Source organism: Ursus maritimus, unplaced genomic scaffold, assembly GCF_017311325.1.
Source record: "Ursus maritimus isolate PB19 unplaced genomic scaffold, ASM1731132v1 scaffold_2, whole genome shotgun sequence".
NCBI classification, from domain to species: domain Eukaryota; kingdom Metazoa; phylum Chordata; class Mammalia; order Carnivora; family Ursidae; genus Ursus; species Ursus maritimus.
This window is the reverse complement of record NW_024424452.1, coordinates 6,877,262-6,984,367: the sequence shown is the minus strand read 5'-3', so window position 1 is coordinate 6,984,367 and position 107,106 is coordinate 6,877,262. Positions and strand designations below refer to the sequence as shown.

The 107,106-nt window shown below is 44.9% G+C and overlaps 3 protein-coding genes and 1 long non-coding RNA gene across 11 annotated transcripts; 2 read left to right on the top strand and 2 right to left on the bottom strand.

Annotated features, from left to right (window-relative positions):
- Positions 1 to 23,731: 23,731 nt before the first annotated feature.
- Positions 23,732 to 38,472, bottom strand: AZGP1 (alpha-2-glycoprotein 1, zinc-binding). 5 transcript variants are annotated; one of them, XM_008698393.2, is made up of 5 exons: positions 35,922 to 38,472; positions 34,889 to 35,022; positions 27,517 to 27,777; positions 25,317 to 25,592; positions 23,732 to 24,693 (listed from the first exon to the last, which is right to left on the bottom strand). In XM_008698393.2, the coding sequence occupies exons 1-5, from the start codon at positions 36,116 to 36,118 to the stop codon at positions 24,371 to 24,373; spliced, it is 1,191 nt and encodes a 396-aa protein (XP_008696615.1). In that variant the 5' UTR covers positions 36,119 to 38,472; the 3' UTR covers positions 23,732 to 24,370. The 5 variants fall into 5 exon arrangements, with proteins under 5 accessions (XP_008696615.1, XP_008696616.1, XP_008696618.1 ...); XM_008698394.2 differs by lacking the exon at positions 34,889 to 35,022 and having other exon boundaries at positions 27,517 to 27,665; XM_008698396.2 differs by lacking the exon at positions 34,889 to 35,022 and having other exon boundaries at positions 37,736 to 38,472.
- A 234-nt stretch (positions 38,473 to 38,706) lies between these two features.
- Positions 38,707 to 67,986, bottom strand: LOC121103739. Its single transcript, XR_005835951.1, has 2 exons — positions 67,846 to 67,986; positions 38,707 to 39,144 (listed from the first exon to the last, which is right to left on the bottom strand). It is a non-coding gene; the product is annotated as an uncharacterized LOC121103739 (long non-coding RNA).
- GJC3 (gap junction protein gamma 3) lies at positions 59,828 to 63,463 on the top strand. The gene has a single exon (XM_040634826.1). It carries the CDS (start codon positions 62,567 to 62,569, stop codon positions 63,383 to 63,385), a length of 819 nt encoding a protein of 272 aa, XP_040490760.1. The 5' UTR covers positions 59,828 to 62,566; the 3' UTR covers positions 63,386 to 63,463.
- An 86-nt stretch (positions 67,987 to 68,072) lies between the features above and the next one.
- LOC103670105 (olfactory receptor 2AE1) lies at positions 68,073 to 102,726 on the top strand. 4 transcript variants are annotated; one of them, XR_005835950.1, is made up of 7 exons: positions 68,094 to 68,634; positions 73,789 to 73,884; positions 74,508 to 74,738; positions 78,907 to 78,929; positions 79,166 to 79,263; positions 82,741 to 84,814; positions 85,017 to 85,218. XR_005835950.1 is itself a non-coding variant. In XM_040634815.1 (7 exons), the coding sequence occupies exons 1-7, from the start codon at positions 68,242 to 68,244 to the stop codon at positions 84,673 to 84,675; spliced, it is 906 nt and encodes a 301-aa protein (XP_040490749.1). In that variant the 5' UTR covers positions 68,094 to 68,241; the 3' UTR covers positions 84,676 to 85,218. The 4 variants fall into 4 exon arrangements, 3 of the variants coding, with proteins under 3 accessions (XP_040490748.1, XP_040490749.1, XP_008696720.2); XM_040634815.1 differs by having other exon boundaries at positions 82,741 to 82,794; positions 84,665 to 85,218; XM_040634814.1 differs by lacking the exons at positions 82,741 to 84,814; positions 85,017 to 85,218 and adding an exon at positions 101,337 to 102,726 and having other exon boundaries at positions 68,073 to 68,634.
- The last annotated feature ends 4,380 nt before the right edge of the window (positions 102,727 to 107,106 follow it).

Here is a 107,106-nt window from a genome sequence, read left to right as displayed (position 1 = left end):
TGAATGACCCTTGGGCTTAGGCTCCCCGTGAAGGCCCATCCAGCAGCTCTTTCTGCCTGTATGTCAGTGACAGGGTAGCTTCTGTCTATGGCACACAGAGGTGGCAGGGATACAGGAGGGCTCGCTACAACTCCAGTGGCTCTGGAAGGCAGCCAACCGGGGCAGGGTGGCCTTCCTCACCCTTTAAGCACCAAAGCAAAGAAGACAGTGATACCACTGGGCTGTGTTCCCGGCTCTAGGCCTTCATTTGCCCAAGTTGTATGCAAATTTTGCATGACCCTCTTTGAAATTCTGGGACTCAACCTGAGGACATAATACTAAGGCTTCTCTGATCATTGGAATGTCAATCACTGGCAAACTGAGAGTCATTTATGACACTGCCCCCGGGGGCGCCCGGGTGGCTCAGTCGGTTAAGCGTCTGCCTTCAGCTCAGGTCATGGTCCCAGGGTCCTGGGATGGAGCCCTGCACCCGGCTCCCTGCTCAGTGGGGAGCCTCCTTCTCCTGCTCCCTCTGCCCCCCCCCACTCATGTATCTCTCTCTTTGCTCTCTCTCAAATAAATAAATCTTAAAAAAAAAAACAAGAACAAAAACAAACAGGGCCTCCCCCAGATTGTCTTTGGTTTAGGGCAAGTGGCAGAGGAGAGAGAACCATGGCATAGGGATGCATCTCAGAGTTGGGCCAGAACCCGGAGAGCAGCTGAACTAACCCCAGAGCTCCCCTAAACTCCGGAGCAGTCTGTAAAGGAAGAGGAGCCTCACCGTTCCACGGAGCTTGCAGTGTAAAGAAGCACACTGTGGATGTACAGACACGTCCGGGCAGCACGGGGTGGCTGGCCATGGACTGAACTGCCGTTCGTGGCCATGTGATCCTTAAAGCTTCCGGTTCCGGGAGTCACAGTCTGATTTTACCAATCGACAGGCACTGAATGTCAAGAAAGAATAAGGAAGGACACAGGAGAGGGCTAATTAGAATTTTTGGAGGAAGGGAAGTGAGGACTTTGCATTAGGAAGAATACTTGAGAGCTTGTAAATAGCATTTTATTGGGAAAGTAATGAAAGACAGGTAGGTTGAAGGAATGATGGCCGGCCGACTTATGCGCATTGAACACCGACCAGGTTCAGTAGTTTAGGCAGGAGATGAAGGGAGATGGTGGAGAAGGAGCTAACTTTGGATTGGGACTCCGTGTGAATGTATGTCTGTGTGTACGTATGCAAGCGTGCTTTGCAAGCTGCAAAACTCAGGAAAACACATTAGTTGTTCTAGAAAGGTGGCCGCTGATGGGTAGTTTGACAAGCAGAGAGGAGGGTCAGGATGTGACAGTGGCGGGAAAGAAGAGACCAGGAGGCGAGGCTGGTGGCCGGGTCAGGTGCAGGAGCTGGGCTAAGGGTGGCAGAGGCAGAGCTGAGGAGTATGAGTCAGTCACACAGGTCACAGCAATTTGAGCTGGACTCAAGGCACAGAGATGAAGAGAGAAAGGGAGGAGGCTGGCATGCCGCGCACTTGGGTGGTTTGGTGTCTGGGGTTATCGAAGGGAGGATAAAGTGCTAGGAAGTAGTAGCGAGGATGGTAGGTGGAGCTCAGGTAGTGGCTTCAGGGAGACACACACGGTTTGAATGCAGGGAGCCACAGCCCAAGAGGAGACAGGGGAAGGAACGTGGAGGCAAGTTCCAGAGAATTCTGTCACTTGCTTCCTCGCCGCCATGATTTTGCTGGGGGAGCGGTACAGTGTGTATCACTCGGTTTCATGTGGTTGGTCCCCAGGCTCTCCATTCATCTGGCGCCCAGGGAATGCCCCATCGGGGTACCCCGGGACAGACCCACGGTCCTTGCATTGTGCCCCGGAGGCTCATCGCGATGGTTCCTGCCATGTCCCCGAGATGCAATGCTCTCTCCCGGGAGCCACGTGGTGAAAGGCAGCCACGTGTGGGAACAAGATCTCTGCACATCTCGATCTACAGCCAAATGGGGAGGCAGGGGGACTCCATGAAAAAAGAGCATGCAAACTGTAGTCACTTGGCGTCTGCCTCTTGCTGGGTGTGGGGTTTTGTGCAAGCAACCTGACCTCTCGAAATGTCCACTCCTTATCTGTAAAATAGGGATGATTTTGGCCACAGCTACCCACTGTGCTGTCTTGAGGATCATGGGGAATGGTGGCTATGACAACGCTTTATAAATTATTTTTTCAACTCCTTTTTTTAAAAAAAGTAATCTCTACACCCAATGTGGGGCTCAAACTCTCGACCCCAAGATTGAGCTGCATGCTCTAACGACGGAGCCAAGGCAGGCACCCCCGGCAATGCTTTTTAAACCACAAAGTACCTTACAGGTGGCAAACATCACCATTCTTTAAGTGCAGAAAACTGCCTTTCTCGCCATCTTGCAAAACACAAAGGGGGGAAAGATCCTGGACAATTTATCTGGTGTGGGTCTGGATTAAAGGAAAAAAAACAAAACAAAATAAAAAACCAGTACTGTTTCTACAATTTTTTCCCAAATTGTCTGCATTCCCTCTCAAAAAAGAGACACGTGTCTCAGAAAGCCTGTTGTCAGAGGGCTTCCCCCCCCACCCCTGTCCCGGGGCCCTGGATCAGAGACAGTGCCTGACCTGCTAATGCTCCCCCACTCCGCCAGAGAACAGCCAGATGGCCACTGCCACCTCCCTCCCTGTGCAAACATCTCTCACCCAGCCGAGTAAACAGGCCTCCCCGGGGAAAGAGGCGCCTCCATGCTGCTTCTGTGTGGTGTAGCCCAGAAACAAGGAGGCTGAGCCAGGGGCTCTGCACTTGGGTTATGTTTTCAATCCGGGCCCCCAAGCAACAGGGTCATCTGTCTTGGCTCCTTCTCTGTGTAAACAGGGCTGGCAGCCCATGTGGTTTGAGGACAGCCAGGCCCTGCTCTCCCTCCTCCCTGCAAACACATTACAAAGAATCTTTGTAACTGTCTCGCAGAGTGGCCCAGCCCAGAGGAAGGCAGCCCGCATCCGGGAGGGGTGAGGGGAGAGGAGGGTCTGGGGGTGGCAAGGGGAGGTGTCCAGCAACACCCCTGTACTGTATGATGTGGAGGCCTCAGCTTTGCTGTGTCTAACCACCAGGGGAGAGGATCTGTCCCCAGAAGCAGAAACTGGGGGAGGGGGGCTGAGAGAAAGGGAGGGAACTGGCCCGATATCCTGCAGTCCCAACACCTTCCCTCCCATAGCATTTCAGGTGTGGTTAAAAAAAAAGGACTGAGCCCTGGACGCCTGGGGGGCTCAGTCCGTTAAGTGTCTGCCTTTGGCTCAGGTCATGATCCCAGGGTCTTTCATGAGGCTCCCTGCTCAGCGGGAAGCCAGCTTCTCCATCTCTCTGCAGCTCTCCCTGATTGCGCTCTCTTGCTCTGTCAAATAAATAAAATCTTAAAAAAAAAAGGACTAAGCCTCCTCTCCAAGCTGCACAGGATAGAAGAAAGAATATTAGTTGGAGGGTTGAGAAAACAAATAATATTCCTGCCTCCACCCCCCAGTGAGCTGTGTGCCCTTTGGATGGTGCCTTAACGTCTCTGAGTTTCCTTGTTTGGATAAATTAGAATTATACTCTCTGCTATTCCTTAAGCCCCCTTGATGTGACAGGGACTTTAGGTATGTTAATTTATTAATCCACACCACTACCCAATGAGGTCGGAATGGTTATCCCCACTTTAGAGATAAAGAAAGTGAGACTTGGCAAGCAGAACGGACTTGCACCGAAATACACACCGAGTAGCAGAAGGAGCTCTTCTCTCTGCCAAATCCCCATCCTGCCCCTGCAACTAAGAAAGGTGGGACTTCTTCCCTTGATGTGAAAGTCGAGACTAGACAGGTACTGGCCTACTTAGAACGGTCTTTATTGCTGGAAACAGAGGCTCTGACTCAGATAAGCCCGTGGCCTGGGAGTCAGGGCTCTGGCTCCGAGCCCCCACCTTTCCCAGAGATCTCCTCCTCCGGCCCTCATTTATCACCTTGGTTAAAATCCAGGGAAAGAGAACAATCAACAACTTGTTCCACCCCCGGGGGAGAACTTGGCAGCAAGTCTTGGAGTCCCTGTTACCACTGCTTCCATTCCAAGGCAATTCATAAACGTCTATATTTCCATGGCCCATCTTGGAGGCTGCGTGGGGGAGGGAGAAAACCTGTAACCCTTATACGTACAGACAAAAATGAGCGCTAGGAGGCTTTGCTAAGGGAAGAGGAAGCCGGGTTCAGAGGATTTTTTATTTTTTAAGACTTATTCATTTATTTGAGAGAGATAGAGCACGAGTGGGAGGGAGAGACAATCTCAAGCCAACTCCGTGCCGAGAGTGGAGTCTGACAGGGGTCTCGATCTCACGACCCCAAGATCATGACCTGAGCCAAAGCCAAGAGTCAGACGCTCAACCGACTGAGCCCCCGCAGGCGCCCCAAGGTTCAGAGGATTTTGACGATAATCTCTCAACGATGATATTCCAGGAGGAGGTTCCATAAATTCCTGCCGCTGGGCCAAGTGCAGCCCGCCCCGTGTTTTTGTAGTCAGAGATCGAAGAATTTTATGTTTTTAAATCGTTGAAAAAAGGGGCACCTGGGGGGCTCAGTCGGTTAAGCGTTTGCCGCAGGCACAGGTCATGATCCCGGCGCCCTGGGTTCGAGCCCCGCGGCATCAGGCTCTCTGCTCAGTGGCAAGTCAGCTTCTCCCTCTGCCTTTGCCCCTCCACCCTGCTCGTGCTCTCTTTCTCTCTCTCTCTCTCTCAGATGAACACATAAAACATCTTCAAAAAAAATCGTTGAAAAAAAATAAAAAGAATGGTGACATGTGAAAATTATATGAAATTCCAATTTCAGTGTCCATAAATACAGAGATTTTGGAATGCAGCCGTGCTCCTTCGTTTATACAGCGCCTGTGGTTGCTTCTGCACTACGGTGGCAGAGTTGAGCGGTTGTGACATCAACCATGTGGCCCGAAAAGCCTAAAATATTTACCATCTGGCCCTTTCCAAAAGAAAGTTTGCGGTCTCCTGTTCTAGGAAAAAGCCCGTGTTGAGGGGGAGGGTGTCGCCGTCCTGGAGGTGGGTATTTATAGAATCCCTTGTTTTCCGTAGAGCACCCACACCTTAACTGGGCCCGGTGTCCTCGGGGCCAGTTGGGTCTCGTTGGCAGCCTGAGGGGCGTGGCCTCTCAGACCCACAGTCCCTCGGTCCTGCTGTCCCAGGTCCCACCCTTCAAAGGTCAAGCCCTTTTCTCCCCCACATCCAGAGTGCTGGCAGCCAGGCTTGGGCTCCTCAGGAGGGAGACTGGAGGGTTTTCCCCTGGAAAGACTGACCAAGAGACAAGATTAAGACACTGGCAGTTGGGGGGCGCCTGGGTGGCTCAGCCGTTAAGCGTCTGCCTTCGGCTCAGGTCATGATCCCAGGGTCCTGGAATCGAGCCCCACATCGGGCTCCCCGCTTGGCGGGAAGCCTGCTTCTCCCTCTCCCACTCCTCTTGCTTGTGTTCCCTCTCTCGCTGTCTCTCTCTGTCAAATAAAAGAATAAAATCTTAAAAAAAAAAAAAAAAAAAAGACACTGACAGTTGGGAGTCTAGTTCCCACCGGATCCCCTAAGGGAAGCTCCTAGTGGACAAAGCCTGCCCACATGCAGAGCCTTGCTGGGAACTTCCCAGAGTCCCACGCTGACATGTGTGAATGGACAGCCAAGACGGTTGAGGAAAGCCCTTATTTTAAGGATGGGTGTGGTGAGGGCCAGGTTTGGGGCTGATCAAGGAAGACAGGACACCCTGTGACAGTGCCGTCCGACGTGTTTTCCTGGGTGGAGCGCGCACAGGATTGCATGAAAGGGGCCTTGCACAGACAGCTGGAGCATACGGTGGGGGGCGGGGAGTAGGGCAAAAGAACACTCAGAAGAGAGGGGACTAGGTGGAGAGGACTTGCCTGTCTAGGTGATGTCACTCAACAGCACAGTGGGGAGCTTCTGGGTCAGGGAACCCTAAGAGCAGCATTGGCTTGGGGGCTTTTATAGTCCTGGGGTTGGTCTTATCTCGAGCTAACTGATGTTGGGTGCAGTTTTGCAAAGCAGGCAGGCTCTGCATGGCTGAAAACACGTTTGGGTGGCTATATTTAAAGCAATAGGATGTGTAAGAATTTGAGTTTAGCACCGGTGGCCTTTGAGCCTGCTGTGAAGTCAACAACACAGGGGCCATCTTTAGCCTGTTTCAACAGGCCACAGCAAGAGCAAGACCGGGAAACCATGGCAATGTGGGAGCAGAAGGAAGCATCTAACCAAACCTCTGCTGTTAATGTCCACGGAGATACGAGAAGAAATTGTAGGATGCTTTATAAAAGGAACATTCAGAAAAAAGAAGGCGTATCTTGGAAATAATATTGCAAATATCAAATAGAGCAAAAATGAAAAATTCATTGGGAGAGAAGGTTAAGGAAATAGGCCAGCAAACAACGAAAAGACCAAGAGGTTGGAAATATGAGTGAAAAACATCAAAATTGGAGAAGTCAACCCAGGAGCTCCCACAGCTAAAGTTCAGAAATTTTGGAAAGAGAATGGAGGAAGTGAAGTAGAGGGAAATCCTCAATAAAGGAATTAAGGAAAATGTCACAGAAATCCAGAACACGTACGGTCCACTGCATGCTCAGCAAAAATGAATTTGGGAAGGGAGTCTGGGTGGCTCAGTCGGTTAAGCTTCTGCCTTTGGCTTGGGTGGTGATCCCAGGGTCCTGGGATCAAGCCCCATGTCTGGCTCCCTGCTTGGCGGGGAGCCTGCTTCTCCCTTTCCCTCTGCCTGTCACTCCCCCTGCTTGTGCTCTCTCTCTCTCTCTCTCTGTTAAATAAATAAATAAAATCTTAAAAAAAAAAAAAAAAGATCCTGGAGTCCCCAGATTGAACCCCCTATCAGGCTCTCTGCTCAGCGGGGAATCTGCTTCTCCCTCTCCCTCTGCTCCTCCCCTCCTCATGCGTGCGTGTGCTCTCTCTCTCTCCAACTAAATAAATAAAATATTTTAAATAAGTGAATTTGGGAAAGAAAGAAATAACACCTACTCATCGATGTGAAATTTACTACTCAAAGGTTTCCAGAAACAAAAGAAGAGGTCTCATATAGAGGACTAAGAATCAGAATGCTTCTGGATTTCTTAATGGCAACACCAGAAGCTGGAAGACAAAATTCCAAGGAAAGATAATGTCCAAACTAGAATTTTATACCCAAACTGGAAAAAGGGTGATGAGGAGAGCGAAAGGACATTTTCAGATATGCAAGGTCTCAAAATATTTACTTGGCCAGCACTCTGTCTCAGGAAGCTTATGGAAAGATATGCATCACCCAAAGAAGTTGTACTCAGGAGAGATACGGGATGCAGCAGCAGGAGACCCAGCATGGGGTGGGGCTGGGGCTGAGCTTGGGTCTAGGGCTCCCTGAGTGCTGCTGACGGGAGACAGGTGTCATGAGGCGACGGGTGTGCGGGAGCTGGGACAGCAGCCTGGCCATTTTGGAGCAGGAAGAAAGAGCTCTAGGATTTTTCTTTTTCCCCTTCTTCCTCTCCTCCTCCTCCTCCTTCTTCTTTAAATATTTTATTTTTAAAAAATATTTATTTATTTATTAGAGGCAGGGAGAGGGACAGGGGGAGAGGGAGAGAGAGAATCTCAAGCAGACTCCAAGCCCATGTGAAGCCCAACACAGGGCTCGATCTCACGACTCTGAGATCATGACCTAGCCCAAATTAAGAGTTGGACACTCAACCGACTGAGCCACCCGGGAGCCCTGAAAAGATTTTATTTTTTAGTAACCTCTACACCCAACCTGGGGCTTGAACTCTCAACCCTGAGATCAAAGGTCACATGGTCTGCCAACCGAGCCAGCTGGGCGCCCCAAAAAAGTGCCAGGAGTTTTCTAGAGAGTAAACTACACGGCCTGCTGTGCTCAGGTTAAGACATTAAATTGTTCTCAAAACCTAAAAATGCCATTGTTCCCCTATGGAAAAGGACTTTTTTGCATTTCTTAAACCCCCCCCCCATTTTTTTGTTTTGTTGTTGTTGTTTGACAATTTTTTTTTTTTTAACAGGAGAAAATCAAATTTAATCGGAGTACCTTTGGGGAATCCACACAGACAGGAAATTCTGAAGACAATGAGCCAACACAAACTTATATATAAGCTAAAGAAAAAGATAAGGGTGTGAGGACACAAAGGGGAGAAAAGTCACCATCAGGAAGGTGAAAGGAGATGTTTGGAAAAACTAGATTGGGGACTCTGTTAATACCCCTCTGGCAGGCTCTCCTTCCAATGTAAATTTAGGCAGTCGTGGGGGAGGCAGAGCACCTTTCCTGCAGTCTGCTGGGTTTTTATTCCTTTTAATTCAAAATGATCTTTTCCTTCTTTTTTCTTTTCTTTTCTTCTCTTTTCTCTTCTTTCTCTTTTTTCTTTTCTTTTCTTTTTTAAGCTGACTCCATACCCAGTGTGAAGCCCAATGCGGGGCTTGAACTCAGGACACTGAGATCAGGTCCTGGATTGAGATCATGAGTCTGATGCTTAACCGACTGAGCCACCCAGGTGCCCCGTCACTCGAAATAATCTTTATGCCAAAGTGGCACATTTTGGATGTCTCATCCTGCAGCCCTTCAGTCCCCTTGTCTGGTACTTCCCTGGAAGTTCCACATGTTACAAGTTGAGTGTTAAATAGTTGGTCTCTTTGAGCCAGTCTTAGTCCTGATGACAGGTCAGTTTAGTTAAACTCGTTTTAAGAGGTGGTGATTATTCAGCGATTTTCAAAAAGCAATCAAGTCCTTCAGGTTTTCCACATCATTTGTCATTTGTGCATCTACTTGGTAAGAGCAAGAAGACAGAACTTCCTGGAAGGAATATTCTATCATCTGGTTGTCTCTGAATGGGAGATCATACTACCCTTTGCCTGAAACACCTTAATTTTCTTCTTTTACATTATGTAGCAAGCTCTTCTTTTTCTTTTTTTTAAAGATTTTATTTATTTGACAAAGAGACAGCGAGAGAGGGAACACAAGCAGGGGGAGTGGGAGAGGGAGAAGCAGGCTTCCTACTGAGCAGGGAGCCCGATACGGGGGCTCGATCCCAGGACCCTGGGATCATGACCTGAGCCGAAGCCAGACGCTAAAGATTGAGCCCCCCAGGAGCCTGTTCTAAAATGCATGCACAGGTCTGGGAGACTGATGAGCGTGCGTCTCAGCCAGCCATGCTGACGCCTGGTGAGTCCTGTCACCCCCTCCGCTGGTGGTTCAGAACTTGAAAGACAGCTCTTGTCTTCCTTCTGGGCGGAGAAGAAAATAAGAGCCTCTATCTGGAGAAGGAGTTTAGTGAAAAGAGCCCGAGCCTTGAACCTAAGCTGACTTGACTCACTGGCAGAGCAACGGTCTACATCTCTGTTTCCTTATTAAGGTTCTGGGCATGATAATGCCAACCCCACAGGACCTTGCAGGATGGGTCTGGGTTTTAAAAGTGATCGCATCATGGATACAAAGTGTCTAGCAGCATTCCTGGTTCGCAGCAGGTGCCTGACACTTTGTGGCGGCTACGCTGGTTCCTGCTATACAGTTTCCACAGGGCTTTCCTCTGTCCTATCTCCCAGATCTTTCAAGTATTATGTCCTATTTAAAAACAGACAAACCAAGGCTCATCAACAGCCTAGTAGCATGGGATCGCTCCTCTGGGGCAGAGTGTGACCGGGCAATGTTCTAACACAGACAGAGCCCTTGGGAAGGGAACTTCCTTGAAAGAGCAATCATCCACCAGGGGTTTTACCTCCAGTCCCTTTACGGCTGCAGAATCGTGTGGTTGAGAACAGACTGGGTTATAGACCTGCTCCCAGAAAGAGGGCGTTTTAATGTTCCAGGTGGGACCAGAGGGATAAAGTGATGACAGGGGACAGAGTGCATTCACAAAATAATGTTTTTATAACCATTGCCTGAAAGGCAATTGGAAAACAAGTGCGTATGAGTCACTTTACTCTTGTAAATACATTTACTACATAAATGGGGTCAGAAATACCGGGGCAGTTTGCAAGAAGGTTTGAGAAATAAGCACTAAGTCCCAAGCAAAGGATAGAGTTTGTTTGTTTTATTTTTAAAGAGGCTCAGGGTTCTCTTTGAACATCACAAGGTAAATATTTGTGTCAAACCATGTTTTCAAAATGGCATATGGAAAGGGTTGTGCCACGGATTGAATTTTAAACAAATTCAGACTTCTTGAGTCCCTTAGAAATAACTTTTAAAAACCTGAGAGACTATTGTAATAACTGACAGAAAAGCAGGATTCATGTTTAATTGAGCAAATTATCTGCACATATGAGGCTTTCGTTTACTTTTCCTCTGACGAGAAATGTACAGAGAAACTAAGAAAGTTACGTCGGTAGGATCATTTCATGTAGGGCAAAGAACCCACAAGGTCCCTGAGGACATCATTGTGTAAAGGATGTGTGTAATGTTGACCGAGGCAGGAAAAATGAGTTAAATCATGTCCCCACAGGAAAGCGTCATAAATTTTAGCAAGATTTCCATGCAGAGTGATTAAAAGTGTTATTTCTCAAAACATTAGCAAGAAGCCAATACATGTGGTTTGGATGCAGAAAAAATTATGTACAACAGTAAAGTATTACAAGAGTAAAATACATATAAATGGTTATTTCTAATAAACAACAGAAATATATTCCAATAGTCTGTTTATAGATTGGCTCTTGGGAGTCCGGAGTTAATTTTCCCAACTAAACAGTGCCGCAGACATCAATTATGCCCTCACAAGCGCTTAGCTAAAACATAATGTAGCCCAAACACGGTAGACCTGCAGTGAAAAATAGCAGAAAACATTACCGTGGTTCCAGAGTCTAAGTACAAAAGGAAAACAATGCAACTGGGTTAGAAACGCTATTCCTTTTGGGGGCTAGTATTGAAGGATTCCAGCGAGAGATTACTTCTGTGGAGGCTCTGAGCGGTACTTGGGCTTTTAAATGTTTGAGGTGCTGGTAGCCCCCATGTCATTTCACATGGGTATTTGGGGTCTTCTCTCTCTCTCTCTTTTTTTTTTTAAGATTTTATTTATTTATTTGACAGAGAGAGACAACCAGCGAGAGAGGGAACACAGCAGGGGGAGTGGGAGAGGAAGAAGCAGGCTCCCAGCAGAAGAGCCAGATGTGGGGCTCGATCCCATAACGCTGGGATCACGCCCTGAGCCGAAGGCAGACGCTTAACGACTGCGCCACCCAGGCGCCCAGGGGGTCTTCTCTCTTAAGACGCTTGTATCTCTGGATAATTGTTGGTCAAATCAGCCATGATTAGCGTTGTATTGAAATTCACAAACGGAGTAAAGAGCGTGAGATGGAAAAGGACAGTACCTTCCCTAAGGTAAACGTCGGTGATAGAAAATGTCCGTATTGCAGGGACACAGAGAGGGAGCTTGTGTGCGTGTGTGCGAGGCTGCCTGACATGGCATAATGGAATAGTGAGCAGTGACGGGCAGGAAAGGGTGGTGCTGAGGACACGGTTTCCCTGAGGGGGTGAGAAAGAGGTGCCAGATTAGACGTGTCCTGCTTTGCTCCTGCTTCTTGGTCAGAGCCTTCAGGGGTAGTGGATGAGGAGGCGGGGTGGGGCTGGGGCAGGGGAGGGTGGGAGAGGAGGAGGCAGGGGCATCTGGCTACTGTCCTCACCACATTTGTCAGGTAGGCGCTTGTAACTTGAGGACTCCCTGGACTGTGTATACTTCAATCTCATCCACCCACGCCACTTCTCCCCACACGGTTTCCCAGTTTCTGATCACTGTGCATCTCTGCTCTAGATGCAAAGATTATTATCCATCGTGCCCTCTCCTGAGAAATTAAGGGGAAAAAACCTAGCTGGAGAGGTTATGAAAGGACCAGAAGAAAGCGATGACCAGATAGTCTGCTTAGCTAGAATACGTTCCTGGGGGGTGTGACTAGCACACAGATGCTTGGTAAATGAGGAGAATGATATTAGTAAAACGTCAAGTCCTGTTGTTTTGTGTACAAGTTTTCTCAGCATGTTAACGTCTTGTGTTGCTAAGCAACAGCACCCCCCCCCAAAGCAAAGCACAGCAGGGAAGCTGAATTCGGCAAGCTGTGGGGAATAGCACAGTACACATCGTTCTTCCCTCCTGTAGCTCAGGCAGCTACAAGCTTTATTTTGGAAAGGGTTATTGCACACAGTTGGCCCCAATCTCCGTGTATGTGCCCGTGTCTCCCTAACTCCAAGGCCTCAACCTCTCCTCTCAGCCTGTTCATCAAGTTATCTGCTCCTTTTATATTACACAACTTTCTTCTTTTTAATTTTAAGTAGGCTCCACACCCAACATGGGGCTTGAACTCACGACCCTGAGATCAAGAGTCACACTCCACCGACTGAGCCAGCCGGATGCCTCTGTGCCAACATTTTAAATTAGGATTGTTACTGTTTTTCTTGAAGTTCTGGTTACAAAAATATATGTTTTTTTTTTTTTAAAGATTTACTTATTTATTTTAGAGAGAGAACATGAGCGGGAGGGACAGTGGGAAAGGGAGAATCTCAAGCAGATGCCGCGCTGAGCCAGAGTCCAACATGGGGCTCAATCTCAGGACCCTCAGATCAGGACCTGAGCCGAAACCAAGAGTCAGATGCGTAACTGACTGCATAACCTAGACGCCCGCAAAATATATAGTTTTGAGAAGTCTTCCCAATTCTATTATTCTTGGTCTTATTTTGAGTGATTCTGGGGGGGCATGAAGATTTGCAGAATAGCAAGTTCTTAGGAATGCATAGATCACAGTAGAGCAAAAAGGTCTATCTATAAGCGTGAAGAAGGAAAAAAATACATTTGATTTCAAGCCTGAAAAATAAATGAAAAGAAAAAGTACACGCAAAGAAACAAAAATCTTAAAAAGCAGAATAGAAACAAAGACACCATGAAAAGTGCCAGATGTCTGGGCTGATACAAGAAAAAAATGAGAGGCATCACTTCAAATCGAGCGCAGAAAGATATAGGAGGACTATCCTATCCTAGGAGGACCTTGAGTACCTGCCACACATTTGAGGCAGGTGCTTATACATATTACCTCATTCATTGGTCCCTATTAAATACTACTATTATCCTCCTCTAGAAGCAAGGAATCTGAGGGTCAGAAAGATTAAGAAAATTACCCAATATCACACGGCCATTTAAGTGGCATTCAGATACCATTTCACCATACTGCCTCTAGAAAAAAAAAACAAAACAGGTTTTTTTTGTGTTGGCTATTTCCAGCAGAAGGGCTTTAACAATCTCTAGGGCGGGGCCTTTTGGTCACATTTTTCAATCTCCACAACCCAGCACAGAATAAACATTTATCAGAATGGTGTTGAAATATTTACCCCTCTCCTGGCAGCTCCCCCCGACCTTTCCACCTTTGTGCTTTTGCTCCAGCTCTAACTGGAACGTTCCAGTCTGGCTGGCATTGCCACAGCTCCAACTCCCACCCCTCCTTGCACTAGCAGCCGCCTCGCCAGGTTTCCCCGTCCGGATCCCCGTCCGCAGCGGTTCTACCCGCACCCCCGCGCCAGCTCGTGTGCATCTCACACATGTCAGGAGCACACCCGTCCGTTCCCTTGCTAGTGTCCCCAGGCCGGGACAGACAAGAACCTAGTGAGTCCTCACTTCCCCTCCTAGCTCAGCGCTCGGGCTAAGTGTGCTGTGAACAACGAAAACGCAAAGCCGAGGGAACCAGAGCCGGTCTAGCGGTTCAACAACCGCTTCATTTTCAAAAGGACCCGCCATGTCAGCAGCACGGATCAGGGAGGGAGCAGGTTCGGCCTGAATTCTGCAGCCGGGCAGAACGAGGGGTCAAACCGTGGACCCCGCCCCCACCGCACCCCTCGTCTTTGAAGATTCCTCGCCGGCTGGGGGCACAAAGGGAAAGCGAGACCAGAATGCGGGGACAAGTAGAGACGCGGCCCCCACAGCGGGCAGCCGGGCTTCCTCGGGGGCCCCCCAAGTGAGGCCAAGCCCGGCGCTGTGGGTTCGGGGGGCCCCCGCCTCGGCCTAGGGGTTGAGGACCGCCGAAGCACACGTCAGCAGCACCCCGGGGAAAAGCGCAGCGCAGTGGCGCCCCGCCCCCCCCTCCGGCAGCCGTCACCCTCAGACACACAAAGGCCGGAAGTGCGCCCGCAGCGGCCCGTCGAGGCGCCCTCTCTAGGACCCGGGAGGCCTCGCTTCTCGGTGGTTCCCCAAGCTCGCCGGACGCCCGGGACGGTGCTGCCAGGGCGGCATGTACCCCACCCCAGCGGCAGCAAAATGAGTCAAAAGGGAAAAAGTGGAGATCGAATCTAGCAACTCACTTGTGGGAGAGAAGGTCCACTTCAAATGTATCCAGGCCTAAGTTTCCGCAGAGGGGCTGGAGCACGGTGTATTATCGTGCTGGCTCCCCCCAGAGGAGGAGCAAACGAGGCCTGGAGAAACTTCTCTCCTGCTCAGGGTCTCCCGGGGACAGTCGAGTCAGAACCCAGGACTTGTGCCGCCACGGTCTGTGCACTTGCCACTGTCTGGGGCTGCCTCTCAACCGGAATGAACACTATAAAAATGAAAACCTATGTGTTCAAAATGGCAGGAAACATCTAACAGTTTCAAAATCGACCAAATGGAAACACACACACACACACACACACACACACTTTTAAAAAAATTAAAACCGAAACAAAACAAAACACCAAAATCGACCAAATGGAGTGTGCAATAATTCAGGAAGACCATCTCATACCCATTAGGATGCAAAAGAAACCAAATAGCAAGTGGAGAAATTGGAACCCTTGTGCATGGCTGGTGGGGATGTAAAAACTGCGCAGCCACTGCGGAAAACAGTATGGCAGCTCCTCAAAAAATCCAAAACAAAATTACCACGTGATCCAGCAATTCCACTGCTGGGTATATGCCCCAGAGAATTTAAACCAAGGAAATGATGAGATATTGAACACCCATGTTCATAGCAACATTATTTACAGTAGCTGCAAAGTAGAAGCAACCCAGTGTCTACTGATGAATGGATAAACTAAATGTGGTCTATATGTACGATGAAATATTATTCAGCCTTAAAAAGGAAGGAAATTCTGACACAGATCCTATTGTATCAAACCATCACATTGTACACCTTAAACTTACACTATGTTATATGTTAATCACACCTCAGCGGAGGTGGGGGGATCTATCCTCTTAAAAAAAAAGAATCAAACAAATGTGGCGCCTGACTGGCTCAGTCATTAGAGCATGCAACTCTTGATCTCAGGGTCATGAGTTCAAGCCCTATGTTGGGTGTAGAGCCTATTAAAAACAAAATCACATTAGAGGAAAACCCAAGGAGCCACTCAAATCAGGACCCTCCTGAAAATAATAAATGTGGCCAAAGTCCCAGGCATTTATCAGCACTTTCTACACATCTGAGAAATTTTACATTGGTCAGAAATCCTAGCATATGGGGGGATGCTTCCGGTTGTAACGCAAGCCTAAAGAAACATTGGAAAAGCTACCCTGGAGAAAAATACCTTTAAAGAAGGTTCAAGACTTCATTTGGGGGAAGGGCGCCTGGGTGGCTCAGTTGGTTAAGCATCTGACTCTTGGTTTCAGCTCAGGTCACGGTCTCAGGGTCCTGGGTTGGAGCCCCATGTTGGGCTCTGCACTCAGTGTGGAATCTGCTTGGGATTCTCTCTCCCTCTCTGACTGCCCCTCCCACTCACGCTCTCTCTCTCAAATAAATAAATAAATATTTTTTAAAAAAAGACTTCATTTGGCTTTAAACAATTTACAGCAGAGGAAAATGGTCACCCAAATATGTGAGAAAGCCTTCTCTCCTGCCTCAGCTTTCGCCACAGAACTAGAAATGCGACTTTGTGAGAAATCATTGCATTCTGTTTGGTCAGCAGGGGTTTGGATTTGGCAATGTTCTGCCTTAAGTATCTTCTTTGGCTTAAGATTCTAGTCCTGCTTTTTCCAATATGGTAGGTATTAGCCACATGTGGCTTATTGAACACTTGACATGTGTCTAATCCCAACTGAGATGTCCTTTGATGTAAAATACACACTGGATTTCAAAGACTTCATATAAAAAAAAAGGAATGTAGATGTAAGATATATTAATAACATTTAAAATTAAAAACTTAAATATTTTAATTTATTTTAAAGCGTAAAATATATCATTTAATAGCTTAACAATAATTTAAAAATGTATATGTGGAAGTGGTATTTTGAACAGATCATGTTAAATAAAATATAGCATTAAAGTTAATTCCACCTGTTTCTTTCCGCCTGTCAAAATGTGGCTACTGGAAAACTGAACATTTTGTATGTGCTTGCATTATATTTACATCAGAAAGCACTATTTTGGTTCTTTTGGTCTTGATGGGTTAATCAGACTGACAACAACCACAGCCAAACTGCAAGCCTGTTGATGGCTGGCATATTATTTTATTTTTTTATTTTATTTTATTTTATTTTAAAGATATATTTATTTATTTGAGAGAGAGCGAGAGCTCACTTGAGGACATGCAAGCAGGGGGAGGGGCAGAGAGAAGGGGAGAGAATCCCAAGCAAACTCCCTGCTGAATGCGGAGCCTGATGCAGGGCTTGATTCCGGGACCCTGAGATCATGACTTGAGCCGATCATGACCCCGCTCGTGCTCTCTCTCTCAGATAAACAAATAAAATCTTTATAAAATTTAAACAACAACAACAACAAAACGCAGGAGCATAAGTAAGTTGCCAAGAGTGCTCACGTAGGAACTGGAAGATCCAGGAGCGGCTCCAGGGCTGACAAACTCTTGGCTGGTGTGTCCTCTTAGCTGCACGAAGCGACTTCAGACAGATTTGCGGTAACCAAAGCCAAAAAGCCTTGTTTGGAAACCGGAATGGCAGCTTTATTACTTTTTAGGCAAAGCTATTCCCAGGTAGAGAATGACAACTGAGAACTTCCCTTTCTTTCAGTAGGAAGATCTACTCAGAAAAGTAAATTCAACCCAGAAATTTCCTTTAGTTAAAAATGGACAGCAGAGACCAAGGAAATAGCTGATTTAAAGGTTTTCTTCAAATCGGCATATGTTAGAAGTAGATCCCTCTGTCACATCCTTTGCCATATGTTGGGACTGTTGTCTCAAAAGCCTGGCCTATTGATAAAACTATCTGGGTCCAACAGTCAGTTCTGGATGAATCCAAGCCCTGCTGTCCCTTAGCATAATGTCCTCAAGGATCATCTGTGTTGGAACATGTGTCAGAATGTCCTACTTTTTTAAAAAAAGATTTTATTTATTTGAGAGAGAAAGAGAGCACAAGCACGTAAGAGACAGAGGGAGAGGGAGAAGCAGGATCCCGGATGTGGGGCTCGATCCCAAGACCCTGGGATCATGACTTGAGCCCAAGGCAGTTGCTTACCTCACTGAGCCACCAAGGAGCCCCTGGAATTTCCTACTTCTTTAACGTTGACTAATATTCCATTTTGTGGCTAGACCACATTTGGTTTACCTATTCACTCTTGGATGGACACTTGCGTTATTTCCACCTTTCTTGACCTTTAAAGAAGGAAATGACATGATCTCACCTGTGTTGTCAGAGCATCAAGGATGATAGGAAAGGCGGGGACTGGGGAGGACTGTGCCGGAGGGAGGCACAGTCAGACAGGAGCTATCTGGGTGGAGAAAAGGACCAGAGTGAGAGCGTATTTTGGTTTTGGTGACATCTAGGCTGTCTGGGTTGAAAGGGAGGGGACAGAAACCAAAGGTCTTAGTTTGGGTGGTTAGGAGGGTAAAGATGCCCTTAACTGAGATGGAGAAATCAGGAGGAGGGGGAGGGGTGAGGGGAGGAACGGGTACGGGGAGGAGGGAAAAGGGGAGGGGGGAGGGGAGAGGGATAGGGGGAGGGGAAGAAGGGAAATTGTTTTGGTTTCCTCTGGGGATGGGGTGGAGGGGGAAGATCGTATTTGAACTCGGGATTCTGAGAGGTCTTCAGGACATTCAGGTGGAACTGCAGGAGGACAGGTGTGAAAACGAAGTGAGATGATCCCATAATTATAAAAGGGATCAGCAAACATGAAGAGAAACGCCAACCACGGTTCCCGCCAGCCCCACACGTTCTTAAAGCTGCTGGGACGAACCTCTCCAAGTCCGTTAGCACGGTATATGGTGCCCTCTCGTGGCAGTACGGTGCAACTGCAGTCGAGCCTACCACCTAGAGAAGAAATGCCTCTGAATCCTGAAAGCGGCAGTGCTGCCCCTTTGCCTGAGAAGGAAATCTGACACTGACTCGCCCACTGTGTTTTAAGACCCTCATATTAACGGTTGGGTGCTCAAGGGTCCAGGGAAGCCGACTGCTCCCTCAGCAGGTGCTGTGAGCCTAAGAGACAGCATGGATGAGAGAAGGCAAGGCAAGGTTAATGGGGTGTAGTGAAATGAGAACAGTGTGTATATTGAAATTATTTGGGGGCCACCCTCATGCTCCCACATTTCAAATATTAATGTACAGCTATTAATATGTAATTTTCCATCCAGGCAGCTTTAGTTTAACGAAATTGTCTCTCTGGGTGGTCCCTAAGCAACATTACTACCTGGGAAACATTTTGCTTTTTGCTTTGGGTAGAGATTTGAACAGCACGTGGCTTAAGAAAGCCTTTCTCTCAGTAACAATAACCATGGTAGCAATACGTAATATAGCTAATTATTTTTTAAAGATTTATTTATCTGTTTGAGAGAAAGAGAGAGAGAGCACAAGCTAGTGGGGGGGGAGGGGCAGAGGGAGAGAGAATCTCAAGCAGACTCTCTCTCTGCTGAGCATGGAGCCCGACACAGGGCTCGATCTCACGACGTTGAGATCATGACCTGAGCTGAAATCAAGAGTCGGATGCTTAACCGACTGAGCCACCCAGGCGTCCCTGCAGCTAATTATTTTTGTATGTTTATTAAATACCTGCCACTAAAGTCTGTTACCTGTGTTGGCTCACTTAACCCTCATCACATTCTGGAGTATGCACCACTGTTATTTTACAGACAAGAAAACTGAGGCAGAGAGATCACATAGTTATAAATGGCAGAGCTTCTAGTCAAAACCATTCAATTTTAGGGGCGCCTGGGTGGCACAGCGGTTAAGCGTCTGCCTTAGGCTCAGGGCGTGATCCCAGCGCTATAGGATCGAGCTCTACATCAGGCTCCTCCACTATGAGCCTGCTTCTTCCTCTCCCACTCCCCCTGCTTGTGTTCCCTCTCTCGCTGGCTGTCTCTATCTCTGTCGAATAAATAAATAAAATCTTAAAAAAAAAAACAACATTCAATCTTATTCCAGTCTGCTTGCTTAGCCAGTAACCCATACTAACTCACATGCACGCTGTTTTGTACTTTTTTTTTTTTGGAGGGGGGGTTTAGTATTATATTAAGAATTTATGCCCATATCTAAGATAAATTGTTCTCAGGCCACTGTAACCTGGCCTGTGTTTGGTTCTCCAGACCCTTTACACAGCTTGGTAGGGAGGAAGTCTGAATAGGAGATGGGATATGCCTGACGGCTGGAGCCAGGAGGGCAGGGAGAGCCCTTCATCAGGTTCCTAAAGAGAAGTGACAAATACCAGGTTCAAGGCCAAAGGTGGGGAACTCCACTGCAAACAATAACCTGTATAAATCGGGACACCCTGATCGACCCCGAGGAAAACATCCATTCACTCCTGGGTATTTTATTTTTATTTCTTTTAAAGCGATTGTGGTTGGGTTTCCTTTTTTAATATTTCCCAACTACTTGTCGTTGTTGGTATATAGGCAATCTATTGATCTTGTATATTTGCTTGTCACCCACATTTCTGAACTCTGGCTTATTTCAGGGAATTGGCCATCGATTTGGAGTCTTCTAGGTAGGGAGGCAGAGCATCTCCTAGTAAGTGTCAATTCATTTCATGATTGTTAGTATTTGAACTTCTCATTTCCTCGTCTTAAGGAATTAACTTAGAAGTTCTAGAAAAATATTGAATAATTGTGGAAATAGGGATTCTGGTTTTATTCCTGACATTAATGGGAATGTGCTAATGTTTCGTTAAGTGAGGTAACTGCTTTTTTTTTTTAACATTATATCATATTTTTTTTTCAAGTGTAACAGAAACTGTTGGGTGTTTACCTCCAAATAATCTCCCTTCTTCTTGTGTGCTAAAAAATGCCCTCTGATTTTGACAAGAATTGACAGAAAACTCTTAATCTCATGAAAGGGGCCCAGGCTGTGGCAGGTACTCAGAAACTGGCTTTGGGCAGTGAGATGTAAAGGGAAGTCGGAAGGGCTGGGTAGGTGTGTCTTCCTAGGAAGGTTTCCCTCCGTGATCAAAGGCAGGAACTGGGGGGGCGGAGGGGGGAGAGGTTTTGGTCCTCACCTCAGGGCCATGCTTCCGGGCTTTGTGTCGAATTTGCGAGGACGCCTTCCTGACACCTGCTGCAGTTATTTTTTGTGACCAGTAGAGGGCGACCAAGCCCCATAGAGAGGCTGGCCCGGGGCTGAGAAAAAAAATCCCTCTTGCTGTTTGAGCCAACTGCAGTCAATTACGCTATTCCTTGCTGCTGAGGGGGCATTCCTAAATGCCACATTGGTTAAGCCTCCTCCTGTTACTAGTTTATTGTTTTTGCCTGAAGTTGGCGCTGGGATTTGAAGTTCAAAGCCAAACGCCAGCCCTTGAACCAGAGCGGGTGAGAGCGAGGAGTATCGGGTCAGGACTGAAGAAGGGAGCAAATAAACTCTGGGGCAGCCACGTGCAGGAGGAGCAGGTCTAAGGGGGCTTCAGGGAAGCGTTCAGTTGGATCTTTTCCCCTCTCTGCCAGCTCTTAGTTTAGGAATGAGCGATAGCAGTTATTCACCTCCCAGGTAGAAAGCATTTCTGCTTCCCGGAGCTCTGCTGTTGTGGGGAATATAAATCCAGCCACTTAAGCTTGCTTGGTTCTAGGGGTGCGCGTGCATTTCCTGGCACTCAGGCGGGAGGAGACCGCGCCCTGGTGAGCGAGACCAGACTGCACCTTTGCCTTCCGACCACGAGGGGGCGCGTGGGCCACGCTGAAGCTGCGTCCAGAGGGCGAGGGAGGGTGGTCTGGAAGGACCGGCTCAACGCGGGGTGTGCAGGCAGGGTGGGGCCAGGCAAGGGGAGGATGCGAACGCGAGGCGAATTGGGACCTTAGCTTGCAGCTCGGGCTAGTGGGAGAAGACAGAGGTCTGAGCTGTAAGAGCGAGGAAGGACGCAGGAAGGAATAGCACGGATTGGTTTGGAGAAACACTATTCTACTATTCCGGGTGGGTCATCTGGCAAGTGTTTCCTCAGATGAGAAGCAGGAAGCTTCTAGGTGCTCCAGCAGTAGGAATCAGGTGGAGTGAGAGCCATCAAAGGGGCTGGGGCTGGGGCTGGGGGCTGTGTGTTACAGGACAGCCTGTGGAGGAGGGTGCTGCCAGGAATGACTCAGATCCAAGACCTGGGATTCGAATTTGAGTCACCACTGCCCCCCACAGCTCATATCGAACGCATCAGCAAACTCAGGGCTCATGGGGTCCATCTGTAAGTCCTGTAGGCTTGATCTCCGGAATAAATCCTGAACTCCAGCGGCTTACTACCTTCACAGCTGCGAGGATTCCAGCCCGAGTCCTTCCCCGGGACTTGTTTCTGGTCTCCCTGTTTTCACCCTTGTGTCACCATTGTCCCTTCCTCACACAACAGCCAAAGGGATGTTTTAAAAACCTAAAGCAGGGGCGCCTGGGTCCATTGGTTAAGCGTCTGACCTTGGCTCAGGTCATGATCTCCAGGTCCTGGGATCAGAGCCGGCATTGGGTTCCTGACTCAGCAGAGAGACTGCTTCTCCCTCTCCCCTTCTCCTCTTCCATTCCCTCTCCCCTCCCCCTGCTCACGCTCTCTCTCTCTAAATAAATAAATAAGTAAAATCTTAAAAAAAAAACAAAAAACAAACCTAAAGTAAATCCTATCGCCATTTGGTTAAAACCTACCAGATGTTGCTGTTTGCGGCAGAAACTCCTTCCCAGGGGGAACGCGCGATCTGACCACTACCTCCCTTTTCAACATCTTCTGACTCTTCACGTGTTCACGATGCTCCAGCCCACTGGTCATTATTCTGCCTTTCCAACACCACGATTGCTCCTGCCCTGGGGACTTGGCATCTGCTGTGTGCTCTCGGCTCCAAATGCTCTTCCCCCAGAAATTCCCATTGCTGATTCTTTTCCTTTCACTTGGAGAGGAACAAAAACAGAGAATGGCCTGGGATGCTGCTGAGATAGTGTGGACCCTGGCTTCACTCAATGTCTTTCTGGAAATCTTCCCTGATATTTCTGAGAGACAGCATGGACAAGTATGTGTTGGAATTAGTGATCATTGCAGTGGTCACGAGAGGAGCTAAGATGTGCGTTGAACCTCGACAGAGGTTAAAATAAGCAGAACAAATTCCTTGCGGGAAGGGGCGGTACCCACTTGTTCTGCTTGGTCTTCGGTGTTTATTAGAGTGCCAAGCAGAAAATAAATAATATATGATTCTTGAGTGAATGCACCAATAAACGAGCAAAGGAAATAGAAAACTGTAAATGTATGTTTGTTAAGTTCTAGTACAAGCCGGGCTGGAAACGCAGTGTTGCCACACTGGAGAGGACCTTAACAGCAACTACGGTTAAGTCCCGTATCCTGTTGGCATCTCCTGCTTAAATCCAAGCCCTCTGTCCCTGCAGTCTAGCTGCTGAACTGTCTCCAGAGGAATCTCTGAGAGAGACAAGGTAGTACTAAGGGACTGAGGAATTGCCAAGGAGGCAGTTTGTGGCAATGGGGTCCTCCCGGGGTGGGGCGTCTTCAAAGTACACTTGAACTTGGTCCTGCCAGCTGGAGGATCTTTTGCTGGTTCTCTGTTGGGCGGGCAGGAGGTGCTTGTGGAAGGACCCACACCGTGGGTGTGGTGATGCCCACAGTCCAGCCCCCCCCTCAGTCATGTCCCTTGTCAGGCCCTGTGGCCCTCCCCTCAGCCATCTCACGCGTGACCGGTCACAAACAATCTTTCATCTCTTCTCGGCCAGCTGTCTTGGCCTTCACTTCCTCCTCTGACATCTGAATCCCTCCAGGAAGTTTCTCTGGGTGTCTGAGCGGCTCTGTGTCTCTCTCCTCTTCCCCCACAGCTGGCCAGGACTGGGGCCTCCAGAAGTCCCCTCCCCCTGCCCTCACCCCAACCCATGTCTCCTGCCGGTGGGGCGCAATCTCACATTCCAGCCTGCCTTAGCCTGGCCTGCTCCTGTGGACTTTGGGTTTCCTTATTGATCTGAAATTCTTCTCCTGTCACGTGGTTTTATTTGTTCATGGCTCTATTTTTCCCTCTTTTGACTATTTGGATTGTTTTCTTCTGCAGCCTCTACTGTTCAAATTGGACTTTTTTTTTTTTTTTTTTTTTGTGGTTCTAGAGGAGAGGAATGCGGATTTCACATAGACTGAGGAAGCTATTTCTCAGCTTTGATTTCCAAACTGGGTCAAAGTATCAAAAATAACAAGTAGAATGGTCAAATTTAGGCTTTCAAGAAAGATAGCGGTCGGCTCGGAATTCTGAGTGCTGGGGATGATTTCCTTAAGCAGCTCAGCTTGGAGGCTGGGGCTGGGAAGGGAAGGAGTCCGAGTCATACAGATGGGCTTCGTAGAAAGGTCAGATGTGAGAGCTCTGCTGTCTTTCGGGGTTTTTAAACCTGTGGATGGTGGTGGGTCACTGGGTTAAAAAAACACACACACTCAAGTGAATTTGGAAGGAGTCCAAGGTCATCCAATTCCTGTTTCCCTGGGAGCGCTTCCTGGGGGAGGAAACCTCTCAGATGAGCTATGGTCTGGGGCAGCTCCCAGGCCAGAAGGTGTGGAGCTGCTGGAACGGAGGGCGGCGTCTCACAGGAAGGAGGCAGGTCTGGGCAACTGAGGCACAGGAGAGGTATGGGTTTGTATTAAAGATGTTCTACGACCTCACAACAGAGGGGATGTCCCCAGTGAGCTCCTGAACAAGGCCCTAGGGACCAGGTGGTCCACGCCATGCTACAGTGGACCCCCTGGGGCAGGATGTCCCGTGAACGTTGCTTTGAGTTGATACCAGGTGAATTTCAGATGAATTGAAGGCTTAGAAGCACAGGATGAATGGTAACATCTACTCACATTTTTATATCATCTCAGTTTAAAAATACCTTTCTACACTGTGTGCTAGGCAAGGTGATTACTGTTGATTTAATTGACAGATTAGATAATGAGGCTTTGCAAGACAATTCAGCCGGGAGTCAGCTCAGTGGCTGGCAGTGTTCCCTGTCCTTGAATCCACCACCTGACCCCTGGCCTCACTGGTGATGCCACGATGATTTCTAGAGCTCATCTCTCCTGCCCTGCAGGAGGGGTGGCTACTGCTCCCGGGCGCCCTGGGAGCCTTCCGCCCTCGCTCCCTGCCACAGCACAGTGAGGGGCTGGGCCAGGCTGCTGTGAGTCACGCGGCAGGAGTAGGAGTCGGAGGCTCTGCCCTGCGGAGAAACTGACAGCACCACCCAGGACTGGTATGCGCTGTTTCCACTGGGAAGAATGTCTCCCCCGGACTCAGTCTCCTGTGTATCGTCCCCCTGAATCCAGTGCAGCTCAATTTCTCGTGGGTAGAAGCCATCGGCCCGGCATTTGAGTGTCTGAGTTTCTCCTGGGGTCCCGTGGCTGGTGATGGACACGGAGGGGGGATCTGCAGAGGGACAGAGCGTGGATATCAAGGGCCTGCCCTCGATGGCTCCCTGCTCCCTCCAGCTCTCTGGGCATCAGTGATAAGCAGAGCTCCAAGCTCTGTGTCAGCCTCCCCAGGGAACCTTTACGAAGATCAGGGAAGGCTGAAGGTTCCCAGGAACCTCCCCGTTGGATCGTGGAATGACCACGGCCGTCCTCGGGCTCCCCTGTCCCTCCACCGTGTATTGACATCTGATGGCAAGAAATTGTGAATAACCCCCATTCATTTTTCTATTTTTTCCCAAACTTCTGAGTGAGCTTTGGGGCTCCCCCGCCCCCAGCCTCGGCTCCGTGCCTTAGTTCTGCCTGTGGCTCTATTCATCAGACCTGACCCTGCTCTGTCCCACAGGACCCTCGTTCTCACTGTTTCCCAAGCCACAGTCTGGGCTTGTGACAAATCAGGCTGTGACAGGCAGGCATTGTCCACACCTGCCTTTGTCCACTGCCCAGCCGGGAGGCATCGTCAGACAGACACCACCACGGGATTGGCCCCAGATGCTCCCTGGGCTCCCAGCCTGAGATCACCTTGGTCTTTCTCAGCTCAGAGCGGGGGAGCAGGACATAGGAAGCGGGAAGGGGCGTTACCTTGTCGGTCCAGGTAGGTCTTGCCGTATTGTAGGTACCCCCGCAGCATTGCCGGGCACTCCTCTTCCAGATAGGCCTTGGCCCGCAGCACGTAGACTTCTTCTGCCTCCCACTTCTGCTTGGTGTTCAGAGCTGCTGGGTCCTGGGGGACCCAGGCTGGGATTTCTTTGTTGAACTCGATGAAATTCCTTCCATTGTAGGCGTACCTCCAGAATGCTCCGCTGCTTTTGTTACTCTGGAGCTCACAGCCAAACATTCCCTGAAAGGTGTGAGACCCTGCACCCTCCCCGGCCCCCCCCGGGGGAAGTCAGTCAGCCTGGCATTGACTCTGTTTTAATAACTTCCACTCCTATACGGTTTGCAGAAACAACAGAAAGCGAGGACATCTAAGCACATGGTCCCTTTATCTTGGCAAACGGGTTATAAGCCAGACAAGAAGCAGAAGAGGGAAAGTTGCTTTGGTTTGGTGCTTTAGGCCCGTCTGAGCTGCGATGCGTCCTTTCTGGCGGGGGAGGGTCAGGGAGTACCCACCACGCACCCTGTCCCCCCACCTTCCTGCATCATCTCATTTAGTGAATTGCGAACCCACTGGGAGTTCTTAGGAACCTGACAGAACCGCACTGAAGTGCCATCTCCAAGTTGAACAGAAATTATTCGGAGTTTTACACAGATTGCCAAATCTCTCCTTTTTTTCTCCACTCTAAGTGGAGCTGATGTCACCGCCTGAATAAACATGATGTGATCGCGGCTCCCCTCTTTTCTGGGGTCTGAGATCTTCATTACGAATCTCTGAAAATGCCCTCAGCCCAGTGAGCAACAAGTCTTGGAGCCTGGCCCCTGCGGGGAGGGGGACACAGCCGGTGTGGACCCGAAACTGATTGGTCTGTGGGCCCAGGCTCTGATCTCACGCTCCCTGGGCTCACACCATGTCTCTGCACCCCGACCTGGCTTGCACGCGAGCGCGTAGTCTTCTCAGCCTGGGAACGGCAGCGGCCGCAGTGCTGCTCCGGAGGGTTGTCGTGAGCGTTACCAGTGTTTACTTACACCTGTGCCTGGAACATGGCGGGGGCTCGGAAACGTTAATGGTTCTCTCACACCCTCCCCTCCTCTCTTATCCTCTTTCCTCATAATTCCTTGCTTCGACATTGTTACTCCAGCCAATCACATGTCTGTCGGTGTCCTTCCTGGGCACCTGTGCCTCCCCTCCCCTACTTCTGATGTGCAGGCCGGGCATTTTCCTCACCAGGGCTTCCCATTCCTTATCCTTCAGATGTCTGCAGAACTCTGGCCTCCTTTAGGAAACGTTCAGATTCCACGTAGCTTGTGCTCAGAGACCCATCTTTCCACACACACTATGATGATTTAGCATCAGCAGTTCACCAGCCTGTGACTGGCTGACTCGGGGGAGGCGGGCTGGGGGGTGGGGGTGGGGGCGGTGGGGGCCCGGCTCCTCTTCCTGCTCCTACCACAAGCCCGGGTGAGCCCTCCCGAGTCTGCTCCTTAGGGACAGGAGGGTCTTCAGGGTCCCGTGTAACTCTAACAGTGTGTGGCTTTGAGTTCAGTCCCTACTGAGCTCCCGGTATGGGCCACGGTTTGTGTGAGGCGCTTTCTCTCAATCATTCAACGCATCTCATTTGAGCGGGTTATTAGTGGCTGTCCCAGGTGACGGGACGACCGGGGAGCTCAAGACCGACGATGTTCTAGCCTTCCTGGAATTTGCATAGGCAAGTTTTATGGAATCTCTTGGAGGTTCCAATTCCGTGGGTTTGGATCAGATAATTAAGAACACACTCACTGTCCGATAGCTAGTGACTGGCCAGGCCACCCTGTGAACCCAGGTCTGACCGGCCCCAGGGTGAGCTCACTCTCTCCCCGACATCCCTGGGCAGGGGAGTCTGACGCTTTCTACAGCAGGATCAGCCCCAGAGAGGTCGGGGTGTGCAGCTGAGAGGTGACGCATGCCTGGATGAGAGCAGACTCTGACAGCGCCTCCTGTGAGAGCGGAGGCCTGGGAGTGAGGAAGGGGACAGGATGGGGCAGGAGGAGAGCAGATGCGCTGTGGGGTGGGGGGATGCAGAGTGTCTGCGTATTTCTACCCTGCTCTCCATGATTTCCATCCTGCTGACCCCTTTCCACTCACCCCTGCAGGGCTGCCTCTTGGGCTAAGACCCTCCACCCCGGCAGTCCTCGGTCCGCTCACCTTCTTTGTCCTTGTAATAGTCCATGATGTCCTTCAGGGTCACCATGAAGATGTCCTCCCTGGCCTTCTGAAGTTCACTCTCCTTCTCCCAGTCCTCTATTCCTTCCATCTGGCTCCACGGGTAGCTGGGTATGGCCTTCCTGTCTTCACTGTCATAGTGAAAGAAATCCTGGTCATTGAGGTAGGCAGTGGCCTGGAAGCTGGGGAAGCCATCCCTGGGCCTGGACAGCCCGGTGTAGAAGAAGCTCAGAGAGTAAGGCCCTGAAAAAGAGGAGAAGACTTTGAGGTGTGGGGTCCATGCAAGGGAGGCCCAACATGGGGCGGCAGAGGGCCAGGAAGGGGGCTGTGGCCACTGGGCCTTGTCCTCCCCATCCCTGAGCCTCACCCCTCTGGAGGCTCACTGAAGTGCAAAGGGCCCTCCCTCTATTCTGGGAGGTATTCAGATACCATTCTGTGTCTTCACTCCATTGTTTCTTCTCGACACATAAGACGACGATATTTCTCAGCCTCCTCGTCCGTATGTTGGGATCGTGTGATTGAGTTTTGTCAGTGGGGGATGTGAGAGGGTGTGATATCTTTCTTCTGGTCCAAGGCCCTATGAACTGGTTTGTTCTGTCTTTCTTTTATTTATGTGATGACTGTGGAGACCTCAGGATGAAACCAGGAGTCCCAAGATGCAAATAGCCCAGATTCCTGAGTCACCCCAGGGAAGACAGGAAAGTTGCCTTATCTGTATTCACTTTACATGAGCAAGAAATAAACATTTGCTGGGTTAAGCCACTAAAAACTTTGTTACTGGAGCATAACCTAATCTAAGACGTAGAATTCAAATGTGTAGGAAGAATTTACCAGAAAACTCAGGAGATGACCCAGAATGGATTGGCACAGGGTAAGACCAGGATCTGGATCTCAGAATTCCCAGGGTTGTATCTTACATTTTGGCAGAGGCTTGGAGAAGGGGGAGCATTTCCAATAATTAATTCATGATATAACTCACATTGGGGTAAATAATGTTGGAGGTCATATCGCAGATTCCTAGTTCACATACTGAAATTATTCTAGGTAATTAGTTTCTAAATGTGATTAACTTTAGACCTCGTGTAAAGCAGATTACTCTTCATCGTGGGTGGGCCTCATCTAATCAGTTGAAGGCCACACGAAAGAAGCCTAGTCCCCCAAAGAAGGAGGAATTCTGCCTCCACACTGCCTTTGGACTCAAGACGGCAACACTCACTCTTCTCTGGGTCTCCGGCCTGCGGACTTCAATTAGGCCAGCCAGTTCCTTAAGATCCATCTGTTTCTCTGTACATACATGCTATTTGTTTTGCTTCTCTGGAGAACCCTGACTAATACAGACTTTGGTGTAGGATGTGACTAACATTTTCAAATAAAACGTATATTCTCATAGTTTCTAAGTGTAACGAGTTTCAAACATGCACAGTTTAGCTTACATTTCTTCATCCTGAAATTTGTGGCCAAGAAACAGCCTCATTTTCCTATTCTAGTGTTGACTCTGGTGCTTCCCAGATTCCAGCTGGCTTCTTTCCCCCTAACTTGCCTTCAGGGCTAAGGTAGCACTGTGGTCTGACTGTGGGGGGAGGGGACAGATCTCCTTCTACAACTTTCCAGTGAAGCTGCCTTCACATCTGCCCCTTAGGGTTGTTCCCTCTTTCTCCAAGAACCAGACAGATTCATCCAGCCATTGGAAGAAAGGAAGGAAAAGGAAGTTCCACCTGTAAGGCTCCTGCTCTGTCCTGGCTGTGTGATCCTGGCCAGGTCACTTCACCTCTCTGGTCTCAGTTTTGCTCATTTGTAAACTAAGGGTTTTAGCTTCTGATTCTCTATGGCCTCATTTAGCATGAGTCCACAGGCCCCCTCGATGCTTCTCAAAGTTCGTGAGCTGAGTTAGGTGACAGCCTTGGACACTCATTCCCACAGTATACCCGGGAATCCCAGCTGCATTAGAGGCCCTTCTCCAGCCCATCTGTCCCCCAGAGCTCCCCTGGCTTCCTCACTCACCAGTGTGGGTCTCCTGAGGGACTGCAGGACCCAGAAGGAGTAGCAGGGACAGCAGGACAGACGCCATTGTGCCCATTGTGCCTGACCAGAAGGTTCTGGACTGCCCTGGGTTGTGGAGCTTGGAGCAGATTACTTGGAATTAAAGCCAGGTGTAGTTATGGGAATGGTTGGGCTGTGAGCCCAGCCTGGGAAAGGTGACTCCGCAGCCAATGAGTGTACAGGACAGGCTCCTCCTCTGACGGTGACAGAGAAGGATGCACGAGCCGCCCGGGACAGAGGCTGCACTCAGCCCGTTCACAGACGGTGTGCAAACTGAGCGCCAAGACGGCTGATTGCAGGCAGGGACTTTGTGTATCCCCCAGGTGACAGATGCCAGTGGATGAGGGAGGAGGGCAGGGGGGCTATTAAGTGGCAGATGCCTGGGGTGTGTGTTGCCTTTCCGGTCTGTCATGACATCTCACCCTAGGCTCACTGGGGGGATTTGGGTGTTGTCAGACCACCTCTGGAAAAACTGCAAATGGCCGAAGCCCGGGCTTGGGCAGACCCCAGCTGGGGGGGGACCCTCTCTCTTTCACAGCCGGCACACTGGAGTTCTGCATGGAGGACATTCACAATTCTGCCTCCCTCCCTTTTATTTTTTCTCTTTTCTTTCTTTCTTTCTTTCTTTCTTTCTTTCTTTCTTTCTTTCTTTCTTTCTTTTTTTCTTTCTTTCTTTTCTTTTTTCTTTCTTTCTTTCTTCTTCCTTTCTTTCTTTCTTTTCTTTCAAAGATTTTATTTATTTATTTGACAGAGATAGAGACAGCCAGCGAGAGAGGGAACACAAGCAGGGGGAGTGGGAGAGGAAGAAGCAGGCTCCCATCAGAGGAACCTGATGCGGGGCTTGATCCCTGAACACCAGGATTACGCCCTGAGCCGAAGGCAGACGCTTAACCGCTGTGCCACCCAGGCGCCCCTTTTCTTTTCTTTTCTTTTCTTTTCTTTTCTTTTCTTTTCTTTTCTTTTCTTTTCTTTTCTTTTTTCTTTTCTTTTTTTTTCTTTTCTCTCTTTTCATTTCTCTTTCCTTTCCTTTTTTTCCTTTGTTCATTCGTTCGTTCATTCCTTCCTTTTTCTTTCTTTCTTTAAAAAGATTAATTATTTGAGAGAGAGAGAGAAAGAGAGAGAGAGAGCATGCACACACTTACGCAAGTAGGGGCAGGGAGGAGGAAGAGAATCTCAAGCAGACTCCCTGCCGAGCTGGACGTGGGGCTTGATGGCACAACCCTGAGATCACGACCTGAGCTGAAACCAAGAGTTGGACGCTCAACCGACTGAGCCACCCAGGCGCCCCTGCCTCCCCGCACCCCTTTCTATGCTTGGGGAGTCCAGGCCTTTCCATCATAGGGGCAGAAGTTGCCCGATTGCTTTTTTGCAACTTCCTTGCAACAGAACGGGTGTGTACAGCTTGGGTTCAGTTAAGCAGGCGCTGGTGCCCTGGACACTGAGGCAGGTGTCGGTGGAGCAAAGAAGAAGGCAAAGTGTGTGGGCCTTTCTGGGGAGCTCAGCAGCGGCTGTAAGCGCCATGTCCTGGGAGCAGCGGGGCTGCAAGCTGTGGGGTGCTCCGCGCCCAGTGAGGTGGTGTCATTGCCCGTACTGTTGGCAGCCGTGTGTGTTTACAGGACTTGTTCCGTGGTGTGATTTTTCCCCGTGCTTCTCCTGCCGGATTCTGAACCAGGGTTTCCAGTCTCTCCGTTGATTCCAAGGCTACCTGATAAATCTGTTTATTTTCTGCTTCAAGTCAGAATGAGATTCTGTTTCAGCAACTGAAGATCCTGACTGATAGTGAAATTGGGACAGGGAAACGGAGGGAGGGTAACCGGGCTTGATCATGGGGCCGGATTGGGGCTGAATGCAGAGATGATACAGATGTTCTGGAAACTTTCTTGAAGGCTGTGGTTTTACTCTGTGGAGGGTTAGACACCTGACTGAGTTATCTTTTGATAATGAAAATGAAATGCTCGCTGAAGGCAAAAAGGACAGTGTGAAGGGCTTAAGGAAGTCAGGGACCAAAGTCTGGGGAGGTGGGGCCCAGAAGTGCCGGGGAGCCTGAAGAAAGGGAACTCAGCAGCAGGAATCACTGACTGAAAATCAGGCAATTCCTGTGACCGTGTGGAAAGAAACTTTTGTCTTTTGGAATTGCGAGGATGAAACAGATGAAAACCTAATACTGTAATGATTAGAACCTAACAACAGAAAATTAAGTTGTGTAAACTAATTACAAAAACCTAAGAAATCTCATAACCAAGTGTGATCAGGACTTTCCTGCCAAACTCCTACGATGGATGTGAGGAGGAAATTATCGGAGAAGGAACCCGAATCTGGAATGTCAGGGAAAGGGCAGCATGGGATGTTGTGGTTGAACACGACATGGAACAGGGACAGAAATGCCAATTTCTTTATATTTTTAACTTTGTTTTTAGGGGCATCTGGGAGGCTCAGTCGGTTAGTGTCCGACTTTTTTTTTTTTTTAAAGATTTTATTTATTTGACAGAGAGAGACAGGCAGCAAGAGAGGGAACACAAGCAGGGGGAGTGGGAGAGGGAGAAGCAGGCTTCCCACGGAGCAGGGAGCCCGATGTGGGGCTCGATCCCAGAACGCCGGGATCATGACCTGAGCCGAAGGCAGATGCTTAACGACTGAGCCACCCAGGCGCCCCTAAGTGTCCGACTCTTGGTCTCTGTTACCCCATCCTCTCGGTCAGTTGTTCTTGGCCTTTTGTGCCATCTCCTCCCTTGCCAGTTATCCTCAAGATAACTTTTTTTAAATTTTAATAAATAAAGAAAAATATTAAAGAAAATTATTTATTTTCTTTCAAGATAATTTTTTCCTTTCTTAAGTAGGCTCCACACCCAGCATGGAGTCCAACGCAGGGCTTGAACTCAAGACCCTGAGATTAAGACCTCAGCCGAAATCAAGAGTCAGACACTTAATCGACCGAGCCACCCAGGCAAGAAAAATTTTAATGCATAAAACAAAATATGAAGGATACAGAGGAAGCCAGTTACATGGACATGCAGTTCTTCCCATGTGCCCTTTGGGGCTGATGGGCTGTTTGCAGAGTGGTCTCCCAACATAGAGCAATATGCAATTCCAAAGGGACTGAGGAATTGCCAAGGAGACAGTTTGTGGCAATGAGGTCCTCCCGGGGTGGGGCATTCTCAGAGCACACTTGAACTTGGTCCTGCCTGAAGGAGAATTTGTTGCTGGTTCTCTGTTGGGCAGGCAGGATGTGCTCATGGAAGGATCCACATTGGCTCCTCTGGGCCCCTTATCCTCCCTAGTGTGCCCAGTGATGCCCACAGCCCAGTCTTGCCCTCAGTCATGTCCCTTGTCAGGCCCTGTGGCACTCCCCTCAGCCATCTCACGCCCGACCGGTCACAAACAATCTTTCATCTCTTCTCAGCCAGCTGTCTTGGCCTTCACTTCCTCCTCTGACATCTGAATTCCTCCAGGAAGTTTCTCTGGGTGTCTGAGTGGCTCTGTGTCTCTCCCCTTGTCCCACAGCTGGCCAGGACTGGGGTCTCCAGAGGTCCCCTCCCCCTGCCCTCACCCCAACCCATGTCTCCTGCCACGGCGGGGCGGAATCTCACATTCCAGTCTGCCTTAGCCCGGCCTGTTCCTGGACTTTGGGTTTCCTTATTGATCTGAAATTCTTCTCCTGTCATGTGGTTTTTCAAATTTGTTCAGGGGGCCAGAAGTTGCTTTGAAATATCACTGGCTGAATTGTTTCCTTCTGAGTTAGTTGGTTTTACTTCCATGACCAAGTATCAAAGACAGTATTTTCACGTATTGTGCACCCAATTCAGCATGAGAAAAACTGTGAATCAGAGAGAGAAGCAAAGGTCCATGCGGCTTATCCAGGCCAGTTTCTCCCTGGGGTGCTCAACGTAAGGACAGAATCTGAACTTAGCCACCTTCCTTAAAGCTCAGGAGTGAGCCGGCAATGTCCCTTCCTGAAGCCAGAGCTTTTGAGAATTATTTTTAGTCGGTTAAGCAGGATTCTGAGGAACACCATTCCATACTTCTAAGCCCTCTCTCTCTTCCATTGGGTCTTCAACATGCTATGTCCCCTCTTCTCGAGGTTCCTTGGCCTTTCTCTTGCTCATTGCTGGCGAGCAAAACACAGGAAGCACTGAATACTTAGTCCAGGTAGTAGGTGAACCCTCTGAGCATGTCAGGGCACTCCTCCTCCAGGCAGGCCTCAGCCACTGCACTGGGATGTTCTCTGATTCCCACTTCTGCTTGCTGTCCAGGGATACAGGGTCCAAGGGCACTCAGGCTGGGATTTCTTTGTTGAATTTGACGAATCTGTCCATTGTGGTAGGCATAGCTCCAGAACACTACCCTGCTTTTTTTCTTTGTTTTTACTCTAGAGCTCTCAATCTGACATTCCCCAGAAGGTACAAGACCCTGAACACAGGGCCACCCCCCACAGCCTCACTTCCTGCTTTGTTCATGGCATCGTCTCTGTCTCTGTTGTGTTTTTAAAATTTTTTTATTACTGACTTTATCCTATAAAGCTATAAAAGCAGTTGAGGGTTTATTTTTTTGTGTAAAATAAATTTCCGGGGAGCACCTGGATGGTTCAGTCCGTTGAGAATCCAGCTCTTGGTTTCGGCTCAGGTCACGATCTCGGGGTCGTGAGATTGAGCCCCGCGTCGGGCTCTGCGCTCAGCACGGAGTCTGCTTCAGATTCTCTCTCCCTCTCAAATAAATAAATAAATAAATAAATAAATAAATAAATAAATAAATATTAAAAAAAATAAAATAAATTCCCAGGGGCGCCTGGCTGGCTCAGTCGGTGGAGCACGTGACTCTTGATCTCAGGGTTGTGAGTTTGAGTGCCACATTGGGGGTAGAGATTACTTAGAAAAAAATCTTTAAAAGATTGTTTTCCACATTGTTACTTCCAATTACAGGATCTTTCCGCAGTTCCTTCCTTTTTCTGTCAACTATTTCCCAGTGAAAATTCTTTACTTAANCCCTCCTCCCCCTCCTCCTCCTCCTCTTCCTCCTTCTTCTTCTTAGAAAGAGACGGGGAATGAGCAGAAGGAGAGGGAGGGAGAGAATCCTAAGCAGGGTCCATGCCCAGCGTGGAGCCTGATGCCAGGATTGATCTCACAACCCTGAGATCGTGACCTGAGCCGAAATCAAGAGTCAGATACTTAACCGACTGAGCCACCCAGGCGTCCCAAGATAATAAGTATTTTTTTAATGCTTGGTTTATGCAAAGTAATATAGTTTCCAAAATACTTTTTCTTTATTTTTCACACAATGATTTGCTTACATTTTAGCTGGTTATTTTGGAGATGTTTACCTCCATGTCTCTGGATCAAATGCTTTCTTGATCTTTCGGTGTCAGGCATTATATAGATATCCTGGAAGAGATGATCTACTTTCTCCCCTTTGCCAGCCTCCATCACACACTTCTGTCTCCCATCACCCATTCTCCTAATATAAATATTAAATATGAAAACTTAGATCTATTTTCATTGTTTTCATTATTATGACTATGTAATAACTTTACCGCTCTGCTATGCAGTCAACTATAATTATTTTACTTTTCCACAGAAGCTTTTGTTTCCAATGGAGCTAAATTCATTACCATTCTATATTCGTATTCAATGGCAAACTCCTCACCAATCATATTAATCTCGTCTCAACACGTGCAGAGAGTCACCAAAGATCAGCGTGTTAGCACCTGTAGGATGCAATCCTGCCTCCGCAGGAGGAGCAATCATCTTGTGGGTTGCAGAGCTCACACGGACAACTGGCTAACCCAGCACAGAGGTGGGGGGTCAGGGGTGCGGTTGGGCAGGGCAATCTGCCAAGGGCCTTGAGCTCGAGCTTCCTGCATATTCTTACTGGGCATGGCAAGAATGCCAAGCCTTGTGTGATCTTTACCTGGGCCATTTCTCAGGGTAGTGTTTGCAGTGAGCAACCTGAAGAAACCTTTGGAAAAAGATCAGACTCATGACCGCTCACTAGGAAAGCATGCATTCCGCACGTTCAGTGGTCCTTGACTGTACCACAAGCCTACTGCCTACAGAGCATCCACTCGATCCTTTAGAGTTACTGTCTGGGATTTAGGGGTGCGGGGTAACCCTGGCCAACACGATGCTCATACTGCTTGCTGTGTCATGACCAACAGTCCTTTGTCTATGTCCCAGAGCTCTTCTGTTTTCTGCCAGCATCCATGAAACTGTAACAGGTTAATTTGTGGGCTCTAGTAGGGTGAAATTCCAAACTCTGACAAGCACCTGCCTCAGGGGATGGTCCCACACCCCTCCCGTCTACATTTGGATCCCCACTGGCAGAGGGAATTTTGTGCGCCAAGGTGATCAACCTACCTGTGTGCTCCGGTCTTGGTGGAGGGGGGTTGAGCAGGGAAGGCCCTCTTGCATCTGTATGCATTGTGCAATTTTGGGGAAGCCGGTCTACCACCGCAGGGCAAACAGGATGATCCAGCCCTCACTGCTGGCCTCTCGGGGCTGCGGCGGACCCGTACACCTAATGCCTTTACTTCAGTAAGGTCCAAGACACACATTTCCACTTGGATGGGTGTCTCTTGAGTCTTAGAGGTAATATCCCATTTGCCACAAGAGGGAGCTTATCCATGGGCTGGGAGAGAGAAAACAGATCTGCAGAAGCTCCTGCATCAGTTGAACAGAATTTACTTCTTTTGATATCTTGTGAATATTGAGGGAACCAGACACAACAACAATGTTCGTAGGCATTCCAAAATCAAATAAAAATTATTTTTAATCTTTTTAGTATTTGCAATTTTTCTTTCCATTCAAGAGTTCGACCGTCCAGTTGTGTGGTTGTAGAGTAATTATGTCTGCTTCTTTATTCTTTTACTATCTGCCCCCCCAAATTCCAGAGTTCCTCATCACCCCCACCCATTTTCAGTAATGCTCCATTACTCTATCCTCTCTGAACAGCCACTCTCTGGGATCAATATAATCCCTACCTAGGGCTGCCTCTTCCCTCCTTCTGATTATTCAAAACAGTAACCCCTAATATGGTGAAAGTTTTGGTTAACGATCCAGGTTTCACAGACAGCATGTCTGGGTTTGACGCCCAGCTCCACCACCGCCTGCTAAATTTGTGACCTTCAGCAAATTACTTAATTCCTCTGTGCCTCAATTTCCTCATTGCTAAAATGGATATGATAGTAATAGCTTTATCACAGAGGTGTTTTTTAGTGAGACTTAAATAAGATCACAGGTACCTGGTACATAGTCCTTGCTTGGTAAATGCCATCTATTATAATGACCTAGTGTCCCCCTCTTCCTCTCTTTATCCATCACCTCTGTTACTAATGACTCTGAACACAACTTTTCTGTTCCAGGCAATGTCCTTCCCAGTCCTCTGTGCCTTAATCACTCCTACTCAGGAGACGTGGTCCAGGCTCTTTTCCCGATTCATCCTCCTGCAGATTCTCTGCTGCTTTTGGGGCTTTTTGTTCCCTAATCCCACTCTTTGCCCCTAATTTTGTGCCTTGGTATCAACAACTTATGGGGTCTGAGGAACTGGCCCCTTGTCTGGCTTTGCATCTGGCAGTCTGTATGACCCACAGAATTATGTATCTGAGTCTGTTTCCTCTTATGCAAAATGGCCTGGAGGATCCTTAGGGTTCCATGTGGCTGTAACAGTCAATGGAAAGGAATTCATTCAGGGAAAACTCCGAATGGACTATGAACTCTGGACCGTGTTTACTGAGAAAGTTCTAAACGCTGAGCAATGTCCTTGGCGATGGGGGAAAAGAGTGGATCAAGAGACACCCCATCCCTTGTCCACATGCACCTGACATGGGCTAGTTTTTGAAATTGGAATTCTCGCAATAACGTGAGAGGAGTCGTTGATGCCAAGGAGCCCAGATAATGAAGTCACTTGATGAAACCACTGTGAAGTATCTAGTGACTAGCAGAGTCACCACAGGAACCCTGGCCAGAATGACCCCAAAGTCGGCTCATTTTCTACCCACCAACCCTGGGAGGGGGGAGTCTGATACTTTCTAAAGCGGGATCAGCCTCACATGGGCAGGGGTGTGGTCAGATGTACCTGGATAAGAGCTGACTCTGACACCCCTTCCCATGTGAGGGCTGAGGCCTGGAAGTGAGAATGGGAATATGATGGGGAAGGAGGGAAGGAAACGCACCGTGCGGTGGGGGGCGCAGAGTGTCTGCATGTTTCTCCTTGTGTCTCTTGTTGATCATCGGGGTTCTGATATTTCCTTCCTGCTAACTCCCGTTTTCATGCCTACTAGGGATTGCCCCTTGAGCTTGTGAAAACAGAACAGCGCTCAGTTTACTGGCTTTCTCTGCCCTTGGAATAGGCCATGATGTCTTTCAAAGATGTCCTTCCTGGTCTTATGAGCTTGGCTTTCTTCCCGTCCTCCATCCTCACCACTTGGCTCTAGGGCGCCAGGGGCTTTGTGCCTTTATGATCATGGAGAAAGAAGGTCTGATTGTTGGCGGGGGGCAGTGGCCTAAAACTTGGGGAAGACTTCACTAGATCTGGAAAATCTTGTGTAAAGTCACAGAGTAAGGACCTGCCAAAGCGGAGAGGACTTTGAGGCATGGGTCAACTGTGGGTCCCACTATGGGGCAGCAGAAGGTCAAGAAGGATAAACTCGGTGTTTAGGATCCACAGTTGCTCGTGGTCTCTGGTGCCCAGGCTTTCCTTCCTGTCAGCCTCGCAGCATTGCATGCTTGCATGGGCAAGAGCTTGCCCTTATGGTACAGAGTGCAGGAAGGAGAATATTCTGGAAATGCTGGTAATGAGCCAGATGGGGTCAGCGTGGAATAAAAACCAGGATGCTGGGGCGCCTGGGTAGTGCAGTCGTTAGGCGGCTGCCTTCGGCTCAGGGTGTGATCCTGGTGTTCCAGGATCGAGTCCCACACCGGGCTCCTCTGCTGGGAGCCTGCTTCTTCCTCTCCCACTCCCCCTGCTTGTGTTCCCTCTCTCACTGGCTGTCTCTCTCTGTCAAAATAAATAAATAAAATCTTTAAAAAACAAACAAACAAACAAACAAACAAACAAAAAACCCCAGGATGCTGCCTCTGCATTTCCAGTTCTTTGAGTAAACTTGCTGCTAAACTGAATTCTTGCCGTACTGGTGACTATTTGTAAATGTTACAGATTTTTAATCTCAAGAAATTATTAGTTTATATTTTTATTTCCTCCAGATTATCACTGATGGTGGGTGCAGCAACTGGCTCAGCTCTCTTCTCTCCAGGTCGGGCAGTATCCCAGGCGCAGAGCTCTGTATTCAATTTTCTGGGCAGATGTTTTCCTTCTTGTTCTGATGCTTTCCATCTGCTGACCCTTCCTCAACCCTTGTCCCTAGTGATCTCTCACTCTCCTCAAAACCAGAAAGCGACATCCAGCCGTGGAAAAGGAGGGAGGGAGAGAAGAAAGGTTTTCTCCTCCCATCAGAGCGGATACAGAGATGCCAGGCTTCCACACTTCTTTCTACTCCCTGCCCTTGGGTGATCGCTGCACGCCGCTGCTCCAGGTCGTGGCACATGCCATCAACACACGGCTGTGGGAGGAGGCTGGTCTCATCTGGTGGGAAGAGGAGAGACAAAGAGGGCACTGTGTGGTGGAATAAAGGAGTGGGATGAGAGCTCTCTTAACCCTCAAGGGCTTCTTTCCTGGCACCAATCCTCAGAAACTTATTGTGAAAGAGAAGTTTGTCTGGGTGCTTTAGGGTCTTGTCAGAAGCTCAGAAATAACTAGGCAAAACCCCCCTCTTCCCAACCCCTGGCACCAAACTTAGCCTCCTCCCCTGATACCCACACTGACCCGGGCATTGAGGACATTTATAAATGGAGCCATTGAGGAATCTGGAGAAATTCATCCAACTTTGAAAAGTGTCCCTATTCCCTGGGTTCTGTGCACCTCCTCACTTTCCACCCCCACTTCAGACATTTAGACAAGGACTTTGGTCACTCTGGCTGGACCATCTGCATAGCCCTGAATGCGGGGTCATAGCTCTTGGTTTCCAAGGAGATGATCACATGCTGTGAGCAAAGATGTGCTAACGGCACCTAACTCGGTGACTCCTCGAGAAGTGGTTTGGCAGATGGGGAAGAGTCTGAGCCTAGAGCTGCCTTTAGTTCCCATTCCATCTCGACCAGAAGTAAATGAAATAGAGACCAGAACGGTGCCTGGGTGGCTCAGTCGGTTAAGCGTCTACCTTCAGCCGATCGAGTCCCGCATTGGGCTCCCTGCTCAGTGCGGAGTCTGCTTCTCCCTCTGCCCCTCCCACCCACTCATGCTCCCCCTCTCTCAAATAAATAAATAAAATCTTGGGGCGCCTGGGTGGCTCAGTCGTTAGGCGTCTGCCTTCAGCTCAGGGCGTGATCCTGGCGTTCTGGGATCGAGCCCCACATCAGGCTCCTCCTCTGGGAGCCTGCTTCTTCCTCTCCCACTCCCCCTGCTTGTGTTCCCTCTCTCGCTGGCTGTCTCTCTCTCTCTCTCAAATAAATAAATAAAATCTTTAAAAAATAAGTAAATAAATAAAGTCTTTAAAAAAAAGGAATAAGGACCAGAAACACAATAGAAAAGATCAATGAAACTAAGAGCTGTTTTTTTGAAAAGATAAACCAACTTAACAAACCTTTAGCTAGGCTTACCAAGGAAAAAAGAGAGGACTCAAATAAAATTACAAATGAAAGCAGAGATATTACAGCTGATACCACAAAAATACAAAGGAGCATAAGAGACTATTATGAACAACTATACATCAACAAATTGGACAATGTAGGAGAAATGGATAAATTCCTAGAAACTCAATACAACCTACCAAATCTGAATCATGAATAGAAAGTCTGAATAGACCAATGGTAAGTAAGGAGACTGAATCAGTGATGAAAAACCCCTCAATAATAAAGTCTAGGACCAGATGGTTTCATGGGTGAGTTCTACCAGAAATGAAAAAAATTAATGCCAGTCCTTCTCAAACTCTTCCAAAAAATAGAAAAGGGGGAAATACTGCCAAACTCATTTTATAAGGTTACCATGACCTTGATACCAGAACCAGATAAGGATGTTACAAGAAAATAAAACTATAGGGGCGCCTGGGCCGCTCAGTCGTTAAGCGTCTTTCTGCCTTTGGCTCAGGGCCTGATCCCAGCATTCTGGGATCGAGCCCCGCGTTGGGCTCCCTGCTCGGCAGGAAGACTGCTTCTCCCTCTCCCACTCCCCCTGCGTGTGCTCCCTCTCTCTCTGCCTCTCTCTCTGTCAAATAAATAAATAAAAATCTTTAAATAAAAAAGAAAAGAAAACTATAGACAAATATCCCTAACGAACATAGATGCAAAAATTCTCAAGAAAATACTAGCACACCAAATTCAACAGCAAATTTAAAGGATTATACACCAGGACCAAGTGGGACTTATCCCTGGGATGCAAGGTCGGTGCAGTGTATACAAACCAATAAATGTGATACGATCGCATTAAAAGAATGAAAGACAAAAGTCATATGATCATCTTAATAGAGAAAAAGCATTTGACAAAATTCAGTGTCCTTTCATGACAAAAACTCTCAACAAATTGGGTATAGAAGGAACATATCTCAACATAATAAAGGCCATAAATGATACACCCTTGGCTAACATCATACTCAACAGTGACAGGGCTGAATGCTTTCCCTCCAAGACTGGAAACAAGTAAAAGATGCCCATATCACCATTCCTTTCAGCACAGTAGTGGAGATCCTAGTCAGAGAAATGAGGCAAGAAAAAGAAATAAAAGGCATCCAAATGGAAAGGTAGAAGTAAAACTGTTTCCATTTGCTGATGACATGATCCTGTGTATAGAAAAACCTAAAGACTCCACCAAAAACCTGTTAGAACTAATCAATGAGTTCAGTAAAGTGGCAGGATACAAAATCAACATACAAAAAGTGAGTTGTGTGTCTATATACTAATAATGAACTAGATGAAAAAGAAATAAACAACTCCATAAGATACTTATGAATAATTTAAGCAAGGGACTGAAAGATCTATATATAAAAAACTATGACTTTGATACATGAAACTGAAGACATGAATAATTGGAAATATACCCTATGTTCATGGATTGGGAGAGTTAATATTGTTAAAATGTCCACACTACCCAAATCTGTCTATAGATTCAATGCAATCCCTATCAAAATGCTAACAGTATTTTTCATTGAAATAGAAAAAAACAAAGGGCTATGATTTGTAAGGAACCACAAAAGACCCCAAACAGCCAAAGCAATCTTGAGAAAGGACAAAGCTTGAGGCCTCACACTTCCTGATTTCAAGCCACATCATGAAGTTTATAGTAATCAAAAGAGTAGAGAACTGGCATTAAAAACAGACACATTGACCAACGGAACAGAATCAAGAGCCCAGAAATAAACCCATGCCTATATGGCTGATTAATATTTGATAAGAAAGCCAAGCATACTCAATGAAGAAAGGATAGTCTCTTTAATAAATGGTGTTGGAAAAACTGAATATTCACTTGCAAAAGAATGAAACTGGACCTCTATCTTACTACACTGCTCACAAAAATTAACTGAAAATGAATTAAGGACCTAAACATAAGACCTGAAACTATAGCATTCCCAGGAGAAAACACAGGGAAAAACTCCTTGACGTTTATCTTGGCAATGATTTTTTGGATGTGACACCAGAAATACAAACAACAAAAGCAAAATAAATAAATGGGAACATCAAAGTCAAAGGTTTCTGCACAGCAAAAGAAACAATCAGCAAGATGAAAACATAATCTATGGAAGGCGAGAAAATATTTGCAAACTCTAATAATGGGTTAATATCCAAAATATAAAAGCAACTCATATAACTTACTAGCAAAAACACGCCCCAAACAAGCCAATTTAAAAATGTGGGAGGCACCTGGCTGGCTCAGTCAGAAGAGCGTGCGACTCTTGACCTCAGGGTTATGAGTTCAAGCCCCATGTTGGGTGTAGAGATTACTAAAACAAAAATAAATAAACTTTACCATGTACAGAGGACTTGAATAGACTTTTTTTTTTTCCAGAGAAGATATACAAATGGCCAACAAATATACCCAAAGGTGCTCAACATTACTAATCATCAGGGAAATGTTCATGAAAACCACAGTGAGGTACCACCTCGCACCTGTTAGAATGGCTGTTATGAAAAAGACAAGGGGTGATAAATGTTGGTTTGAATGTGCAGAAAGAGAACGCTGGTGCACCGTTGGTGGGAATTTAAATTGGTATGGCCACAATGGAAAAGAGTATGGTGGTTTCTCAAAAAAAATGAAAAACAGAAGTACATTATTATTTAGCAATTCCACGTCTGGGTATATATCCAAAGAAAGCGAAATCAGGATCTCAAAGAGATATCTGCACTTCCATGTTCACTGCAGCGTTATTTACAATAGCCAAGTGTGGAAACAACTTAAATGTCCATCTGTGGATGAACAAATGAAGATGTGATACACACACACACACACACGCACATGCACGCACACACACACTGAAATACTATTCAGCCATAAAAAGGAAGGACATCCTGCTGTTTGCGACATGAATGGACTTTGAGGGCATTATGCTAAGTGAAATGAGCCAGACAAAAACAGACAAATACTGCATGCTCTCACATATATGTGGAATCTACAAACATTGAACTCATAGAAACAGAGAGTACAATGGTGGCTTCCAGGGGCTGAGGGGTGAGGGACATGGGGAGATTTGGTCAAGGGGTACAATCAGGGGCACCTGGGTGGCTCAGTCATTAAGCGTCTGCCTTTGGCTCAGGGCGTGATCCCAGGGTCCTGGGATCGAGCCCCACATTGGGCTCCCTGCTCGCTGGTAGCCTGTCTTCCTCTCCCACTCCCCCTGCTTGTGTTCCCTCTCTCGCTGGCTGTCTCTCTCCGTCAAATAAAAAAAATCTTTAAAAAAGAAAAAGGGGTACTATTAGTTATAAGATGAGTAAGTGACGAGAGTTAACAATATTGCACCGTATACTTGAAAGTTGCTGTGAGGAGAACTTTAATGTTCTTGCCATAACATCAACAACAAAATGGTAATTATTACCTGTGAGATAAAGGGTGTGTTAACTAACCTTACTGTGGTAAACACTCTGTAATATACACGTGTATTAAATCATCACATTGTATACCTTAAGTCGCACACGATTATATGTCAATTATACCCCGATAGTTGGGAAGAAAAGGCTGGCAAGTACAGGGAGAAAACAGACAAGCTACATTGCCGTTGGGAACGTAAAATGTTGCCACCACTTTGGAAAAGAATTTGTCAATTCTTCAAAAAGTTAAACACTGATTTTCTATAAATGAAGACGTATGTCCACACAAAAGCTTATAGACAAATATTCACCGTGGCATTATCCAAAAAGGGGCACAACCAAAATGTCCACTAACTGATGAATGAATACCTAAGAATGGTATATCCACGTGACAGAATATTACTTAGCAATAAAAAGGAGAAGTCCTGATACTACACACTGGTCGAAACTTGGAAACATTACGCTAAGTGAAAAGAGCCAGCTAGTCACAAAAGGCCACATATAATTCCATTTATGTTGTAAAGCCTAGAAGAGGAAAATCTATAGAGATGGAAAGTAGGTTGATGGTTGCCTTGGGGTGGGCATAAGGGAGCAGAGATGGGGAGTTACTATCAGTGGGTACAGGGTTTCTTTTTGGTGTGATGAAATTTTCTAAGATTACACAGCGGTGACACACAACATTTTGAATATACTCCACCCCATGGAACTGCAGACTTAAAGGGTGGATTTTATGGCATGTGAATCATATCTCAATAAAGTGGTTATAAAAACGGTAAATGGACAGCCAACTTTTGGTATGGTGTAATAAACACAATCAAAAGAGATCAAGAAAAGGCGACTTAATGCAAATCCATAAGCTCCCAACAGTTTTCTGAGCCGAGTTCGTTCTGAGCACTGTTAGTTTTAAGTAAGCTAGACTGAGGGCCTACCGACCAAAGACGCAGCTGGATCTCTGTGTGGACGGAGTCTGCAACACCGTGTCAGCTGTACGTCGTCGTGATTCCCTGAGCTCCTCCCCATAGTAACCTACAGCCATTTCCTCAAAGAAGCCACACAACAGGGAAGGGGAATACTGAAATCTGAGGACAGCTGGATACATGATTTGACTTGACACTGACGAGCCTGAGGACGCTCCATCATAATGCATATGGAGGTCTGGCAGTAAGTGGAGCCCTGGTCCAGTTCTCTCTCCCAGTACATCTTACGGTCACCACTTGCTCTGCAGACCCATCTGGTAGTCATTTCCCATGTTCCAGAATGTATAAGCTTAGCATGTGGCTAAATCCAACATAGACTCCTTCATCAATGGAGTAACACTATTACGGTTGACCCTTCAAACCTACGTTGTTTGGGTTTGAACTGCGTGGGTCCACTTACATGAAGATTCTTTCTTTTTCATTGCAATATTTTTTATTTTTTAAAATTTCAAATAAATTAATTAACATAAAATGTATTATTAATTTCAGAGGTAGAGGTCAGTGATTCATCAGTCTTATAGAATACCCAGGGCTCATAACATCACATGCCCTCCTTAATGTCCATCACCCAGGTAATCCATCCCCCCACAGACCTGGAATGTTTTTCCATTTCTTTCCCTCTACGATTAGGAGTCCTTTATGGTTTGTCTCCCTCCCTGATTTCATCTTGTTTTATTTTTTCTCTCTTCCCCTATGATCCTCTGTTTTGGCTCTTAAATTCCACATGAGTGAGAGCATATGATAACTGTCTTTCTCTGATTGACTTATTTCGCTTAGCATAATACCTTCTAGTACAATCCACGTTGTTGCAAATGGCAAGATTTCATTTTTTTGAAAGCTGAGTAGTATTCCATATATACACACATATACACCACATCTTCTTCATCCATTCATCTGTCGATGGACATTTGGGCTCTTTCCATAGTTTGGCTATCGTGGACCCTGCTGCTATAAACATTGGGGTACACGTGCCTCTTTGGTTCAGTATATTTGCACCTTTGGGGTAAATACCCAGTGGTGCAATTGCTGGGTCATAGGGTACCTCTATTTTCAACTTTTTGAGGAACCTCCATACTGTTTTCCAGAGTGGTTGCACCAGCTTGCTTTCCCACCAACAGTGTAAGAGTGTTCCCCTTTCTCTGCATCCTCGCCAACATCTGTTGTTGCCTGACTTGCTAATTTTAGCCATCTGACTGGTGTGAGGTGGTATCTCATTGTGGTTTTGATTTGTATTTCCCTGATGCTGAGGGATGTTGAGCATTTTTTCATGTGTCTGTTGGCCATTCGGATGTCTTCTCTGGAGAAAAGTCTGCTCATGTCTTCTGCCCGTTTCTTGATTAGATTACTTGTTCTTTGGGTGTTGAGTTTGGTAAGTTCTTTATAGATTTTGGATACTAGCCCTTTATCTGGTAAGACATTTGCAAATATCTTCTCCCATTCTGTCAGCTGTCTTTTGGTCTTGTGGACTGTTTCCTGTGCTTTGCAAAAGCTTTTTATCTTGATGAAGTCCCAGTAGTTCTTTTTGGCCTTTGTTTCCCTTGCCTTTGGAGACGTGCTAGCAAGAAGTTGCTCTGGCCGAGGTCAAAGAAGTTTCTCCCTGTGTTCTCCTCTATGATTTTGATGGATTCTTATCTCACATTTAGGTCTTTCATCCATTTTGAGTTTTTCTTTGTGCATGGTGTAAGAAAATGGTCCAGTTTCATTCTTTGCACCATTTGTTGAAGAGACTGTCGTCTTTCCATTGAATATTCTTTCCTGCTTTGTCAAAGATAAGTTGACCATAGAGTTGAGGGTCCATTTCTGGGTTCTCTATTCTGTCCCATTGATCTATGTGTCTGTTTTTGTACCAGTACCACACTGTCTTGATGATTACAGCTTTGTAATAGAGCTTAAAGTCTGGCATTGTGATGCCACCAGCTTTGGTTTTCTTTTCAAACATTCCTTCGGTTATTTGGGGTCTTTTCTGGTTCCATATAAATTTTAGGATTATTTGTTCCAGCACTGTGAAAAAGTTGATGGTAATTTGATAGGGATTCCATTGAATGTGTAGATTGCTCTAGGTAGCATAGACATTTTAACAATATTTGTTTTTCCAATCCATGCGCATGTAACGTTTTTCCATTTCTTTGTGTCTTCCTCAATTTCATGAGTGTTCTACAATTTTCTGAGTACAGATCCTTTGCCTCTTTGGTTGGGTTTATTCCTAGGTATCTTATGGGTTTTGGTGCAATTGTAAATAGGAATGACTCCTTAATATCTGTTTCTTCTGTCCCATTGTTTGCATATAGAAATGCAACCGATTTCTGTGCACTGGTTTTTATATCCTGTCACTTTGCTGAATTCCTGTATGAGTTCTAGCAATTTTGGGGTGGAGTCTTTTGGGTTTTCCAGAGAGTGTCATGTCATCTGTGAAGAGTGAGAGTTTGACTTCTTCTCTGCTGATTTGGATGCCTTTTATTTCTTTTTGTTGTCTGATTGCTGAGGCTAGGACTTCTAGTACTATGTTGAATAACAGTGGTGAGAGGGGGGATCCCTGTCGTGTTCCTGACCTTAGGGGAGAAGCTCTCAGTTTTCGCCATTGAGAATGATATTCACTGTGGGCTTTTCATGTATGGCTTTTACGATATTGAGGTATGTTCCCTCTATCCCTACACTGTGAAGAGTTTTAATCAAGAAAGGAGCAGTACTTTGTCAAATGCTTTTTCTGCATCTACTCAGAAGATCATACGGTTCTTGTCCTTTCTTTCATTAATGTAGTGTATCATGTTGATTGGTTTGTGAATGCTGAACTACCCTTGCTGCCCAGGAAAAAATCCCACTTGGTTGTGGTGAATAATCCTGTTAATGTACTGTTGGGTCCCACTGGCTAGCATCTTGGTGAGGATTTTTGCATCCATATTCATCGGGGATACTGGTCTGTAGTTCTCCTTTCTGGTGGGATGTTTGTCTGGTTTTGGGGTGAAGGCAATGCTGGCCTCATAGAAAGAGTATGGAAATTTCCCTTCTATTTCTATTTTTTGAAACAGTTTCAGAAGCATAGGCCTTAATTCTTCTTTAAATATTTGGTAGAATTTCCCTGGGAAGCCATGCAGTCCTGGACTCTTGTTTTTTTGGGAGCTTTGATTAGCTTCAGTGTCCTTGCTGGTTATGGGTCTGCTCAGGTTTTCTATTTCTTTCTGTTTCAATTTTGGTAATTTATACTTTTCTGGGAATGCATCCATTTCTTCCAGATTGTTTAATTTGTTGGCAAATAGTTGTTCATAATATGGTCTTATAATTGTTTGTATTTCTTTGGTGTTGGTTGTGATCTCTCCTTTTTCATTCATGATTTTATTTATTTGGGTCCTTTCTCTTTTCTTTTTGATAAGTCTGGCCAGGGGTTTATTGAGCTTATTAATTCTTTCAAAGAACCAGTTCCTAGTTTCGTTGATCTGTTCTACTGTTCTTTCAGTTTCTGTTTCCTTGATCTCTGCTCTAATCTTTATTAATTCTCTTCTCCTGCTGGGTTTAGGCTTTATTTGCTGTTCTTTCTCCAGCTCCTTTAGATGTAATGTTAGATTGTGTATTTGAGACCTTTCTTGTTTCTTGAGAAAGGCTTGTATTGCTATATACTTCCCCTTAGGACCACCTTTGCTGCATCCCAAAGGTTTTGAGCAGTTTGTTTTCATTTTCATTTGTTTCCATGAATTTTAAAAATTCTTCTTATTTTCCTGGTTGACCCATTTGTCCTTTAGTAGGATGCTCTTTAGCCTCATATGAAGATTTTTAAAAAATATATTGGAAAAATTTTGGGAGATTTGCAACAATTTGAAAAAAGTCACAGATGAACCATGTAGCCTAGAAATATTGAAAAAATTCAGTAAAATGCATGTCATATGTAGATACAATCTATTTTATAATTTACTACCAAAAAAATCATGAATCTATTTTATTTTTTATTTTATTATTTTTTTAAAGATTTCATTCTTAAGTAATCTCTACATCCAACAGGAGGCTTGAGGTCACAACTCTGAGATCAAGAGTCACACGCTCCATTGAGTGAGCCAGCCGGGTGCCCCCACAAATCTTATTTTGAGAAGTTAAAATTTATCAAAACTTATGCGCACACTTACAGACTGTACGTGTGCTATTTGCAGTCGAGAGAAATGTAAACAAATGTAAAGATGCAGTACTAAGTCCTAACATCATAAATTAACTGTAGCACATGTTTTACTGTAATGATCTCATAACCACTTCCTGTTGCTACTGCGGTGAGCTCAAGCGTGAGTATCTGCTTAAAACATCAGATGCTAATCATCTCCCGGTGAGCAGTTCCTCTCTCCAGTAAACTGCGTATTGCCATAAAAATGATATCTTGCAGTTCTATTAGTGGTTACGTTTTTGCAGAGTCAGAAGTTATACATGGATTTTCAACTGCACAGGAGTCAGTGTCCCTAAACCCTGCGTTGTTCAAGGGTCAAATATCTGTTGAAAAGGCCAAGTGGACCCTCCTCCCCACAAAATCACACTAGGCTAACATAGTAAATGGAAAACAATATTACATTGTAGGAGAAACAGCAGAAATCAGTGGCATCTTCAAATAATTATGAAATGCATGGGGTGGTCTCCGTCATATTCCCACTGAATTCATCACTAATCTGGGCCCTCGAGAATGGATAACAGAACGGATAATGGCAGATGATGGTGGACCGCTGAAGAATTACCAAGTTGGAGCCCCAATTTTTCACCACTGAGTCAGAAGTAGTATATTTAGCAGAGCAAAATAACAGCTTTTGTTATGTGGTAAGTAGCTATTGATCTGATTAGTGTACCTACGGATTCAATGTTAGAAAAATGTGTAAAATCCTTATCATAATGAGCACTGAATAATGTATAGCATTGTCAAATCACTATATTGTACACTTGAAACTAATATTAACATATATATATGTTTTATATATATATATATATAATGTTTAAAATTATTACTATTGATTTGTATTTCAAAAAGTTCAAATTTCTTTTCTTTTCTTTTCTTTTTTTTTTTTTTAGATTTTATTTGACAAAGAGAGAGAGAGTGCACAAGCACGGGGAATGGGAGAGGGAGAAGCAGGCTCCCAGGGAGCCAAGAGCACTGAATAATGTATAGCATTGTCAAATCACTATATTGTACACTTGAAACTAATAATAACATATATATATATTTTATATATATATATATATAATGTTTAAAATTATTACTATTGATTTGTATTTCAAAAAGTTCAAATTTCTTTTCTTTTCTTTTCTTTTTTTTTTTTTTAGATTTTATTTGACAAAGAGAGAGAGAGTGCACAAGCACGGGGAATGGGAGAGGGAGAAGCAGGCTCCCAGGGAGCCTGATATGGGGCTTGATCCCAGGACCCTGGGATCATGACCTGAGCCAAAGGCAGATGTTTAACTGACTGGGCCACCGAGGTGCCCCAGAACACAAATATTTTCAATATGCTTCACATGGTGGAACAAAGCAAAGGGGAAATATCTAGAGAACTGTCCATCGTGATAGAAAATATTTTTTAAAAATTCTTTTTTACTAGGTTATGTTAGTCACCATACAGTACTTCATTAGTTTTTGATGTAGTTTTCCATGATTGTTTGCATATAACACCCAGTCCTCCATGCAATACGTGCCCTCAATAAAAAAAAATTCTAGCTGAAATTCTTTTTTGATAATTGTAAAAGATTACAAAATATCTATGTTAAAAGTTTGATTTTTTTTGGCTATGACCTGACAACATTAATCATGAGTTTGGAAGTATACTGAGACAAAATGTATCCAAAATATTAATTGGACAGTGTCTCTTACACTGCATGATTCATCTGAGGTTGAAGAAAAGTTCTTACTATTTTTCAATTTTGATTCTTTGGTATTATTGGAAAGGTCTTGAATTCTATGGGTAATTGTGTGGTGGCTTACTGATCTTAATCTTTCATTGTTTCGGTGAAATATCTAGTTTTTAGTCATTTCTTCATAATTTTGTCACAAAATTTCCATATTGAAATAATTTATTTTACCATCTCTCCATCTAAAAGTGGTTTAAAAAAAAAGTGGTTTCCTATTGTGTGTGTGTTTGCAAGAATTCAAGCTATTTTATAGCTAGCCAAAGTTTCTAGTGCAGATCATGTTATAAATGGCTTAAAAGCTTTTGTTGAGCATGTAATTCTGATTTTATTTATTTATTTATTTATTTATTTATTTTATTTTATTTTATTTTTTAAAGATTTTATTTATTTATTTGACAGAGATAGAGACAGCCAGCGAGAGAGGGAACACAAGCAGGGGGAGTGGGAGAGGAAGAAACAGGCTCATAGCGGAGGAGCCCGATGTGGGGCTCGATCCCAGAACGCCGGGATCACGCCCTGAGCCGAAGGCAGACGCTTTAACCACTGTGCCACTCAGGCGCCCCTATTTATTTATTTTTTAAGATTTTATTTATTTGACAGAGAGAGGGAACACAAGCAGGGGGAGTGGGAGAGGGAGAAGCAGGCTTCCCACTGAGCAGGAAGCCCGATGTGGGGCTCGATCCCAGGACCCTGGGATCATGACCTGAGCTGAAGGCAGATGCTTAAGGACTGAGCCACCCAGGCGCCCAGTAATTCTGATTTTAGGTGGCTAATTCATTGATACTTTTTTGACTACTGCAAGGAAAATTCTTTCCTTTTCTTTCCTTTTCTTTTTTTAAAGATTTATTTATTTGAGAGAGAGCGTGTGTGTGTGGCCAGGAGAGTGGCAGAGGGAGAGAGAGACTCCCAAGCCGACTGCCCGCTGAGCACAGAGCCCCACATGCGGATGGATCTCAGGATGCCGAGATCATGACCTGAGCTGAAACCAAGAGTCAGATGTTTAACTGACTGTGCCATTCAGGTGCCCCACGAGGAAATTTCTTACCAAATTCACTATTTGCTGAAAGTGTCCCTTAATACAGTCAACTCTATTACCTTAATTTCTTCATTAGAACAAACGAACAGCTTTTAAATTTTGCTTCACCTCAGGGAATTCCGGCTGTCAATCATTGTGAAATTGAGACATACCTCTTTCCAGTCCCTTTTCCCCCTTTTCTGGTCACAATGCTAGCTTTTTTTTTTTTTACTATTGTTTTTTTTTTGCATTTAAATTCCAGCTAACCAACATACAGTGTTATGTTAGTTTCAGATGTACAATATAGTGATTTGACACCTCCATACAACACTCGGTGCCCATCCCGACAGACAGACAAATGCGCTCTTTGATCCCCATCACCTGCTTCCCCCATCCCCCCACCTCCTCCCCTCTGGTAACCATCAGTTCATTCTCTATAATTAATTACAATGTTAGCTAGGTTCTTTATCTCCACTTGTTTCTTTCTTTTTTTTTTTTTAAAGATTTTATTTATTTATTTGACAGAGACAGCCAGCGAGAGAGCAAACACAAGCAGGGGGAGTGGGAGAGGAAGAAGCAGGCTCCTAGTGGAGGAGCCTGATGTGGGGCTCGATCCCAGAGCACCGGGGTCACGCCCTGAGCCTAAGGCAGATGCTTAACGACTGCGCCACCCAGGCGCCCCTATCTCCACTTGTTTCTGCATCAGTAGTGTGCCTTCATTTTAAATTTAAAAATCTATCCCTATTTTTATTGATTGATTGATTGTATTTTTAGGTAATCCCTACACCCAACGTGGGGCTCAAGCTCACAATCCCAAGATTATGCTCCACTGATTGAGCCAGTCAGGCATCTCCTTATTTAATTTTTTAAACTAGTAAAATAATTTAATTATATTATAATTAAAATTAAAAAGTACTTCAATTTAATTACCACTGTAATTTACATAGGTATCACTGTAACTCATGCTATCTGCATAAAATATATAACAAATGCATTGTAATGTTACATTGGTAAGTAGGAAATTAAATCATTGAACTGAATCAATCTATTGGCACTGGCCAGATCAGTAATAGGTTTAGGTGAATTACCAGGAACAATGCAGGTGCTTGAGCTGGATACTTGCATTACAATGTAACAATAATATGTCATACAATGCATGGTTAAAGGCAATGGTGTCCAACTGAAACAACAAAGTTGTCAGGATGCCTGGGTGGCTCAGTCAGATGCCTGATTCTTGATTGTGGCTTGGGTCATGCCTTTTGGGTAGTGAGACTGAGCCCTTTGGCAGGCTCTGCTCCGCCGGAAGTCTGCTTGAGATTTGTCCCTCTGCTTCTCCCCCTGCTCGCTCTCTCTCAAATAAATAAATAAATCTTTAAAAAACCCAAAAGTTGTATTTAACAGAAAAATATTTTATGGGGTTTCAGTTTTTAAATTTAAATAAAAATTAATTATACTTAGATTAATTTAAAAATCAATTTCTTCAATTGTCCCAGCCACATTTCATGGTGCTCAAGAGCCCCATGTGGCTTGTGGTTATGATACTGGATAGTGTAGACCTAGAGCAAAATACAATACTAATCTAGTGATCTTATAGAGGACACTGTCCTCGTAATCAAAGGAAAGCATTATTTTCAAGCATAAATATGGAATATTTAAGAAAACTGAGCAATGTTAGACCATGGAGTAACAAAATTAAAGGGCTGGAACTACAGCAATTATGTACTTTCAGACCATGATGCAATTAACATAAAGAAGATAAGCAGAAAACTCCCATACGTTTAGACATTTAAAAACGTACTTCTAAACATGCTATGCAATCGAGATGAAATAATGATGGAAAATAAAAAAAATATTTTAAGCTGAATGATAAAAATTCTACGCATCAAAACTATCATATCTGGATAGGGAAGAGTATCTTTTTTTTTTTTTTTTTTAAAGATTTCACTTATTTATTTGACAGAGATAGAGACAGCCGGCGAGAGAGGGAACACAAGCAGGGGGAGTGGGAGGGGAAGAAGCAGGCTCATAGCGGAGGAGCCTGATGTGGGGCTCGATCCCATAACGCTGGGATCACGCCCTGAGCCGAAGGCAGACGCTTTAACCGCTGTGCCACCCAGGCGCCCCGGGAAGAGTATCTTAAGGCAAAAAGGACACACTATTGAAGAAAAGAACTGGAAGATTTGACTGTGTGAAGAACATTTGTTATTAAAAGCCTCCATGACAAGAGTGAAAAATCAAATCACTAACTGGGAGAAGATATAACTGACCCAAAAATATCATATACAAAACAGAAAAGCCTCCTACAAAATCCTTAAGAAAAAGAAAAGCAACCCACTAAAAATCTGGGCAAAAGTCAAGAACAGGCATCATACTGGTTTCCGATCACTGCTATAACAAATTGCCACAGACTCAGTGGCTTACAATGATACAAATATATTCTCTTACAGTTCTGGAGGTCAGAAGTCTAATTCAAGGTTTTGGTTGCATTTCTTGTGAAAGCTTCAGGGAGAAGTGTCTTTCCTATCCATTTGCATTCTTTGCCTCGTGGCCCCTTCCATGTATCGCTCCAGACTCTGGCTTCTGTCCTCACATCTTCTACTGTGTACCTTTTGACCTTCTGCCTCCTTCTTATAAGGACCCCTGTGATGTCATCAGGCTCACTCAGACAATCCACGAGTGTCCCCATCACAGGATCCTTAACTTCATCACATCTGCAGAGTTTCCTTTCTGATATAAGGCAACATTCACAGGTTCTGGGGATTACAATGTGGATATCTTGGGGGGCATTATGTGGTCTACTACAGGCATTTCACAGAAAAGACTTATAAAACCCACTAGATAGGAGAAGGCAGTTAAATAATATTTTTAAAGTTCTGAAAGAAAATAACCATCGATCAAGAATTCTCTAACCAACTAAGTAACAATTCAAGACTGATGATAAAAATGAAAGCACTTTAAGACCAAAGAGGATGAGGGGCGCCTGGGTGGCTCAGCCGTTAAGCGTCTGCCTTCGGCTCAGGTCATGATCCCAGGGTTCTGGGATCGAGCCCCACATCAGGCTCCCTGCTCTGCGGGAAGTCTGCTTCTCCCTCTCACACTCCCCCTGCTTGTGTTCCCTCTCTTTCTGTCTCTCTCTGTCAAATAAATAAATAAAATCTTAAAAAAAAAAAAGACCAAAGAGGATGAAAAGAGTTTACCCCCGACAGTTCCCTAGTAGAAAAACTACAGAAGGTTGTGTTTCCAGAGAAGAAAATTTGGCACACCCGTGTTCACAGCAGCACTATTCACAATCAGCAAGAGGTGAAAGCAATCCAGATTCCATCAGTGGATGAATGAATGAACAGAATTTGGTATATACATATATACAGACGATGAATATTAGTTGAATAGACGATGAATATTCCTTAAAAAGGAATAAAGCTCTGATGGATAACTACAATTTGGATGAACCCTGAAGGCATGAAACTAAGCCAGTCACAAAATGACAAATGCTGTATGATTCCACTGACATGACCTATCTAAAGCCGTCGAATTTAATTCCTGGTAACAGAAGGTAAAATAATGTCGCCAGGGGCTGAGGGGAGGGAGAAATGGTTACAAGGTTTCCGTTTTGCAAGACGAGAGAGTTTCAGAGATCTGTCCCACACAACGTGAGTACACTCAACACTACTGAACAGCACGCTTAAAATGATTCAGATGGTTTAAAAAAAGAGGAAAACTGAACCCAGATGGAAAGTATGGGATTCAAGAAGCAACACTGAGCAAAGAAACTGGTCAATATTGTTAAATCTAATTAAGAATTGAGTTAAGTATTCTGTTTGCAATGCACAGAATGAATTAGAGGGGGACAAATCAAGGAGAGGGGACACTAGGATGGTGTTGCAGTAATTCACTCTTGAACTAAAAGGCCTTCTTTTTTTTTTTTTTTAATTTTATTTATTTGACAGAAAGAGACATAGCGAGAGAGGGAACACAAGCAGGGGGAGTGGGGGAGGGAGAAGCAGGCTTCCCGCTGAGCAGGGAGCCCGATGTGCTGCTCCATCCCAGGACCCCGGGATCATGACCTGAGCCGAAGGCAGATGCTTAACGACTGAGCCACCCAGGCGCCCCTAAAAAGCCTTCTTAGTTCAGAACTGGTACCACTGGTCAGTTGAGAAGATGTTGGTCCATGAAGGAGAGGCTGTCAGTGATGACACCCCAGTTTTTGGTAGGGAATGAGGGTGGATGGCGAAGTTAGTCATTGAGCTGTAGAACACGTAAGCAGAGGATTTTAATTTTCGTGAGGGTACGGAATTACAACGGGTTTACAACGAGAAACTCTTTCAAAGGTGCTCATTTGAATAATGCGGAAGCTAGTCATACTGTAGCGTTTAAGGGTTTGTCATCTGCAGCCACACTGCCTGTTCAAATCCCAACTTCTCCCACTCACTAGCTGGTCAACCTTGAATAAGTTACGCCACCTCTCTGTTCTTCACCTCTCTCCTCTGTAAAAGAGGATGATAATAGACTTACATCATGAGGTTGTCATGGTGGATAAGTAAATTAGTAGCCTTCTAGCACTTAGAATATTTGTCATTTACTTATTAAGTACTGAATAAATGTGACTGTAACAGGATTTAAATTGGAAAACTTGGGATTTTGAGATATAATGATTTAGAAAATACAACACGTATGACATTCTGAAGTGATTTGGTAGTCTGAGATGAAATATTTCAAGGGGGAAGAAAAGCCCCAAATAAATAAATTACGGTGATGTCATTCTTGAGTCCTGTGCCCACATCTGAGTTGTATACGAAAGCAGAGTTGCTGGAAATTAGAGAGAGGATATCGTTGGAAAGAGATACGCTGTTCTCCTCAAGGGCAAGGGGGGAGGGTGCCCTCCTGCATCTCAGGCTTCGAGAGGGGACTCAAACATGTTATTGATCCCTGCCCGAAAAATGGAAAAGGCAAGAGATAGGGTATCCGGCAGATGAATGTGGCTGCACTGGCGTTGGCCTGCATGCCCAGAGTTTTTTGGCCCTAAGGGTGCATACATACAGCCTGTGGACCAGATGTGAACATGCCAAGGAGAGAGCCAGTGCCAGCTTATCTTATGTCTTGCTTAATGCAATCCCTTGGAGGAGTGAACAGGCTCCGAGGGTTAAAAAAAAAAAGTCCATTTGGCAAACTGTCAAGAAGATCAAATCACTTAAAATGTGAAGACTATCAAGGTGGACTTAAACTTCTCCAGAACAACGTCAAATGCTGGAAGATGGAGTGATGCCCCGAAGGCCCACGGGGGCAGCATCTGGAACTGAGGGGCCCTCCAGCTTTCCTCCTTGAAGAGTGCAGGGTTGGCTCTCGTCAAGTGTAACTCTCTCACCTGCCACCTGCTGACCCTGCCTCGCCCCTTCCTTCCTCTGGAGGGGCTCCTGGCTCTAGCAGTGGGGACAGGAATGGGTGCAGGCAGGTGTCACAGTTCTCGCAGGGCCTGGTGGAGAGGGACTGGGCTCCCCGAGTTGCTGAGGGACATGGAGCAGATGCCCATCATGCTGAGGGGAAGCCTGTGCTATTTCTCCCAGCCAAGAACACGAACACGAACACACACACACACACACACACACACACACACACATTTTGTGAGTAAACTTGTGCTTTGGGTACTTTGCCCAGGAGAGTGGGGGGCCTCACAGAGATTTAAACCTATAGAAATTCTACCTGTTGTTGCCTGTGAGCACTGCCCCTCCCCCCACATGCTGAGGCCATTGCTCTCCTTTCAGATGATTTCCAAAATCCCTGTTTCAGTGCACTTAGAAGAGGTACCCCTCACCCCCAACAACAGAGGGTTATTCTCCAGAGCCCATTCTTCACTAGCTGGGCTGCCTGCTCCTCCAGCTGCCACTCTCTTACCCTTCACTACGGCTGCCAGGAATGAAGAGGGGAGGGGGAAGACGTGGGTGGTGGCCGGAGGCAGGGCCAGGGGGAGAGCTGGGACCCTGCTGGCTCCAGCCTGAGGACTCTGTCCTGCCTCTTTCCCCTGTTGTTGGTGCTCCTGCTCGGTGCTGCCAGGTGAGTGCTGGGCAGAGAGCAGCTGGGCTGGCGCAGGGCCCTGGGGGTGGTGGGGGTGGGGCTGCCTGGGTGCTAGACTGGGATTCTCTAACTCAGATGTGCACGCCAGGGACCTGGGGGGTATTATTACAATTCAGATTTGATTTGCTAAGCCTGGATGCAGCCTGAGATTCTGGACTCCTGGTGATGCCAGGGCGTCCAGGGATCATATTTTGGGTAAAAGAATCTAGAACGTTTTCCAGGCCAGATAGGGTGACATGGGAGCAGTGAGCCGGGTCCAGTACTGCCCTAGGGGGACACCTCTTCCTCATGCCTTACTTGGCTGAGAGGGCTTCTGACACAATGGAATCCTGAAATTTTTCTCCCAAAGAATAGAGATGCTTAGAAAAATTCTTAGCAAAATCATGATGGAATTTAACAAACTTTTTTTTACATATTTGAAAATCCCCTCACACTCTGGGCTTTCCACCCCCCCCCCCAATCTTGAGCTCACGGGTATTGCTTCATCAACTAAAATCTCAACAGAGTTCAGATCCTGCCAACTCCTTCCCAAAAGATTTATTTTCAAACTATTTCTCCACTCTTAGAAACAGAGTGGTGTCCCTTCAGCTGAGCTTTGAAAACAATGCTAAGCCCTCAGCTCGCCTGGCCTGACTCTAGCTTGGGGGCTCTGGCCCCATGGGCAAAGCCGCAGATGTGTATGTGGGAGGCGGATGTGGGTCTCAAGAGAATGAAACAAGAGGGCTGGGGACGGCTGGAACAGATGGGGGAGACCACAGGGTCCCAAGAAAGCAGGGGATGAGGGTGGAGGAAGGCCTGTGTTTAGGCCGTTTTTTTTTTTTTTTTTTAAAGAAATTGCCTTTGGTCTGAAGACTTTGGGAGATGGAGCACAATTTTGTGTGAACCTTCCAGGAGGTGCTGGAATTTGTGCTGTTTGGTGGTAATAGCCACAGGGCGGAGGATCAGAAGGGTGCTCGGAGTTAGATATGGGAGCACCACACCAAGGGGTTCTCAGGCAAGTCCTTTTGTCCTGCTTTTTCCACTCCCTCCCTCCCAAATCTCTAAAGCTCTGTGGTGAGCTCTGGAGACCCCAGTTCTTAGAGCCTCTCAGGGGACGTTAGGTATCTGGCTATGGCTCTGGGGGTGGGCACAGGAGAGAAACAGAGATAGGGTCTCTGAGAATTACTCAAATTCCTGGGGTGCCTGGGTGGCTTAGTTGGTTGAGCGTCTGCCTTTGGTTCAGGTCATGATCCCAGGGTCCTGGGATCGAGCCCCACGCTGGGTTCCCTGCTCAGCGGAGAGTCTGCTTCTCCTCCCTCTGACCCTCCACCTCCCCTTGCTTGTGTTCTCTCTCTAATAAATAAGATCTTAAAAAAAAAAAAAGAATTACTTAAGTTCCCAACATTGGAATATGCCAAGCCTGCTATATGTTAAATCCCAGGTCTGCTGGGAATGTGCTGGAACTGCGTTTAGAGCGTGCTGGGCCTGCACTTTGAAGTGAGGTGAGGCTGAGAACCAGACTTGAGAATTTACCAAATTAGTCTTTCGTCTGGCAACGCTCCAGGAGAACCAGGGCAGAAGCCCCTGGAGCCCAGAGCTGCCTCCCCTAAGTGCAAGGACTTCCAACGCATCAGGCAGGGAGGGGCTGCAGGCTTCCTCACAGATGGGGCGACAGGGCTTGTGGAGGGAGGATGTGCGAGCAGCCTGCAAATGGGCTGATCATCATGTCCCACCAAATTAAAACCCTCTGAGGTGCTCCAGGACAGATGTCTTGCTTTACAGAGCTGGAGCGGTGACGGGCCAGTGCCACCGTAAGGCGGTGGTTCTCAACCAGGGGTGAATCTGACCCCAGGGGACATTCAGCCGTGTCTGGAGACATCTGGGGGTTGGAGGGGAGAAGTGTGCTCCTGGCATCCAGCAGACCAAGGCCAGGAACGCCACCAAACATCTCACGACGCACCCGAACAAAATGATCAGGCCCCAGATATCACTGGTGCCAAGGCTGAGACCCGGGGCCAGCACGGGAAGCTGACCTTCCTCCTGGTCCTCTGTGGAACTCAGGATCTCTCCAAGCAAAACTTAGTGAAACCTTTATGGAGAAACTGCTCTTTTTCCCAGGCATGTCACCAAGTGTTTTCTCATCCCAATAAACAAGCTAGTGATTTTGCTTTATTGTGGTCTTGATTTTTCAAATTAGGAAACAGATTTCCCTTAATCTATTTACCTTTTCTTATTTTCAATGATTCATTTTCTTCCACTGAATTCTGGAAGAATTACCTGGTGTGCTGGCCAGCACCACAATCTGATTTGCCTTCAAAGTGGATTTTCGTTGTGCTACTGGTGATCGTTCTCCTCCGTTTGTAGTGGGTTTAAACACTTAAATATCCATCGACTCTCATCTTTGAGGAGTCTCGGGAATGACGGGTTAAATCTCTATCTTCGGTCTGCCATCTTTAATCATGAGGCCAATTTTGTCTCTTTTTAAGGACTGAAAATAGAGTTCTTTTAAAAATTTTAACCCAATTTTATGGAGAAGAGTTTCCAGTGGCCTGATAATACTTCTGATTCTTCATAGTCTGTGATGGAGGTAGAAACATAGGGACTGAGAGGCAGGTAGGAGAGGTTCAAATTCTTGACACCTAGTGGGTCCAAATATGGATTCTCACAGTTGGTGGCTGGTGACATGGTTCTCTGGTCAATGAAGCTCTTTTAACAGTCCCTTGGAAGCAACTCAATCCATCCCTTCCTACTGCACAGAAGTGACCATTCTGCCTAAGCTCTGGCATAATGGCCTGTTCTTATCTATACAGGTGACCCTTGAACAACACAGATTTGAACCCTGCTGGTCCACTTACATGTGGATTTTTTTTTTTTTTTAAGTAATCTCTATGCCTAATGTGGGGCTCAAACTCATGACCCTGAGATCAAGAGTGGCATGCTCCATGGATTTAACCAGCAAGGTGCCCCAGCGGAATTTTTTTTTTTTTTTTTAAAGGAGTTGACAGCAACAGCCACGAGGCATTGATTTACAACTGCCCACGCCGTCTTCACGGGATTGAACGGAAGGCTGCTGGGGTAGGAGCTGAGCCCGCTGCCCCGAGTTCCCCGGGGAGGACTGCCGAGCACATCGGTAGCCGCCGGGGACCCTGGGCCGGGCAGGGCTGCAGATCGCGGCGTGTGCTGTTGGGGTGGTCAGGTCAAACACCTGGGTCTTGGGGCTGCGACAGGGCAGCCGGGGGCCTTGGGCTCCTCCCTGCCGGGCACGGACCCCCCCTCAAGGCAGCTTCCTGGAGGCGGGCACATTCGTGAGTGGCTGCAGCTGGCAGTGGCCACAGGCCGGCGGTGCACCTCCAGGCACGTGGGGCGGCTGTCCTGTGCTTCCGGGCTGCGGTGCCACCTGGCAGCTGCCTCCGTCCCTATCCTCCTGCCCATACATGGGTTTCTTTTTCAATATACATACGCTACTGTAAATGCATTTTCTCTTCCTTATGCTTTTCTCAGTAACATTTTCTTTTCTGTAGTTAATTTTTCCTGTAAGAATGCAGTATACGGTAGCCATAACATACAAAATGCATGTCAGCTGACTGTTTATGCTGTTGGTAAGGCTTTTGCTCAACAGAGGCTTAAATACTTAAGTTTTGGGGGGAAGTCAAAAGTTATATGCAGAGTTTTGACTGTGGAGGGGTCAGTGCCCCAACCCCCGTGCTGTTCAAGGGTCAACTGCTGTTTATAACACGAGGGCCCATTTAAACGGCCTTTGTGCGTCTTTCTGGGTATTTTAATCGGGAAGCTGATACGATACACGTCTCATTTGCTGCCGTGTCAAAAAGTTAGAAATCCAGGTTATTATTACCGGAGTTGAAAGGGAGACGCCTAAGCAAGTGCAGAGAGGAAACAAGGGTGGGTAAGTCCTTGACGCAGCTGGAGAGGCCCAAGGACGCAGGTCTGGGAGTGAGAGTGGCCTCGGGCAAGTGCAGAGTCACTTCTCTCTCTAAGATGCTACAGAAGGAAGCGGCGCAAGAGGGGGGGCTGCGCGGTTCCCCATCAAAGAGTCTCTAGTTTCCCTGTGGAATAAAAGGTTTGCAGGGTCTTCCGAGACTGAGGGGACACAGTGTAAGAGTCTGGGCTGCACAGGGATGGTGAGAAACAGCGGCTGCGCATTGAGGAGGGCTCCCTGTTGTGACAAAGGTAAAGACGGCCCACGGGCTTGCAGCAGGATGCTCCTCTGTCCTGAGAAGTGAGGGATTTCTGAAGTCTGTTCCTGACCATGGTCACCTCTCGCCATGCAGGCGAGGTGAGCCCAGGGAACGATGACAAAGCAGGGTGGAATTTCGAATTTCTATGCAGTCAGCTCTGGCTTTGCCCCACACCTCGTGACATTCCCTTAGTAGCTGCTGCTGGTTTTCCTTAAAACGTTCTCCTTTTCCAAAGCTGGCTGGGTCGAAAGAACACCAGACTAACAAGGGCCTTGACACTCACTCTGTTCACCTGATCCACAGCGAGCCCCTACCCTAACCACAGCTCACTCTTACCCCCGCCATGGCAGCGGGGGCCAGACCCCCACACCCGCGAGCAGCTGAGGCTCGGCGCCAGAGAGACACGGAGGGCAAGAGAATGCATGTTCCCCCGGGTCAGCCCTGACTGTGTTCGGGCGCCAAGACAGTAGGTAGCCCCATCCGCTGGGGAAGCAACCGTCTTCGGAGGGCTCTGAACTCTGACTAGCCTTTAGGAAAGAGACAGAGAGAGGGAGGGCAGAGAGAGACACAGACAGAGCCTGGGCTTCTACCACATGGGACAGAACGGGCAGAAGAGAGCGCCAGTCCCACATCCACTCACTGTTTTACAGAGACGACTCCGTGACCTAGAATTAGGAGCCATCAGTCTCGGTGATAAATCAACCAGCTCCTTGGAGAGGAGCAAGAAGGCTCGCTTTCTCCATCCCTGGACTGACAGTGAAGAGGTGGCCTTGCCCTCCTCCCAAAGGACAGGGAGCAACACACCCACGCTCATTACTGTCCTCTGCTCCTCACAGGATGTGCGGCAGGTTCCTGAGGCAGCTCTTGGCTGAAGAGAGCAGGCACTCCACCGCTGCGGGGCGCCTCCTGCTGCCCGTGCTCCTGGGATTCCGCCTCGTGCTGCTGGCGGCCAGCGGGACGAGGATCTATGGCGATGAGCAGAGTGAATTTGTGTGTCACACTCAGCAGGCAGGCTGCAGGGCCGCCTGCTACGATGCCTTCCACCCCTTCTCCCTGCTGCACTTCTGGGCCTTCCAGGTCATCTTGGTGGCTGTGCCCAGTGCCCTCTACGTGGGTTTTACTCTGTACCATGTGATCTGGCAGTGGGAAGAATCAGGAAAGGTGAAGGAGGAGACGCCGATCCACCAAGGGGCGAAGAGCAGAGACACTGCAGGGGCGGGAAGCCCTAGGCTGCTCTGGGCCTATGTGGCTCAGCTGGGGGTGCGGCTGGTCCTTGAGGGGGCAGCCCTGGGGGTGCAGTACCATCTGTATGGGTTCAAGGTGCCCAGCTCCTTTGCATGTCGTCGGGAGCCTTGCCTTGGTAGCATAACCTGTTACCTGTCCCGCCCGTTCGAGAAGACCATCTTCCTAAAGACCATGTTTGGGGTCAGTGGGCTCTGTCTCTTGTTCACTCTTTTGGAGCTTGTGCTGCTGGGCCTGGGGAGATGGTGGAGGACCTGGAAGCACAAATCTCCTCCTTCTAACTCCTCCCCAACTTCAGAGAGCACCAAAAAACACAAGGAACCGACTGATCACTTCCCAGCGGTGGAAGCCAAAGAACAGTTCCGAGAAGCAGGTGAGAAGGGCACTGATGTGCCTCCTTCTTCCTGCTTCTGATGTCTCTGTCCCCACGATCCCCCATGGCAGGTCCCCCTACCTCTGGGAGGTGCCACTCCCACGTGTTACAAAACAGAAAACCAGGTTCTAGGCAGACGTCTTCTGACCCCTGCTCCCAGCCCATCCCCCAACCCCTAACCCCAGCAGTTTGACGATTCCTTCCAGTGAACCAGGACCAGGGCGCTCAGTCAGTTGTACCTCCTGCCTTTCCACTTAGGCCTCTTCCTGCTTAGAAAACGTCTCAGCTCCTGCTTGATTCTCTCCTTTGCAGAGTTATGAAGCCACCTGCCCCACCTCTGAGGGAACCCTACGACTGGATCTTCTTCTGCACATCCAGTGAGTGGGGATTTACTTCCGTGACCAAGTAGAGGCCGTTGAAGCATCTCCAAGGGCCATGGCGGCCACACTGCCTGAAGCATTTCCCGGGAGGACTCCCGCTTGTGCCTTCCCTCCAGAATCTTCTGGTGTCAGCAGCACACTTTTCACAGGCTTGGTTCCAGGGTCAGCCAGCGGAGGCCTCCATAAAACTCTGCTTCTCCCGTCCTGCGCAATGAATACCACTGCGGTTGGCATTCCTGTTGCTGAATACAATCTTCCTGTCACGGTGACTCTACTTACCTCTCCTCTGTGGTTCCACATTCTCTGCTCCCCCCGGCTTCAAAGTCCTGTAACCTATGGATGTCCCAGCCCCACAGTGTTTGTCATATTCAGACCTCCCATGCATCTATAACCCGATGTCCTTTAACATTCAGATTTGATTTATTCAAACACCCGGCCACATCCTTTAGGTAGATTACTGTGAACTTGGAGGCTTATGTGCCTGGGGCCACTGCCAGCTCCGACTTCTGCTCAGTTCGTGATCTCCACTAGGCGCACAGCAGCTGTCCCCTTGTCTACAGCCTGGCAGCAACTCACATGAAGGGCCAAATTCCTATTTTAACTCATACCCCACATTTCCACCCAGAAAAGACAGGAGAGTTTTGCTGATTCAAGGGTAACAGGAAGAGAGTATGATCACGTCACAGTATGATTTGGCAGGTAATTTAAAGCTAAATATCAAGCTTCTCTGTTGAGTCTCTTCATCCCACCTGAGGGTGTCTCAGCCCCCCACCTTCCTGCGGAAACATCTTCCCCCCTCATTTCTTCCTAGCCCTCAAATTTACAACAAAGAGCAACTACCCGATTTTGTTTTCTCCTTCTGAATCCCAAATTATCCCTGGGTAAATCAGGACGGCTTGTTCCTCAGGAAAGACATTTGGTCTTCCAAGGCACCAACAACTAGAAAATCAATAATTTTTCTTTCTGCTACACAAGTGTTTTTATAAAAAAATCCCTCATCTACTGTAACCAGAGAGAGTCCAGCCAAGTGACCAAGGATGAAAAAAAAAAAAAAAAAGCAAATGTCATCATTCAGAATTCCCTCTTGATAATCCTTTTAAAACAGCTTTATTGAGATACAGTTCACATCACATAATTCACCCAATAAAAGCATACTATTCTCACAGAGTTGTGCATTTATTAATATAATTAGGACATTTTCATCAACTTAAAAAGCAGCCCTACAACCCTTAGTTTTTACCCCCAAACCTCTGTGCCCCCCCAAACATAAGCAACCATTGATGACATACTTTCTCTCTCTATATATACATTTCTCTTTACATAGATTTTCCTATTCTGGACCTTTCATATACATGGAATCAATCATGCAATATGTGGTCTTTGTGACTGGCTTCTTTCTCGTAGCATAATGTTTTTGAAGTTTATGTTGTAGCACATATCAGGACTTCATTCCTATTTATGGTTTAATGATTTCATTGTATGGCTCACTACACAGTTTGGTCCATTTCTCAGTTGACGGACATTTGGACTGTTTCTACTTGTTGGCTATTATGAATAATGGTGCTATGAACATTCGGACACTAGTTTTTGTGTGGATATAGGTCTTCAACTCTCTTGGGTAAATATCGTATGAGTGGAATTGCTGGGGCATGTAGTAACTCTTTTTAACTGTTTTCCGCAGCAGCTGTACTATTTACGTTCCCAGCAGCAACGTATAAATGGGTTCCAATTTATCCACATCCTTGCCAACACTTGGTTATCTCCTTCCTACTTTCCTTCTTTTCTCTTTTCTTTCTTCTTTTTTTCCTTCCTTTTTTTTAAATTGAGGCCATCCTAGTGGGGTGAAGTGGTATCTCACTGTGGTATGATTCACATTTCCCTAATGATGTTGAGTATCTTTTCATGGGCTTATTAACTACTGCTATATTGTCTTTGCAAAAATGGCTACTAAGATCTTTTGCCCATTTTTTAATTGGGTTGTTTGTACCTCTGTTGTTGAGTTCTTTACATATTCTGGTTCTAGGTCCTTATCCGATATATGATTTTCAAATATTTTCGCCCATTCAGTGGGTTTCTTTCACTTCACTGATTGCGTCCGTTGATGCACAAGTTTTTATTTTGAGGAAATTCAATTTACCAATTTTTCTTTTGCTGCTTGTGATTTTGGTGTTATATTTAAGCAAGTGATACCTAATCCATGGCGGTGAAGATTGACACCTATGTTTCCTTTTAGGAGTTTTATGGTTTCAGCTTTACGTTTAGGTCTAATTGATTTTGAATTAATTTTTATATATGTTATAAGGGTTCAACTTCATTCTTGTGCATGTGGATTACCTAGTTGTCCCAACACCATTTGCTGAAAAGCCCATTTTTCTTCCATAGAATGATTTTCGGAATCCTTGTTGCAAATTCATTGCTTGTCAATGTATAGCACTATTTCTGGACTCTCAATTCTATTCCATCCATCTATATGTTTATCCCTATCCCAGTACCACGTTTTGATTGCTGAAGCTTTGTAATAAGGTTTGAAATTGGGAAGTGTGAATCCTCTTACTTTGTTCTTCTTTCTCAAGGTTGTTCGGCTATTTGGGGTCTCTTGAAATTCCATATGAATAAAACGGTGACTTAGCAGTTCTCAATATTTTCAGTGAAGAAGGAAGTCCATCTCAGGAGTATGGCAGGATAGAAACCATAAAGACCTTAAGGTGTCATGGGACTTTATGTTTGCCATTCAATACATAGGCAGACATACAGACACATACATGTTTGCATCACATTCATGGCAAAAATCAGTAACTGATGAGAGCACTTCTTCCTGCTTGGTCCATATTAAGACTCAGATTCCTTCTCAATACGGCATTCCGAGTTTCAAAGAAAATGCATTTATTTGTTGTATAAACATCTAAAAATGTAGATATTCTGTCGGACTTTTGTCAAAAACCCCAACACAGAGATCACAGGAACCCCCTTTTCACGTCATTTAATCGGACATGCAGTAACTACTTACTGAGCATATGATGGGAAAGGCAGTATCTGATATTGGGACACAAGAAGAATTTAAAATTTTCATTAATAAGAAAAGGAGTAAAGTGAGAAGTTAATAAAATGAAAAAATCCAATGAAGGGAAACAGATAATTTCCCGAATTAGACAAGCATATTGTTTGCTGAAAGTCTCAATGGATGTTTCTTGAGATAGCAAAATGGTTGCTGTTCAAGTTGGGTACCAAAAAGGATGTACCCATGCTTCCGAATCTTAACCCCACTTAAAAAAACTTATTTCCTTTCCACCCACTCTCTGGTCCCATCAGATTATTCATAATATCCTCCTTCAGACTCTTAGGGCTCCATTCTCCAGGCTTTGTCCTGGTCTCGACTCCTCAGGTAGGAGGGTCAGGAACTGCTCCAGCAGCTGGGGCTGAAGCTGCAGGATATGCTCCTTTCTAGCATCTTAGATAAGAGCCATTCAGTAGATCACCCGAGTTGGCTTAGAGCATCCCATACCCACAGACCTCCCGCGAGCTGAACCACCCAAGACACTGCTGGAAAGTCTCCTATCCAGGTAAGATCATTTAACCCTAGATTAACGTAACCCTGACGTAACTGTTAGAAAGCCCTATCTGCGCTGGGTGAGTATGACCCATGCTCTAAGAACGAGCTTCTTTTATGTTTGTCTCCTGTGTTTGGAAAGAAAGAGAGGGAAATCAAGGTGGCAGGGTGAACAGCCATCTCCCCACTAGCTCGTGGGGGCTAAACACTCCCTTTCCTGCTCCCTTCTCCGAATACTGGCTCTTCAATTCACCCAGCTCCTCCGACACCAGGAGAATACGGGGGCTTCGCGGGGGCAGTAAAAATCCTGCTTTTCCAAGAACTCAACTAGCCCTTGGGGTTGGAGACCGAGAACGAAGGCTGAATGAAAAGAACGGACTTAGGGAGAGCAAGCTTAACACGCCCAGCGCCTTCTTTGCCCCCCACCCCAGGCCCAGCTGCACAGATCCCTCTAGTTCTCCTGGCCCTCCAGGCCCTGGGGCCGCTGCAGGCCCAGAACGCCCGCCCCGGTTGCAGCTCGCCGAGGCCCGCCGAACTTAAGTCACCCGGACCGGCGAGCGGACGCGGACCTCACCTCTCCCGCCTGAAGGACAGGCCAGACTCGTTAGCGCCTCCCCGCTTTGCTCTTCCAGGGGCGGCTGACGAGGGCTCCTCACGTCCTTTCTAGCCGTCCCGGAAAAAGTTCCGCATCTCTATTGTTGGCCGGAAGGGCAGTCCGCGTCCCGTCGTGCCCCGCGGCCAGGTCCGGGCCGCCTCGCCAGGCGCTCGCGTCGCGGAAATCCTGCGGCTGCCGGGCGCGCGCTCAGGCCCCCGCAGCGCGCGCACAAGGGAGGGCCCGGCCGGCGCGCGCGCGCGGGCTTGGTCCCAAGCCCCCGGGGGAGAGGCCGTACTTTCCCCTCCCGGCCGCGGGTAGTGAGCCGGCGGCGCCCGCGCCTCGCGTCCGACCCCGACCCCTGCGCAGAGAAGCACCATGGAAGCGGAGGACCTGCAGGAGGACCTGACCTGCTCTATCTGCCTGGACTATTTCGAGGACCCGGTGTCCATCGAGTGCGGCCACAACTTCTGCCGCGGCTGCTTGCACCGCAGCTGGGCGCCGGGCGGCGGCTCGTTCCCCTGCCCCGAGTGCCGGCAGCCGTCGCCGCTCGCCGCGCTGCGGCCGAACTGGGCCCTGGCCCGGCTGACGGAGAGGATGAGGCTCCGGCGCCAGGGCCGCGTGCCCCCCAGCCAGTGCGACCGCCACCGGGAAGCGCTGCGGCTCTTCTGCGAGGACGACCAGCGGCCCGTGTGCTTGGTGTGCAGGGAATCCCGGGAGCACCAGGCGCACACCATGACGCCCATCGATGAGGCCTTCTACAGCTACCGGGTGAGCTGGCCGGGCCGGGGCTGCAGTTCTTCCCCGGAACGCGTACACTTTACCTCATTCTCATGAAATTCCCACGAGGTGGCTGCTAGTCCCACTGAAAGTACGACCCCTCGGCCCCCAGATGCAAAGAAGTTAAGCTTCACACCGATCTCAGAGCTGGGCTTAAAACTGGGATGGGGAGGGTCTGCATAGAATTTTCAAAGTACTGGCCCCTGGGAGCTCCTAGTTTAAGACAGTCATACCGAGAGGGTGTATACCAGTGCTGTTCAATAGAAACAGGATGCGGCCCACGTAAATAATAAAACTTTCCTAGTGGTAAAAAGAAAGGTGATGCTAGTTTTAAAACTATATTTTATCGAACCCAATTATCCAAACTATTATCATTTGACAGTAAATCGCTAAGAAAAGTTATTAGTGAGATGCTTTACTTTTTCATAATAGGCCTTTGAAATCTGTGTTTACGTTTACAGCACGTGTCAGTTGAGACCATCCACATTTTGGGTTCTCACCTGGATAATGAGTGCTGTATTGGACAGTGCAGGTGTATACCTACAGGTGTAACAGACAACTGATGATTTGGGAAAAGCCAGGCTTGGAGTGATGAAGCTGGGGTTTGTTACCAGCTTTTCCTTCATCAGTTGGGGAAAATCACTTAATGTTTTAACTTGGAGATTATCTGTCCTATGTTGTGGGTTAAGGAGTTTCAGTTGAATAAATCAGTTTGTCTTACTCTGCTCCAGCCACACTGCCTTCTTGCTTTTGTTTCAAGCCTGTTCTCTTTCTCTACCCCCACCTTCCATCCTTTACATCTTTTTAGCTTTTAGCTTGAAGACCTTCCTTGATCATCCTTTCCAGAGTAGTCCTACCCCCTTCTATGGTGTAACTCCAGTGGTCTCCAACAGAATTGGTTTCTAGTAAGTACTGGTTGAATACACGAGTTTAATGATACAAGTTAAAGTGTTTTGTAAACTATAAAATGCTGTACAGTTTTATCCATTGATTACAAACAGGAGTTATGCAAAGTGGCGCTACAAAGTATACATCCACCCAGTAACTCGGTACTGTATGCCAGGCACTGTTCTAGGATCTGGACATAAACGGATAAGAAAGACATAGGCCTTGTCTTGTAGGGGACATAAGTATGTAGACGAGAAATTTCAGTGTGTGAGTGAATTATCCAGGTTTGTATGGAGTACATCGAAGGGCTGAGATCGATCAGTGAGGAGTGAGAAGTGGTGTCACGGAGTTGAATGTGAACTCACTCTTGAAGGCTGAGCACAATAGGCAGGGAGAGGATATTCCGGCCAGGGGAACAGCATATTCCGCAGTGTGGTGGCTTGGCATGGCATGTGATAAATGTAATGGGACTGGAAGTTGCTCAATACTTCTGGAGTGCAGAGGGAGGAAGGACGCTGGGAATTAGAGTTGAAGAACTGCTTGGTGTTGCCCTCCTGCCCTCTGGTGGCAGTTTCTGTTATTGCAGGGAGCGAGTTTTCTAATGTCCCCAGAGTTCCCATTTTTATTCAAGGGCCCCATTCCGGGCCCTATTCAGAATCCAACTACGGCAGGGTTCCAAAAGACTTAGGAAGAGTCTTGGCATAGAACCAACGAAACAGGATATTTCATGCATACTGGAATTGTTAAGGGCTTTTAAAAAATAGAAAATTCTACTTAAAAGATTATTATTTTTTCATTATTAAGCAAAAGTGAAAACTTAAAATCTTGGTCTCATTCAGAACAATTACTTATCTGATTACAGGCCTCCCATATACATCTAATTTGACAGTGATCACAAAGCAGCAGTTATATAATTGATAAAGGAATACAATTACTTGAAATAGCTCCCCAAGTAGCATGATTATGTACCTATTTAAGTTAACAATTAGGGGTAATAAATAGATTACATAATGTGAGACAACAGTGTATTAGAAAGAAAATAGCACAGGTGATTTTGTGATGTACAAACTAATTTCATCCCCCCCTAACATTTTAATATGCAATTTCCAAGCAAACATGAAAGTTGGAAGACTTTTGTAATAACAGCAGTATACCCTCATCTAGATTCTGCCATTAGCATTTTACTCTATTTATCACCTACCTAGCCATCTTTTCTCTGCATCCACCAATTCTTACTTCCTTTTGAGGCATTTAACATTAACTGCAGACTTCCTCCTATACTTTAGCATGCAAACCATCAGTCACACTTAACACTTGTGTGTATTTTTTGAAGTAACATTTGATACAATTAAATATGCACATCTTTAGTGTACATTTGCTGAGGTTTGACAAATGCATACACCTGGGCACCCTAAGCCCTTCATAAGATAAACAGCATTACCGGGGCGCCTGGCTGGCTCAGTCGGTGGAGCGTGCGATTCTTGATCTCGGAGTTGCAAGTTCAGGCCCCACATTGGGTGTGGAGATTACCTAAAAATAAAATCTTAAAAAAAAAGAAAAAAAAGAACATCATCACCCCAGAAAGTTCCTCCACCCTCTTTCTCAGTTAAGCTCTGCTTCCTCCCCCCACCCGACCACTGTTCTAATTTTTTCCCACTGAAGATTAGTTTTGCCTGTCGTGGAACTTCATATAAACAGAATCATACAGTGTGTACTCCTCTGTACAGGCCCCTTTTGCTCAGCATATTTTGAGATCCACCCATTTTGTACGTATCAGTAGCCCGTTCCTCTTTACTGCTGCGTCGTGTTATTTTCTGTGAACACGCTGCAGTTTTTTTCTCCATCTATCACTGCATACCTGGGCTGTGTCCAGTTTTTGGCTCTTACGGATAAAATGGATGTATTCTCATGCAGGTCTTTCTGTGGACGCACGTCTAGGAGTAGAACTGCTGGGCCTGGGATTGACATATGTTTAGTTTGATGCTGCGTGCCCTTCACGCAGCTACCGGCATCATATGAGAGCTCTGCTTCCGGGCTGTCACTCTCGTCAGTGATCTCGCTTTGTTTTAGCCATTGTCATTTGTAAATGGCCAGAACAGTGATACCTACTAGTTTTCATTATTCTCCTAGGGAAGGAAAAAAAAAGCTTGCCATGCTTATTTCTTAGTTCTGTTCATTTCTTTTTCTTTTAGCTTTTTATTTTGACATATGTTCACACTTAAGAAAGCTGCCCGAGGCCACTCTTCAGCATTTGACAGTCTTCACCAGTTTTTATTTAAATTTTCTCTTGCTTTGGTGTAGAAGAAACCATGCTCTCTTGGTTTTTCACCAGCCACCACTCATCTTAGCTTCTTGGCAGGATTTTCATCCTCTGCACACCCCTTAAATGCAGTTGTTCCCAGTTCCAGCCTGGATCCCCTTCTTGATAGACTCTTACTGGGGGATTTTACTCACACCCTGGCTTCACCTGCTGCCAGTGCTCTAACCCCCCAGTCTGCTTCTGCAGCTCAGATCTCTTTCTTTTCTTTTTTTAAAAGATTTTATTTATTTGAGAGAGAGCAGCATGTGTGCACAAGCGTGGGGGGAGGGACAGAGGGAGAGGGAGAAGCAGACTACCCCTTTGAGCCGGGAGCCTGACACTAGCTCAATGCCAGGACCTTGAGATCATGACCTGAGCCGAAGGCCGATGCCTCACAGACTGAGCCACTCCAGTGCCCTTTAGATCTCTTTCTTGACCCTTAACTGCTAACTGTACCCATTGGGATGTCCCCCACACAGCTCAAACTCAATTTATTCAAGTTAAATATAGTTTCCCACCTTTCATTTACATAACACTCATTTCCCTGTATTTCCGAATTTTGTAAATAGCCCACAGTCCTTCTAGTTGTCAAGCCAGAACCCAGGGGCTAAATCTGGAATCTGGACTCCTTCCTCCTGTAGCTATTTGGTTACCAGTTCCTGCTGGTTTTCCTTTTTTTTTTTTTAAGATTTTATTTATTTATTTGAGAGAGAGAGTGAGAGCATGAATGCGGTGGGGGGTGGGTGGCAGAGGGAGAAGCAGACGCCCCGCTGAGCAGGGATCCCAATGCAGGGCTGCATCCCGGGACTCTGGGATTGTGACCTAAGCCCAAGGCTGACGCCTAACCCACTGAGTCACCCAGGCCCCCCATCATTCAGGATTTTAAATTATAAAATGGTAATATGCCTTTTGTAGAAAATCAAACAAAACAGAAATTTATAAAATTTTAGTCCTCCCTGCCCCAACTTCCAAGACATTTCTATTCCCCAGAAATAGCCAGTGTTAATACTTAGGTATATATTCTTCAGATTTTTCTTCTATTTAAATACAGACACGCACACAGCGGCACCTGGGTGGCTCAGTTGGTTGAGTGTCCAGCTCTTGATTTCAAGTCACGGTCTTCGGGTGGTGGGATTGAGCCTGGTGGGGGGCTGTGCGCTCAGTGGGACGTCTGCTCGCTATTCTTTCCCTATGCTCCTCCCCCTGCTCACGCATGCCTGCTCTCTCTTTCTCTAAAATAAATGAATCTTAAAAGAAAATACACACACACACAAATACATACACATTTATTCTTTTCAAAACAGAAATATGCTCTTGTCTTACCGCTTAGTGTTTTTTTTACTTAATATAACATGTCAGTATACCGAGAGCTACCTGAGGTTGGTATGGAGTAGCAATACACCGTAATTTATTTAGAAATTCCCCACTGATGGATAATGAATCATCTGCAGTGAACATTACTTTATGTATTATTTTTGCCAGTGTTTCAGTGCACAGATTATGGGAAGTAGGATTATGCACATTTTAAATGGTTCTAAATCCTTTCAGTTGCCCTTCAGAAAGATGGCACCTTTTTTTTGTTTTGTTTTTTTCTTGCACGAGAATTTATTTTAAAATTTATTATTTTTTATTACTAATGATGTACCGTATGTTGGCTAACTGAACTGAACGTGGCACCTTTTTACAAAAATCTCTTACTGTTGCAGTGTCAGAGGCCTCGCTTACCAGTTGTAGGTATTCCTTAATCCTTTAACAGTTTTCATGTTTTGCCAAGTCAGTAGGCAGACTCTGCATAGTGTTATGAAGAGTTCAGACCAGAATGCTTTGTTTACCGAGGTCTGTAACTGTCTTCAACATTTTCTTAACCTCCTTCCCTGTTTGGATTAGATGACTTTTAGCTCTCGAGCAAGCAGGACGCCGGGGGAGAAGGTTTCTCTAATGTGTGTTTCTGCCGGCAGGAGAAGCTTCTAAAGGCTCAGTGTAGTCTGAAGGACAAGATGAAGAAAGCCATATACTTTCAGGACATGGAAGTGAAGAATGCTACCGAGTGGAAGGTAATAGCAGAAGCCGTGGGGCATTTCTTGCCCTTGAGGCCCTTTGGTGTTGCTGGGAAGAGTTGTCAGACTCCTTGCAGATAGGGTGATAGAATAGGACGTGTCTCTACTGACCTGTGGTTTTGGGGGATGGGAGTTTCACAAATTTTATCGCCATCTCTCTAAGGTAGTGCCCCTCTCCTTCCCACTTTTTCCTAAATACACTCCCCAGGTTGTCGTTGGTTTGGGTCCATGGCCCTGTGGAAAGTAAACGGGCTTTGCTTTCAGAGATGCTAGTTTCATTGGGAGGCACGATGTGCACGCGTACACACCTAAGGGTTTAACGCAACTAAACTGCAGGTGTTCTGGAGGCGAAACTAAATAATAAATGTGAACGTGTATTTTAGTTTCAAAAGTATACAAACAAGGCGTTGCCATCAGTGGTGGGGACTCAGACGTTACGAGAAGGAACTCATACTATACAGGCTCAACAGTTGAGCAGAAATCTGTGCAGGGTGGGCAGGCGCTTTCTGGAGGCGGGGATTAGGAGGGCAGCACCGTGGGTGGTTGGGGGGTCGCGTGCACGGGACGGAGGAGCAGGGGCCGCGCAGAACGAGGCCTGAGCAAATCCCCTCCGGTTCTAGGAGAAGATGAAGAATCAGCGAGTAAGATTCAGCGCAGAGTTTGCAAAGCTGCACCGATTTTTGGAGGAAGAAGAAAAACTGTTTCTTCAGAGCCTGAGCGAAGAAGAAGAAGAGCTGAAGAAGAAACAGAACGAGAACACTTTAAAGCTCCATCAGAAGATCACTTCCTTGAAGCAGCTCATCTCCGAGGTCCGGGAGAAGAGCGAGAGCCCCACCCTGGAGCTGCTTCAGGTGGGCCGGGCGGGGAGGGGGTGGTTAGCACCCCTCCCTGAGCTTCGCTTGTCTTCACAGCTACATGTCTTTCCTGGGGAGCGGGTTTCATAGAAGAAATGTTTTCTTTCTGTTGATAATTATGTGACTACTATCATTAAAGAATGAAAGATTCACCTTTCAGAAGAAATTAATGTGAAAGTTAGGTATGCTGAGCTCAGGTATTATGAAATACCTGGGTTAACTTGGTCTAATAGTTCACCTAGGATCTGAAGCACATCTAAGACTTGTCCATTCATCTTATTAGTACGTTTATAATTCTTTGTTAAAATAGTAAAACAAAGCAGACCTAAAATCGCAAAGTAGATAACTCTATCAACAGTTTCTAAGATAAATTTATCTTTCTTACTAATTTTTAAAATATATTTTATTATTGTTTTTTAAAGATTTTTATTTATTTATTTGACTGAGAGAGAGAGAGACAGCACAAGGAGGCAGAGCAGCAGGGAGAGGGAGAAGAGCTCGACGCCGGGCTTGATCTCAGGACCCTGGGATCATGACCTGAGCTGAAGGCAGAGGCTTAACTAAGAGCCACCTGGGTGCCCTCTTACTAATTTTTAATCATTACAATCATAGCTTGATAATAACTTTGCTCTTAGATCCAGATTTTGATTGGTACATTCACTTATTTATATTTTTAAAAGGATTTTTTATTTATTCATTTGAGATAGATAGCAGGAGCAGTGGTGAGCGGCAGGGGAAGAGGGAGAAGCAGACTCCCCGCTGAGCAGGGAGCCTGACATGGGGCTGGATCCCAGGATCCGGAGATCATGACCTGAGCCACCCAGGCGCCCCTGGTACATTCATTTAAATAATTTCTAATACCCAGCAACCTTTAAAAGGTTATAATTCTAATTCATTAGTACTTAGGAGTGTCTGGCTGGCTCAGTCAATAGAGCACGTGACTTCTGATCTTAGGGTTGAGTTCAAGCCCCACATTGGGCGTGGAGTCTACTAAAAAAGTAGAAAAGTGATTCATTGGCACTTAGATTTGGGACTTCTAAGCCAGTTTATTATCAGTAGTCCTTCCTTGGAGTTAACCTTTACCTTCATATCCTCAGCAGGTAAGTGTCCTTGGAGCTATTTCAGTTTTCGGATAGGATCCAGCATTTGTGACTGTCTTTTTTTTTTCTGCTGAGATAATTCACCTTTGGTCTTAGATCCCTCAGAACCTCTCTTCCATATGTGGAAGAAATGTGGAAGGTGTGACTGAAGAGGAAAGAACCATTGAAGGGGCCCTTCAGTCTATGATTACTTTTTTTTTTTTTTCCTCATCAGGAGACAACATTCTCTTCTACCTTTAAGGAAGAGAGACACTGGAACCGACTCGCCAGTTATTTTTGGCAGGAAATTGCTAGCCATGAAGTTCCAGTTACATATCCAAATGTATGCTCTGGCAGAATCTTTGAAATAACACATTTAAACGGGTTTTCAATATAGGTTTAATATCTACTCAGAATCTGAAACCTCAAAGGCACACATGAGCGGCAGGCAGAATGCTTACAAAAGAGTGTGTCAGCCAATATAGGGCAAGGGTAGGTCAATGTTTGAAGAAGACAGAACTGGATCAGAGAGTATCAGGGCCTGAGAGAACTTATTTTGCTCATCTGTTCACCCGTCCATCTATTTTTCCTTTATTCCTTCATTTTTAGCCCATAAGTCACTTCCATTCTTAGAACTATAGACACATTAAAAAAAAAAAAAAGAACTATAGGAACATCAAAAAAATACTGTTGTTCCTAATTTTCACCTTTTTATTTGCACGTGTTCTTGCATAATACACAGTATTGCTTTGGTTTATGTATTTTTAATTTATGCAGCGATTTAATCTTGTGCATTCTGTCTCTTGCACTGTTTTTAAGATCCATTCGTGTTGCCGTATGTACGTTGGACCCATGTGTCCATCTGCCATTCTGCCAGTTCCTTCTTCCAGTGATGGAAATCCGGGTTGCCCTAACAGCGTTACCACGACAAGTAATGCTGTGGTGACATCACTAGTATCTGCTCTTCTTGTTTTTGTTACTAGTTCTTGAGTTTGCTCCGTAGCTCCAGCTCGTTCTCAGCCTCTGGAGTTGGCATGCTTCGCTCATCTACATTGACCCTTTCTTCCGCTGGTGAATGTTTTTAAGCTATACTTTCACCTTTAAGTATTATTTGTGTCCATGGATTCAGACAGCATCGTTTTTATCGTCATAATACAATAAACATGTTTAAAAACATTGTAAGGATAACGTCCCTGCAGAAAAATGTATAAATCATAAACTTGACAGATCATCACCAAGGGACCCATCCATGACACCACCAGCCAAGTCAGGTAATGGAACACGAGTAGCCTGCCAGACACCCTCTGCGTGGCCCAGTTAGGACCCCTTCCCTTTTCTGTGAGGCTGTTCTCCCTCCAGACTTGTCACACAGTCTCATCTTGCCTGTTTTTGAATATGTGCTGCTTTTGCTCAACATTATATTGTGAGATTAACCCATGTCTCTGTAAATGCAGTTTGTTCCCCTCACTGCATAGCACTCCCAACCTGGAGTGAGTTTGCTCCCCTGGGGCAGTGTTGGACACCTTTTGGTTGTCACAACTTGGGGGTGGCTCCTACCAGCATCTAGTGGGCGGAGGCCATGGATGCTTCCGAACATCCCATGATTGGTCGCAACACGGCTCACCTCTGCTCCCAGCAAAGACTCGTCCAGCCCCCAGTGCTCATAGTGCTGAGGCTGGAAAACCCTGCGGTAAAGAATTCCGGTGTATTAATAAACCAAAACATACTACTCACTGTACTGTTAGCACAATTGGGGTTTCTAGTTTTTACTGTTGTAAAAAAACAGTTATGAGCCTGTCTTCTTTGGTGCCCTTGTGTCTACCTCTCTGTCAGTTGTGCATCTGTGAAAGCAATAAGCAGTTCCTAGTCACACGGCGTGCGTTGGCGCCTCCATAGTAGACGATCCCCAGCTATTTTCCAAAGGGGCTGCTCCTGTTGCCGCTGTTACGTGCAGTGTGGGAGCGACCCGGCGGCGCTGTAAGCTCGGCAGTACTTCGCCTGGTCAGGGCTTCAGCATCAGCCATCCCGGGAGGTACGGAGTGTTACCCCAGCCCCTCAGTCAGCACCCCTGCCCTCCTCCCAAAAGATGGATGCATTTCCCTAACGACTCATGAGGTTGAGTACTTTTTCATGCGGCAATGAACCATTTTGATGCTCCTTTTTTTTTTTTTAACTTTCTTGAGATATAATGTACATCTTATAATTTACCCTCTTAAGTGTGCTTTTCATAAGTAAGTGATTTTTTTACAGTTTTACCAAGTGTGGAAGCCTTACCGAAGTCCAGTTTTAGGGCATTTCCATCACTGCAGTAAGATCATTTGTGCTTGTTTATAGTTCATCTGTTCCTGCTTCCAGCCCCAGACAAGCTACTTTCTGACTCCATAGATTTCCCTTTTCTAAATATATCTATAAACAGTCATACAGTATGTGATCTTTTGTGCCCAGAATCTTTCACTTATAATGTTTTTGAGGTACATTCATGTTGTAGCATTCATTAGTATTGTATTTGTCATCCTTTTTAAATTCTGGAATAGTATTTCATTATAGAATATGTCACAGTTTATCAGTTCACCAATTGATGGACATTTGGGTTATTTCCACCTTGGGGCTCTTAGGAATGATGCCGATGTGAACATTCGCCTGCCATTCTTTGTCTGGACAGACACTTTCTTTTCTCTTGGGTAGATGGTAGGAGCAGAATTGCTGGGCTGTATCGTATACTTATATTTAATTTTTTAAAAACTGCCAAACTGTTTTCCAAAGTGGCTGAACCATTTGGTATTCCCACCGCATCCTCACCAGCACTTGTTATTGTCTGGGGGTGAAAGAGAATAGATGGAGAAGTAGGCAAAAAGCCAGGAGAAAGAGTAGGGTTTCAAGAAAGGGATTGGTTAACATTGTCAAACAGTGCAGAGGGGTCATGTGAAGAAAGAGACACTGTGTGTTCAATCCATTGGCTTTGGCAGCATGAGATCATATGTGACATTAACAAGCTCGGCCAACAGAGAAACGCCTGCTCGCAAAGATGAGTAGCAGGTCTTGGGCAGAGGGGGCGTAACTTGCTTCTGTTTTTCTTCTCTTCACAGAATCCAAAGGATGTGTTGACCAGGTATGAGCTGCTGCTTTTCATGGGGGCCTGAGCGGAGGGGAAACAGGCCTAGGCTCCAGAGAACAGTCTGGGCACACCCTGAGAGTCTGTGGAGGAGGAATTCCACTGCTCACTTTCGCAAAGGGAAATGGGCAAGCAGTGGTCTGAGCTTTGGGCTTGGAAGCTTCAGTGGGAGTTGGGGGCCTTGGCTGTCCGAGTTGCCTCCTAAGGAGAGCAGCATTCTGTACTTTCCTTAGGAGTGACAGCCAGGATGTGAACTATTCTCCTGAAATTCTAACGATGAAGACTGTATGCCAGATACCGATGATGAAGGAAATGCTGAAGCGATTCCAAGGTGAGCAAGAAATCTTTAAAATAAGAGAATAAACACTGAGAAAAGTCTGGAAAGGAAAGAGGAAACGGAACATGCAGCTAGCCCGAGGGTCGGAGAAATGGTGATAACTAGAATACATGCACATACGCTTCGTTTAACAAGCATTCACTTAACGCATACCACGTATTATCAGGTGCTAGTGATACAGAAAGAAAACACCTATTTCTAGAAATTTAAGTAAATTGGAGAGACAGACCCCTATCACTTACTGTAACATAGTGCGATCTACTGTTTATCATGTGTATAAGTAAAATATTATGGAAAGTCAGAGAAAGAGCTCTGTTGGGGGTGAAGTAGGGAAGTTTTCACACAGAGGTGACATTGTTCTGAGATTTGAGGGATGAATAGGAGTTTGCCAAGTGGAAAATGGAGGTATACTCGTGTAAGCAGAGGGAGCAGCATGAGCTAAGCTGTGGAGAAAATGGAGGGGAAGGTATCCAATGTGACTAGACATTGGTACATTGTGGGGAAAGGCAGGAGCTGAGGTTGAGATCGTGAATGTAGGAAAGTCTGAAGATCGACTTACTGGATCTCCAGGGAAGTGCCAAGGCATGTAGGTGTTGTAAACGCTACACAGGCAGTTCCCTTGTGCACATCCCTGAGGAAGAACCACGTGCTGGATGTCTGCTTCTGGCTAAGATGAGGTAACGGGGACTGGATTTACTCTTCAGCCTGAAACTTAGCTAACTAGAAAACTAAAATAAAACAGACACAGTATATGAAATAACCGTCTTCCCAACCCTGGATATAGGCAGTACAGGACAAGGAAATGTGAAACAAATGAGGTGAGCTCTAAGATGGCTCCAGCCTCCAGCCTTAAAAGAGCTTCCAGGCCGGCATGGCGGCATAGGGGAGGGTAGTGGAGGTGGAGCCAGGTGGAGGAAGGAGCTGAGTCCAGGGAGGACAAAGCAGTGAGAGCTTGCAGAGTACTGGACAGAGCACTGGCAAGGAGAGAGCCATCCAGAGGGTGATGGTCTGCAGAGGTGCCCCCCGAGTATTCAGCACAGTACTGACCAGCAAGTGCTTGGGAGAAACTACCTGAGGCCAATGAAGGACGTGTCCAAAATGATTCGAAGGAACAGTTCCTGGTGCACCCACGGGGCCCAAACAATGCCTGTTCCTAGCAGCCACACTAGAAAACTCTTAATTCCTGCCTCATTAGTGGGGAATAATTAACCCTACATGAAGCACTGCTTTGGACCCACCTTATAAATCATGAACACCAGATCCAAAGGATCGAATTATTTCCAGGTTACTGAATCCCAGGACAAAGCTCAAGAAGATTTTAAAAAATGAGTACGTAACTGTCAATTCACAATGTCTGGCATCCAATCAAAGATGACCGGGTATGCAAAAAGGTAGGAAAGCATGACCCGTAATGAGAATAATTGATTGAAACTGATCCAGGATTGACCCAGATGTTAGAATAAACACAGAAGGACTTTAATACAGTTATTATAACTAGACGTGAAAGATCAAAAAAATCCCAGATCAAACCTCTGGAGATAAAATTACAGTGATTGAGAGGAATACACTGGTTGGGATTAACAGATGATTAGATGTGGCAGAAAAAAAGATTAGCGAATTTGAAGATGCAGAAGTGGAAACTACAAAATGAAACACACAGGAAAAAACCTTAAACTATGAAAAGAGCCTTGGTGAGCTGGGGGACAATCTCATGCAGTCTTATGTGTGGTAAGTGGGACTCTTGAGGAGATGAGTACGATGGGGATGAGACAGGAAAATACCCGAAGGAATAATGGCCCTGGGGTGCCAGTGTGGCTCATTTGGTTAAGTGGTTGCCTTCAGCTCAGGTCATGATCTCAGGGTCCTGGGATCAAGCCCCGTGTTGGGCTCCCTGCTCAGTGTGGAGTCTGCTTTTCCCTCTGCTCCTCCCTCCCCCATTCATTTTCTCTCTCTCTCTCTCACATAAAATCTTAAAAAAAGTCCCAAAATTTCCCAAATTTGGTGAAGACTGTAAGTCCACAGATCCAATAAGCTCAACAGCCCCTAAGCACAAGAAATATGAAGGGCACTACACCAAAACCAGTGTAAAGAGAACATTTTTGATGTAAGAAGAGAAAAAGGACATGTTACTTGAGAAAAAAAAAGATGATGTTCCACTTCTCTGAATTTACCAAACATTTAAGAAATAAATCATGAACTCTTAACAAAAAACTAAAGAGGGAACAAGGCCCAGTTGATTCTACGCAGCCTGCATTATCACGATATCCAAATCAGACAAAGACATTACAAGAGAAAAGGGCTGTAGATCAGTGTCCTTCATGGACACAGAAGAATTCTGAAGATAATTTTAGCAAATTGAACCTAACAACGTATTTTAGATAATTCATCACAACCAAGTGGGTTTTATTCTGGAAAAGCAGGGTTGGCTTAACATTTGAAAAATCAGTGTAATTCACCATATTAGTAAACTAAAAAAAGGAAAACTATATGATCATTTCAGTAGACGCAGAAAAAGCGTTTGTCAAAACCTAACATCCATTCTTGATTTAAAAAATATTGGGTGTTATATGCAAATAATGAATTGTTGAACACTACATCAAAAACTAATGATGTCCTGTATGTTGGCTAACTGAATGTAACAAAGAAAAATACGGCTCGATAAACTAGAGAGACATGGAGAGTCTGGGAGGAAGAGGATTGGGAATCGGGGAGGCCAGGGAGGAAGTCAGACAGTTGAAGTGGGGGATGCCAGAGGTCTGAATGAAGATAGTGGCAGTGGGATGGAGAAGAGGCAAAGAACCCGAGTGGTATTTCAGAGGTGGACTTGATAGGACTTGGTGACAAATAACCCATCCAGGGTCAGAGGGAGAGAGGAGTCAGATAACCTTAAGATTTCAAGGGGTGAGTGAGTGGGTAGAGGTAGTGCTCTTACAGCTCAGAGAACACAGAAGAGAAGATGTCTGCATGGGAAGGGGCAGGAGTCCCAAGAGGATAGAAGGGGACTTAGGATAGTGAGTTGCATTTTGAGTGATCTGTCAGGGGCCTGTGGAGGGGCTCAGTGAACAACTGGAACCAGTGAAGAGAAAACGTGTTAATGGTGCTACCTCTGTGTCCCAGTGCAGAGCACCAGCCTGTCAGCCATCTTGGTCTGGTCCTGGTTCAACAAGTCAGAATCTGGTAATGTTTCTCCCAATTTGATGCTGATTGTGAAGACTCAGGGCCACGAGAAATAATGAGCTCCCTGTTTTTAGATCTTAGTCGTTTAGAGCAGAAGGGAAATGAAGATTTCACTGTGCTTAGGCTGTACCATGGCCTGCCAGGCCCAGCCAGGGCTCCGGTGAGAGGCAGTGGGGAGTCTCATCCCTAACAGTTCTTGTTAGGAGACGCCTGGAACGGAAGCTGGAGAAGAGGGGAGTTTCTGGAGGAGGGTTGGTGGTAAGCTATAAATCGCCTCTCTCATTTTCTCTGCAGTGGCTGTAAGTGTGGTTGAAGACACGGCTCATCCGAAGCTTGTCTTTTCCCAAGGTGGGAGATATGTGAAAAATGGAGCATCAGCCAGTTCTTGGCCGTTGTTTTCCTCAGCATGGAGCTACGTTAGTGGATGGAGGAACTCTCAGAACACACAGTTTGTGGGAAGATTTCAGCACTTACCCTGTGTTTTGGGAAAAAACATTTTCACTTCAGGGAAACATTACTGGGAAGTTGAGAACCGAGATAGCCTGGAGATTGCCGTGGGGGTGTGCCGGGGGGACGTCATGGGGCTTGCTGATGGTTCAGAAATGTGCCCCCACGTGGGCATCTGGGCCCTCAGTTGGGGTTCCGCTGGCTATCGGCCCCTGACCAGCTCTCCTGTAAGTCCCACCAAGCAAGAGCCTGCTCTTCAGCGGGTGGGAGTTTTCCTAGATTCTGATGCTGGGGACATCTCCTTCTACAGCGCTGTGGACGGCACACATCTACACACCTTCTCTTGTCCTCTCGCCTCCCGCCTCCGGCCATTTTTTTGGTTGAGTCCATTAGCATCTTTAGTCATCCCGGCAGTGACGGCTAGGAAATGAGGCTGTTCTTCCCCAGTCCAGGGACGTGCATCCCTGGGCCCCCTTCCCTCACTTCATGCATGCTGGTCCAGGCAGCACATCCGTACCGTCCATGCAGATTTCAGTTTCACGTTTTGTTCGGCTCCCTGCGCGTGCTGTGCACAGACAGGGATGGCAGACCCCGTTGGGTGTCTTTCCAGCAGCCACTTGTTCCACTTCCCTCCTTCTCTTCTGGTCCTTCCTAAAGGAACTGTGCAGTGAGCAGCCTCCCTGCACTTGAGGAGAGGCAGACCCATGTGAGGCAGTGCTGGCCAGTGAGCTGGGGTGAGACATTTTCTCAGGTGCTTCTGGGGAAAGATTCTGTAGCTTTAAAAAAGAGGTGTTTGAGGAGACAAAGCAGATGTTAGCAGCTGTCTTGGAACTGAGGAGAGCACAGTAACAGTGGTGAGGAAGAAGAAACATGGCCTTCGTTGGCATCGTTGGACTGTTGGAATTTCCTTAATCTGAAATTTCCTATTATAGAAGATGATTGCTCCCTTACCGTATAAGGCAATTCAGGTTGCCTTTTGGTTTAGGATTGTCTCACTTTCCCTGAAATTGGACATCTTTTGTAGACTGTTTCTATTCAGTCAGGTAGTTCCTCTTCTCTCCAGGAAGTACTGATGACCTCTCACTCTTCTGGACCAGAGAGGTGAGGAAATCTTCCCTTATTCCGCCTGCACAGTTACTCCTCTTCACCTGACCATGTCTGTGCCCTCAAGTGTTCATTTTGTTATCCGCCTGTCAGATTCTTACATTGTATACACATGGTATTAACGTCACGCCTAAAATGTTGGGAGACGCTTGCTAAGTACTCAGATCGTGCTGCCGGCATCCTTGGTAGTGCTCTCCTCCGACTCCTGCAGAAGCTTGGTGGGAGAGGGAAACTCAAATCCTCTTCCTGCAAGTAAGAAAACAGAACTTTGGAGTAACTCAGTAACGTGTAGCTGGCAGATGGGAGTGCTGGGACTAAATACAGATCTGTGAGCTAAAAGCCTGTGCTCTTTTCTAGCCTATGTTTATTTGTAAGCGTCTGTTGAATGCTGGTTGTCGGTCAGCATCACCTTTGTTTCAGGTTTTTATTTTAACATGTTTTTATCCGTATATATATACTTTCCCCCATTTTACCTTCTCTAGATTATAAGCTCTCAGAGGATTGTAACAGGTGCTGGGTAGTTATTTTAAAAACAATGATTGTTTTCTCTCTGGTTGTAAAAGTCATGCACTTATAGTAGCAAATTTGGAACATACAAAAAGTGTAAAGAAGCTGGAAGTTATTGATAATCTCACCACTTCTAACATTGTAATGTGTTTCCTCCCAGACTTTCAGTAAAGTTTCTGGCAGCGATTTAACCAGGCTTCTTATGAAACTTCCAGTAGCCTCCCTGACCCCTCCTCCTCTCCTATGTCCCTGCCCATCCTGGCTTGTTGTCTTCTTCAGCCTGAGCAACCCCCTCATTCAGTGATTTCTGGTGAGTTCTCCTTAACTTCCCAAGGTGCTTGCTGTCAGGAGTTGAATTGTGTCCTCCAAAAAGATATGATGAAATCCTACCTGTGACAATGACCTTATTTGGAAATTAAGATAGGTCATTAGGGTGGGCCCTAATGCAATATGTCTGGCACCCTGATAATTAGAGGGCAATCTGTGGATATACATGGAAATGCCGTGTTTAGACACAGAGGGAAGATGGCTGTGGGAGAGACTGGAGTTATGCTGCCACAAGCCAAAGAATACCTGAGGCTGCTAGAAGCTGGAAAAGACAAGGAAGAACCCTTCCCTAGAAGCTTCCGAAGGAGCATGGTCCTGCCAACACCTTGATTTTAGACTTCCAGCCTCTAGAACTGTGAGATAATAAACTTCTGTTATGTCAAGCCACCCAGTTTGTGGTTTGTTACAGAGTCTTAGGAAACCAGTATGCTTGTCCATCAGGACTTCCTCCAGGATCTGCCTTACTCATTTCTAGTCCTTGGGAAACTCATCACTACCTTTCCTCCAGCCTCCTTTGGGGCTGTTGAGCCAGGTCGACTGGTTCTGTTACAGAGTCTTCCTGTCTAACTTCAGGTGGGCTCTTTGAGCTGCTTGGTGAACACACTTTTTATTTTTTCATCCCCTGACTTCCTTTTACATCTCTGGTGGCAGTGATTCCAAACCATTTCCTCCTTTCTAAAGGCTTCATGAGCCCACCTTCATACTACTGTGGGGGAGGCAAACTTTACCCCGCCCAGTCTTAGGTTTTCAGCTGGGACTCTAACAAAAAGTCAGGTTAAGAAGAGAAAAACAGTTTATTAACACATGCAGCACACACCATGCAGGAAAAACCTCAAATGAAGAGTAACTCAAAGTGGAGGCTTAGAATTCTGGCTTACGTAGTATCTTTAACAAAGACCCATACCCTTGTGGAGAAATGACAGGACAGAGGAAAAACAGTCTTAGCCTTCCAAGGGTGGCAGACTGTGGGAAGGTAAATGCATGTGAGGAAACTAATGGAGTAAATGTTTGTTTGCAGATTCCTGGTTGGTGCGGCCGCCAGCAAAAGGACAATTTATATCCTGCCGTTTGGCAGAAAAGGGGGAGCTTTTTCTGGGTTCGCTGCTCTTAATTGCCTTCAGCTCAAAATGATTTTTATGTCCAAGAGACATATTTTGGGCTGACACATTCGGTTTCCTTCATTATTATTAAAGAACTTGCATCTTTTACTGAGAAAAATATTCTTCTCTTACTCTACCTATTTTATTAACGTTCTTTTTCTTTTTTTTCTTTTCTTTTTCTTTTTTTTTTTTTTTGCTTCTTGGGAGTCTTGATATTGGCCCCTCTCAGAAATGGGATGGGACACCGGTATCATATTTACTAAAAATGAAATAAACTCTTATGATGCTTCTGATGTACAAACAGGATTGAGAATGAGCTTGTAATAGTTTTCAGTGTTACTTAGGGATTTCTCTGAGTCTTTACTGTGTTAATACATTATGACTTACTGGAAGAGGTAATTATTACACAGGATTTCTCAAGCTTATTTCACCACAGAAACTAGCTCAGGGAGCAGCAACTGAGACTTCCCAGAATACAGTTTGGCAACGACTATTTATCCTACACTTTCTTCAGATGATCTTGACTATCTCCGATTTCAACCCACACAGTAGGTATGCTGTGTGACCATGGATAAGGCTCTGCTAACATCTTCTCCCCTGGAGACTAGGCTCTTGTTATGTAAAGCATTCTGGGCACATTTTTCAATGATTTCTATTCCTCCTCCTGCCAGAGCCAGGAGGGCATCTTTCTCAACTTTTCATCCTAAGAATTTGGTGGGGTTCCTGGAGGTAAACCCACGAATATATGCTCTTCACCCCTCCAACACTGCAGCTCCCAGAAATTTCTTACCCTTAAGCTAGCTCACACTCAACCTCCAGCAAGTCATCAAAATTACTATTTCAGTATTCCCACAAGTTTATGGCTCCAGTGGATTTTGCTTCAGGTAAGGAGATCTCAGCTTTGACTCTGGATTTGCCTGTCTATTCAGATCTTGGGGTAGCAGTTTGCCATGCAACCTCAGTTCTCTGGTGGGTCCAAGAAAAGCCATTGATTTTCAGTTTTCTCATCTTTTTCTTGTAAGGATAGGAGTTATGACTTGTAGAAGCTGAAGCTGCAAGTCTATCAGAATAGGCTTCTTGTAGACCTCTGTAGTGGTTGTGTCCATTTTTCCGAGGGGTTTTAGACAGCTGGTAAAACATTTCTGGGTGTGTTTGTGAAGGTGTTTCCAGGAAAGATGAACATTGAATAAAAAAGATCCTTTTCACTGAAGTGGGTAGACATCATCCAATCAATTGAGAGCCTGAATAGAACAAAAAGGCAGCAGAAGGGCAAGTTGGTCCTCTGCTTGAGCTGGGACATCCATCTTCTGCCCTGGGACATTGGTACTCCTGGTTCTTGGTCCTTCAGACTTGGACTTGGACTTAGACCATTGCCACCCAAATTTTGAGCCTTTGGACCCCAACTGGAACTTACACTATTAGTTTCCCTAGTTTCAGGTCTTTGGACTTGGACTGAGTTATACCACCAGCTTCCCTGGTTCTCTAGCTTGCAAACAGCAGACTGTGGAACTTCTTGGCCTCCATGATCACGTGAACCAATGGCCACTGATCCATCCTATTGGTTCTGTTTTTCTGGAGAAGTACTGGCTTTTTTTTTTCTCCTTTAAATCATCTAGTTTTTCCATTCTTAATTGTTAAACTATTCACCTTTAAAGTTACTGTTTCTGGGGTACCTGCACCCTGATGTTTATAGCAGCATTATCAACAATAGGCAAACTATGGAGAGAGCCCAATGTCCACTGACTGATGAATGGATAAAGAAGATGTGGGGTGTGCATGTGTGTGTATATGTATTATGAATATTATTCAGCCATTGAAAAGAATGAAATCTTGCCATTTGCAATGACATGGATGGAACTAGAGAGTATAATGCTAAATGAAATAAGTCAGAGAAAGACATACCATATGATCTCACTCATGCAGAATTTTAGAAAGAAAACAGATGAACATATGGGAAGGGGGTAAAGAAAAAAAGGAGAGAAGGAAACAAGCCATAAGTGATTAATGATAGAGAACAAAATCAGGGTTGATAGAGGGAGATGGGTATTAAAGAGGGCACTTGGTGTGATGTGAAAAAAGAGAAAAGTTACTGTTTCTTTCCAACCTGGGCCCAGCAGAATGACTCCCTGAAAGAAGGGTGGTGAGAAGAAGGGCTGTTCTGTCATCAATGAGGTAGAGACTACACCATCAACATTCACAAGCATCTATGGAGTGGGTTTCAAGAAGCCAAGTGTGCCCCCTTAGGCATTCAAAGAAATCTGGGAATTTGCCATGGAGATGGGAACTCAAGATGTGCACACTGACACCAGACTCAACAAAGCTGTCTGGGCCGAAGGAATAAAGAATGTTCTATACCATATCCATTTGTTTAAAAAACATACTGAGGATGCAGATTCACCAAACAAGCTCTATATATTATTTACCTATGTACCTGTCATGACTTTCAAAAATCTACAGTTAATGTGGATGAGAGCTAACCTCTGATTGTCAAATAAAGGTATAAAACTGCAAAAAAAAAGTTACTGTTTGATATAATTGGATAAAATATATTGTTTTGCTAGTTCTTTTATATTAGTTTCATTTTTTCTAAGTTTATTTTTTCCTTTTTCTGCCTCCTCTAGTTTTATTATGTATTTTAAAAATAAAATTTTATTTCCTCTATTTACTATTTATACTTTTTTAAAGAAGGTTTTTAGTCATTACCATAGGGTTTACAGTGTACATTTTTGAAAAATGTGAATCAACCCTGAAGGAACAGGTCACTTAATGTGTGGTGAAAGACTTTATAATAGTAGACCTTGTTTTCCAGTCCTTGTGCCATTGTTATCATACATTTCACTTTTACATAGGCAATAAATACCCAATACATTGTTATTTTTAATGCTTTAAACACTTACTTGCTTTAAACATCTTCTGGTATGTTGAAAGTGTAAGGAGGTATGTACTGGCTAATAATAATAATAATAATAATAATAATAATAATAATAATAATAAAAGGTGGAAAGGAGACACAATGAAGAAACCCAGGTAACTGAAGACTCATAAGAGATTTTGGGAAAATGACGTAGTAGCAACAGACTACATTCCTGGGGCCAAGAGAGACCCCCAGGAAAGACAGAAAATCACAACTCCTCTGGAGTCTGGATATTGACAGTTTACTCTTCAGTTCTTCATGACCTGGCCTCTTTTCAGGGCTAAAAGAAAGAACGCAGAAGATAGGTAATTCTGAAATAGAAAAGATTTCCAGAGTCAAAGGGATCAGGGTCCTTTGAAAAAACTTGAATGTACAGTTCATCTGACTTTCCTCAGTTCTACCATTATCAGTGTCATGGTGTACTTATATGGAATGCTTCTTGACAGATCATCCCAGTTTCAGCTTCTCATTTAGCATGACACACACTTTCAGTCTTGCTTCTTTACCCATTGTAAAAATCTCTGGCTTTTAGTTGAACTGTTTAGTCCATTTATACTTAATAAAATTACTGATGTAGTTGAGTTTAAATCTATCAAGTTGTTTTAATTTTCCCCTCTTTGCTTTTTCTCTATTACTCTTTTTGTGCCTTCTTTTGAGCTAATAAAATATTTAAAAATTTTATTTCATTTCAGCTTTTGGATCTCTTTAGAGCTATACTTCTATTTAAAAAATAGAAGATTTTAAATTTGACATTCTGGTCAATTGTTCTTCAACAAGGGTGCCAAGAATACAGAATGGGGAAATTGTAGGCTCTTCAATAAGTGGTTTTTGGGAAATTGGACCCTTACACAAAAAACTTAAAATGGTTTAAAGAATTAAATGTAAGATCTGTCACTGTAAAACCGCTAGGATAAAACAAAGAAAAATCTTGATATTGGCCTTGGCAATGATTTCTTAGATATGATACCAAAAGCACAGGCAGCAAAAGCAAAAATAAACAAATGGGAGGGGAGTGGGGGGATGGGGTAACAGGGTGGTGGGTACTAAGGAGAGCATGTGTTGTGATGAGCCCTTGGTGTTATACACAACTAATGAATCATTGAACACCACATCAAAAACTACTGGTGTACTATACAGTGGCTAACTGAACATAATAATAATAATAAAAACCAAAAACAAATGGGATTACATCAAACTAAAACATTGCACAGCAAGGCAAATAAACAAAATGAAAAGGCAACCTATGGAATGGGAGAAAATACTTGCAAATCATGATCTGATAAAGGGTTAATAACCAAAATATGTAAGGAATTTCTACAACTCAATACCAAAAATCAAATAACCCTATTAAAAAAGGGCAAAGGGTCTGGGTAGACATTTTTCCAAAGAAGACATGAATGGCCAACAGGTACATGGAAAAAGTGCTCAACATGACTAATCATCAGGGAAATGCAAATCAAAACTGCAATGAGATACTGCCTCACATTTATTTGGATGGCTATTATCAAGAAAGCCAAAGATGANGGGAAAGAGTATGGAGGTTCCTCAAAAAATTAAAAATAGAACTACCATATGAGCTACAAATCCCACTTGAAACTATATATCCCAAAGACTTGAAATCAGTATCTCAGATATCTGCATTCTCATGTTTATTGCAGCATTATTCACAATAGCCAGGGCATGGAAGCAGACCTAAATGTCCATCAGATCATGGATATCATGATGAATGGATAAAGAAACTGTGATATGTACATACAATGAAATATTATTTGCCTTTTAAAACAGTTTTTTTTAAGAGAGGGAGAGAGAGTCCTAACCTGCAGGCTCCACGCCCAGTGCAGAGCCTGACATGAGGCTTGATCCCATGACCCTGAGGTCATGACCTCAGTTGGAATCAAGAGATGGACACCTAACTGACTGAGTCACCCAGGCGCCCGATGGTCCTGCCATTTTTGACAACAAGGATGAATCTGGAGGACTTAGCTAAGTGAAGTAAGTCAGACACAAAAGGACAAATGCTACATGATATCACTTATACGTATAAGGAATCTAAACTAGTTAAATTCATAGAAGCAGAGATTAGAGGGTAGGGGGAGAAATGGGGACATATTAATGAAAGGGTGTAAAGTTTCAGTTATACAACAGGAATAAGTCCTAGAGATGTGCTGTATGGCATAGATCCTATAGTTAACAATACTGTATTGTACACTTAAAATTTTGCTGGCATAGATTATAGTGATGGTTTCATGTATGTACATTTATCCAAACTTATCAAGTTTTTTTTTTAAGATTTTATTTATTTATTTGACAGAGGGAGACAGCGAGAGAGGGAACACAAGCAAAGGGAGTGGGAGAGGGAGAAGCTTCCCGCCAAGCAGGGAGCCCGATGCGGGGCTCAATCCCAGGACTCTGAGATCATGCTCTGAGTCGAAGGCAGACATTTAACGGCTGAGCCACCCAGGTGCCCTGAAACTCATCAAGTTTTATTCATTAAATACATACAGGTTTTTGTATGTCACCCATACCTCAATAAGGTGGTTTGAACACACAAAATATCTACTTATTTCTCTTCTGATTTCTCCTTTGATATGCATTAGTTATGCTATTTAGTTAATATTTGAGGTTTTTCTGGAAATCTTTCTGATTTCTAATTGTGATCTGAAAAAATACTTTGTATAACTTAAATTCTTTAAAATTTTACTGATGCTTTTATTATGGCCCAGAAAATCGTCTTTCTTGATAAATGTTCCATATGCACTTGAAAGATGTGTACTATTCTTTTGTTGAATGGGGTATTCTACAAGTGTCAATTAGGTCTATTTGGCTCACAGTGTTTTTATTATTTCCTCAAATATTTTTTCTATCCCTTCTGTCTCTGCTCTTTCAGGACTCCAATTATATGTATATTAGGCTGTTTAAGGTTGTCCTAAAGCTCACAGATGCTCTGTTCATTATTTTTTAGACTTTTTTCTGTCTCATTTCATTTTGAATAGTTTTTATTGCTACGTCTTCATACACCAGTATTTTCTTTTGCAATGTCCAATTTGCTAATTACTCTGAACTGTTTTTCATTATAGACACTTCTTCACTAGAAATGCGTGTTTGTGTTTTATCTTTCTTGTCTCTACTAACATGCCTAATCTTTCCTTTCGCATTTTGAACAGATGGAATACAGTTGTAATAAGTGCAATGTCTTTGCTATTTCTGTCTGATCTAAACAACATAATCAGTAAGATACCTCAAATTGGTATATTGAGTATCAGTTCTGGGTTGGTTTCAAGTCACAGATTTTCTCTTTATTATGAGTAATATTTCCCTGTTTCTTTGCATGCTTGTTAATTTTTTATTGGATGCTAGACATTGTGAATTTTACCTTGTTGTGTTCTGGATATTTTTAATTCCTACAAATATTCTTAAGATTTGTTCTGGAATGCAGTTAGGGTATTGGGAATCGAATCTTTTTGGATCTTGCTTTTTAGGATTTGTTAGGCAGAACCATAGCAGGGTGTAGTCTATGTCTAATTATTCCTTAAAACCCTTATGTATATTACACCAATACTCCGAAACTGGTTTTCTGGTTTGGTGGTGGGAAAGGCACTTTTCTGGGCTGGTGCAGGTCCAAGTACTGTTTCAAGTCTTGGGTAGTTGCATCAAGCACACATGCTGGTCAATACTCTGTTAAAGTGACGCCTGGGTGGCGCAGTCATTAAGCATCTGCCTTTGTCTCAGGGCGTGATTCCAGTGCTTTGGGATCGAGCCCCACATCAGGCTCCTCTGCTGGGAGCCTGCTTCTTCCTCTCCCACTCCCCCTGCTTGTGTTCCCTCTCTCGCTGGCTGTCTCTCTCTGTCAAATAAATAAATAAAATCTTAAAAAAAATACTCTGTTAAATACCCAAGGGAAAGCTCCTGCACATCTTTGGGTTTCAGTCTCTGTGCAGTTTTCCCCTCTCTAGCATTCTCTACAAAATCCAGTAAGCTTGGAATTTTCAGACTATCAACTCTTATCTTCTCAACTCAGGGAGTTGGTTTCTTCTAGCGCTGAAGCCTGAAACTCTTAAGGCAGGGATCACTGTCCTTTTTAAAAAATCTGATGTCCAGTGTTTTAAATTGTGGTCTCATACATTTTGTGCAGTTTTTAAAGTTATTTCAGGCAGAAAGGAAAATCTCACCCACGTTACTCCATCTTCAGAAGCAGAAGTCCCTACAAGTATGTTTTAAGCAATGAGAAAAGAATTTTTCGCATGCTTGAACCATCTCTTTCCCTCTTGTTCTGATTCTATTTTCACTAGACAACAGGTTGTACTTAATTGGAATTCTTGAGTACTTTAATACTTGTCATATCCTAATTAAATTGTATAACTTGAATGTGTAATATACATGATCATAAAGTAATGCAGCTATTTGAGCAGAGAAATTCAAACAGATATGTTAAATGTCTGGCTTTTTTCCTAATCACTCTTGGTAATGTGGTTATATAAAATTATCTGTGGTCATAAAACTCAAATTCTGTTTTAGGTACTGAAAATACATCAATGAAGAAAAGAGATCATTGCCCTCATAGAGCTTACATTCATTATTCTCACACAGTAACATAGTGCTTACTATGTAATAGGCACCATGACACTATTCGGTGTGTTTTAGACATATTAACTTACTGAGTTCTCATAAAACTCTGTGAAGTATATATTTTTACCATTTTTGAAGAGGAAATAAGCACAGTTGCTGAATAACTTGCCTGAGACCACAAAGCCAGTAAGTAGTAGGACTGGGATTTGAACTCAGGGTCTCTGGCCCTATAATCCTCTGCATAATCACTGCACCGCACAAGTTCTCTCAGCAGACTGATGAGAGCTCTCTTCTTATATTGGTTAAGTATCTCTTTTTCTTTAGTCTGGACTTATGTCTTTGTCCCCCTAATCTTTCTTAGACCGAGAGGTGGAATAAAGTCTTCTTCCTCCAGTGACTCTCTGTATCTCCTTGTAGTTCTTAGAATTTGCTTTATTAAGTGTTGTTGCTTACATTTCATAACTGCTGTGTTTTCACTATAGATTGCACCCATTTTTACAGTCTCTCACAGATTTAAGTTTTGGTGTTAAGTACACTTCAGAGAATACCCTTTAACATCACAGTGTTTTGTCTTTCATGGCTTTGGAATTGAATTCCCATTTTTCAGATGGTAAGATCAGAATCTTTAGTTTTTAAAATTTTCGTTTAGCTCTGCCCCTCCTTTTATTTTTAGCTTTATGAACTACTTTTTTAAGAATGACATTAAAAAATATTGCATAGAGTTCAATTTTCCTTTATGACCTAATTTGAAAATCCTTTCCTGTGAATAACTGGGGAAGTCCATTTACATTTATTATAGCCCAGCTACCTTTGTCCTGAATTCTGCTACACTGTATTCATATGTTTTCTGCTCTCATTTTTTAAATCTTTATACATATATCTACTTTTTTTGCTTTTTGAATAGTTCTGAAATTTAAGAAAGTTGTATATTTTTGTCCTAGTAGTTTCCCTCTTTAATAATTTTACATGATACCCTTAAACCTCCGTTTTAAAAAGCAGTTTTATTAGTCTTCTATCGTGAGAGTCCCTTATGCTCAACTCCCACATTAAATAAATCATCAAGTTATATTAATGGCACCCTCCTAAAATATCTTGAAATTATTCCCTGCTACAATCTTAGCCCAAAGCACTATTGTTTCTCCTTGGAATAGAGCGAAGATCTCATAAATGGCCACCTGCCTCTGTCCTTATCCACCGGCATATGTCCACTCTTATGCATCATCTAGTGTGAACTTTAAAACATGTAAGTTCTATCTTGTTACTCCCTTGCTTAGCAGCTTTCTAAAAACTCTGAATAAAATCTTCTAGGTCTTGCTTTTTCTGTTTTTGGACTCATGCTTATTTCCCTGATGTCATTTCCTACCTCTCTCCTCACTGTAGCTCCTGTCACTTTGGCTTCCTTTCAACTCCTCAGGTATGCCATGAATTTTCTCAACTCATGGATTTTACACAGGTCTTTGCCTTCATCTGGACCTCTTTTTGTTTTTAATTACCTGGTTAACCCTTACCTTGATTTAGAGATCTTAGCTTAAGGGCAACTTCTTTATTTTTTTCTTAAAATGATTTATGTATTTGAAAAAGAGAAAGAGAGAAAGGCAGAGAGAGAGAGAGAGAGAGAGTGCGTGTGCTCACGCATGAGTGGGGGGAGGGGCAGAGGGAGAGAGAATCTCAAGCAGACTCCCTGAGGCTGGATCTGATGATCCGTAAGACCATGACCTGAGTCGAAATCACAAGTTGGGTGCTTAACCGACTGAGCCACCCAGGTGTCCTGATGTTTCCTCTTTAAAGAGGCTTTCCCCTACGACTCAGTCTAATATAGTGGCCTCCCTGCTTTACTCCAGCATAGTGAATTCTTCTTTATCAAACTTTAGTAGGGGCCATGCTCTGTTTTGTCCTTTATGGCCTCTTTCCCTACTTCTGTTAAAGTCACATCTTCACAACTGCAGTTTCTTTGTGATGCCACTTTGCTCCAGATCCATGTGATTCTGGTCGTTCCGTTACCACCCTACTTCTCCAACTCTTGCAAGAGATGGGCACCTGTCCCAGGTAAGTCCATTATTTTACTTCAGGCTCTGGCACCCAGTGATTGCTCCAAGGGGTGGCCACCAGGCTAAACTGTTGAACAGATTTTTCCCTGGAGTTTTCTGAATTGGAGGTAGTGGAGCATTGGATGTGAAGCCATGAGTATGGCATCAGAGCTTCCAGCTGTATGTACACCCTTTATATAAAAATGCCTGAGAGAATATCAATACAGAGACCCAAGCCAAGATGAAAGATGGGAAAAGAAGACACTCAGATTATTCATGTTACTGAATCCAGCTGATTCTGAGATCAGTTCTATCCCATTCATCACTATGATTCCATGCCCTTCCCTTAAGATAGTATAAGTTTTGTTTTATGTCACCTGAGTATTGTCACAAGAGTACCGATTAGTGCAAACTCTTAATCCAACATGATTATTTGTTTATTTTGCTTTATCTGTAAGTCCCATGGGGGAAGGGACTATGCTTGCATGTTAATCACTATACACATGCTACCCAATACAGTGCTTGGGACTCAGCAGATACTCACCAAATATTTTTCAAATAGATTAATGAATTATATAAATGGCAGAGCTGCCTTAATTAGAGAGAGATTACATTCTGGTGAGTGAGAGCACCAGGTAAAAGTATTAGACTTTTAGTAGGTTTTTAAAAAGAATTTTATTTTTAAATAATCTCTACACCCAATGTGGGGCTCAAACTTACAACCCTGAGATCAAGAGTCACATGCTCTACTGACTGAGCCAGCCAGGTGCCCTGACAGTAGGTTTTGAAGAAAGTAATGATACAATGAATCTACTCAAAGAATAAACAACAAGCTAAACTTGGTGAAGTAAGACATTTTAGTATCTAGTTGAGATAGAGAAACAAAGAATAGCTCAACATATCCGTATAACGGAGAGGAAGGGCAGGGTATGAGAATGCGATGGTAGTAAATAAAAAGATGTACAGATATGTCATTTTCTTTTTTAACTTTTGTATCTGAAATCTTTTCACATATTAATGTAGTCTATAAAATTGGAGTTTGGCCCACAGTCAGGGTGGGAAAGACTAGTGGTAATTGCCTGCCTCCATTCCTCGACTTCTTTTCTATGATACGGCACATGGGGAAACCCTCTAAAGTGTGTTACGGGCAGCAAATAGGGACTAGATCTTTCCCAGACCGTGCTCTCAAAAGAGTTGGATGGAAAGGGACTAGAGAGATCTGGGTTCTAAGATGAAAAACAAGCCGGGACTATAGGGATTATTTGACTCCATGGTTAATTGGCCCTTGGAGAAGATATTCCCATGTTATCTTCAGACTTACACTCCTCAAATAGCTCATCCCCTGACCCCTACAAGTAAACTTCAAGCAAAGCCCTTTGGGAATGCTTATCTCGATGCATATGGCAAGTCTAATTGGCATCTAGAGTAATGGTTTCCAGAAGAGATTCAGGATGTGTCCTCTGGGTTGGGATCCCTGATGCCATATATTTAGTGTCCTCAGTTTGCCTCAGCTGACATCATAGGTCATCTGGGTTAGGGGGATGTTATATTTCTCACGGAATGCTGCTCAAGATTGGTTCATGTCAGGTCAAGTTTATCTTTATTCTAAACCCTGTGATTCCTGCTGAAAAAGCCAGTGCTAGAAAAAAAAAAGTCTTATTAATCAGGAAAGAAGGTATAATGCTAAGAAGAGAGTGCCTTGAATAATTAAAAACAGGAGAAAATCCAAAACAGATTTTCTTTTGACTCTGGACTCATTGATGATTAAGCTAGTGTTTAATGTAGCTTCTTAATCAGGTCACATTAATGCAAATTCTTATTGCCCAAGCTTGCATTGCCATTTTGGGATGAGCAGTGGCTCAGATACACGTTTAGAGGCAGAGGAAGCATATGCATGATTCAAAGGCCCAACTGGCAAAGGTTAAAGTTCAGTTACTTGATCTGTCCTGATGTGTACTACTGGAGTTCAAAATCTGAGCACAGATGGCAAGAGCATTACAGAATTACAGTTACTGTTGCTCCTGGTGATACTCTGTCACTAGGATAATTAGTGTCAACAATGGTGACTGTGTAGGAAAATATCTCCTATGCCATTCCACCAGTAAATGGAGATTTTCAGGATTAGACAAGGAAGTCTGATGGGCACCTCAGGAAAGATCTGTCTGAATGATTAGTAGCCAGCAGGTGAGTCAGTGTGGACCTATTCGGCCCTTCCATTCTACTTCTATACTTGTTCTGCCCACAAGCCTCTGCAGAGGGAATTCCAGGTAAGGTAATGCTGGGGCTCGAGCTGTCTAGGAAACCTTTATAAGAAGCGAGGGGCATCCTCTGGCATTGTCAGCTTATTTCCTCAACTCTTTAGTCAGAGGGTGATATTTGGTTAGTCCATGAAGAAAGTTGCCAGAGAAGGCAGAAGAAAAAGTCACGTGAGGGCTACAAATCAGAATGGGAAATTATTAGGAAATTTGCCTAAGAGAGGAAGAAAGACATGAATCAGGTGATGGAAAAGCTTACACTATGGAACCTTGTAGAGAAAGATGGAAACTGAGGAGGAAGGAGGTGGGGGAGAATATCGATACCTAAGTAAAAGTGAAATATGTGGATGTTTTGACTGGGTTGGAGTGATTGGAGGGAGCATGGAGAGAGTTGGGCTCTTAGTCCATAAGAGGCTAAGTTTGAAATAACAATGTGAGGTGGTGGCCAAAAAGATAACCCTAGGCTGCATTAATACAGAGAGAGAATAATAAATGGGACCTCTTTCTTACCGGTCAGATTATACTCTGAAAAACACTTGAGTTCTGAGTTATCTGCTTTAAAATGTAAGCAGATAATCCGGAATGCATGAAAATCTAGGGGAATGTTCAGGAGGAAAAACACAAAGAGGGATGGTGTGGATTTTCTGGGGATCATTTGGACTATTATTCTTTTGAGTTGGGCTTCACCATGGAAACCAAGCTATCATATGCTCAGTATTCACGTAAAAATTAGATAAAGGGCTGACTGGAAAATCTGGTGGATTAAATGTTATAATCCGAGTTTTGTCAGCCTGATTTGAAGGCTCTCGGGTCTACCCAGGACATACCTCTTGTTTCTGTTCAGGTACATAAATATGGTGGCTTTGTTATGTGTCCACTTGCCACGCGTGCACAACTCTTTAAACCATACTTAATCTCCAAATAAAGACAATACCACGTTACTCTTCCACCTAACACGATACACCTATCCCATGTATAACCAAAAGCATGTTAACTTTTTCCTAAGAGGAGGTTATAAAACACACCAAGCATTTCCCCATAAGAGGATACAAAATCCCCTTTTTACCTTTAGATGAAATTCATTCTACTATCATGTATACTCCCCCTTCTATTGTATAATTTAAATACTGAGATATGAAGTTAACTATATTAATATATCTTATGTTAGAAAAAGGGACGACCAAGGGGAAGAAAACCAAAACATATGGGTAATATACATAGGCAAAATGTTCATATCAAAATAAGGAAGAAATGTCTATAACTATTACACTTTTTGTTTCTGCAGCTGCTCTCATGGTCATGGCAGGTGTTTATAACCATCTTCTTTTACTTCCCGTTCCACATTCCCTTTGTCCACAGTTGGTCATGGTTCCTTGTCTGTGGAGTGACCCAAACCTTCATTCCTGAAGAATCTGAGCCATTAGCAGTCCTGTCTGAATTGGGTTGTTGTAGTTTTCCACTGACTTTTATCACACGACATTTGAGTCCCAGAGAGGCACCCTAGAAAATATCCTACATTCCTGACATGCTCCTTCTTACCCCGTGGTGTAGTAGCAACTCAGTTTCTCCTTACTAGCCAGGATCAATCACACCAAACCAGGAAAATAACCTCCTTTGCTTGTTGATTCAGTGATATGACAAGCCCAAAGAGGCAGGGTGGCAGTCTCAACTCGCAGTAAATGGAATCATTGTTGTGTTACCTCGTGGAAGAATCTCTCCCTGTGGAACTAAGACCTCTAAACCAGCTTAGGCTAAAAGTGCAAGGACAGGAAGCAAAACTTTTGCTGGTGGATCATAGTTATAGACATTATAGTGAGAGGACTCGCTCCCATTTCCACCTCTTGATTCCTGGTCCTGTGAATCCTCGTGATGGGAGGAACAGTACCATATGCTGGATGCAGTTTTAGAGCCTACAGCACATCCTGGAGGACATTGCTCCAGCTATGGGAGGTGTTGCCAACTAGCTGTTGCTGTAACTAGGTCTTCAAAAGGCCGTTCTACTGTTCTATCAAGCCAGTTGTTTCAGGGTGCTGGAGAATGTGGTAAGACTATTAGATTCCATGAGCATGGGCCCAATCCCACACTTCATGTGTTGTGAAATGAGTTCCTTAGTCAGAAGCAATGCTTCCTGGAATGCCATTATGCTGAATAAAGCATTCCGTAAGTCCACAGATGGTAGTTGTGGCAGTAGCACTGTAGGCAAGGAAGGCAAAACCATATCCAAAGCAAGTGTCTGTTCCAGTAAGAACAAAGTACTGTCCCTCTCACAATGGAAGCAGTCCAGCATAATCTCTGCCACCAAGTAGTTGGCTGATGCCCCTGGCGAATGCTGCCGTATCAGGGACTCTGTGTTGGTCTCTGTTGTCGGCTGACTGGGCACCCAGCAGCGGCTGTAGCGAGACTGGTCTTGGTGAGTGGAGGTCCATGTTGCTGAGCTCATCCCTGCTGCTCTGGCCACTTTGCTTGAACAGGAGTGACTGAAAGAGTGCTAACTGATGTCCACAGAATGGGTTGGCACTTAGATAGGATGACTTATTTTGTGTAATGGGTATTTCTTGTTTTATAGGAATATTATATTTTATATGAATATTTTGCACATTTTGGGTTGTATGCAGGATAGTTATGTTAGGCAGAAGGATGATGTTGTTGTGTTCATTGGATTAAGGAGATGTGTATGAATGTCAGACCAATAGGGGATGGGCTCCGGTGGTCTCGTAATGTGTCAGCTTGGCTAGGGTGGACTACCTTTCTCAGAATTCCCATTTTTGTGCATTTCTGGAGAAAGTTGGCCATAGGGGATCCAAGGAAGATTTAGAGGGCAGAAAGGTAGCAGCCATCTTGTAGTTTACATATGTTGTTGCTGATCTGCTGACTTATCTCACTGGTGTGAAGCAGCAACTGGGCCTGTGGTTACTCTACCTCCCCCTGGATCCTCCTTTAGCTTTTCTGACTTCTGGGCCAGGTGTGCGTGGTTAGCTTCCCTAGGAAGAGCCCCAGCTTCTGCAAAATAACCGTATCACCCATTCCAGAGGCAACAAGAACTAACATGGGTTTTAGTTTGCCTTTGTGGGGTTATTACAGCTCATGCTTGGGGGTTCCAGCCTGTCCTTGATCTGACACAGTTTATAACCATTTTCCCTTCCTTACCACTTGTCCTATGGACTTCCAAGTTCCACTATCAGACACAAAGGTGGAGAGCCTTATATAGACTGCTTAGCCAGCTTTCGCGATTGTGTAAGGCCAAATTTCTGAACAACCCATTAAGTGTATATGTATATACATTTATACTTACAAAAATTATACACATCTATACTTACAAAATAGTATATATCTAATATATATAAAATTTAGTATATATATATATATATATATTTCTTCCTTAATGAGGAGGGACTCTTGTTTTGAAGTTTGGCACTTAATAGAATCTAGATATTCTGGAATTTCACAGTGATCGTGTTTGTGCAGAGAGATTTGAAGTTTTTTTTTTAAAGGTTATTTCAATAATTAGAGCTGCTGAAGAATCAGAAATAGAAAAATATTCTCTTCACAAATTCTGTGGTAGATCAAAAGGTGCTTACTGTCAGGTGTGCCGAACCCCAGTATTTCTGATATCACATTTCATCTCCTCTTCCTCCTTCCCTAGAGACTGAGAAAGGGGAGATGTGGCAGAGGAATCAGACCTCTCTGGCAGACTTCATCCTTGAAGGCCTCTTTGATGACTCTCTCGTCCACCTTTTCCTTTTCTCCTTAACCATAGTGGTCTTCCTTATTGCAGTGAGTGGCAACACGCTCACTATTCTCCTCATCTGTGCTGATGCCCGGCTTCATACACCCATGTACTTCCTGCTCAGCCAGCTCTCCCTCATGGATCTGATGCATGTCTCCACAACCATCCCGAAGATGGCTACCAACTACCTATCCGGCAAGAAGACCATCTCCTTTGTGGGCTGTGCTACCCAGCACTTCCTCTATTTGTCTCTGGGTGGTGCTGAGTGTCTTCTCTTGGCTCTCATGTCCTATGACCGCTATGTTGCCATTTGTCATCCACTTCGTTATACTGTTCTCATGAGCAGAAAGGTGGGACTGATGATGGCTGTCATGTCATGGTTGGGAGCATCCATAAACTCTCTAATTCACACAACGATCTTGATGCACTTCCCTTTCTGTGGGTGTCGAAAAATCCACCACTTCTACTGTGAGTTTCCAGCTGTCGTGAAGTTGGTGTGTGGAGACATCACTGCTTATGAGGCCACAGCGTATATCAGCAGCATCCTACTTCTCCTCCTCCCCATTTTCCTGGTTTCTACATCCTATGCCTTTATCCTCCACAGTGTCCTTCAGATGCGTTCAGCTGGCAGTAAGAGAAATGCCTTTGCTACTTGTAGCTCTCACCTCATTGTGGTTTCCTTCTGGTTTGGTGCCTGCATCTTCTCATACATGAGGCCCAGGTCCCAGCACACTCCATTGCAAAATAAAGTTGGTTCTGTGTTCTACAGCATCATTACTCCCACGCTGAATCCTTTGATTTATACTCTCCGGAATAAGGACGTAGCTAAGGCTCTGAGAAGAGTGCTGGGGAGAGAGATCCTCACTCAGAGACAGCAATTGCCGTTGCCCTGAATATAAGAATGGAATGGGATAGGCTCCTTAAGTTGATCTGCATAAACCTCTAAGACTTTTCAAGAGTTCAGATCCCTGATGACTACTACAAAAATAAAGTGGTTACCACATAATTTCAGTATTCTAACTTGCTCTCAGGCATCTAAGTACCAGAGAGTATTGTCTTAGTCCATTTGGGCTGCTATAACAAAAATACCATAGACTAGGTGGCTTAAACAACAAACATTTTTATTTTCTCACAGTTCTGGAGGCTGAGAAGTCCAAGACCATTCTTTAAAATTGCTAGACACTCTCTCATTTCCTTTTGATTTCTTTAAAACTGTAACCTTGCTAAAACATGCTTCCCTGAGTGAAATAAGTCAGATAGAGAAAGACAAATACCATATGATTTTACTCATATGTGGAATTTAAGAAACAAAACAGATAAACAAACTGGAGGGGGGAAATAAAGAAAAGGAAACAAATCAAAAGAGGCTCTTAATGACAGAGAACAAACTGAGGGTTGATGGAGGGAGGTGGATGGCGAATGGGCTAGATGGGTGATGGGCATTAAGAAGGGCACTTGTGATGAACACCAGGTGTTGTATGTAAGTGATGAATCACTGAATTCCACTCCTGAAATCAATATTGCCCTGTATGCTAACTAGAATTTAAATAAAAATTTGAAAAAAGAAAAAGGAAACAATACTCTGCATCTTCTGTCCCCTGCTTCTATTTTATACTACTACTTTGCATGATGTTGCATATTATATTATGTCTATTTTTTTAAAGATTTTATTTATTTATTTGACAGACAGAGAGCAGAAGCAGGGGGAGCAGCAGAGGGAGAGGGAAGGAGCCCTAGGACGTGAGGCTTGATCCCAGGACCCTTGATCCCAGGACCTTGGGATCATGACTTGAGCTGAAGGCAGACGCTTAATGACTGAGCTACCCAGGTGCCCCATATTTATTGTCTGTCTTACTAGAATGTGAGCTCCCAAAGGCAAGGACTTGACTTTGTTTACTTTTGTCTCACCAGACCCAAGAAAAGAGCCTGACATGAAATAAGTACTCAGCAGCTATTTGTTGCATAGATCAATAAACGAAAGAAACCTAGATTGTTAACTATCCCACATGACATTAATGATATTTAACTCAGAAAGGGGAAGATATTATAAATATGAATAATACAGTAGATGGTTTGGCAGACATCCTTGGTCTCAGACGGCCAGATGTTAATTCCATGCAAATACAGAGAGGCCTGACATCTCAGTGAATTTTTCTGGGGTCTAATGGTCTGAGGGATTCCAAAGTGAGGACAAATTTCTATATCTTGCTTCCCTAGTAGTTTAAAAAAAAAAAAAAGGGACTATCTTCAGAAGATTGACTTTAAGTTGGAGAGCCAAGTTATGCCCTTTTTCACGAGAAAGTATTTTTCTTTTAAGAAATAGCTTTTTTGGGCATTCTATAAGATAAGCCACCAGTTGGGTGCCTAAGAATACCTAGGAATGAAGCCAAGTGAAATATTTGTATACTGAAAAGGCAACCTATGGAATGAGAGGAAGTATTTATAAGCCATATATCTGATAAGGGGTTAATATCCAGGGCATATAAAGAATGACTATAACACAACAACAATAAAATAAGCAGATTTAAAAATAAGCAAAGGGCTTGAATAGATATTTCTCCAAACAGGTTATACAAATGGCCAACAAGCACATGAAAAGATGCTTGCTATCACTAATCGTTAGGGATATGATTAGGAAAAAAATCAACTCAAATTGGATCAAAGACTTGAAAGTAAGACCTGAGACCATAAAGCTACTAGAAGAAAGCGTTGGGGGTAGGATCCTTGACATCAGACTTGGCAATGAGTTTCTGGATTTGATCCCAAAGCCAAGGCAATAAAAACAAAGACAAACAAGCGGGACTGTATCAAACCATAAAACTTCTGACAAAGAAAATTATTAACGAAATGAAAAGGCAACCTACAGAATGGGAGAAAATATTTGGAAATCATACATCTGATAAGGGGTTAATATCCAAAATGTATAAGGAACTCATCTAACTCAATAGCAAAAAAAAAAAACAAAACAAAAAAACCAATCTGATTTAAAAATGGGCAGAGGAACTAAACAGTTTCCAAAGAAGACATGCCAATGGCCAACAGGTTTATGAAAAGGTGCTCAACACCCTTAAGCATCAAGGACATGCACAGTGAGATGCTCCCTCACACCTGTTTGAATGGCTATTGCCCAAAAGACAAGAGACAAGTGCTGGCAAGGATGTGGAGAAAAGGACCAAAGGGAACCCTCGTACACTGTTGGTGGGAGTGTAAAGTGGTAGAGCTACTACTGGAAACAGTATGGAGGTTCCTCAAAAAATTAAAAATAGAACTATAATATGATCCAGCAATTCCAGTTCTGGGTATATATCCAAAGGAAGTGAAATCACTATCAGAAAAAGGTATCTGCACACCATGTTCACTGCAGCATTATTTATAATAGCCAAGACATGGAAACGACTTAAATGTTCATCTACGGATTAATGGATAAAGAAAATGTACACACACACACACACACACACACACTGGAATATTATTCAGCCATAAAAAGAAGGAAATCCTGCCATTTGCATTATGTCTATTCATTATGGAGACTGGTTGCCCACCGTGTGAAGATACTTAACACCATTGAACTGAACACTTAAAAATAGTTAAGATAGTAAATTTTGTTATGTGTATTTCATCATAATTTTAAAAAATTATGTAAAAAAATTAGGTTCGGTTGAATACAGAGCACTTTCATCACTAAGGAAATATTCATTTGGATTTTAAAAAGGTATGATCCCAAAACCTACCACGACATAAATTTTAATGGAAAAAATACCAGAAACATTCCCGCTAAAGCCAAGAACAATACAAAGCCCACAATTATTACTACTATTAAGCATTATATAATCTTGTCAATACAATTAGAAGGATAAAACTTAAGCAGAAACATTTTATTATATTAATTTTCATACCTTACATTTCCAAGAGAATCAACTTACAATTAATTGGAACCAACAAGTAAGCTCGAGAAATGTACAAGAAACAATACATTACTTAACAACCCAAATAACCAGTCAGAAAATATAACAAGACATTAATAAATAAAATGAAAATGAAAATGGACATAAAGCGTATTCCCAAGTGGGAAATTAATTGCAAGGGGGGGGTCAGTTCTTCCACAACTTAATCTTTAAATTCAAAATGATTATAATCCAAATCTCTTAGTATGTATCATGGAATTTGCCAAGACAATTCAAAAAGTCAAATCAAAGAGAAAATCTGTAAGAATACGCACAAAATAACTGAAAAAGAGAAACAATGAGGAGCAGGTGCCATCAGCTGTCAGAACATGCTGTGAAATCCAGGAAATTAAAGGAGTGTGGTATTCATTCAGGGAAAGAATCAATGAAAGAATAGAGAATCCAGAACACGGTTTTATATATAGGAATTTAGTTTATAACAACCATGGCATTTCAAATCAGGGGGAAAATGATGTTAGAACATTGATGTATCCATGGCAAGGTGTGGGGAGAGAACGCTCAAGCACTGCTTCATTTTCAGCCTTTCTAAATATTTTATGAAATTCATGACATAGAGCCCTAGAATATTTACGTTTCCTTAGTTTTTTTTTTTAAGATTGTATTTACTTATTTAGAGAGAGTGTGAGTGCCAGTGGGGGGAGGGGCAGAAGAAGAGGGAGAATCTCAAGTGGACTTCACACTGAGCACGAAGCCCCCACGTGGGGCTTGATCTCACAACCCCGAGATCATGACCTGAGCCAGAATTGAGAGTCAGCTGCTTAAGTGACTGAGCCACCCAGGTGCCCCTCCCCTGGAGTTTGTTTTACCACTTAATCCTGGCAAGGTATTCTTATCTGGCTTTGGGAGAATATTCCAGCACTTTGAGGCAAAGATGGATCCTAGTAACCCAGCACTGGAAGTCAAGATAGAGATCTCTACAGCTGCCATGACCTTCCCTTAGCTGCTGTTATACACAGGGAGGAATGTGATCCAGGTACTAGAGAACACCAACATGCTGAATGTCAGGAATTTGGCTTCAGTGAAAGTGTCAGGCAGGCTCCTGGCCAAGAAAGCCAAGGTGAAGCTTGCAAGGGCCAAGGAACCCAGATACCCTATGGAAAGGTAGAACGTAATAACAGAGCCCTACTGCACACAGTGATAAGGAAGATAGGCTCAGAATGTGCATCTACGTCAACTAAAGGGGGAGAGGTTTCCAACCAGAATACACAGAAAGTCACTTGAATCCGTGAACAGATGGGGATGACAGAATTTGGTGCCCCTGATAGTAACCACTGCCTCACCTTTCTCCCTGGTGTTGTGATCTTGAAAGCCAGAACTACAGTGATGGTTTTTGCTAAAATGGTGGAAACAGCCAGTGAATATGACTCCAAATGTCATTTGTTGGAGGATGCAGGTGGCACTGTTGGGAGGGCCAGTGATGAATAAGGAGCAAAGCAAGCACAGGATGGGGGAGCTGAACAGGATGTAGTGGAGAGCTCGGTTACTAGCTTGGACATGGGAGTTTCCATGTATTTCACAAAAATCCCAAGAACCACACCTGTAAGGACAGACAAAGAGCTGCAACAGGCAGCTTCTTCATAGCCCAAGAAAGTCACGACCTCTGAGAGGCAATGGTCTCGACCACTATTTGGGTATTGATTGTTGGACACTTCATACATTGCTTCGTATCTGGCAATAAAAACAAAGGGCCATTCTCTTGGAGTCAGTGAATCTCATAAGCT

Coding starts and splice junctions, on each gene's coding strand:
- AZGP1 (XM_008698393.2), bottom strand. CDS start 36,118: ATGTGTGTCTTGGACCTTACTGAAGTAAAGGCATTAGGTGTACGGGTC. Junction 25,593..27,516: donor CTATTACAAGGACAAAGAAG/GTGAGCGGACCG, acceptor GGGAGGGTGCAG/GGTCTCACACCTTTCAGGGA. Junction 24,694..25,316: donor GACCTACCTGGACCGACAAG/GTAACGCCCCTT, acceptor GTCCCTCTGCAG/ATCCCCCCTCCGTGTCCATC.
- GJC3 (XM_040634826.1), top strand. CDS start 62,567: ATGTGCGGCAGGTTCCTGAGGCAGCTCTTGGCTGAAGAGAGCAGGCAC.
- LOC103670105 (XM_040634814.1), top strand. CDS start 68,242: ATGGAAGCGGAGGACCTGCAGGAGGACCTGACCTGCTCTATCTGCCTG. Junction 78,930..79,165: donor CCAAAGGATGTGTTGACCAG/GTATGAGCTGCT, acceptor TACTTTCCTTAG/GAGTGACAGCCAGGATGTGA. Junction 79,264..101,336: donor AATGCTGAAGCGATTCCAAG/GTGAGCAAGAAA, acceptor CTCCTTCCCTAG/AGACTGAGAAAGGGGAGATG.